This window comes from Vicia villosa, linkage group LG4 (genome assembly GCF_029867415.1).
Source record: "Vicia villosa cultivar HV-30 ecotype Madison, WI linkage group LG4, Vvil1.0, whole genome shotgun sequence".
Lineage (NCBI taxonomy): Eukaryota > Viridiplantae > Streptophyta > Magnoliopsida > Fabales > Fabaceae > Vicia > Vicia villosa.
The window spans coordinates 84,629,376-84,773,554 of NC_081183.1; the positions used below are offsets into that span (position 1 = coordinate 84,629,376).

General features: G+C 37.6%; 3 protein-coding genes and 1 non-coding gene across 4 annotated transcripts; all 4 read left to right on the forward strand.

Moving 5' to 3' along the window:
- The first annotated feature begins 4,966 nt into the window (after positions 1 to 4,966).
- LOC131600874 (small nucleolar RNA R71) lies at positions 4,967 to 5,073 on the forward strand. The gene has a single exon (XR_009283478.1). It is a non-coding gene; the product is annotated as a small nucleolar RNA R71 (small nucleolar RNA).
- A 19,817-nt stretch (positions 5,074 to 24,890) lies between these two features.
- Positions 24,891 to 25,373, forward strand: LOC131597448 (uncharacterized). Its single transcript, XM_058870146.1, has one exon. The coding sequence runs from the start codon at positions 24,891 to 24,893 to the stop codon at positions 25,371 to 25,373; it is 483 nt and encodes a 160-aa protein (XP_058726129.1).
- Positions 25,374 to 25,418: 45 nt separating this feature from the next.
- LOC131597449 (uncharacterized) lies at positions 25,419 to 27,083 on the forward strand. The gene is made up of 3 exons (XM_058870147.1): positions 25,419 to 25,842; positions 25,945 to 26,510; positions 26,856 to 27,083. The coding sequence occupies exons 1-3, from the start codon at positions 25,419 to 25,421 to the stop codon at positions 27,081 to 27,083; spliced, it is 1,218 nt and encodes a 405-aa protein (XP_058726130.1).
- A 10,695-nt stretch (positions 27,084 to 37,778) lies between these two features.
- LOC131597450 (uncharacterized) lies at positions 37,779 to 61,978 on the forward strand. The gene is made up of 3 exons (XM_058870148.1): positions 37,779 to 38,275; positions 61,370 to 61,486; positions 61,912 to 61,978. The coding sequence occupies exons 1-3, from the start codon at positions 37,779 to 37,781 to the stop codon at positions 61,976 to 61,978; spliced, it is 681 nt and encodes a 226-aa protein (XP_058726131.1).
- Positions 61,979 to 144,179: the final 82,201 nt, after the last annotated feature.

The window sequence follows — 144,179 nt, forward strand, 5'->3', positions numbered from 1 at the left end:
GCTCGACAATTTAAACGAAAATCATTTTTCAGATTGAGCGGGTAGCTCGTCATGTTTGAAAATTTGTATATTTTCATCGTTCTCAAGACGATGGTACTATTTTAGACGTTGCCCATTTACGACAAAAGGTTCGACCGTTTCTCCTCTAATTTCTATCGCTCCTCTCGGAAAAATGTTAGTAATTTTGAAGGGACCAGACCATCTAGAATGTAGTTTTCCAGGAAATAATTTCAGCCTAGAATTAAATAATAGAAATTTATCGCCTATGTTAAAACTTTTTCTAGATATACGCTTGTCGTTTCATTTTTTGTTCTTTCTTTATAAATTCTAGCATTTTCGTAAGCGTCTTGTCGAAGTTCTTCCAATTCGTTTATGTCTAGAATGTGTTTTTCACTAGCGGTAGTATAATTTAAGTTCAATGTCTTAATGGCCCAATAAGCCTTATGTTCTAGTTCTACCGGGAGGTGACAAAATTTTCCTTAAACGAGTTTGAATGGAGTGGTTCCTATTGGAGTTTTGAAAGCTGTTATAATAAGCCCATAAAGCTTTATTTAACTTGGAGGACCAATCTTTTCTAGATATAGCAACAGTCTTTTCCAATATTTGTTTTATCTCTCGGTTAGATACCTCCACTTCTCTGCTTGTTTGTGGATGGTATGGTGCCGCTATTCGATGATTAACTCCATATTTTCGAAGAAGTTTTTCGAGGATTTTTGAAATGAAATGAGAGCCTCCATCGCTAATTACTAGTCTCCGTACGCCAAATCTAGGAAATATGACATTTTTAAATAGCTTGGTTACCACTCATGTGTCGTTTGTAGGAGAAGCGATAGCTTCTATCCATTTTGAAACATAATCGACAATAACTATGATGTATTTATTGCCAAACGATGATGGAAAGGGACCCATAAAGTCTATTCCCCAGACATTAAATATTTCTACTTCTAAAATTCCTTTTTGGGGCATTTCGTCTCGTCTCGAGATGTTTCCAGTTCGTTACAATCTATCACAGTTCGTAATGGAAAAGTGAACGTCTTTCCACAGGTTAGGCCAATAGAGTCAAGATTGAAGGATCTTTGCACAAGTTTTAGACTTGCTTGCATGACCTCCATAGGGGGCTGAATGGCAATGTGTTATTATTCTTCCTATTTCTTCCTCGGGTATGCAACGTCTAAAGATTCCATAGGGGCCTCTCTTGAAAAGAAGAGGATCGTCCCAATAGTATTATTTTAGGTTGTGGAAGAACTTTTTCTTCTGTTGGTAGCTTAAATCAGGAGGGAGTACACCAGCGGCTATATAGTTTACGAAATCCGCATACCAAGGTGTAACGGTCATGGCTAGAGTGGTTGCGACGAGTTCTTCAGAAGTGTTTCTTTCTATTTATCGTAAGGAAAATCATCGTTAATTGGTACGGTTTCAAGTTCTAGGTTTTCTAAACGAGAAAGGTGGTCTGCTACGACGTTTTCTGTTCCCTTTTTGTCTTTAATTTCTAAATCTAATTCTTGCAATTTCAGGATCCATCTTAGGAGTCTCGGTTTAGCGTCCTTTTTAGTCAATAAGTACTTAATAGCAGCGTGGTCGATGTATATGATTATTTTGGCTCCTACTAGATAGGAACGAAATTTATATAAAGCAAATACTACTTTCTAAAGCTCTTTTTTATTTGTAGCGTAGTTCATTTGAGCTTCGTCCATAGTTCTACTTGATAGTAATTGACGTGAAGTTTCTTATCCTTTTGTTGACCTAGAACAGCCCCTACGGCGTAATCACTTGCGTCACACATTATTTTGAATGGTGCAGTCCAATTGTGGGGTTGCATAATGGGTGCGGAGATTAATGCTTCCTTAAGGGTTTTAAAGGCTTTTAAGCACTTGTCATCAAAGATAACATTGGCGTCTTTCATTAATAATTCAGTTAAAAGTTTAGTTATTTTTTAGAAGTCCTTGATAAAGCGTCGGTGAAAACCAACGTGTCCTATGAAACTTCGTATCTCTTTTACGGTCATTGGAGGTTGAATATTTTCAATAACTTCTATTTTAGCTCTATCTACTTCAATTCCCCTGTTTGACATGATATGTCCTGACACAATCCCTTTTTGTACCATAAAGTGACATTTTTCCCAATCTAAAACTAGGTTAACTTTCACGCAACGTTCTAGAACTTTTTATAAATTCGCAAGACATCCGTCGAAACTTTGTCCACATACGGAGAAGTCGTCCATAAAAACTTCCATAATATTATCAAGGAAATCGGCGAATATTTCCATCATACATCTTTGAAATGTCGCAGGTGTGTTACATAATCCGAATGGCATTCGTCGGTAGGCAAAGGTTCCAAATGGGCTGGTGAAAGTTGTTTTCTCTTGGTCATCAGGATGGATTGGGATTTGGAAGAAATCGGAATAACCATCTAAGTAACAAAAGTGAGAATGTCTAGCCAAGCGTTCTAACATTTGATCAATGAATGGAAGGGGAAAATGGTTTTTTCGAGTGGCTTTATTTAATTTTCTATAGTCTATGCACATTCCCCAACCATATTCAACTCTTTTGGTTATAGTTTCACCTTTCTCATTTTTTATCACCGTGACTCCTCCCTTTTTAGGTACTACATGAACTGGGCTAACCCATTTACTATCAAATATGTGGTATATTATTCCAGCTTCTAAAAGTATTAAAACCTCTTTCCTAACCACTTCTCTCATGATCGAGTTAAGTCTCCTCTGGTGTTCTCTAGAGGTTTTTTAGTCTTCCTCAAGAATAATTCGATGCATACAAATAGAGGGACTAATTCCTTTGAGATCAGATATCTTATAGCCTAAAGCTGTTGGATATTTCCTTAGGACTTCTAACAATTTTTCAGTTTCGATTGGTTCTAGGTTAGCATTGATTATTACTAGTCGTTCGAGTTCGGTGTCTAGGAATTCATACCTTAGGTTTTTAGGAAGCGTATTAAGTTCGCCAGACAGTTTAATAGGAGAAGGTGTAGGATCAGGTGTTAATGCTAAACATTCGTTTAAACTCAAGTTTTGGATTTCTTCTTGTGTGTTATCGTCGGGTGTTTCGGTTATAGGGATTTCTACGATTTTAGGGTTTTCGAGTGGTTCAGTTTTTTCTTCTTTGACGCATTCATCGGTGATATCCATGAAACAAAATGTGTCATCAATTGCGAGGACTTTTAAGAAGTGAGATAAAATAAATTCAATCTTTTCTTCTCCTACTTCGAAGGTTAGTTTTCCACGCTTAACATCTATGATTGCACCAGTGGTTGCTAAGAATGGTCTTCCTAGTATGATTGGGATGTTAGAACCTTCTTGAATATCAATGATGATGAAATCAGTTGGGATGTAGAATTGGCCTACTCGCACAGGGATATTTCCTAACATTCCTACAGGATATGTAAATGAACGCTCAACTAGTTGAAGAGACATCCTTGTTGATTTAAGCTCACCTATGTTTAGTTTCTTACAGGTTGAAAGAGGCATCAAAGTAACACTAGCTCCTAAATCGCATTAGGCTTTATCTATAATAGTTTTTCCTATTACACAGGGTATGGAGAAACTACCAGGATCTTTTAGTTTGGGAGGCATGTTATTTTGAATGATGGCACTAAATTCTTACAGGTTGAAAGAGGCATCAAAGTAACACTAGCTCCTAAATCGCATTAGGCTTTATCTATAATAGTTTTTCCTATTACACGGGGTATGGAGAAACTACCAGGATCTTTTAGTTTGGGAGGCATGTTATTTTGAATGATGGCACTAAATTCTGCGGTAAGCGTTACAGTTTCGTTATCCTCGAGTTTCTTTTTGTTTGAAAGAATTTCTGAGAAATTTAGCATATGAAGGCATTTGAGTTATAGCTTTTTTGAATGGTATGGTTATGTTTAACTGTTTCAGAAGTTCTACAAACTTTTTAAATTGCGCTTCAGTTTTAGATTTAGCTAACCTCTGAGGGTAAGGAATAGGTGGCTTATATGGTGGCGGTTGTACATAAGGTTTCTCTTTTTCAGACTCCACTTCGGTGTTATTTTCATTTGTCTTAACGGGTTGGTCATCAGTTGATTTCTTTTTAGTTTCCTTTGGCTCTTGTTGTGACATGGGTGCGTTTTGAGTTCTAGGATCGATAGGTCCATCGTAGTTTGTTCCATTTCGCAGTGTAATCGCATTAGCCAGTCCTTTAGGATTAGGTTGTGGTTAAACAGGAATCATGCCAGTAGGGGCAACAATAGGTGCTTGTTGTTGAGCTACTTGGGAAATCTACGTTTCTACATTTTTTTATGTGTAGCTAAAGCGTCTACTTTGTTTTCTAATTGTTTTAGTTGCTCACTATTGTGAATGTTTTGATTCAGGAAGTCCTTGTTAGTTTTTTGTTGGGAATCTATAAAGTTTTCCATCATGATTTCTAGATTCGACTTCCTAGGGGCATTTGGAGCAGTTACGGGTGCTTTTTGATAGCTAGGTGGGACAGCAGGTGCTTGTCCATGTGCGTACAACGCATTGTTGCTCTTATACGAAAAGTTTGGATGATTCTTCCATCCAGGGATGTACGTGTTTGAGTAAGGATTTCCCCGAGCGTAGTTTACTTGATTAGGTGAAATACCTGTTAGAAGTTGGCATTCAGCAATGACGTGTCCAGCTAATCCACATATCTCGCAGTTAGGAGCTACAGCAGTCGCGGTGGCTGCAGGAGTGATGGTTAAGTTCTCAATCTTTTGAGTTAAAGCGTATACTTTGGCATTAACGCGGTCTCTACTACTTACTTCGTACACTCTTCCTTTGGTTTGGGATTTCTCTACAGCAGTTCGTTCTCCTCACCATTGGTAATGGATCTGTGCCATGTTTTCTATGAGGTTATATGCTTCATTATAAGGTTTGTCCATCAGAGCTCCCCCAGCAGCGACATCTATGGTCATTTTAGTGTTATAAAGTTGACCACCATAAAAAGTATGGATGATCAGCCATGGTTCAAGTCCATGATAAGGGCATAGTCTTAGCATGTCTTTATATCGCTCTCAAGCTTTGAAGAGTTATTCGTTTTCTTTTTGGGAAAATCTGTTGATTTGACCTCTTAGCATAGCAGTTTTGCTAGGTGGGAAATATCTCGCTAAGAAAACTCTCTTCAATTCATCCCAGGTTGTTATGGAGTTAGAGGGTAAGGATTGAAGCCATGCTCTAGCTCTATCTCTCAAGGAGAAGGGAAAAATACGTAATCTAATAGCTTGGGGACTGACATTGTTAGCTTTGACAGTGTCGGCGTATTGCACAAACACGGATAAATGGAGATTAGGATCGTCTGCAGGGCTTCCAGAGAATTGATTCGGTTGGACAGCTTGCACCAACGAAGGTTTCAGTTTGAAATCGTTTTCCTTAACCGCAGGTGGTGCGATACTTGAGTGCGGTTCAGCTCGTGAAGGAGAGGCATAGTCTTTAAGAGGACGAAGAGCAGCCATCTCTAACTTCGGGGTTGGTTGATCATCAAAAAATAATTCCTGAGAAACTGGAATTGGTTCTACTTTGGGAAGATGATGAATTCGACGTCTTACGTTAATAAAACATTCGATTTTGTTGATTCATTGTATTAATTCCCCTCCTTGTAAATGAGTATTTGGCATATAATCGTTCAAAGAAAAGGAACAAAATTGCCCTAGTCTCTACGGTGTAACAGTGAATTACGAAATCAACTTAAATAGTCCTCGGCAACGGCGCCAAAAATTTGATCACAACTTTACGTGTCTATAAATCTGATAACTGCAAGTGTACAAACGTGTCGTGTAGTTTTAAAAGATATCGAATCCACAGGGACTATGAATCGATCTACCGTTATCTAAGGTTACTATGTAAAGCTAAGGCTACTAATACTTTGATTGTTTCTAACGGGAAAATTAAAATATCAATTCTAAGGATATAATAATAAATAGATATCAGTATGTATTTCGTCTAACTTAGGTGATCCGAAGGTCCATTGGCTATGGTTCTTATTTAATAAAAATCTCTATTAACTATGTCATTTAAAAGCCCTCCTCTCAAACTCTCGGTTTGTTCATTTAGACTACTATTCCAACTTGTAATGTACGCTCTCGCCATCCCATTAGATTTAGAAAAGACTTTTGAAAACATCATATTTAATAAAATGCTCGCTTCATAAAGACGTTACCTACTTAAATCTCCTAGTATCAAACTTTCGTGCTGTTGACTCGGATCATGCTAGTATTCCCTAACGTACGCTCTCGCCATCCTGCGTCGGGTTTAAAAACACTTTTTGAAACTAAATAAATTCTAATTAGTTCTAATATGCTTTCGCCATCCTTAAAACTAATGTTCTATGTGTACTATCCAGTTAAATATCTCAAACTCTCGCTCTATTGATTTTAACCTTTATTAGTCCTAAAGTCTCAAACTCTCGCTCTGTTGAATTTAGAACTTTAGCAAATTAGATTAGACATAAAACCAAAAACAAGTGATATTTAATAAAACATATTTAAGCCAACTTAGTTCGGATCCCTACGATTAACTTACTCTATATACCGATATCTCAATTAAATTAGCCAGACATATTGATACGGTTAAACATGCATAAATTGGTTCGGTTCATAATAATAGGCATATTAGAAGGCATACAATATATCATTCAATGATAATTAAAACGGTAAATAGAAACCTGAATAATGAAATATGAATTAATTAAACTTCGAATCTTGAGTACTTGAACTTCCACCACAGATCGGTTGGATCGTTCTTCTAAAAATTATTCGGCGTAAAAAAATAGTAAAGCAAGGAATAAAAAACTAAATCCAACGTAAGGTTAGATTTATTGAAAGTTCAAAATAATTTCCGGTGTAGAAATTGTTGTGAGAAAAGAATACTAAGAATTAAATTGCGAAGAAAATAATGCATTTAGAAAATAAAATTGGTTGAGTTTTGTTGCAGAAATTCGGACCCTTGATAATGAATTATCGGTCTCCTTTTATAGGTGAATAGTGACCGTTCTCTTTCTCCCACGATGCCCTTTTTCTCCGTAAAAATAGTAACCTATTTACTCAACGCTGAGGACGTGCGTCTCCTTTTTCTTAGCCTAACTCGGTGTAAACAACTTGAGACGTGCGTCTCAAGTGGAGATTTTCAAGGGAGGTTAGAGACGGGCGTCTCCACCTTGTGACGTGGCTTGGGCCCTTGGAGACAGACATCTCCATGTGCTGAGGTAGTTGCTTCAGCTCCTTCGTGGGTTGGGCTTCTACCATTCTGCTTTTGGATCTTCTGTTTTGAACCCTCTATTTGCTTTAGCATCTCTCCTTTCTTCTCTTGAATAAATATGGATCGATTTTGCTCTATTCCTTCTTCTTTTCACAAATAGTTTTCAACACGAACATAATACCTGAAACATCGCAAATACCCGCATAATACCATAATAAAACAATATAATTAAATGAAAATGCTAATAATATTTATGGAATTTAAGCTAAATATATGATATAAATTCGTGTTATCACAAACTTTATAAATCTTCAATCATTCTGGTTGTTGAGCAGGATTTTGTAATAGTCGGTATTTGGATGATCAAGAGTTAGATGTTGCACATTTGCATATCCTTCTAAACTGTGAAAATTTGTACGTAGCCTTGCAAATGGTTATGATTCATTTACCACACTATTCATTCAAATAAAAGGTTTGTTATACGTAGAGTTCAATATTGACATATATGATTCATAACCATTTCATCTTAAAAAGGTTTGACTTTATTATACATATAGACAAATTTGAATTTATTATATGTTAACTCGTTGTTTCTACATACAAAAAAAGTTTAATATTTGTCCATCAGTTGATGTGTGGGCTGGAAAGAACTTTGAAATACGAGGTGCAGCAGTAATGAAAAACAATCTAAATAAGGTTCGTACCACAATGAATACACCAAGATGGATTGGTCCGGATGTGTGGGATTCACTGTGTGATCATTGAAGAACTCAAGGATTTAAAAACAAGAGTATACAGACAAAAACCAATCGAGCATCTGATTGTGGTGGTTTTGGAGGATTCCTTCACACATGTGGCTCTATCACCTCATCCCAACATAGAGCTAATATGGTAATGTTTTCCTAGATTTCATATATTTCTTTCTTCTTTGTACTTCTTCTTATGTTACAATTTATAAATATAGGGAACTCTAGTGGTTTATGCATTTGTTCTACTATATGATAATGTTTCTGCGGTGGATTTAAAAAAATACATTCATCTAATGTTGTAAAAGGAATGGATAATTAATTTGTATACGGAATCCATCCAAGTTAATATGTTGTAATTTCTAGTATATTATAAATTTGTTGATCAGCATGCTCCTTTGGAAATATTCGTAAGCTCCTCATAAGGTGTGGTCTATTATTGTGTAATTTGTAGGGGTGTTGAATTTTTTATGTTAGATCATCATATGAACTACAATGTGTTTCATTTATATTTTAAAATTATTGCTAACATGTTCTTAAATTATATTTATTTATTAGACAGAACAAAATGGCACTCCTCCTAATCCTTTACAATTGTTTCTTCACACACACCAACACCACAAGACTAACACTTGGGTCGATAGAAGATCAGAATATGTGCATGTAATGATATCTCAATTTGAGTTATATATCCTTTATAATTACTTTTATTTTAGTTTAATTTTATTTCATTTTTTACAATAATAATTATCCTTATACTTTTGTTATCAGAATTTTTTTACAGAAAGATGGGAAAAATTGATCCAAAATCAATCTCAAGAAGGAACCCTCCTCCCACCATCTGAGTTAGATGTGTAATGAGACGTTGCAGGGATTGGAATGAAATCTATCGTAATAGCAGGGAAGCCTACTTATGGTGGTTCATGTTCCTCGTCAACCAAGTGGATTCAAAGACGTGAATTTGAAGAAATGAGAAATGAATGAGATCCACTTCGCAAGGAATTAGCTAACACAAATAAAGTTTTTGAGTATAACAATTACATGCTAAAATAGTTGATGGACAGTTTGAATTTTTAACCAAAGCCATATGATGAGGTTGGTGAGGATGATGATAAAGTTGATGGTGAGGATGATGATGAAGAGATGAACTTAGAATTATAAGTGACTATGAAAATAATATGTTATGTTATGTTATGACAATTATTACCTGTTAGTTAAAACAAGTTTATAGTGTTTTTTATAAATACTTATAAGTACTTTAAATTGTGTTCTTTTGTTAAGTTGAATTCAAAGATATACTTTAATTTTGTTCTTTTATTAAATTTTTCTATGAGTATTTACTAAGAGTTTATATATTATACTTTTTTATCAGTATTTATTTTGTTAATTATAATAAAAATTTAACGTATCAAATTATTTCATATTCAAGAAGATTTAAATAGGTACTAAAAAGAATAATTTTAACACATTAAGGACTGCTTTAAAATTAAAAAGGGATAATTTTAAATTGATCAAAACAATCAGAGACTGATTTAGTGACGGAAATACTACAAAAAAAGGTCGCTGATTATGGGTGAAAAAAGTTGCATCATGTTTAAATCAGTCGCTGAATAAAATTTCGGTCACAATTTTAGTCACAGTATTCGGCCACTAATCCGGTCTCTAATTCTGTCACTATTTCGGTCGCTATATATCGGTCTCTAAATCCGTCGCAAGAGGTTAGCGACTAGTACTTTTCCAACCGAGAAATGATGGTCGCTTTTTCGGTCTCTAAACCATTTAGTGACCGATTTTGATACTTTTTTGGTCTCTAAATCGGTCACACTAAATGCGTTTTTTCTAGTAGTGTCTAAACCATTAAATTTTAAAATAAATTGTGGAGATTATGTGTGAATCTTTTTTTCTCTCTCCTACATCATTTATTTTAATAATCGAGAAGAGAGAAAAAAATATTCACTCGTAATCCCCACCATTTATTTGAAAATCTAAGGGTTAAGATTCATTCTCACATTCTCATATAAAGAAGACATTCTCATATGATATGCCCTCTCTCTCTCTCTCTCTCTCTCTCTCTCTCTCTCTCTCTCTCTCTCAAAGAGTAAGTTATCAAGACTTACTCCTCATCATGACCATTGATTATTTTCAATCTAATGGTTAAAATTAATGAATATTATTTTCTCTCTTGGAGTAAGAATATATATATATATATATATATATATATATATATATATATATATATAGATATATATATATATATATATATATATATATATATATATATATATATATATATATATATATATATATATATATATATATTTGTCTTTTAGAAAAAAGAAACTTTCTTGGTTAAGTAATTTTGTCTTACTTATTTATTTGTATTTTTATTACATTTTAGGAACATATGCGTGTAATGCACTGGTACTCAGATGAACGCACGAAGAATCCATAAGTTATGATTTCAAACACGGGAAAAAATATTTATCTATGGTACTAATATTTATTTTTATAATTAAACTAATATTTTCAGATACTATATTATTAATTGATATTTATAAAACTAAATGATTGCATAAAGTAATGTCAAAACAAATTTAATTATTTACATAAGAGAAACTATATTTATTCTCCAAATATAAATAAAAAAATATTTTTTAAATAATAAACTTTTGGATTAAACAATTTTCTCTCTCTATCCTTTCATTTTTATTTTATTTTAAAAACAAAAGCGCGTGTAACACTAGAATCTATGCGAACCCACAAGTAGTTACATTTTTTTGTACATTTAAAGGAAAGAAAAATAAATATATTTAAAATAATGTATGAATCCAAACACGAGAAAAATGTGTTGTATTTTAATTATTTATGTTACTAATATTTTTGTTTTAAATATATGATACAATATTTTTTTAAGATAATATGTGGAAGGTTGGAATATATATTGTTGATGTAAAACAATTTTGGTAGAACAATTTTTTTTCATTTTAAAAATATATCTTTTTTCTTAAAATAATAAACTAATTTGGTAAAACAATTTTGTTTTTCTTATTTACATTTTTATTATATTTAGAAAACAAAATCCTGTGTATTACGCTAGTACCCGTGCGAACGCACGGGTATCCCACTAGTATAATGTAATTACAAGTTGTCAAGTTGACTTTCAACCCACTAAATTAGCTAAACTATCATATGTACATGTACAACTAATTATGCGAATTAAGAGAATGACGGTTACAAATAAATGTGCAATCTCATACAATTTGATTTTCGAATAATTAGGTAATTATTACCAATAATTTTTTTAACATAGGGAACTCATTAGGACAGTCTTGTCCTACCATACTTTCTAGCAAGATAGCATCAATTGCCTTAGATTTAACTACACATTTATTAAGATAAACATAAAATACACTAAGTAGTCTTCGGAAAATTTACTCTCCACCGATATATTTGTCATTAATGGATGGGACATGAAGAAAATTGTGCAAAACTAAAGGATCATTGAGGTTATAAGGAGAGGAATTATGTGAGGAAAAAAAGATAGAATTTGAAAAATAAGGCCATTTCCTATGAAGATCTTCACTGGTCCTTCAAAAGGAGCATGTTAGTGAATATTGTGAGCTATTGGTGACATGAGGGGTTGCACCAGAGTCAAGGAACTATGATAGATTGGGAAAGACAATGTTTTTGTGATCATGGCATTAGGTACAAGGAAATACAAAAATCATCGTTAAAAGAGGAGGTTGTTTGAGCCAAGGGAATATGTTGGGAAAGCCATTGGCAAAACTATTATGAACCTCGTCGTTGGCTTTAGGTTTCCTGACATTTCCTATGGGTTTGTACCTATCGTAAGTGGGGAAGAATTGTTTGAGTTTCTCAGAGTCAACATCTAGGTTTGCTATGGGTCCTAGCATGGCATAGTTTTTTGCATTAATTGAAATAGGGAGCAATACCTGCAATTGGTATATTCTCCTTTGTTCTTCAATGAACAGTTCAGGCATATATTGTTGATTTCCGACAACTTGAGGCCCTAGAAACTTGTTGACAAGAGGAATACCAGAAGATTTCTTGTCGTCTTGGCTCTAATTTGAATCCTTGCTAGCAGTGGTGGAAGACGCCATTGTTGTAGAGATAGGTTGCTTAAGGAAGTTTTTATAGACGATAAAGAAGATGAAGGAAAAAGAAATTAGAGCTTGCAAAAAATCTGGAAAGAGAATAAATGTTTGATATGACTTGAAGGGGATATTTATAGGTTGAAATTGGGAAACGGTTCCATAACATAGAATGATGTTTGATTATGTGAGTGGGACGCGTGGTTGGTTTGGAAGTTCATAGAGAGGTGGTGGCAATTATAGCTACCCACGATCTCCTAGGTACTATAAGTATCATGAATGAGGGAAGATTCAGACATGAAGTCCGAAGAGACTTATTTTAAAAGCGTCATAATAATTATGACGTCATTAGAACTGAAGCGTTTTAGCATCAAAATGAACGCCCAAAGAATACCCTTTTCTTCAGTATGTCGAAAATGACATTTCTAGGGGGGGGACAATTTATTAGCTTAAGTTTTTGATGCCATGTTATATCAATAAAGAGGAGGAAATATCTTTAGAGATAGTGAGAGCGTTTTCATGAGAAAAGTTTATTGAAGAAGTCCATTCGAAGCCCCCTCTGCACGAAAGGGATATGTTGGATAGGACTTAGAAATATTTTCTAAGTATTAAATGAGTTTGACGTAATAACATGTGGAATTCGACGAAAGGTTGAATTTGAATAAGGAATAACTGAATTTCATCATTATCCAATTTCAACACAAGACACGTGGAGCTTTAGAGTGAAATAAATACATGTCGAGGGAAATGTGTCATGTTATGGGAGGGAAACATGTCGAGGGAAACGTGTCATGTTATGGAGACGGTTATTTCAATTAATTATATATTGTAGTCTTAATTTTAGGAACCCATGTGTTCATTCATTTGTACAAAATCTCATACAAACTCATAGTATCTGCATTATTGAGAAAGAGTCCTTGAGAAATGTATGTGTGTTTCCCAGTAATTTCTGACAAACAACCGCTAGTCCTCCAAACTGGGTGATTTGGTAACTTACAAGATCAACTAGATTGATACTAGGACATGTGTCTCAAAGTTTTAGTTTCCTCTAAGTTCATTTTATAAGTGGCCATATTTTTTATTTATGAATAAGAATAAGATTCTTTTGTAAAAGAAACTAAGTATTGTATAAGTATTAAGAATAAACCTTCGACTACAAAGTATTTGGCAAAATGTAAAAATTGAATCTAAAAGGTTTGTAAATATTGTAAAGTGTAAGAAATGTAAAAAGGTCTGACTGAAAATAAAGGAAAGTAAATGGTGAAAGACTGGAATTAATGAAACTATAAATGACGTTAAAGTAAAGAAAACAATGGTGTTTTCATACATACATCATGAACATAATCTTTTCTCTCGCGCCGGTACTTCGAGTATTTGAGTGATTTTTGTATACAATGTGAAAAACAAACCAATCTCAAATCCTAAGATTCCTATTTATAATGATTCGACCCTAACGGTCTATATGCAGATGAGTGCCACGTTGGATATTTCAAACGAAAGGATCTTCTGTTGTTACCATGTGTTCTTCTGACGAACAGACGCGAGTTTAAATTTAAAACCCTTCCTGCTCAAAGCCTTTTTGAAACTATCCAACGTGGCTGTCGAAGCAAACTTCTTCATAAAAAAAATTACAATTACGCACTTGAAGCTGTATTTTACTTCGACGTATTAAGTCTTCATAAGGTAAATCCAAAAAAGAAATAGCTTCTATAAAACCACATTTCATGCTATTTTATCCAGAATATAACATTCTTAACCTTCTTCAATAAATGTTCGAAATTCCCAGCTAACAAATTCATCCCAATAAATGTCTATTTTGAATAAAGTAGAAATGGACATTTCTTGTAATTTCTAAATTTCGACCAAAAAACCTTCTAGTAACCTTCAGATCATGACGTCATATGCAATTATGACTTGCTTTTTGAAAAACGTATATTTAAGACGGGCGTGCATCAGTTATAATCATGAGCACCAACTTCCAAAGTGATTGATTTGACAAACTCCTTACTTGGAGTGATTCTGGAAGTGTTGCAACTATCTGGACACCTTCAGGGACCTTCAAGGAAGCTTTTGGAATGCTCACAATGCTTTGATCACCCCTGCAAATGCAAACTCGATTTCACCTGTAATAAGAAAACGTTATGGCTGGAACTTGTAGTTCCAAGTGTTACAAATCCAAAACAGGTGTTTGGATAGCTTCTAAATGATTTTTAGAAGGTATCGAACACAAAAGGCCAGAAAACGCACGAGTGAAAATGAAAATCACAACTTTGGTTCACAAGGTTCTTTAATGGAGTTTTTGAAAGGTGATATCTGGTTCAAGGCCTTTGGTAGGTGTTTGATGGTTATGGATAGTTCCTCTATGATTAGTAGAAGCTATTTGAAGTGTTTGTTTGGATGGTAGGTGTTTGGTTTTGGTTTTGACAAGTTATGAGCTTACGTGAAGCTTCAATGGAGGAAAAAAGGTGATTTTTGGTTAGGGGAGTTTTGAGAGGTTATGGAAGGTATAGACACATTCTAAATAATCTTTAGAAGTTGTCTAAGCCATTGGTTGACACCCAGAACTTATGGAACTCAAAATCACTAGAAAAATGCAAAGATAAGAAAAGTGAGAATTTCAAGAGATAGGTGACTTGGAGAATTTTGGTGTAATTGATCAAGGGACTGATGCCCTCTATTTAAAGGCAAGACTTAGGGTTTTTGGGAGGAAAACTTTCAGAGTTTTGAAGCTCCCATGTGACTTTGTACTCCTTTGCTTGTTTGTGAAGAAATGAGAAAATAGGAGTTCCAATTGCAAGGTACAAGTTCAAGCATGCTTGCATGACTTTATTTTGAGTTTGGGGAGCTTGCTTGTGGTGTTAAATTTGCTTTTGATGCAGAGGAGACAGTGTAGTGGCTTAAGGAGAGGACTTTGTGCATAAAGCTAGCTTTTCCAAAATGGAAGTGGTGACTTTAGTTCATAAATGGCATGAAATTGGACAATGCATAATACACTTGGTCCATAGCTCAAAAGAATGAGTAATCTTATGATTATGGCCTCTTGAACAAGTTAAAATGGATGTACTTGAGAGATTCCAACAGATTTGGATGAATTTTAGACTTTGTTCTTCATGGACTTCATGAAAATGTTCCATTTCAAGTGTTCATGGTGTCCTATTGACAAATTCATATCTCTTTGATCAAGCCATGGATTTTCATGCTACTTAGCTCTTTGGAAATCCCTTTCTACATACTTCAATTCACTTGTTGAATGTTTCCTCAAACTGTTTTAGGAACATTGAGAAAAATGGTCATAAAGTTAAGAAAAAATCCAAGTAAAACACTTGAAAATTTCTCTAAGTCTTCTAAAAATTATCTTCTTAATTCCATATCTCTCAAAATAATCATTTTTTGCAAAAAGTTCCAATGATATAAGTTGTTTGTTTTTCCAAAATCTACAACTTTCATCTAGGGAGATTTTTTAGTGTGTAAGCAAAATTTTGAGTTCCCAAAATTAGGTCAAAATTCACTTAAAATCCTAATTTTGACTTTTGTTGACTTTTTTTATTCTTGATGAATTATTTGGAACTTCTTTTATCAAATGTCTTCAATATCCATATGATGATGATTTGGATCCTTAAAAGTTCATAGTTGACTGTTTTTCTCGAAAGTCAAAGGTTGACTTTTTCCAAATGAACCACAGTTTTGTGATTTCCAAATGAATCAAGCTTCCCTCTTTAAATTAATGGTATGCATGGATTATAATGCTGATTTTGATGCCCTTGAATCATATTTTGAGTCTTGGAACCATCTCTTGATTAAAAGTCAACCCTCTAGTGGAATTAGGTCAAAAACCCTAATTGGAGCTTCTGATGAACTTAAAGGTGAATGATCTTGCTTTGAACCATCTTTGGGCCTTGATATTTATTAAAGAGTCTTTTGAATCATAGAAGGATGTTGAATTACTTTGTGGGCCTCAAAAATACTAATTTGCCCAGTCTCTTCTTGATCAGTCTCCTGTCTTGAGACACAAGCAACAAACAACAACTTTTTTTTTTTGTATTTTTTGTTAGAAAATGAAAAATGCATGATGATTATGATGATCCTAATGTTTAATATATGGAGGTATCTCAGTGGTAAAAAATTGGGGTACAACAGCTTCCCCTATTTAAGTTCCTGATACCTGATGAGGGGAAGATGGAATCTTCGTCTCGGCACGGTAGGAGGGACTTAAATACAAAAGATAGCGCAATTTTGGACCCTGAGAGCCCACATGCCTGATATGAAAGAAACATATTTTTTTATATGGAACAAGCAAACAACATACTCTCCTTAAACTAGGAGAAAGGAAACAGCTCTACTAGGGACATGAAATGAGAAGTCCCTGACACTTGGGATATGGACTAAAGATGAACTGTCTCGACGCCGGAGAGCCTATCCATTCATAAATAACTTCAACATGAACGGCCTCGACGCTGGAGAGACTAGCCATTCATAAATAACTTTAAAACGAACTACCTCGATGCTGGAGAGGCCAATCATTCATACTAACTTTAACATGAAATGTCCTGACGCTGGAAAGACCAACCGTTCATAAATAACTTCAACACGAGTTGTCCCGACGCTGAAGAGACCAACCATTCATAACATTTAGGTTCTTCAACAGAATTTCTTCATCATCTTGGGAAGGCTAACCATCTATTGTGAAACTTCTATCATTCCTAAACTTCTTTGATGGAAACATTTTCCTTGCTCCGTAGAGATTGTCATCTTCTTTCAAGAAGGAAATATGGGGCATACAAGCTGCTCAAAGAGACCATTACTTGTTTTCGGGTAAATAACAAATGTTGGGTATATAAATCCAATTTTGGGGAACCACAAACAGGTTCTTGTTTGAAAATATTAGGTCTTCAATCGTGCAAAATAAATGCACTTTAATACAGGATTCGTTGATCCAAATAATCATATTTGTTGGAGACAAAGTTCAAACCAAGGCATAGTTGGAATGAAACACCAAATAAGACACTTCCCATTGAGGAACAAGCTCAAAACTGGGGGGTCCATCCTTTCTACAGATATGTGGATAAGCTAAAACAAAATCTTCCCGTGAGGAACAAACTCATCGGGGAAACACAAGGATATGGGTTTTTCTGCCTAAAGTTGACGCTTAAATGGAAGGAGTAAAGACATTTATTAGGGAATGGTAATTTTATCATATCAAAAAGATGCAAATGATGTGCATAAGTGTTATGTGCATACTTGACAAAACATACATGTAATAAGATGACCACATGGGGGATGACAACACCAGGGTATATACTAGCCCTATCACTAATAACTTCTTCTGTCAAATCTTCCTGGTGGAAGAGAACATTCTTCAGATCAGTCTTTATCATTGAAGGATTTATTCCAAGAAGAAAACCTGTTGAAAAGGAACACATTCCGAGAACAAACCCCATCTTTGGCTGGAGACAACTTGTATCAAGACCTAGCTGTTCTATAGGGATAAAACTTGTTGGTGCTTTCGTTTCTTGTTGGTGCTATCTTTTCATTAATTTTGAAAGACAAATTTTTACTTTGTTTCAAATCTCTTAATTTTAAAAAATAATGTTTTGCAAAGTAGGATAAAAATAAGAACTCCAAGAAATGAGATAAGGCTCAAATGTTCATTAATGGGATGGTAGTCTGCGAACGGCAAGACTCCATGGATTACAAATTTTTGAAAATGGTAACTTTTACAAGAAAGGGTAGCCTAAAATACAATTACCTCTAGTGTCCCTAACAACTTTGAATATCACGTGTACGCCGACGTCGGTTGAGAGTCTTCATATAATCTTCAGGATGGTGAGGTGAAACCGGATGTGGTTACTTTCCATATTCCCTAAATTTTGCATGAATTTCCTTTGCCGGTTTTCAAGTCATCGGTATGATTATCTCTTTTTTATTGTCTCTAATTTTTACCTGGACCGCCTTTTCAGGTTTTCAGTCCACCGAGACGCTCATTTTTGCCTAAGTCTCTCCTTCGGGTTTTCAACTTAGCGAGCTCTTCTTTTTCTCTTTTTATGCGAAGTATTCCTTGACCATCTCGATATTCACGGGACGTGGGAATTCTTCACCATCCATGGTTATAAGAGTCAAAGCACCTTCGGGACAATATTTTTAATATTCTTGTTAGCTGCTTCTACTGCTCCATTCATCTTAGGACGGTAGGGGGAGGAATTATGATGCTCAGTCTTGAACTCACTACATAATTCTTTCATCATTTTGTTGTTCAGATTGGAACCATCATCAGTAATGATTCTGATGGGCACGCCGTAGCGACATATGAGATTGTTTTTGATAAATCTTACTACCACTTGTCAGGTAATATTGGCGTAAGAGGAAGCATTGGCCCATTTGGTAAAGTAATCAATGACGACCAGGATGAAATGATGTCCATTTGAAGCCTTTGGTTCAATCATTCCAATCATATAGATTCCCCACATAGAGAAAGGCCACGGAGAGGAGATAACATTGAGAAGCGTTGGAGGCACATGGATCTTATCAGCATAGATCTGACACTTGTGGCACTTCTTCACATATTTGTAGCAGTCAGATTCCATTGTCATCCAATAGTAACCCGCTCCCAGTATCTTTCTTGTCATTGCATATCCATTGGCATGAGTGCCAAAAGATCCTTCATGATTTCTTGCAATAATTGACTTTCTTAGTGTCTATTCACGCATCTGAGCAATACCATGTCAAAATTCCTTTGGTAGAGCACATTTCTAGTCAAGAAGAAATTACCAGACAATCTTCTCAAAGTTCTTTTGTCTTTGCTAGATGCCCCAGGTGGGTACTCTTGTTTCTATAAGAAGACTTTAATGTCATCAAACCAAAACTTGTCATCTACGACAGCTTCAACAGTGAAAACATGAGCAGGCATATCCAGGCGCATGATTGTAATTTGAGGAGCTTCATTTGGAAACTTCACTTGATGCATGGAAGCTAGGGTAGTCAATGCATCTGCCATTTGATTTTCCTTACAAGGTATGTGATGGAACTTAACTTTTTGAAGAAGGTTAGCAGTCTTCGGGCATAATCTCTGTAAGGAATTAAACCAGGATGACGCGTTTCCTATTCTCATTCGATTTGATTAATAACTAGAGCCGAATCTCCATACACGTCCAGAATCTTGATTTTATGATTGATGGCTTCCTCTAGTCCCATGATTGTAATACCCGGTATTATATTTGTTCAATAATTATTACTAATGTGATTGGTATAAAAAATGGATAAATATGATACATATTTCTACTAATAGGTATATTGTGCTAACTAAACCTATCAGTGGCAATAAGAGGGGTATAATGGTATTTTCACCCTTTAAGTAAGAGTAAGGGCTTTCTTTGGTTCCTCATTCCTTCCCTTTCCAAAATCAGAAACATAGAAGTGGGAGGAAGAAGAAGGAAAACATGGGAAGAGAGGAAGAGGAGATTTCCAAAACTTGGTCCAAGCCCCATTCTTGCATGCACCAGAATCTGTTTCAGCCTTGCTTCTATCCTGATCTCAGCTCCATCATCATCTTTATCTTCTTCTAAGGTGAGTCCTTAGTTAGATACCTTGGGGTTTGCATGTAAGGGTTATGATTGAGGTTTAGGGCTTATGAGATAATTGATAATCCTATGATGCTAAACATGTTAGTTTTTGTATTAATCCTTGCATGTTGATGATTCTGAACATATTTAGGTTAGAAATTCGTTGGAAATTATATATATGGTGCTGGGAATCAATTAGAAAGGTTTGGGACTGTTTTAGAACCCTTAAAATGCAGAAAATGTGTTTTTGATACAGTGTAATCAGTTACGGGGTTTTGCGTAACCGGTTACGCTGCTGAAAATGCAATTCTGGACTATTTTTCGTGCCCGTAACCGGCTACGGATTTGGCGTAACCCGTTACATTGGGTTAGAAAGGAAAAATTGCAAAACTTTAGAAATTCATAACTTTCGCCTCGGGTATCGGAATTGCGCAAAGTTTATATCATTGGAAAGCTAGTTAGATGTGCTATCTAATAAAACTGGTCCCTAAACCAACATGTTTTATTTAATAATATAGGAATCCCTTTTAATGAACCTTGTCAGGCGTAGTTTTATGTTACTATTTTCCCCGAGAGCAGTTTCATTCCGTATAGGGAACTAAATGCCTCCTTAGTTGTCTGGAACTTGTTTATCTATTATTTGAACATGCTAATATTGTATATTTTCCACGATGTATTGATTTTAATATGTGGATTATTAATTGATGCATTATGTTAATATGATATTGTAGCGGGGAAAATCTGATATCGAAGCCATGGGATTGACTCGAATCAATATTCCGTTTGAAATCGCCACCACGCTTTATTTTTTCAAAGGAAAAGGGAAAAGAACGTAAAACCCAAAGTTTTGTTTTAAAAAAAAACAAGAAAGAGATCTCAGGTACGGGTGTTGATTATATGAGGGGAAGGTTTTAAGCACCCCTCATATCTGTGGTACTCCACAGGAACCTTTTTGAAAATCTGTGTGTGTGTGCTAAAAAGAGTTTGTTTTATTTTTAAAATAAGCTCAGCAAAGCGTTAAGCTTTGGGCCTACATACCTCCTCGGTGCAATGGAGAAGTCAGAGCTAATGTAGTTCCGCTTTTGGGAAAACGGTTTTAAAAAACGGATAAACACTATATCGTCGTCGGAGAGAAATACTCAGCCATTGATCTTGAGCATGAGAACAAACGAGTTCCTTGCATCGCTAATGAAAGAAGGGCTCCAACTCGGATAAAATCAACGAGTATGCCACTAGCTCTCTCACGCAGAAAAGATCTCATTATATCAATCAATTTCAAAATCGTGGGGTACAACCACTCGTTTCGACAATTAACGGTGTCTAAACTTTTGAAGAAAAGCCACTAAGGGAGAAAGATATTTTTTGAGAAAAGGTTTTGAAAAGGTTGCAAACATAAGAAGATTTTTTGAAAAAGGGAGAAGATTTTGAAAATCTAAGAAGTGGGAGGAGATGAAGAGGCTATCCTATTGCATAAAATAAAAGCTAAGGAAAGAAACGGTCTAACAAAATAAGAAGCCAACACTTGACATTAAGAGTCAAGGTAGTTTTCCCATCCTTTGAAATTATCAATACCAACACATTAACACTTGGGGATCCAGATGAACTTATTATCTTTAGCACCACTTTGCATTAAGCACATTAAGAATTCTGACGAAAATCGGGTAAAGTAACGGCTGTTTTTGGGTAAAATCCTTATCTCAATGCCTTGGAATTAACCATCAAGGGCTTTCAAGGAAATACCTGCACATACAAACAGACAACAATCCAATGCCAGACAGACAAAATAATAGCAGAGTAATAACAGAATAAGAGTCCAGAGGCACTAGGTCCATAAGTCCGAATCTCCAAAATGCTAGGGATAGTAACCAATAGTCCAAAAGAGAGCCTTATGTGTTTTTTAGATTTTGGTTGTTTATTAGTGTTTTAGCATAAAAGTAAAGTATGGTCCAAGTGGACAAAAGAAAAATAGCGGAAACATAAACATATGTCCAAGTGGACAAAGAGAAAATAGCGGAATTATAAACGTCCAAATGGACAAAGAGAAAATGGCGGAATGTAAATATGATGAAATGATAAAATAAAGCGATAAACCGAGAAATATAAAGAGCGGAGTAATAAAAGTGCGGAAATTAAAGTTAGTTGTTAGATGTTAAAGATAACCATCTTGAAACTTATCAAGTATGTTACCAAAGTTAGTAATGAAGATCGATGGTGAGTGAATGATGTACTCGGATTTAAGGTCAATGGAAACTTATCAGAAGCTTGATAAAATCATAGCGACTACACGATGAATTTCCATAAGTCATAAATCAACCGCATACAATTCTCTTCCATATTTGATCTTTTTTATTCGGGACACGAAGTATTGCGCTATGTTAAGCAGATCGCCAAGTGATTTATGTAGAAATCACCCTACAACGAGGCCGGTCAAAACTTTATGTGCTAATGCATGCGAGAGAAATGATATGTAGATCATTCTCCGAAAGCAATACCGCACGAAAAGAAAATAGGTAACGATCTAGTCTTTACTAAGAATCCATAAGAACTCTCAAAGTATTAAGACTTTCATCGATCAAAAGAAAAAAGGAGAAGAAGAAGATAAAATGCATAAAGTAAAATCAACTCACACTATCATTAATATCATTCATCTAATATTATGGATTTGGTCCTTTCAAACCTATCAACATCCTAGATCCAATGATATTAATGAAGTGGAGGAAGTAGGAAGCCAAAACAAGCATAAAAAAGGCAAAAAAACACATTCTGCCAGCAGGAAATCGATTTACCTCTGTAGGAAATCGATTTCTTGAGTGCGGAGTTCAAATTTTGAAAAAAATAAGGTGGAAATCGATTTCCTACAGAGGGAAATCGATTTCCTGCACACAGCATTCAAAAAATCAGCATTAGGAGGCATAAAACTTGACTTAAGCAAACATACAAACACCTTATGATCACACATCAATTGGAGCACGATTTTTCCATCAATTCACCATCAAATGGAACCAATATAGCATCAAAGATGCATCACACACAAGCACAAAAGAATCACATTATGATGGATGAATAAGGATGAAGAAAATTACCAAATCTTGAACAAAACTTAGATCTACTTCAAGAATCACCAACACAAATCTTGATCTCTCAACAATTGAAGAAAAAAGAGTGAAATGGATGGTGGTTTAGCTCAAAGTTTGTGAGGTTCAAGGTGTGACTCACAAACTTTATGAAAGAACAAAGAGCTTTGGTGAATTTGGTAGGGATGAGGAGAGAAATTGCAAGGGGTTTTTTGGCTCTCAAAGCTTGAGAAATGAATTTGCAATAACTTTTTTGGCTATCAAAGCTTGAGAAATGAGGGAGTAGAGACCTCTATTTATAGGATGGGAGCAAGAGTAGTGGCAATTTGGTCTTTTTGCATTTTTTAATTAGCTTGTGTTTAATTGGTGTTTAAATGGTATTTAAATGGTAAAATGGTAAAATGGGGTTAAAAAAGGTTTAATGAAGGGAATTAATTTTGATGTGGTGGAAAATTGGTAAAATGACAAAAATGATCAAATAAAATGTGATTGTTGCCAAAATGGTGTCATGCTTCCCTCTTTTTTTCAAATTTCGTCCAGGGAAATCGATTTCCTATATGGGTAAATCGATTTCCATAGTGAAATTTTCAAAAATTCCTTTTCTTGCACGATTTTGATTTCGCCCGATCTTTTTCCTGCAAAACACAAACAAAGGAAACAAAAATGCATATTTTTGGATTTTGGTTAGTATAAAACAAATTAAAGAAAATTAGGTGCTTGATAGTTCCCCTCAAAGACGAAGCGAACATAACACCGAAAAATGAAATCTCAAGATTGTGATCTTGATTAATAATTGAGATGCAAATGATGTATGATCTTAGGGTCAAAAATTGGGGTATGACAGATATGTGATGAAATATGAATATCTTGTTAATGCCCGTTGTTTCGGTTAAACAATTGGGATTATGTGCTTGTGTGATTTGGCGATTGATATGTGTGTATGCTTGAATCGAAACGGGCCGGGGGCTAGGTTGCGTTATGTCCCGGGCTTTGTGATCAATGGGATAGCCCCGATCGTGTGATCTTGGGCTCACACCTGAGCTACTGTTGCAGTGTGCTTGTGAGGGTCTTGAGGCATTTTCCCACTTGGCGTTAACACACTTGCGTGCTAGGTATGGTGGCGTTATGTGGCTAAGTAGTCCTACACATAACAGGTAAACCATCTCTAGTGATGCCATGTAGGCTATATCACTAGGCTTTCGCCCGATGGGCCCATGTGTCAAGATGGCGTATTGTACTCAGTGTTAACACACGTGCGTGAAGATGGTTAATGGGACAATGACGCCAACTAGTATAAGGTCATCTCGCGGATATTTAGGCTTGTGCCAACCCGTCTAATCATCTTGCAGTGTGCTTGTACAAGTCCCTTGACAATAGGCATGGGCGTGACTCATCGAGGGTGGGTTTTTATAACCTAGATGAGGCATTAACGCGTTCAGGATTCCCTGTATATGGATGCGGGTTTACATACTTGGTTGCTTATACAATTGTATATTTGCATTATGAGTCCAATGGTGGACTAATTGATTATTTGTTCCTTATTTGTACCGAAAGTGAGAATAACCCCGAATCAATGGTGGATTCGTTTATTTTGGATGTTCTCTTTAGATCCGAGCGGACTTTTAGGATAGGTGGACTCACTAAGATTTAGTAATCTCATCCCATTCCAAATATTTTCTTTTCAGGTGGTTCGAGACAAGATCGTGGTAAGGGCAAGATGGATTAGTTCTTTACCGATGCTTGTTGGATATTTCTTTTAGTTCCTTTATCGTGCTTTCATGTTTTCATATTTTGGGCATGTACTTATGATGTACTAATATTTTGGCCATGACATTTTTGGCTTTAGTATCTTGTACTCAAGTTGTACTCTTGTTTCCGCTGCGAATATTATGTTATTGTTGTCTTATGAACCATATTTAATACTTTAGGCATATTATTCTAGACAAATATGTGTGGGTGTTACAGTTGGTATCATAGCAGGTCGATCTTCGGCTTTGCTAAGACGCATCATAATGTAATACAATTTTGCCTCATATGTGTATAGTTAGCATGATTCCTTATGTCCTATTTATGGCATTGAGCCTGATCAACTTGATTCCATGCGTAGGACAAACAGGGAGATGGATGAGCAACACAGAGGTCCCAGAAGGCCCAGAACTAGGAATGTGGAGCCCGAGCAAGAAACCGGAGATGCAGGCGTACCTTGGCAATAGATGATGCAGCAGATGCTGCAGCAGAACCAGATAATGATGCAAATCATGCAAGGTATGCATGGACAACAACCTCCTGCTCCAGTTCCCGTTCCTCAAGCTGCAACTGGACCAGACTTTCGTGCCTTCTTCAGGATGGATCCTCTAGAGTTTGTTGGCGGACTTGATTCTCTATTGGCTCATGATTGGTTAGCTAGTATGGAGAGAGTGTTTCAGGCCATTCAATGTACTGAAGATGAAAAGGTGATCTTTGCTACTCAGAAGTTGAAGGGACCGACTCTTAGGTGGTGGAACACTGCATCTACTTATTTCACCACACAAGAGATTCCTAAGGATTGGCAACATTTCAAAGTTGCATTCTTGGAGAAGTATTTTCCTAGCAGTGTAAGGACTCAAAAGGAGCAAGAATTTCAGAACTTCAAGCAAGGCAACATGTCTGTTTCAGAATATACGGAGAAGTTCGAAGACTTGGCTGATTATTCCTAACAAGCTGTTTATGCCCCGGATGAACTATGGAAGGTTGACCAGTTCATGATTTGTTTGAGGGCTGACATAGCTCATAGTGTGTCCCAAAGAGAGTTCATTACTTATGCTGAATGTTTGAGACAATCCTACGTTGCTGAAAACAGTTTGAAGAGGGTTCAAGAAGAAAGGGACCAAAATAGAACTAACTACAAAGAACAAGGGAGAACTACTCAACACTTGAGGCCCCGTAACTCTCCGTCAAAGAAGAAGCAAGGTTATGGTGATCAAACAACTCAACCTCCTTTTTGTTATAAGTGTAAGAAGAGGCACTTTGGGGATTGCAAATCCGTTGCAGTTACTTGTTTCGAATGTGGTGAGCCAAGTCACATATCCAGATTCTGCTCCAAGAAGAAGATTCCTGAGAAGACTACGGATCGTGTGTACATTCTAGATGCAAGAAAGGCCAAGGGAAAAAACAATCTCATTGCGGGTACGTGTTATGGTAACAATCAACCTTTATGTGTTTTAGTTGATTGTGGAGCTACTCACTCCTTTATCTTTACTGAATGTGTTTATCGACTTGGTTTGGAAGTTACTTCATTACCCGAACCTATGGTCATTTCTTCGGCAACGGATGATACCGTGGAAGCTCGACTGATTTGTAAAGATTGTTCGGTGTCTTTTAATGGTCGTGACTTCCCGATTGATCTGATTTTCTTACCCCTTAAGCGGCTCGATGTCATTCTGGGGATGGATTGGTTGTCTCTAAACTTGGTGTATATTGGTTGCAAGGAGAAGGCCATATTCATTCCTGCAGAAGAGACTTCTTCTGATGATGCAATTACCAAGTTGGTAGAAGGTACGATCAACCCGGTCAATTATCTCTTTTCTCAAGAAAGATCCTTTCTTTTAGTTCTTTCCAAGGAACCTTCTGTAAGGGTGAAATTGTCTGAGATTCCGGTGGTGTGCAAATTTTCTAATGTGTTTCCTGAGGATATCACTTCTCTTCCTCCGATAAGGGAAGCGGAATTTTCAATTGATCTTGTTCCTGGAACAACCCTAGTATCCATTACTCGTTATAGGATGTCTCCTATTGAACTCAGAGAATTGAAGAGCCAGTTAGAAGAACTTCCAGCTAAGCATTTCATTCAGCCCAGTGTTTCTCCGTGGGGAGCTCCTGTTCTTTCGGTAAAGAAGAAAGACGGAAGTATGTGTTTGTGCATCGATTACCGTCAGCTGAACAAAGTTACCATAAAGAACAAATATCCATTACCGCGTATTGATGACCTCCTAGATCAGTTGAAAGGAGCCAGTGTGTTCTTGAAGATTGATCTTAGATCAGGGTACCATCAGATCCGGGTAAAGAGCTCTGATGTACCTAAGACTGCATTCAGAACTCGATATGGTCACTACGAGTTTTTAGTTATGCCATTTGGTGTGACTAATGCTCCGGCTATTTTTATGGACTACATGAATCGAATTTTCCAACCGTATCTGGATCAGTTTGTAGTGATTTTTATTGATGACATCTTGGTGTATTCTCGTACTTCCGAAGAGCATGAAGAGCATTTGCGGATTGTGTTGTCTACCCTTCGAGAGAAACAATTATACGCCAAGTTTAGTAAGTGTGAATTTTGGCTATCTGAAGTAAGTTTTCTTGGTCACGTTATCTCTGGTGGAGGCGTGGCAGTAGATCCTTCTAAAGTAGAAGCAGTGGTGAATTGGGATTGACCGAAGAGTGTGAACGAAGTCATAAGTTTCTTAGGATTGGCTGGTTACTATCAAAGATTTATCACGGGGTTTGCTAAGTTAGCCTTACCGTTGACGAAGCTTACACGAAAGGAAGTTGCTTTTGAATGGAATTCCGAGTGTGAGCAGAGTTTTCACAACTTAAGAAGAAGTTTACTACTGCACCTGTGTTAGTGATTCCGGACCCAAACTGATCATATGAAGTGTTATGCGATGCTTCTTAGAAAGGTTTAGTCGGAGTGTTGATGCAAGATGGTAAGGTGGTAGCTTATGCATCTTGGCAGTTGAGTTCTCATGAAGAGAATTGTGAATACAAGATTACACTCAAAGATGTTTTTGATTTATGGCAAACTCAAACGAGCATCCAAACAACTAGGAGGAATCGGAAAAGCAAAGCATTTGATCACTCATGAAAGCACAGGATGATCTACTATGCATATAAGTCGACTCAACACAAGCTGAACATGAAAAATGCAGAAAATCAGCAGTTAGGTCGACCTACTGTCAACCCAGGTCGACCTAAAATGAAGAAAAATCCATATACTTCTGCTAGGTCGACTCACAGACTTTTTAGGTCGACGTAAAATGAAGAAATCTTCATATCAGTCTGCTAGGTCGACCTACATAACAATTAGGTCGACCTAATCTGAGAAAATGTTCCCAGAACGCATCAGAAGAGGATTCTGGTCGACCTACTCCTTCAACAGGTCGACCTAACTGGGAGCAAACTTCAGCAAGCACTGCTAGGTCGACCTAACCTCTACAAGAGGTCGACCTAACTGACCAAGAAAGTTCAAAATTCAGCTTCTCTTGGTTCCAACTGTCATGCAATCATATATATTGTGCAAAGGTTAATTATTTAACAACACCAACGACTGAAAGATACATAAACGCTTCTCATCTTCGTTCTTCGTCATCTCCAACACAATTACACATAATCATTCTTGCGTTGCGGGTTAGTGATGAGTTCGATAACGTCCATGGAACGGAATTGAAGATTCCTAGTGGGTGAAGGTTTGTGGGGTTTGTTGGTGAATAAAATCTGCGGGTTTTGTCCTCCACGACGGGTGGTTCTTGGGGGTTTTTATCAAGAGGCGTTCATTGAGGATTCGGCTGAGTGTAACGATTGAGGAACGGGGAGTTCAAGGAATCAAGACACTGCAGAAGGGAATCGAAGTGAAGCTCTTGGATAACCTTGATCTTGCTCAAGATTAAGGGGGAAGAAGATTCAAAGGATCGACATAATTGGTTTATCGTTTATCGCTTTGTTATCTTCTTTGTATAAACTGCTTTCAACATTAATGAAAGTTTTCCCAATTTCAATTTGGAATTGGGGGCAGACGTAGTCGTAGCGAGGACGGTCGACGAACTGCCTAAACAAATATCGTGTTCTTATCGCTTTTATCTTTTCCTTTACATTCTGTTCATAATTGGTATAATTGCTAAATTGATCAATGATTCAAGTGTTAAAATTGTGAATTAAAAGTTCTGTATAAACATCACAATTCACCACATCTTGAATTAGCATCAATTTGAATATTGTCGCCAAGTGTTTGTCTTATTGCTTAATCCACCTTACTGCATTGCAAATCAAAGCTTGTCTACCTAGAACTTAATTGATATTCAATTGTGACACGTATTGATTCAATAGCATATCTCTTTATCTGTGACTTCAAATATTTTGTGGTTTTTGTAACACATATAACCCTTTGCAATAGCGGTCCGAAATAGACGCAAGTCGATTCAGAACCGCTTTCGCTATAGTCTGTAAAAATCCCGGAAAAACTGTGTAGGATCTATTCACCCCCCCTCTAGATCCTTAGGCCAGCGTCTAACAAGTGGTATCAGAGCTTGGTTAATTCCGTGCTACGTGAAACACTTATTGGAAAGATGGCTTCCGGACCTAAAGGGGCTCATAATAGAGCTCCAGTTTTCAACGGCGAAAACTACGGCTATTGGAAGGATTGTATATGTGTCCATATCAATGCAATTGATAGGAACATCTGGACAGCTATTGTCAATGGTCCATTTCAGATCACTTTGACAAATGAAGATGGTACAGTTGTTCCAAAACCAGAAAATACTTGGAATGCTGAAGATGAAAAGAAATATGCATACGATTGGAAAGCGAGAAACATTCTAATCTCAGCTCTAGGAGTTGATGAATACTATCGCGTTTCCCATTGTAGATCCGCTAAAGCTATGTGGGACACATTGCAAGTTGCCCACGAGGGAACCGATGACGTCAAACTAGCTAGGATCAATACGCTGACTCAAGAGTTCGAACTTTTCCACATGGAAGATGGTGAAACCATCGAAAGCATGCAGAAAAGATTCGTTCACCTGAAAAATCGATTAAATTCTCTTGATAGACCTGTTTCTAATGCAGTTGCTACTAACAAAATCTTAAGGTGTTTGAACAGGGAATGGCAAGCCAAAGTTACAGCAATTAAGGAAGCAAATGATCTCAACACTTTAGACATTACCACTCTTTTTGGTAAACTAGAGGAACATGAACAGCATCTTAAATGCCTTGACATGCATGAGAAAAGGTCAAAGAAAGAAAAGAACATGGAAAAGGAGGTAGAGAAGAAGTCAATAGCTCTAAAAGCTTCAAGCTCCAAGACCTCAATACGAGAGCTAGAGGATAGTGATACAAGTGATGATGAAGACTCCGATGAAGAAGAAATGGGACTGTTTGTGCGAAGATACAACAAATATCTAAAGAAAAATGGAGCAAAGCATTCTAACAAAGGATTGATCAACTTTAGAAAGCAATCAACCATTTCCAAACAATATGACAACAACAAAGGAAGAATCAAAGGGCTGTGCTTCAATTGTGGAAAAGACGGTCATTACAAACCGGATTGTCCATACCTTAAGAAAGAAAAAGAGAAGAACCAAAGAAAAGGTCATAACAAATCTAAAAGAGCCTACATAGCATGGGAAAGTGACTCATCTAGTGAAAGCTCATCAAGCGATGAAGAAGAAGTAGCAAATTTATGTCTCATGGCTCATCAGCACAAGAAAAAGAAAGCTGAAAAATGTCTTGATATTGCCGAAAGGTTGTGGTTCCTTGATAGCGGATGTTCAAGACACATGACGGGAGACATATCTCTTTTCGTTGAGTTTCAAGCAAAGAAAAAGGGTTTTGTCACCTATGGAGACAACAATAGAGGAGCCATACTTGGTAAAGGAAGTGTAGGTCTTTCGTTTAATGGTGCAGGTCCATCCACTGAAGACATTGTCCGAGATAAGGAAGACGAGAATGAAAGTAATGTAAAGAAAGATGCTGAGAAAGAGAAAGATGAGTCTCATGATGAACATAAAGAGGAAAGCATCTCTAAAAATGAAGAACTTCCAAAGGCTTGGACAAATGTGAAAGACCATCCAATTGACAACATAATAGGAGACATATGAAAAGGCGTTACGACACGCTCAAGGATAAGTAACTTCTGTCATTATTTTGCTTTTGTTTCACAAGTTGAGCCGAAAAACACTAAGGACGCATTACTTGATGAGCATTGGCTAATGGCCATGCAAGAAGAATTAAACCAATTTAAACGTAATAATGTTTGGGATTTAGTCCCTCATCCGGGAGATCATCAAGTAATCGGCACTAGATGGGTTTTTCGTAACAAACTTGATGAAAACGGCGTTATTACTAGAAACAAAGCTAGATTAGTTGCCCAAGGTTATAATCAAGAGGAAGGTATTGATTATGAAGAGACGTACGCTCCTGTAGCACGTCTCGAAGCAATTCGCCTCTTGCTTGCCTATGCTAGTTCAAAAGACTTCAAACTATTCCAAATGGATGTTAAAAGTGCCTTTCTAAATGGCTACATAAATGAAGAAGTCTATGTTGCTCAGCCACCCGGCTTTGAGAATTACATGTATCCTACTCATGTTTATAAGCTGAAACGTGCTCTTTATGGTCTTAAACAAGCCCCTCGGGCTTGGTACGAAAGATTGAGTAAATTTCTTCTTAGTCAAGGGTACTCTAGAGGTAAAGTTGACACTAATCTTTTTATTAAACGAAAGGATAAAGATGTTCTCTTAGTTCAAGTATATGTAGATGATATAATATTTGGATCGACTAATGCAAAACTTGTCAAAGATTTCTCTAAGCTTATGCAGAGTGAATTTGAGATGAGTCTCATGGGTGAACTAAACTTCTTCCTTGGCCTACAAATCAAGCAACTCAGTCATGGAACGTTTGTGAGTCAAACCAAATATTGTACAGAGCTGCTCAAGAGATTTGGAATGAGTGAGGCAAAGGAAATCAACACACCTATGGCAACAAACACTAACCTAGACAAAGATGAAAAAGGTAAAGAGGTTGATGTAAAACTGTACCGAGGTATGATAGGCTCACTATTATACCTTACCGCCTCAAGACCAGACATTATGTTTAGTGTGTGTATGTGTGCAAGATATCAATCGTGTCCAAAAGAATCTCACCTCAAGGCTGTCAAAAGAATTCTGCGCTATTTACGTGGAACTACTACTTATGGTTTATGGTATCCAAACGGAAATGATTGTCACTTGGTAGGATTCTCGGACTCAGATTTTGCTGGCTGCAAATCTGACAGAAAAAGCACCAGTGGAACATGTCATCTTTTCTCAAATTCATTGATAAGTTGGCATAGCAAGAAACAAGCATCGGTTGCATTATCTACTGCTGAAGCAGAATATGTAGCTGCAGGAAGCTGTTGTGCGCAGATATTATGGCTCAAGCAACAACTCCTTGACTTTGGCATTACGCTTGACCACATACCTATCATGTGCGACAACACAAGTGCAATAAACTTAAGCAAGAATCCTGTCCTACACTCACGTACCAAACATATTGAAATAAGGCATCACTTCCTAAGAGATCATGTAGAGAAAGGAGACGTTACACTTGAACATATAGAAAGCAAAAAGCAACTAGCCGACATATTCACCAAACCTCTAGCAACGGAGCAACACTTCAACATCCGTAGGGAATTAGGGATACTAGATATCTCTAATTTGGGCTAACTACGCTTGTTCCTCCTAATTTTATTTCTTTACTTTATTTCTATATATATTGTTTATTCTCAAGCTAACATCATTTCTTAAAGGTAGCTCTTCCTCAAGTCAATGACTAAGGACTTCCATGAACAATGACACCTATACAATGAGAAGAGGGTAACATGTTTACTGTTCACTTCCAAAAATTTTCATTGATACTGTAATATGCTATCAATTAACATGCTTATAGTGACTTTATACACATATATCTCTTACTCTTGTACACGTTTCATTTTAATATCCGACTATGCATGCTCGAGTTTTATCTATGTTTCTCTTGTTACTCTCCTACTCTGTTTCTTTGTTTCTCTTTTTTGATGTTGTCAAAGGGGGAGATAGATACAATAGATGCTGAGTGTACGGGGGAGCTTTGTGGAGAGATTGCTTGGTTGAGAAATAGATGCTGAGTGTACGGGGGAGCTTTGTGGAGAGATTGCTTGGTTGAGAAATAGATGCTGAGTGTACGGGGGAGCTTTGTGGAGAGATTGCTTGGTTGAAGAATAGATGCTGGATGTACGGGGGAGCCTTGTTGAGTCTGTGTCACTTACTACCAAAGCTTTTGACTATTGGTTTGCCATCATCAAAAAGGGGGAGTATGTGAATACAAGATTACACTCAAAGATGTTTTTGATTTATGGCAAACTCAAATGAGCATCCAAACAACTAGGAGGAATCGGAAAAGCAAAGCATTTGATCACTCATGAAAGCACAGGATGATCTACTATGCATATAAGTCGACTCAACACAAGCTGAACATGAAAAATGCAAAAAATCAACAGTTAGGTCGACCTACTGTCAACCCAGGTCGACCTAAAATGAAGAAAAATCCATATACTTCTGCTAGGTCGACTCACAGACTTTTTAGGTCGACGTAAAATGAAGAAATCTTCATATCAGTCTGCTAGGTCGACCTACATAACAATTAGGTCGACCTAATCTGAGAAAATGTTCCCAGAACGCATCAGAAGAGGATTCTGGTCGACCTACTCCTTCAACAGGTCGACCTAACTGGGAGCAAACTTCAGCAAGCACTGCTAGGTCGACCTAACCTCTACAAGAGGTCGACCTAACTGACCAAGAAAGTTCAAAATTCAGCTTCTCTTGGTTCCAACTGTCATGCAATCATATATATTGTGCAAAGGTTAATTATTCAACAACACCAACGACTGAAAGATACATAAACGCTTCTCATCTTTGTTCTTCGTCATCTCCAACACAATTACACATAATCATTCTTGCGTTGCGGGTTAGTGATGAGTTCGATAACGTCCATGGAACGGAATTGAAGATTCCTAGTGGGTGAAGGTTTGTGGGGTTTGTTGGTGAATAAAATCTGCGGGTTTTGTCCTCCACGACGGGTGGTTCTTGGGGGTTTTTATCAAGAGGCGTTCATTGAGGATTCGGCTGAGTGTAACGATTGAGGAACGGGGAGTTCAAGGAATCAAGACACTGCAGAAGGGAATCGAAGTGAAGCTCTTGGATAACCTTGATCTTGCTCAAGATTAAGGGGGAAGAAGATTCAAAGGATCGACATAATTGGTTTATCGTTTATCGCTTTGTTATCTTCTTTGTATAAACTGCTTTCAACATTAATGAAAGTTTTCCCAATTTCAATTTGGAATTGGGGGCAGACGTAGTCGTAGCGAGGACGGTCGACGAACTGCCTAAACAAATATCGTGTTCTTATCGCTTTTATCTTTTCCTTTACATTCTGTTCATAATTGGTATAATTGCTAAATTGATCAATGATTCAAGTGTTAAAATTGTGAATTAAAAGTTCTGTATAAACATCACAATTCACCACATCTTGAATTAGCATCAATTTGAATATTGTCACCAAGTGTTTGTCTTATTGCTTAATCCACCTTACTGCATTGCAAATCAAAGCTTGTCTACCTAGAACTTAATTGATATTCAATTGTGACACGTATTGATTCAATAGCATATCTCTTTATTTGTGACTTCAAATATTTTGTGGTTTTTGTAACACATATAACCCTTTGCAATAGCGGTCCGAAATAGACGCAAGTCGATTCAGAACCGCTTTCGCTATAGTCTGTAAAAATCCCGGAAAAACTGTGTAGGATCTATTCACCCCCCTCTAGATCCTTAGGCCAGCGTCTAACAAGAATTACCTGACTCATGATCTTAAGCTTGCCGCAATAGTCTTTGCGCTAAAGGTGTGGCGACATTACTTGTATGGAATTCACTTTGAGATGTTTAGTGATCATAAAAGCTTGAGATACCTTTTTGACCAGAAGGAGTTGAATATGCGTCAAAGGAGATGGATGGAATATCTCACGGATTATGATTTTGAGCTGAAGTACCATCCAGGGAAGGCTAATAAAGTGGTAGATGCCTTAAGTAGGAAGGAATTTTGAGTTGCGGAGTTGATGATATTAGAACATGGATTATTGGATAGGTTTCGAAATATTAACCTTCAGTTTGAATGGACGCCCAATGGTGTGTTGATTAGTAACTTGAGCATCCAGAATGAATTGCGAGAAAGAATTCGGATATCACAAGAGCGTGATGAACAATTGCAAGCGAGCATAGGCATGTTTGATTTCGTTAGAGCACCTGATGGAGTTATCTTGTTTAAGCAGAGAATTTGTATACCGGGTGATCTTGAATTAAAGCGTTTGATTTTGGATGAAGCACATAAGAGTAGATTTTCTATTCATCCTGGATGACCAAAATGTATCAAGACTTGAAGAAAGATTTTGGTGGCCAGGAATGAAGAAGGAAATTGCAGAGTATATAGCACAGTGTTCCATTTGACAACAAGTTAAGATTGAACATCAGAAGCCAGGAGGAATGTTACAACCACTGGAGATACCGATGTGGAAATTGTAACACCCCGTTAATTATTGTTTATTAATTTAATTATTATTTTTAATTAAATTATTAGAATTAATAATTTTTGGGAATTATTTGGAAAATGATGAAATATTGGCATTGGGCCTAGAGTGGTGGTTAGCAGTAAGGGGGTGTTAGCTAAGCAAGCCCATTATAATATTTTATTTTATTTTTCATAAAATAAAAGGAATTGGGAAAAGAGGAGGAGAAGAAAAAGAGACAGAGTCTGAGGAAAGGAAGAACACGTGAAAGAGAGAAGAGCCAAAGGGGAAGAAGACCTTCGAAGATTCGACTCTGAGGTAAGGGGGATTCTTCGGGTTAGTAATCCTTATGCGATTGTAGGTAGTAGGATTGATTAGGATTATTGTCTGTTTCAATCGTACGTGTCGGGTTTGGGAATTTGTTAGGTTTTGATGAATTTGTATGAATTACATGATTCTGTTAATACTCATGATATATGCTGTTAATACTTGTATAAAATTTGTCTGAAATATGTGATGATGTGAAATTTGATAGTATTTGGATGCTATGTTCGTATGTACCTGAAATTGGGGAAATGGGATATGGTAAATGCTGTCAAAATGGTGAATTTGGCTGTGCAGGTACGTAGGAACCGGTTCCCATGTGGGACGAATCGGTTCCCCCTTATAAAAACAGAGAGGTATGGATTCTGGGTTGCTAGGAATCGGTTCCCAGATAGGGACAACCCTGTTCCCCATAGTAAAAGTCAGAGGCGTGATTTTGGAAGCAGCCAGGAACCGGTTCCCATGTGGGACGAACCGGGTTCTGCAGCATATTTTCTAAAAATGTTTTATTTTTAAAAACCCATAACTTTTGATCCGAGTATCCGATTTATGTGCCGTTTTGGGCGTTGAGAATCTAATTAGGTGCTTTATTTGATAAAGTGATAAAATGGGCAGTTGCCGAGTTTACTTTAAAAACTCGAATTAATTGTTGATGAATTGAAACATGGTATACGTATATGTGCTTATTCATATGACTATTGATGCCTGTATTTATGTTGGTTATGGGATTATGATATCCAATGAGTGATGTTGGTATATAACATGTCGTAAATGATACATGCTTTGTGACTTTACTGTTGAGTTGTTTTAGCAATTTATTGCATGGTGTGCAATGATGATAGATGTAACAATGTATGATGATGCTGATGATTGATGATTGTGAATATTAATATGTTGTTAATATTAATATGTTGGTTATGGTGAACGTATGTGAATGATTGAATGATGCTTATACATGTACATACTTGTTGTGACGTTATTGGTACGAGGTGATAAGCGATGTTAAGCATCGGAATGATGATGATGTATGATGATGTAAGTATGTGTCATGTGTGCATTATTCATAAATCATTTGCATTGGAAGGCTAATTCCCATTGTGCGGAGATTAGCGGGAAGTCATCGTGTGCCCATGTGGGGTGTGAGCGATGAGGCAGTAGTCGTGTGCCCATGTGGGGTGTGAGCGACTAGAGGGCAGTATCAAAGAGAGAAGTCACGTGAATGTGATTCACGAATTTTGGTACCACATGCATAGTGTCAGTTGAATCATATGCATTGGTTATAACATGATTGGATGAGATCCAGTGTTATGCCTTGGTGTGTTTACATGATTGATGTATTAAGGAGTTGTTGTTAATATAACTTGATTATTTGATGGAATGAAGAGTTGTGGGCCGATGGCCAAATATTGTTGAATTGATGCTTGCTTATTGTAATAATTTCCGACTATATGTATGTTGGATGGATGATAATTGCTATGAGATTTTATTGCTTATGATTGTATAATGGTTATTAATTCGAATGAAACTCACCCTTACTTTGATGATTTCAGATTAAGGATGTAGCGGCGTCTTGATTGGGTGAAGATAGCTTGTAGGCTAGCCCGTAGTTCGTGTCGAGTCATGCTCTGATTGTAACACTGGGATCGATTAGTCTTAGCGTTACTTGTTATACATTGTTGCCATTTTAGCTATGGATTTATGTATTGAGTATTTGTGTGGAGATGTTTCCTAATACTGTTGAATTGAATTCCGCTGTGCTAAACACATGTTGATATTGGTTAATTTCTAATAAAGCATGACAATCGACTTGATGTTTTTATTTCTTTTAATAATTGTAGCATCCTTGATGTGTTATTACTCTGATTATATTATATTTCTGCGGGGGTTTAGAAGGGTGTTACAGAAATGGGATTCTATCTCCATGGATTTCATTGTGGGATTACCTCATGCTCGAGGCGGATATGACTCTATATGGGTGATAGTGGATAGGCTGACTAAGTCTGCTCACTTTTTACCTGTAAAGACAACTCACAAGGTGATTCATCTCGCAAGGATTTTCATAGCAGAGATTGTACGGTTGCATGGTGTACCATCTAGTATAGTGTCTGATCGTGTTCCACAGTTCACTTCGAGGTTTTGGAAGATGTTTCATAAGGAATTGGGGACTAGACTGGATATGAGTACATATAACCATCCTCAATCCGATGGGTAGACGGAGAGGATAATCCAGACGATTGAAGATATGTTGAGAGCTTGCATTCTAGAAGAAGGTGGAAGTTGGAAGGATCATTTGCCGTTGGTGGAGTTCGCATATAATAATAGTTACCATGCTAGTTTGGGTATGGTTCCCTATGAGGCTCTATATGGGAGGAAGTGTCGGTCACCATTATGTTGGGCCGAAATAGGGGAGAAGAGTATTCTTGGACCGTAAATTATACAAGAAACTACTAAGAAAGTCATGATCAAAGATAATCTTAAGAAAGCCCAAGACCGACAAAAGAATTATGCCGACAAACGGAGGAGGCCATTAGAATTTGAAGTTGGAGACCACGTGTATTTGAACGTCACACCGAGGTTGAGATTGGGAGGACCGTTCAAAACGCATAAGCTCAGTCCAAGATACGTGGGACCTTATCAGATTGTGAGTCGGGTAGGCGAAGTAGCCTATGAGTTAGCATTGCAACTTTCAGTATCCGAACTACATGATGTGTTTCATGTATCTCAGCTCCGAAAGTTTGTGCCTGATGCTTTTCATCCTATTATTCCGGATTCTGTTTTGGTGGAACCAGATCTCTCCTATGATCTTCAATCTTGTCGTATCTTGGAGCATGCTAGCAAGTCTCTACGGACTAAGGAGATGCCCCTAGTGAAAGTGCAGTCGGACGAGACGCGTCCTGAGGAAGCTACATGGGAGCTTGAGTCAGAGATGCGAGAATCCTACCCTCACCTATTCTGGTAAGTTCGAATTCGAGGACGAATTCTATTTAAGGGGGGAGAATGTAATACCCGATATTATATTTGTTCAATTATTATTACTAATGTGATTGGTATAAAAAATGGATAAATATGATACATATTTCTACTAATAAGTCTATTGTTCTAACTAAACCTATTATTGGAAATAAAAGGGGTATAATAGTATTTTCACCCTTTAAGTAAGAGTAAGGGCTTTGTTTGGTTTCTCATTCCTTCCCTTTCCAAAATCAGAAACATGGAAGTGGGAGGAAGAAGAAGGAAAACGTGGGAAGAGAGGAAGAGGAGATTTCCAAAACTTGGTCTATAATACGGTGAACTGACTTTTTTAGAAATGTTGTGGATAGCAAGAGTTGCACCCGACTTTTATTTTATGCAATTGGAAAGGCAAAAGTACAGGAAAGACCTTTTAAAGATTTTGTGTTCGGGGGGTAGGTTATACAAAGGGAAGGTGTAAGGCACCCTTTGTATCCATGGTTTTCCATAGGCTCTTAATTGCTTAGCTCACTTGTTTGTTTGAAAAGTTTGAAGTGTCGTGTGTGAATAGTAAATCTTTGTTTTAAGGACTTTAGCTTGTAAATAAGCGCAACCTTGTTTGAAATTATTTGAAAAAGAGGTGTGAAAAGCATTTTGAAAGTTTAAATGTGAGCAAGCAATTGAGAACTACCTACCCTAAGTTTGTCTTTCAGTATCTTTAAGTCTTTCGGGCGAAAGGGTATATCCATACCATAAGAGGGCAGGAAGTATTTCAATTGGATTTGAAAGGGTCATCGAGAATATCGTTCACCATAAGACTGTCCCTTGCCATAAAGAGGGCAGGTAGTCTAAGAGAAGGATATAATAGTCATTTTATCTTTTTAGGCATCATGCGAGGATACCTTAGCAATTGGGACAATCATCTTTTACCGAGGCAACTTCGAGGGACTAGATGATTTTCAATCTCTTTAGGCATCCTTGCTTTAGGTATCCTCGTAATCGATTGACTATTATTTAGTATAATTAGAGGCAACAGAATCATAAGGCAACAGGCAACAAAGGCAACAAAAGGGATTACCCTAAAGGTGTGTGGGTGCAACAATCACGTGATTCAATTCAGATATTTATCTTATAATTAGAGAGATAATTTATTTTAAACAAGGCTTGCACTCCCTAAGATTACTAACCACGCAATTAAAAAATAAAGGCAGAATTAAAAGTTCCTACGCTATTACAATAAACACCTACGGGGATGGGGAAAATTAAAAGGCGGAAAAATAAGAGAGAACAATAATTAGTGTTAAACATCTTTGAATCCCTTGATCTTCCTCGAATCCTCGATCAATTCTTTTCGATCTGGTAAGCGCGTAGTCGGAGGATCTTGGTTAACCCTGAAAAGTCAGACACAAAGAAGAGAAATTGTTAGTGTATGAGTGATTTAATGACAGACCTTGCAAACCTGATTAGAGCACAAGTTAACCAGGGTTAATATGCAACACCTACCAGTAAACCTAAGGCTATTAGGTTTTATAAATGAATCGAGGTTAACAAACCTAAAAAATTAGTTTTCAACCTAATTAATTAAATTGACAAAAAATATGTTTTCAATTAAAATATCTAAAAAATATTAACTTAATTAAATAATTAAATTAATCATCTAATAAAAACTTAATTTTTATTTAAGTAGGAAAAATATTCTACTATTATGTAAAAAGGATTTTTAAAAGAAAAAGAAAAGAATTTGGGTAAAAATAAATAAACATAGTAATAAAATAAATAGTTAAAACTAAATTAAATAAATAAAAATAATAAAGAAAAAGAAGGAAAAGAAACTTAGCTGGGTGCTGGATCTTATGTGGAGAAGCTCTAAGGGTGCACCATGGAGTCTCATCTTCTGGGCTCTCTGATCTGCGTCTAGAGAAGATCTCGTGGCTGGCATGTGACGGTACATGGTGAGTCCCTGTTAAACGTTCGCACCTGATCTGATATTATTCACAAACAAATGGGGTAAAATTAAATTTGTTGGTCGATGGGTATCGAACCCAGGTTCAAAGGCTGCAAGATACCCACGCTTGCCACTTCAGCTGTCATTGTTAGTCAAATATAACATCAAACCAATCAATTAAATACATGAAAAACGTAGTTAGAGGGAGATTCAAACGAAAGTCAAACTGGGCCCCTCTGGACGGTTGAACGACCAACCAAAGCTGGCTAGAGAAACTGATTTGTTGACCCTCCAATGAAGGTGCGCCACGCGTGATGGCAAAAGGAAGAGAGAGAGAGAGAGAGAGAGAGAGAGAGAGAGAGCACTATAATCAAATGGCCAATGGGAGCCAGACAGCGCATAGTCAAGCAGTCAGCATCCTAGTCATCGTCTTCAACCTCTCTCCTGCGGATTTATCTATGAACTTTGATGTGGATTTTCCTGCGGATTTGTCCACGAGTTCATCTCCCTCCATGGTTGTACCTGGAAACTGCAAAAAACACCAAAAAAGAACAACGAAAGCTACCCAGATCCCCTAAATGGGATACTGGGAATTCAATGGTGATATTGGTTCGGTCTAAAAACGCCGGCACAGATGAAAACGAACGTCATCTCCATTCATGCCCTAAACATGGCATCTTTCATTCCATACGTTCAATCTTCGAGCCAATGATCTAAACCTTCTTTAAATTGCACAAATAATTCAAACATGTTGTTAGTTTGGATCAAAACATGGCAAGACGTGAGATACGAAAGTTAAGACGTAAATGAATATGTAAAACATAATATGAATGCCATGAACGTTATATGTCTTAGCTAACAGTGCATTATTGCTCTACCTTGCTTCCAGAGAGGCTTAAGACGATTATATTTGCCTGGAGTTTGATGGGAACGAGAATTTTGAGTTGCACTCTTTTCTTTGAAATCTTGAATGTGAAACCCTTATGTTCTTCTCCTCAATTTCCGTCTTCCTTGGGTCTTCCAATTTTGTATATATATATATATATATATATATATATATATATATATATATATATATATATATATATATATATATATATATATATATATATATATATATATATATATATATATATATATATATATATATATATATATATATATATGAGAGATTAGGTCAACAAAATTAGAAGAGAATCATATCTTTTGGCCCATGGGAATGTGATTGAAAAAGATATAGATTTTTCCTATTTTTGTTTCAATATTGCACCAAATGTTCCTCACTTTTTTCCTTTTATTTAGCTCTTGAATTTGTCTTGATTTGATTGAAAATTTGATCAAGATCTTTGGTCATTAACTATATGATCTTTTTATAATTTTATTTGGTTTTATATTGGATTTAAATGAATAAAAACAAATATAAATGAAATATAATTATAAAATAAATAATATATGACCTATGAGCCTCTTTTAACCTTAAAGTCACGTGGGATGTCCAAAAACAAAGGCCCAATACTCAAACTCAAAATTACTCATTTAAGGTTTTATGTATTTTCCAATTTTTGCCCGACTTCTGTCAATTATAACTTGCTCAATTTTTAAGGTATGGAATGACTTTTTGGAAAGCACGAGATGTCCTCTACAAGCCACCTTGAACATATTTTTCATTTGGAGAGTTTATCTTGATGATATGGCTCCTGACAAAAAACTGCTTTTTATGATCTTCTAGAGGGACCTGTAATATTTTGATCCATATCTCTCAAATGAAGCATTTTTGGACTTGGCTTGTGAGAGACAAATTTGTAGAGAATTCAATTTCCTTCAAATTGAGCTTTGGATGGAAAATTTCTGATGTTTTGTGTGAAAGTTATGGCTGGTCAAAGTTGGGTTAACTTTCTCCTTAAAAACCCTAATTTAGAAACTTGGGTTTTTGATGATTTTGGAGCTTTTATTGATGAATCATGATCAATCCTTGATCAAATGATGAATGATACTTCAAAATGAGGATGTTGACCAAAAATCAGGAATTTTGACTATACTTTGACCATAGTTGACTTTTAGGTCAAACTAGTCGCCTATTGATCATTTGAGCAGTCGACTGAGCAATCCTATGAATCAGAGCTTGAAACTTGGCATGAGGACCCTTTGAAGCATGTAAGAGGCCATGGGATCCAATTGAGGTCTTAGAACTTGATTTTACTTTGAGAAATACAAAACACTAGTTTAGTGACTGTTGTTTAGGAGAGAGACTGCATGCTTCCTTCTTGTGTATCTTTGAGCATTTGAAAGTCTGATGGACTGAAATATGAATAAATATGATGGGAAAATTTTGGGGTATGACATGGTCCAATCCCCATTCTTGCATGCACCAGAATCTGTTTCAGCCTTGCTTCTATCCTGATCTCAGCTTCATCATCATCTTCATCTCCTTCTAAGGTGAGTCCTTAGTTAGATACCTTAGGGTTTGCATGTAAGGGTTATGCTTGGGATTTAGGGATTGTGAGATAATTGATAATCCTATGATGCTAAACATGTTAGTTTTTGTATTAATCCTTGCATGCTGATGATCCTGAACATATGTATGTTAGAAATTTGTTGGAAAATATATATATATGATAATGGGATTCAATTAGAAAGGTTTGGGACTGTTTTAGAACCCTTAAAATGCAGAATATTCGTTTCTGATACAATGTAATCGGGTACGGGGTTTTGCGTAACCGGTTACGCTACTGAAAATGCAATTCTGGGCTATCTTTCGTGCGTGTAACCGGTTACGGATTTGGCGTAACCCGTTACACTGGGTTAAAAAGGAAAAATTGCAAAACTTTAGAAATTCATAACTTTCGCAAAGTTTATATCGTTGGAAAGCTAGTTAGATGTCCTATCTAATAAAATTGGTCCCTAGACCAAAATGTTTGATTTAGTAATATAGGAATCCCTCTTAATGAACCTTGTCGGGCGTATTTTTATGTTACTATTATCCCCGAGAGCAGTTTCGTTCCATATATATCGAACTAAATGCCTCCTCAGTTGTCTGGAACTTGTTTATCTAGTATTTGAACATGCTAATATTGTATATGATCAAGGATGTATTAATTTTAATATTAATGATGCATTGTGTTAATATGATATGTGATGAAATATGAATATCTTGTTAATGCCCGTTGTTTCGGTTAAACAATTGGGATTGTGTGATTGTGTGATTTGGAGATTGATATTTGTGTATGCTTGAATCAAAACGGGCCGGGGGCTAGGTTGCGTTATGTCCCAGGCTTTGGGATCAATGGGACAACCCTGATCGTGTGATCCTGGGCTCACACCTGAGCTACCATTGCAGTGTGCTTGTGAGGGTCTTGAGGCATTTTCCCACTTGGCGTTTACACACTTGCGTGCTCCGTATGGTGGCGTTATGTGGCTAAGTAGGCCTACGCATAGCAGGTGTGGTGTCGTTTTCTTTACCTCCCCGTTTCACTTGGGAGGACGGCACGCTAGACCCTTCACGCGGAATTTTGAAGGAGAATGCGCCCGTGGTGGGATGAATTTTATTTCAGTTCTTCCTACGATATCACACGAACTTTCTTATTTGTCCTACGAGTAGGAAAGGGGAAAAAAGATCTCAACTAAACCCTAGGAGTTTGCTAAGTGTGGGGATTTCACCTAGACTAGAAATTATGGAGTCCGGGGGGTCGGTTATACATAGGGAAGTGTTTAAACACCCTACATATCTGTAGTACTCTACAGGAACCTTCTCTGTGTCATTTGTGATTGTGTTTGCTGCTAATGATTGGGAAAGTTTCTCCTTTGTGTTAGGAGAAGGAATTGAATTGATTTTAAAAGACAGACAGACAGACAAACTGACTATTTTTGGTATTTTATTAGCTCGCTGAGATTCCTTGTGAACCTCATGCCTACATATCCCTAGTGGAAGTCAGAGCTTAATGTAGTTCGGGGAACTAACTAGGGAAATTGATTATTTTTGGTGCCTTGCTTGAAGCTCAAGGTTGAAGCTTGAATTAAATCTCTGTTTACAGTAAAGAGACATGAAATCATCTCTACAGAGAGGTATTTGTACTATTCTACCACAAACATTTTGAAAGAGTGACAGAATAATTGAATTCATTTCATTCAAGAGGGGGACCTTACTTGTGTGTGCAAGTATGCCAGTCAGATGCCTCTTAAATGAAAGAAAGATGCTCGTCCAAATTAGGGAAAGTTACCACATGTCTGGGTTTTACTGCCAGCTCATGCCTTTCAAAATCCTAAATGGGAGACTTGGTTAAAATTGAAATGAAATGTAATGTTTGTTTGTTTGAATGTGGTAGAGTAGTAAAAATATCTCTCTATAGAGATAAGCTATGTCTATCTACTGTATAAAAGATTTGACTTTAGCTGGCTTGTATGAGGCCCAAGCTTGAGGCTTTTTGATTGATTAATTAATTATTTGACTCTGGGAGATGACTCCACTTGGGATTAATTACAGGGTATTTTTATGTTCTGTACAAAGCCCAGAATTGAGGCTGACTCTATTTGGAGAGTGTTTATTTGATGGATTTTATTTGGTGTTCTGTATAAAGCCCAGAATTGAGGCTGACTCTACTTAGGGAGACTCTATTTGTGTGCCTTGTATAAAGACCAAGGTTGTGGCTAACTGCTGTGGATAATTGAATTTTATAGACTATGAATGACTCTATTTTGTATGCCTTGTACAAAGCCCAAGGTTGTGGCTGACTCTAGCTAGGGAAAACATTATTTTCTGCCTTGTACAAAGCCCAAGGTTGTGGCAGACTCTTAAATAAACTGAGTATGGATGACTCTATGGGGAAAAGATCCTAGATGTTAGGAATCTTTGACACATGAAAATATGGTTTATCTGCCTTGTATAAAGCCCAAGGTTGTGGCTACTGAATGGTGAAGAACTCACTGGGGAGACTCTATTATCTGCCTTGTACAATGCCCAAGGTTGAGGCTGACTCTTGACAGGGGAGTTTTATTGTTTGGGGTGCCTTGTATGAAGCCCAAGGTTGAGGCTAACTGTTTTTGTTGGTTTTAACTCTACTGGAGATAAAAAAAAGACTGTTTTTTCCTTTGGAAGCTAACCCTTTCCAGGGATTTTGACTCAACTGGTGGTATTGTTTGTGAAAGATTGACTTTATCATGTGTTTTGGAGGCTGACCCTTTCCAGGGGTTTTGACTCTTTTGGGGAAATTATCTCCTAAGAGAAATGAACCTTTATTTATTAGTTAATTGATTTTGGAAGCTAACCCTTTCCAGGGGTTTTGTTAAAATGAATGATTTGGGTAGCTCTCCATTTAAAGGATGAAAGGATTGGCAGAAAGATTATCTAGTGGAGACTTCTTGTTTAAAAGCCCAAGATGAAGGCTGACTCAATGCTAAGGATGACCAAAACATAGATCCTAGACTCTACTAAAGAAGATTGATGAAGATAAGGGTGACAGAGACTGTCCATGTCTCTCATTCCAAAAGGTGTACTCAATGTAAAATTGAGACAAACTTAGCTTGTTTAAAGTCTGGTTTAAATTGGAAGAAACTCACCAGGGTAGGCTAAAAGGTGACTAAAGACCTGTTCCTATGTTTATAAGAAACCTGATGGGTCCTTGTATACAAGCTCAAGAGGAAGCTGGAAATGCTTTTAAGAAGCCTGTGGGTCCTTGTACAAAGCCCAAGAGGAGGCTAATCGAGGGTCCTTGTTATAGCACAAGAGAAAGCTATGTAGTTTTGAACTTATTTTGGCTCTAAGCAAATGGGTAAGAGGTTTCACCGGGAATAATTCCTCTTTGGGTGGATGTGTCCTATTATTTTTGGATTCTAAGGTTTTTGCCAAGATGTTTCACCGGGAATAATTCATCTTGGTGGTTTGAACTACAGATCTCTAATTAGGAAAGAGCCTTCACCGGGAAGACATTCTCAATCCTAGGTCATATTCCTATAATATATATATAGTTTAACTGTCCTATGGTTTATACTCAAACGTAGTTCTAAACTAATATATATGCACAGTTTATATTTGACAGTAATTTAAATAAAGACTGTAAATTGAAAGCTTGTAAAGCCTAACCTGGATGGAGTGGAGGCCTTTGAAGAAGTATATACAGAGCCTCAACAGTATTTTTGTTGTTTTGTTGATAACAGTTGAATATATATGATAAACAGTTAATGGTTTTTGAAAACAGAAGAAGTGAAGATGGACAAAGGTCACATAGGTATCTGAAGAGTTTCACCGGGAATAATGCCCTTCAAATACCAGAAGAAGGTTTTGAAAACAGAAAGAAGATTTTGAAAATACAGTTTTTTGAAAACAAGCTAAGAAGAGAAGATTTTTGGGACTTACACTCTATTAGAGGCCCAGTACTTTACAGTACTGGCTAGAAAAACAGTTTGAAAATGATTTGGAATGATATAAGGTTTTGTTGTTTGAAAACCCTAATCATTTGATTTAATCAGAGATTGAAAAATAGTTTTGAGAATTGACAAAAGTCAACTTAATTAAAGTAAAAATAAAGATTTTTACTCAATTAAGACCTAAGCAAATAGGGTTTTTTCATGGACTTTATTTACAAAATGATTAGGTTAAAACAAAGTGAAAATATGTATTTAAAGTATTTAAGAAAACACCTAAAATATACTATTTTAAACCTAATAAAAATATATGAAATAAATGACATTTTTATGATTTTTTTTTATTATTCATAAAATAGATATGTTAAATGACAAGTGTGTGAAAAATGAAGTGAAAATAAATTAATTTGATAGGTTAAATAATTATGTGAAGTTTGTGAGAAAAATGAAAGAAATTGGTGTTAAAAAAATAGTTTTGGCCCTTGGAAGGTTTGAACCCACGCCCTCTAGGTCACTCACTCAAAATAATACCACTGGGCCAAGGCGCGCTTGGTGTTAGTAACTTGCACTCATTTGATTATGTTTCAAAACAAGTAGTAAATCTTTGAAAAATAAAAGAAACAAAAAGTCTGGGGCGAGGGGGATTCGAACCCCAGACTTTGGGCATGAGGAGACTAAGAGCGCATGTGTGGCCACTGGGGCAAATTATTCAGTCGTTTATAAAACGCCTATCACTCAAAATAAAATAAACTCTGCCCTGAGATTTGAAATTTGCGCGCCACCACCATTGTCATCTTCTTCCTCAAGCTCCAACGATTTGAATTTCTGAACTCTCTCAATTCTCAACCATTTGCAACGATATAAAGACCAAACTTGCTCTAAATTCACTCACGATTCTAAATATGTAACTAACATGTATTGATATTAACTACATCTAACTAATTTACCAGAAATCGTGAAGAACCCTAAAATTTCAAAATCAAATTAAATGACTATACTGAAAGATAAATGAATGATGATAGAGGGTTTTCACTCCTCTGATGATGCTGAACAAGATAGAATCGAGCTATTTCACAAAGAGTACTTAAATTAGAGAGGTGGGGTTCAGAAACTTACCTCTGAAAATGGAGGTCGTGAGGATGATGGAGAGCACCTGGGCTTGAATGAATGATCTCAATAGCTTCCCTGAGACTCAATGATGCTAACTGAATGCTTATTGTAGCCTGAATCCTTCTGAATTGTTCTATGGACCTCCCTCGATTTCAGCTTCAAGTGAACATGGAGGGTGTTGATTCTTGAGTTACAGATGAGCTGCAGCCATCTGGTTAGCTTCACTATGACCTGAGGAGTGTGTCTGGATGATTGGCTCGGCTCGGAACCTCCTGAATTACTCCATGGACCTCCAACTGCAAATGCTCCAAAGTGAGAGCAACAATGGTGTTCCTCCACTTACAGAAGTGATCCAGGTGCTTGGATTACCTCAAATGACCTCCCTTGAGATGTTAGAATGTTCACTTCCCAAAGATGAGCTCTGGTTTGAAGAAATCGATTCTTCTTGCCAAAGAACTTTGAAAAACAATGAACATGAGAAGAGAAAGAGAAAGCAAGAAATATGGTTGCTTTGGTGTGTTTTTGAATGAGGAATGCCTCTGTATTTATAGGCAAATGGATGCAGATCAATTGGCTGTGGTGAGCTTGCTTAGTGTAGTGAGTTTGGTTTCTTAGCCATGAAGAAATTCAAAGAATCTCCAAAATGCAATGATGCATTTTCGGGCTAGCTTCCCCTATCCATTGATTCTATCTGATCTTAGGGGACATTTCAGATGCAAAGTGAGCTCTAATTGGTTGATGAGAAGATTCCTTGGGTGATTCATCAATTTGCCATAAATTCACAAATGTAATCATTACATAATCACATGTTCTTGTTTTTAGAATCTTCTTCAATTCTTATGGCATGGTGAAAATGAATGCATGGCATGGTTTCAGATGTGTTATGGGTCGTGTAGCATCCATAAGAGAGGTTATTTGCACAAAATTTGCAAAGTCCAAAAGTGTCCATGACCTATAATTTTACTTCATGAGGCCAACTTTGAACAAGCATAACTCTTAGCTCAAATTGAATTTGGAGAAGGTTGAACACAATTTGGAAAGCCCTAAACATCTACTTTAAATCAATAGTTTATGTCTTCTTCAGAATCATTTGGGAAATTTGTGAAAAATGAGCCCAAAGTTGGATGAAAACTAGGTTAAAACACTTAGAAAAATTTCTAAGTGTTTATGACCTAAACTTCAAAATTTCCAAAACTTCATAAATGATTGATCTTTTGAAAAAAGTTCCTTTGTAAGATGTTGTTTTATTTTGCAAGATCTACAACTTTCATGTTGGAAGTTTTTTGAGTTGTGTAGGTGAAATTTTGAGTTCTCACCATGCCTTCAAAAACCCTAATTCCCGACTTTTTGCTCCTTGATGAATTTCTTTGAATTTCTTTGGTCAAATGACTTTAATATCCATATATTGATGATATTGATCTTTGAAAGTCATTTTTTGACCAAAAACCTTAAAAGTCAAAGGTGATCCCATACAGTTGACTTTTGCTTGACAAAGTGAATTTTTTGGACTTTTGTGTAGAAACAAGATATTATCCTCAAATGAATGATGTAAATGGATTATATTGAGGTAGTAGAGACTCTTGAATCATGTCTTGAGTTTTGGATTCATGCCCTGATTAAAAGTCAACTATCTTGGTGAATTAGGTCAAAAACCCTAATTTGTCGACCATGTGAAAATAATGACTGTAGACTTTGAATTGAAGTGTGATATCTAGTAGATCTTGTAATATGAGATATTGGAAGATAATTGATGTCTTTGAATGATTCCCTGGGGTTTTGTAGGGTTTCCCAAATGTGATCCCTGATTTTAGTCCTTGATAGGCTCAAAACCCTAGTCTGGCAACTTGATTAAATCTGTACTCAGATGACTGGATGTCTAATCAATCACAGGTGAGAAAATGAAGTTCTTGAGCCTCATGATTGCATTAGGGACTAATCCTTGTATTGATTGATCCTTTGCCTGAGTTTTCCTGTCTTTGGGCATCCTCAGTTAGATACCAGATGGAGAAGTGACTGCTCTGGGAACTTGTCTTGACCTGATGAAAAATCTTAGAGATATGTCATCTCAGGGGGGGTCAAAATTAGGGTATGACAGATGCCCCTATTTAAGTTTCTTTTATCTGGAGGGAGAGAGATTGATATCTCGATCTCTCTGTCGCGGGCGAAAAATCGTTTTGTTCGTCTTTTTTTGTGGATGAGACACCTGATGCCTTCTTTGGGCTTGAGTGCTCAAAAAAATGATTTTTCTTTGTTTCGACCAAACTTTTTATTATTTCCAAAGTAGGAAAAGGAAAAAAGCTGCAATAACCTAAAAGGTGGGGGAGAGATTCCGGGTAAGAGGGTTGGTTATACGAAGGGAAGGTATTAGCACCCAACGTATCTATAGTACTCTATAGGTTTCTTTGTTTTGTTTATTCCATTCTTGTTGTGGTGGAGGTTCTTGTGAGAAAGAGGTGGGACCTAAGGTGTTTGTTTGATTATGCTCGCAAAGATCATCGCGATCCTCTGCATACATATCCCCTAGAGGGAATCAGAGCATCTGTAGCTCGGGGTCTACGGGTGCTAAGGTTTGAATGGTTTTAGAGAGAAGTTTTGTTTTGTTTTGCTCGCCAAGGATCGACCTTGTGCCTACGTATTCTCAAAGGGATGTTGAGAAAGTCAGAGCAATCGTAGTTCCCACTTATGCTAGTGGAAGCAAAGAAAAATAGACAAATGTCGTCTAAATGCTAGATGTATCTAATCTATATCATCACATACATCTGTTTGATTTTGTTTGAAAATCTTTTCATTATAAGCCCGGGGCCATGCCACTTAGGGTGCTTAGAATGATAAAGATGTTTTTGTTTGTTTAACCAGCCTTATGGCAAAAGTTTTAATGAAGTCAGCCTTGTGACAAAAACTTTAATTAATCAGCCAGCCTTGTGGCAAAAGTTTCAATGAAGTCAGCCTTGTGACAAAAACTTTGATTAATCATCCAGTACGGTGGTAAAACAGTTTGATTGATTAGCCAGCCTTGTGGCAAAAAAGTTTGATTGATTGATTGATTGATTGTTTGTGATGATATAAAAGAGATACTCCTAGCATAGAGATGAAAAATGTCTAATCTCCTAGGGTATTTTGTTTTGGATATTGGGGATGCTTATAAGAAGCCCGTGGGTCCTTGTACGAAGCCCAAGAGGAGGCTATCCGAGGGTCCTTGCATTGTAAGCCCAAGAGGAGGCTATGGGAGGGACAATCCAGGGTCCTTGCATTGTAAGCCCAAGAGGAGGCTATGGGAGGGTCACTCGTTTGTACAAAGCCCAAGGGGAGGCATGGTATAGTTGGTTTGAGCTCTTAGAGCGATTTCACCGGGAAACCATACTCTATGTCCTAACCTAAACTAGTGGAGATTCTTTGCACGAAGCCCAATAGGAGGCTATGGGGAACCTAGTGTTGTACTAAGTTGAACAAGCATATAACATAATCACAAATGTGAACAAGTACAAACAAATATGCACAAGTACATGAACAGTTATATGAACAGTTATATATGACAAAGTGTGCGTGTATAATGGAGTTTATGAAGGAAATATACCTGTAAGCATGATCCATTTGTATACACAGGGCTCGGGACTCACACTCGGGGAGAGGTCCATTTGAATGTATTCAAAGCTATGTAAACAGGTATTTACAAAAGGGCTTGGGACTTATACTTACATGGAGGCCCATGGTTTTTTGGGAAGATTTAAAGAAAAACCTTTATTTTTGATTTGTTATTCAAAGTTAAAAATCAGATTGATCGAGATATGTACAAAAAGGCGTACGATGAAATACCTAATTTCATGTACTGGAATGGGTATGTACAAAAGGGGCTTGGGACTTATACCTACGTGGAGGCCCGTGTTTTATTTACAAAACATGGTTGATCGTTTTATTTACAGTCGCGTTGTTTGAAAAACGGTTTGAAAGTTTGTTCTGAAAGAAAGTTTATTTATTTTGAATAAAAAGACTGTGTAAAAAGAAAAAGGAGTGGGTCTTATACTCTCTAATATTCGGGAGGCCCCACATCGTTTTGAAAATCAATTGATTAATTAAAAGATTTAATCAAAAGTTTCAAAAAGAAATGGTTCATTGTTTTTGAAAAGAACCGCGATCGCTCGTTTTAAAACGATTTGAATTTTGAAAGAAGACAATTTAATCAAAAGATCATCCTCAATTAACACTTAGATGATTAGGTTTTGTTCAAAAAATATTTACAAGTGATTTAAGTTTAAAGATTAAGTGAAAAACAATATTTAAAAGTATTAGAAAACACTTAAAAATATGTTATTTTAAACTTAATTAAAAGTGTATTAAACAAATATATTTTTGTGATTTTTTTTGATATTCATAAAATACATATATAAAATAATAAGTGTGTAAAAAATGAAGAAAAAATAAGTTAAATTGAATGGTTAAATTAATGGTTGAAGTTGTGTAAAAAATCAAAGAAAATAGGTGATAAAAAGAAGGGTTTGGTCCCATAGGGACTTGAACTCGTGACCTTGAAGTCACTACTCAAAACAAAAGCCAACTGAGCCACGCTCGTGGCTTGTTAGTAATACGCGCTGGGTACAATATATTTTCAAACTGAATTTTAAAACTCATGAACCAAAAAACGCGCCAAGAACACAATCCCATTTTGAATTTGAATTTTCTGAAAACTGAACCAAATTGATCAAGTGAAGGGTCTAACTCATTCGTTTTTTCATAAGGATCATGATGGTGCCCTCATAATTCATTTATTTTTGCTCTAAGGTGATCAATTTTCTGATGAACACGAAGAACCCTAATTCTGAGATTGATCATGAAATCGTGTATGATTGATGAATTGTGAAATTGATTGAGGGTTAATGATCAGTGATAGTGCAGAAACAAGATAGCAACTCAATTTTTCATTTATGATGCATGTATGTATGAGTTTGAAGTTCAAGTAGCTTACCTTCAAAAACGGCCAAACTGGAAATTGAAATCGTGCCTGGAGGTGTTACAGATGTTGTTTCTTGATCTGGACAGCATCAATGGACCTTATGGAACATGTTTGAATGCTTGGAACAGTTTGAATTCACCTGAGCTAAGCTATGGAACCTGAACTGCAGTTGCTTCAAGTATGAATCGAATTTGAAGATGGAGATGTTACAGGTCATATGTGAGTGTTTGGATCATTCATATGAAGTATATGGAAGGTGTTAGAAGTGTTATTTTGGACAGAAATGATCTTGAATGGATTTTGGCATGATAAGGCTTAGATTATGCATATTTGAGAAGTGAGGTAGTGATTTTGAGTTTGAGATGTTTTTGGAGTGTGTGAGTGGATCAAACACATCCCATATGATGTTTGTGGTTTGTGGGAAGCATCACTTTGGTCAGAAATTCAAAGGTTTAGAGGTTGAGCATTTTACCTCTTTGAAACTTAAGAAACTTGCATTCTAAGAAAGAAAGAGAAAGCCTATAATTTGTGTGACTTTGGTGTGATTTTGAATGGAGTTTGGACCTCTATTTATAGGCCAAAGAGTCTGAACTCAGAGCTTTGCAACTTGATCAAAGTTTGATGATTTGGCTTAAGAGATAAAAAGGAATCTTTTACATTTAATGCAAAATGGTTAAAGTGACCAAACCATGGTTAAACTTCAAGCTTCTTATCCTCTTCCATTCTGATCTTCTAATCAGAAAATATCTTCAATTATTGTCTTGATGCATCATTACTTGCATTATTTGGCAATTTGGTTCATAACTTTGCAAAAATGGCTTGAAATTTCAAGTGAAATGGTCACTAATGTCAAAATTCAAAACCATAGCTACACTCCATATTTTTTCATGCTCTTGGACATTTTGGAAAGCTCATGTTACATACTTCAAAACTCTAGTTGAAAGTTTCTTCAAGATCTTTAAGGAAGTGAGTGAAAAAGATCCATGAACTTTGAGAAAAATGAAGTTTCAAGTGAATTTTTCAAAAGATGCCAACTTTGAAGCTCCATATCTCTTAAATGGTTGATCTTATGGAAAAAATTTATATGTGTCAAAGTTGTTTATTGGATCAAAATCTACAACTTTCATGTTGGAAGTTTTTTTCAGTTTGTAGGTGAAATTTTGAGAAATTCCCTTTCAAAGTTTGGAAAAAACCATGAAAAAACACTTAGAAATTTTTCTAAGTATGGAAAGTCAAACTTTTGACTTTTTGATTCTTGATTGATTTTCTTGATTTTTCTTGATCAAATGACTTCTCATATCATATATTGATGATTTAAAACTTCAAAAGTCATGGTTGACCAAAATTCCCCAAAAGTCAATGGTGATCTTGTACAGTTGACTTTTTCAGACGAATCGCGTTTCTGGAGATTTCAAATGAAACAGGCTATCCTCATCAAATGAATAGTATGAATGGATCACATTGAAGCATTAGAGTATATTAAGCCATGGTTTGAGTTGTGACACCATGTCCTGATTAAAAAGTCAGTTGTTCAGTGAATTAGGTCAAAAAACCCTAATTGTCGACCTGATGAAATTGATGACTGTAGGTCTTGAATTGAGATGCAATTTTCATGGGATATTGTCATAGGGATTATTTGAGGATGATTGAAACCTTTGATTGACTTCCTGGGGGTTTTTATGGTTTCCCAAATGTGATCCCTGATTTCAGTCCCTGATAGTTCAAAACCCTGATCTGAGGATTTGTCTGATCAATCTTTGTGTAGGAGATGTTCTGAGCCAATGGATTAGGTCAAAGTGATGTACTTGGGGTCTTGAGGTCATGTCCCAAGCCATTAGGTCAAATTCTGAGCAAAAGTCAGGAGTATGCTGTCTTCAGTTAAAACCCTAATTCAGTCGATTCAAAGCTGTTGAGTTTGTTGAAGTGAATCTCTGAGGACCAAATGTTGATTGTTGATGAAGATAGTTCTTTTGAGATGAAGGGAGAACAAAACCCTAATTGATTGTTACTTGTACTGATGAGTGATTTCCTGATTAAATCCTGCTGAGTCACAAGTAACAAACACAAGCTATGCAGTTTGTTAGAGATGCAAATGATGCATATGCAGATGATATGAGGTGGTATCTTAGGTCAAAAATTGGGGTATGACAGATGCCCCTATTTAAGTTTCTTCAACCTGAGACATGAAGATTGAAAATCTTCGTTTTGATAGGGTGGAAGAGACTTAAATATCAGAAGACGCAAATTTTGGACCTAAGATACCAAAATTGCGAATGATGCAAGGATGCCTTTACCGAGGGGATATCAAGAACTGACTCCACTGGGGACAAGAGATTGGGAAGGATGTCTCAATCCGTTTTAGGAAGAGAATCCGTTTTGTTCGGGAAAGCAAGTGTATGCTTCGCCTGGGAATGATAGCTTTGTAAGAAAAGCTTACCTATCGACATTATCGACTATCAGCATGGGGATAGACTTGTTTAATAATGCGAAGGTGAAAGGTATGAAACTGTATTACCGACTATCAGCATGGTGATAGACTTGACAAGGTAAAAAGAGTTTCAAAGGTTCGGTTAATATTATCGACTATCAGCCTTGTGATAGACATGTTTAATAATATAACCAGAACAAAAAGGTTACCGACTACCAGCCTCGTGATAGTGGTTCTGAAGACAAGATCAATTATCAGCCGAGTGATAAAATGATTCTGGAGACTTTGTTAGGGAAATTACTGGTTATTCAGCCTTGTGAATAGTAATAAGGCCCTGATTGTCAAATGGTCTTCAGGATTGATTTCCTTGAGAGGAAAAAGCTTTTGAAAGAGACATAAGCCGCTCAGATGATAAGGCTATTGCTTATTGTCTGTTTTTTTCACGACTCTATTTGATGAATCGGAATTTGAATCTTTGTTAAAGACAAGGTTCTAACCAAGAACGAATTGGAAAGAAATAGTCAAACAAGACTTTGTACCCATGAGGAATGAACTCGAATGGGGATTTTCTCCTTTGTTTTGGAGAGGAGAGACTAAAGCAACCTTCTTCCACGAGGAATGATCTCAGTGGGGAACTGGAGAAAATGTTCTTTCTGCTTATGGGTGACAACCTACTTGGAGAGATGACACGCCCATACTTTTTCTTTTTTCCTTCTTTTTTTTTTTTTTTTTGGGATAGATATATCCTAAATAGGTGATTTTAAGCAGCCATTGAAAAATGCAAGAATGCATAAATGATGAAAATATGTATGAATGATGAATGTCATGAATGTAGCCTGCATACTGACAATACTGACAGACAATGAAGTATATACTGGAGATGGACCGACGTCGCAATATAACCAGATACTTGGCAAATGCTCTTCAACATGGTGTAGATAACACGGGTGATGAATGGTGTTGCGTGCTTTAAACTTCTCTGGGGAAGACAAGCATCTCTTCTTACTGAGATGGAAAAATCTTCTTTACTGGGGATAGAAGACCTTCTCCACTGGGGATAGAAGAGCTTCTTTACCTCGAGGGGTAATTGCTTCAAGAATTCTTTTCTGGGACAAGAATACCGTTGCCTCAACAATTTTTCCGGGAGAATCCTTTTTGTTCATCCTATGGAGACGACTGCTGATGTTCCTTCCGTTGTTCACAACTCAAAGGAAAATTTCGCTTTTATTTTGAAAAAGAAAAGTGAAGTAAATTCATTTAAAACTTATTTTTTTCTTTTTTTTCAAAAACGAATAACACAATTAAAGCGTCATTTTACAAGCTAAAAGAAATTAGAGATTGTAAACAAATGGGCACAAGGCTCAAATTTATTTAATAGGATGGTAATCAGCTAAAGGCGTGATTCCATGGAGTATTTACAAAAGTTGGAAATGGTAATTATGCGGAAAAGGCTACATTGAAAACAATAACCACTATTCCCCCTAATAACTTTGAGTTCCAACTGTGCTTGTCGCTTCAGATTGAAGATGATTTGATTGAAGATCCTTTGATGAAGTACAGACTCTTCAGGTGACGAAGTATAGACTAATGCAGTTACTTTGTCATAAATCCCTAATTTTTGCTTAGATTGCCCTTTCAGGTTTTCAATCTACCAGGATGAATTTTTTCTGTTTATTGTCTCTAATTTTTGCCTGGACCGCCCTTTCGGGTTTTCAGTCCACCGAGACGCTCATTTTTGCCTAAGTCGCCCTTTGCGGGTTTTCGACTTACCGAGCTGTTCTTTTATTCTTTTTTAGACAAAGTATTTCTTGACTGCATCAGCATTCACAGGATGTGGGAGTTCATCACCATCCATAGTTGCAAGAATCATGGCGCCGCCAGAAAATGTTCTTTTGACAACATACGGGCCTTCGTAATTAGGAGACCATTTGCCCCTAGAATCTGGTTGAAAAGACAAGATCTTTTTAAGCACGAGGTCGCCTTCTTGAAATTCACGAGGTCGAACCTTTTTGTTGAAGGCGTGTTTCATGCTTGCTTGGTATAACTGTCCATGGCATAGAGCAGTCATACGTTTTTCTTCGATTAAATTCAACTGATCGTATCTGCTTTGACACCATTCAGCCTCTGATAACTTAGTCTCCATGAGGACTCTCATTGATGGGATTTCAACTTCTACGGGGAGCACAGCTTCCATGCCGTATACTAGAGAAAAGGGAGTTGCCCCTGTTGAAGTACGCACTGAGGTACGGTACCCATGTAAGGCAAATGGCAGCATTTCGTGCCAGTCTTTGTAAGTGACGACCATTTTCTGGACGATCTTCTTAATGTTCTTGTTAGCAGTTTCAACGGCGCCGTTCATTTTTGGTCTGTAAGGAGAAGAGTTATGATGCTCAATCTTGAATTCCTCACACAATTCTTTCATCATCTTGTTATTCAGGTTTGAACCATTGTCAGTAATGATCTTGCTGGGAATACCATATCGGCAAATGATGTTGTTCTTGATAAACCTCACAACCACTTGTCTTGTAACATTGGCGTAAGATGCTGCTTCGACCCATTTGGTGAAGTAATCAATTGCTACTAAGATGAAACGATGACCGTTTGAAGCTTTCGGTTCGATCATTCCAATCATGTCGATACCCCACATGGAGAAAGGCCACGGAGATGAGAGAACGTTGAGTAGAGTTGGTGGCACATGGATCTTATCTGCATAGATCTGGCACTTGTGACATTTCTTCATGTGTTTGTAACAATCAGATTCCATTGCCAACCAATAGTATCCTGCTCTTAAGATCTTTTTGGACATCGCATGCCCATTTGAATGAGTTCCAAAGGACCCTTCATGTACTTCATGCATTAACATGTCTGCTTTGTGTCTGTCCACGCATCTGAGCAAAACCATGTCGAAGTTTCTTTTGTATAGCACATCTCCGTTCAGGAAGAAACTGCCAGAAAGTCTCCTTAGAGTTTTCTTATCTTTGTTTGATGCCCCAAGCGGGTACTCTTGAGTTTGAAGGAAGCGTTTGATGTCGTGGAACCACGGTTTATCATCGATGACTGCTTCAGTTGCAAATACATAGGCGGGCCTTTCAAGGCGCGTAATTCTGACTTTAGGCACATCCTTCCAGTGACTGACTTTGAACATGGAAGATAGAGTAGCCAAGGCGTCTGCCATTCGATTCTGATCTCGAGGTATATGATGCAATTCAACCTTGTTGAAGAAAGTCAACAGACGTCTTGCATAATCTCTGTAAGGAATCAAGCCAGGGTGGTAAGTTTCCCACTTGTCTTTGATTTGGTTGATCACGAGAGCGGAATCTCCATATATGTCAAGGATCTTGATCCTTAAGTCAATGGCTTCTTCGAGACCCATGATACAAGCTTCATATTCTGCGATGTTGTTGGTACAATCAAATAGCAGTCTGGCGGAGAACGGGATATGAGTACCCTTGGGAGTGATGATGATTGCCCCAATTCCATTGCCAAAAGCGTTTACTGCTCCGTCGAAAATTAGGCCCCATCTTGATCCAGGCTCAGGACCTTCTTTAGGTAATGGTTCGTCACAATCTTTCATCTTCAAGTACAAGACATCTTCATCAGGAAAGTCAAACTTGAGAGATTGATATTCATTAATTGGTTGATGCGCCAAATGATCGGCGAGAATACTTCCTTTGACCGCTTTTTGAGCACGGTACTCAATGTCATACTCAGATAACAACATTTGCCATCGGGCAATTCTTCCTGTTAAAGCAGGTTTTTCAAAGACATACTTGATCGGATCCATTTTGGAGATTAACCAAGTAGTATTGTTAATCATGTATTGGCGGAGACGTTTTGAAGCCCAAGCCAAAGCACAACACGTTTTTTCGAGCATGGAGTAACGAGACTCACAGTCTGTGAATTTCTTACTCAAGTAATAGATGGCATGCTCCTTCTTACCGGTTTCATCTTGTTGTCCAAGCATACAACCCATGGATTCTTCTAACACAGTAAGGTACATGATTAACGGTCTTCCTTCAACTGGAGGAATCAATATTGGTGGTTCTAACAGGTACTCTTTGATACTGTCGAACGCTTTCTGGCAATCTTCAGTCCATACAACCCCTTGATCTTTGCGGAGAAGCTTGAAAATTGGCCCACATGTAGCAGTCATTTGAGAGATAAATCTGGAGATGTAATTCAATCGTCCGAGAAATCCTCTTACTTGCTTTTCAGTTTTTGGTGCAGGCATCTCTTGAATAGCTCTGACTTTGTCGGGATCTACTTCAATTCCTCTTTGGCTGACAATGAAACCCAAGAGTTTTCCAGATCTAACCCCAAAAGTACATTTGTTAGGATTCAAGCGAAGCTGATATTTCCTTAGTCGTTGAAACAACTTCAAAAGGTATTCAATATGTTCTTCTTCTGTGCTGGACTTGGCTATCATGTCGTCCACATAGACTTCAATTTCTTTATGCATCATGTCATGAAAGAGAGTGGTCATTGCCCTTTGGTAAGTTGCACCTGCGTTCTTTAATCCAAACGGCATCACTTTGTAGCAAAAGGTACCCCATGGGGTGATGAAAGATGTCTTCTCCATGTCTTCGGGAGCCATCTTGATCTGATTATAACCGGAGAACCCGTCCATGAAGGAAAAGACGTTAAACTTAGCAGTGTTATCAACCAGCATGTCAATATGTGGTAATGGAAAGTCGTCTTTTGGACTGGCTTTGTTCAAATCACGGTAGTCAACACACATTCTGACTTTTCCATCTTTCTTCGGAACTGGCACAATGTTGGCCAACCATTGAGGATACTCAGAGGTGACAAGAAAACCTGCGTCGAGTTGCTTTTGAACTTCCACTTTGATCTTGTTAGCCATATCAGGGTGAGTCCTTCGCAATTTCTGCTTAACTGGCGGACATTCTGGCTTCAATGGCAAGTAATGCTGAACAATGTTGGTATCCAACCCAGGCATGTCTTGGTAGGACCAGGCAAACACGTCAACATATTCTTTGAGAAGGTCTGTCAACTTGTAGCGCTAAAAATTACTCGAGGTGTCTACACACTCGAAAAAGAACAGAGTCGCCACCGATCTTTATTTATTCCAAAGTGGAAAGGGAAAGTATCGAATAAAACCCCTAAATAAAACAAATGAATAAGACGGACATCGTAACCAAATTAGGGTTCGGGAGTCGGTTAAGCAAGGGGAAGGTATTAGCACCCCTTACCTCCATCGTACTCGATGGGACCCATTTAGTTAGTTTTATGAATAAGTGTTTGCGTAATGTTTGCGTTCTTTAGTTCTTATGCTTATTAATCGAGAAAAAAAAATGAAAGAAATGTTTTTTTAGGGTTTTTATTATTATGAAGAAAAAAGAAAAGATTTTTTATTATTGTGCTCGCCAAGACGCTTGTATCTTGTGCCTACGTATTCCCTAGTGCAATGGGAAAGTCAGAGCAATCGTAGTTCGGATGGAGTAAAGGCCCATAACAATTAAATAGACAAACAAGCCAAACAAAGTATTGGAGCGGGTCGGTTTAAACCCGGATCCCACAAAAACCGGTTTCAATTAAAAACCCTAATCCCAAATATCTTTCATGAACCAGGAAAAACGTATTCTTCTCCTGTAAATCGCACACAACCCCAAATGCCTCTCCACGATTAGTCTCTCGGCTCCCATGGATCTCGCGCTCTCATCTCTGCTTTTCTCTCTGAATTCATCTCTCCGACTCTCTCGATTCTAAACTCTCTCTCGGCTACCTCTCAACCTTCTCAGTTTGAATTCTCTTGAAAAATAATGGCAACAACAATCTCACGATCCCTCATCTCCCTCACGGTCTAGATTCATTAACGGTTCAACATAAACACAAAACACAAACGACATTCAAGCAGCAAGAACCCTAAGCATTCAAATTCAAATTAAATGGCACACATGGAAGATTTACAACAATTAACAACGGGGTTTGAATCAGTATGGTGTAAGGAACACATTGGTATCAAGTAATCACACGAATGTGGAGAAAAACAAATACCAGAACGGAGGAGTTCTCCGATGAAAACTCCGGCGAAGGTAGCTCGGGTAACGTCCTTTTTGATTTACTTTAGTTTCTACTCCTTCTTCGACGATTCCTTCTTCCTCTGTTATTCTCTGCTTCTTGCCTCTGTTCTTTGTTTCTGAGTTTGTGTTATTTGCTGTGATTTGAGTATGGTGAATGAATAGGGTGCGGTTTAGGTCTTAGGCAGTGAGGTTGCAGGGTTGTTATGTGAGGTTTGTGAGGTATGAGGTGTTTGAATGATATTTTGAGTTTGTGTAGGAAGTGTATTTGCAGGTCTGAAGGGAAAGTTTTGTTGTTGAAAACTTACAGCAAGGGTTTGAAAGTGTTCGGTTTATACAGTAGGGTGAGGATGAGGTTACGAGGAATTGGTTTTGCAGAGCTTTGTGAAAGGTAACTGCATATTAGACTGAGAGCTTTTCTGTTAGGGTTTTTTTTTGTGGCTGCTGCCGATTCTCCTTGTTCTAGGGTTTTTTCCTTTAGTGAAAAGTGGCTGCACCTTCCGGTCTCCCCTCAATGAAACAGTGGATGATTATATAGTGTGTAGGGTTGGCATGATTCTAGGGTTGGATAAAAAGTATTGAGGTTTGGCATTTGATTTGGAAATGTTGCAGTGAACTTTCGTGTAGCAGCCTGTGTTTTTTACCATTTTCTTGCAATTTCTGATGCTGGCAGCAACTTTGTGAGAGCAGGACAACAACTTTGTTTTGTTTTGTGGTCTGCATCCTTGGACTGTTTCTTGCTTTTTGATGCAGGTTTTTGTATGTCTATTTTTGAGAAAATTTTGGACTATTGTGGGTTGTGGGCTGTTTTTGCAGGTTGGGGCAGCAGCACATTCTTGGAGCTTTATGGACACAATTTGGAGGGAATGAAGCATATGTTTAAGACTTCACTTGGGTTTTAATGAACTTGTAAATGATATTTCTTGTATCTTGTGAGCATTTATAAGACTCGTATATACCATTGTAACATTTTCCACCTTTTGCAACACTTGGCACTTTAATGATCCAAATCAACAAAATTCTTGTAAATCTATTATCTTGGTAACACCTTATGAACAATTGAAATGTCATCAAAAGTTGTGTATAAACTAAGTAGCGTGAATTTTGAACTCAGTGCCTTTGTAGTACTAAATATGGTATGCGAACCAAACAATTCGTAATGATCTTGAAATCACCATCAATTCCTCTTCAAAGACTTCTTTCATTCTTTTCATGATGATCACGTTTGAAAATCAAAATGAGTTTTTCTTCCATCACTTGATTTGCTTAAACAAGATGTCTTGTTAAATTTTGAATAATCAATAACTCAAATGCATCCTCAAACCAATGAAATCCCAATATCTTTCCATTCTTAATGCCTTGCACCTTAAGTCACACCGGATGAATAATGCACCACATCTTGACCAAAAGTTAAGGAGAATTCAAAACCTAATTCCCTTTCATGCTCTACTAGAAACAACACTTAAATCAAGCTCAATTGACATACCCAGCTTAAACCCTGCAAAAAACCTGATTTTGTACAAATGCCGATTATTTGAAATCATGCCTTAGTGAATGAATGATATGCAAATGATCTAATGGAGCGAAATGTATGGGTCAAAAATTGGGGTATGACAGATGCCCCTATTTAAGTGTCTTCAATCTAGAGGCATGAAGATTGAAATCTTCGTCTCGATGTGATTGAAGGGACTTAAATACAAAAATACACAATTTTTGGCCCTAAGAACTGCATATATGCATATGATATGATATGTGTGAATGCATATGAGGAAAATTAATGGTACAAGGTGTCACAAGAGACCAACTACCACTAGAGAAACAAAGTAAAGACAAATGATTTCCACAAGGGAAAATCGACAAAGCAACCCAACTAGGGAAAGGATTACAACAAAGGGATATCCAAGTCCACTAGGAAATGGAATCCAACTCCACTAGAGAAGAGATTACAAATCTACAGGGGAAAATACCCCCACTGGTAGAGAAACAAAGGATGCACCGTCTTTTACTGAAGGTGGAGAAACAAAAGAATCACCGACGTTTACTGAAGGTGAACTACCAACTTTTACTGAAGGTAAAAAAAACAAAAGAATCACCGACGTTTACTGAAGGTGAACTACCGACTTTTACTGAAGGTAAAAAAAACAAAAGAATCACCGACGTTTACTGAAGGTGAACTACCAACTTTTACTGATGGTAGAGAAACAAAAGATACACCGACGTTTACTGAAGGTGAACTACCGACTTTTACTGAAGGTAGAGAAACAAAAGAATCACCGACGTTTACTGAAGGTGAACTACCAACTTTTACTGAAGGTAGAGAAACAAAAGAATCACCGACGTTTACTGAAGGTGAACTACCAACTTTTACTGAAGGTAGAGAAATGAAAGATACACCGACGTTTACTGAAGGTGAACTACCAACGTTTACTGAAGGTAGAGAAACAAAAGAATCACCGACGTTTACTGAAGGTGAACTACCAACTTTTACTGAAGGTAGAGAAATGAAAGATACACCGACGTTTACTGAAGGTGAACTACCAACGTTTACTGAAGGTAGAGAAACAAAAGATACACCGACGTTTACTGAAGGTGAACTACCAACTTTTACTGAAGGTAGAGAAACAAAAGAATCACCGACGTTTACTGAAGGTGAACTACCGACTTTTACTGAAGGTAAAAAAAACAAAAGAATCACCGACGTTTACTGAAGGTGAACTACCGACTTTTACTGAAGGTAGAGAAACAAAAGAATCACCGACGTTTACTGAAGGTGAACTACCAACTTTTACTGAAGGTAGAGAAACAAAAGAATCACCGACGTTTACTGAAGGTGAACTACCAACTTTTACTGAAGGTAGAGAAATGAAAGATACACCGACGTTTACTGAAGGTGAACTACCAACGTTTACTGAAGGTAGAGAAACAAAAGAATCACCGACGTTTACTGAAGGTGAACTACCAACTTTTACTGAAGGTAGAGAAATGAAAGATACACCGACGTTTACTGAAGGTGAACTACCAACGTTTACTGAAGGTAGAGAAACAAAAGAATCACCGACGTTTACTGAAGGTGAACTACCAACTTTTACTGAAGGTAGAGAAATGAAAGATACACCGACGTTTACTGAAGGTGAACTACCAACGTTTACTGAAGGTAGAGAAATGAAAGAATCACCGACGTTTACTGAAGGTGAACTACCAACGTTTACTGAAGGTAGAGAAACAAAAGATACACCGACGTTTACTGAAGGTGAACTACCAACGTTTACTGAAGGTAGGGGAATTTTCATCCGAACATCAACCTTTTACTTGAAGATGAAGGAATCCTTCATCAAAGGTGTAAAATAAATACACTCTTGATCCAAATTTCATTAATTTGAGATGTCTAAATGATTAGAAGCAAGAATCAATCGAGGAACAAACGGGAGAGAAACGGTCAACCAAGACTCATCCTAGTGAGGAATAAGCTCATCCAAGGATTTATCCTATCCAAAATGGAAAGGAAAGCTAAAGCAAACACTCCCACGAGGGATAAACTCAGCGGGGAATTTAGAAAGGATATACACTTTTCTGCTTAGGGCTGACACTCTATTGGAGAGACGGAATATACTACTTGGTGATAAACACAACCAAAATGGATTTAGGATCATTAGGAAATGCAAATGTGCATGAAAGGTCTAAGTATGAATGTATGAATGCCATGCACATGCTGACAAAACGAACAAAACAGATAAACTGGAGATCTTCAAAACATCATAGTACAACGGGATACTCGACTAATCTTGACTGGATGGAGACTTCTACTTAGAGCATGTCTTTTGTAACATCTTTCAGAAGAAATAAATTTGTGCAGGAGATGAGAAAAATTCGATAGGAATAATGTCCATTGGGGAAATAAACCCTAGAGGAAAACCACACTTGTCGGAGAAACTTACTAGCAACGGAACCACGCCTACTAGGGTAACCCAAAGCGAAACTGCGAACATCAATTATTGGAGAAGCTTCATAACTTATTGGGGAATCAGGACCACCACTTAGGAAAAAAAACATAATCATCTTACTCTATTGGGGAAATTAAAGATCAACTGGAAGATCCCCAAAATTCTTATGGTTTCAAACACTCTCAATACTGCAGCAAATAAACCGGCCAGAGAAGAAACACCATCAACCAAACAAATCATGATTCACAAATCACTGAAGAATCTTATGCACTGTTGTAAATAAGGATCTGAGATCTTATGCCCCTATGCCTGGCACTTGGAAGGAAATTGCCCCTGAATGATGAGCCCTTTAAGTGACTGACTTTACTATTTCAGTAATTTAACATGCCCCAGTATGAGCCTTTGAGAGACTTTGTCTCGAGGTAACTGCCCCAGATCAACATGATCTTGAAATAACTTGCCCCAAGCTGACTATGCTTAGGAAGAATATGTCGCTGATTGAATCACTTGCCAATAACTAATTTCACACAAGTGCAATTCCTTTAATGCTAAGTGCTGACTTGCAAATAAAACGGTTAATTCAAAATGGTAATTTTAATGGAACACATATGCAAAATTTTGAAAACAAATCATTTATTGGAATGGTAAAAGGTATAACAAAAGGTGAGTCCTTATGAGGAAATTTTTATTTTGAAATTCAATTTGTGAAAGATAACGTGACGGCATGATGTCAACACAAATGATTAGCAAAGTAAATTAGGAGTCAAGTTAACACAACCTTGCAGTAGTATGCTTTCAAAATAAACCTTGCTTCAATTAGGTCTTTTTAGGGGTTGTAATGTGGTCTGGTTCACGGTTTATGAAACAAAGGATATAGGCTCAAATTTTAATTTTAACCCACCCATTCTTCGTGATGTACTTCAGTCCCATGTTCAGTTATTTGACATATATATTCAACTCCCAAGAGGATTTGCAAATGTTGGTTTGAGAACCAATTATCTTTGAGGCGGCAGTCATCTATTCTTCTTTGGAAGTCACACAAGATTTTTTTTGACAACGATCTTTTATAATCTTTCAATCCAACGGGATGCCCTAATTTTTGCCTAAGTCTCCTTTTTAGGTTTTGACTTAGCGGGCCTTTCTATTTTTTCTTCTTTTTTTTTTATTTTTTATTTTTTTGAACAACTTGTGTGACGTTTGTCCATTTGATTAGAGAATCTATAAATTGTCTGCAACTTTGATGGTTCAAGAGAGCACAACCTTCAAAAACTTTAGATTTTTACGACTTCTTCGACATTGTGTACGAAGAGAGGACGCAGTTGAACCTCTTTTTGGGATGGTTACTTCAAAAATGCATGATTCTCTTGGAAATGATTTAGTCATTGTAACTGAATAACTACCCTGCCCCAGGTTCAAGATTAAGGTTTTTAATTTCTTGTAGAAATAAACTCCAACTCCTAGGCTCAAAGGGGTTAACGAGGGATTATCTTCCTTATAACTCCAGTGTTTGGGGATTTGAAACAATGCCTGTACATCGTCAGCAAAGTTTTATTTAAAAGCATACTATTTCAATTCGGGTATTTTGTTTTCATCATTCTCCCTCCAATACTTGCTTAAACAAAAGTACGATAAAGAAAAGGAAATGGGAGAAACAAAGACATATTTTGGTTTTGTTTTTGTGAAGAAAGTAAAAAAACAGAGTGAAACGAATGGATTGATTCAAAACTTGCATTCATTTCATTAATACTACCATTAAGTTTAACAATGTTTTTAAAAGCAAATAAACACTTAGCAATCAAGGAAAAAACTACAAATGCAAATGATAAAAGTGGCTCAATGATCTTCTTTGATTGGCTTTGAGGAGACGATTCAGGAAGTCATCACACTGATCATGGCATAGGATTGGTGACCATATTAGGACTGATATCCTTGAAAGAGAGTATCTCATTGTCAACCAGATCTTGAACTATTTCCTTCAGGACATTGCAAATCTTCAATGGAGTGACCTGATATCCCACTATGAAAATCACACTTGACGTTTGGATCGTATTCCATGGGAAATGGAAACTTTGCAGGTCGGGTTTGTCTGGGAGCCACCAATGAGTTCTGAATCAACACAGGATACAACTCTGTATAAGTCATAGGAATAGTATCAAAGCGGCGAGGCCTCTTTTGTTGTTTCCTTAATGTTTTATTCAGCTTCTTTCCTTGCCACTGATAACCTTGGCTTTGTCGAGGGATAGGCAAAGATTGTTGATCAGGAATTTTTGAAAAGGAGGGTTGAGGAAGATCCATAGGAGACGGGCCGTAGGCTTCCACTTGAGCAACCACTGGATGATACAACCTTTGGGCTATAGGAGCTTGCACTTCTGATGCAATGATCGGTGGAGAGATTTTTCCACCTTTCAGTAAGACTTCCAGAATTCCCATGATATGATTCATCTGCTCCCTCAACTGGCCAACTTCCGCTCTCAACAACTTTTGGTCTTGTTGAAGTTCTTCCATAGTCTTGAGGAATCAGCTTCTAGTCAATGTTTCGAGGAATCAACTTGACGATTGAGGGTGACTGAATGAAAGAGACAGTTGGAATGAGGTATAAGGACAACATGGATGTATGCATGATGCAAATGATATGCAATGGCATGCAATATTGGATGTAAAGCGTGATAACAAAATAACCTATAGGAAGGCTCCTTGAGTTAGGATAGTTCTAAGTTCTTTACCCAAAAAATCCCCTCACAAGGTTAGCTCTAAAGTTTTTGGATATAACGGTTCCTAGAGGCACCCAAGCATGATCAGAATTTCATCATGCGACAGGTAAACCGTCTTATAACGAACTTCATGAATATGCAACCTCTAGGCGAGGTTATTGTATCAATCAGACAAGGAGTGCACCTTGGGGATCGATACATAACTTCTTTAGATGGAACGGGTTCTAAAGGTCCTTGGAGTTAACGGCCAAATCAGATTTTCGCCATGCGACAGGCGAACCGTCTTATGACAAATCTCATGAATGGGCCTCCTCCAAGTGGGGTTTTCGTATTAGCCATTCAAGGTGTTCACCCTGGGGACTAGCACTACACAACCACCTCCTAACTTATGTTTTTTCTCTTGTTTTTCAAAAGCTCGGGTTGAGAGCTTCACTCAAGCATCATTCCCATTCCCACAGATGAATATATATATAGCAATATAAATACAAGTAATAAAGCAAGAGTAAAGAAACATAAATAATACAAGAGTAAACATAAATAACACATGAGCACAAGAATAAGCATAAAGAACATAATTATAAACATAAAGAACGTAAGAGTAAGCAAACAAAGGCAAACACTTAAACATAAACTAAACTAAACTAGGGTTGACTCTCTTAAGATTTCTACTTTTCCCCAGCAGAGTCGCCAATTCTGTAGCGCTAAAAATTACTCGAGGTGTCTACACACTCGAAAAAGAACAGAGTCGCCACCGATCTTTATTTATTCCAAAGTGGAAAGGGAAAGTATCGAATAAAACCCCTAAATAAAACAAATGAATAAGACGGACATCGTAACCAAATTAGGGTTCGGGAGTCGGTTAAGCAAGGGGAAGGTATTAGCACCCCTTACCTCCATCGTACTCGATGGGACCCATTTAGTTAGTTTTATGAATAAGTGTTTGCGTAATGTTTGCGTTCTTTAGTTCTTATGCTTATTAATCGAGAAAAAAAAATGAAAGAAATGTTTTTTTAGGGTTTTTATTATTATGAAGAAAAAAGAAAAGATTTTTTATTATTGTGCTCGCCAAGACGCTTGTATCTTGTGCCTACGTATTCCCTAGTGCAATGGGAAAGTCAGAGCAATCGTAGTTCGGATGGAGTAAAGGCCCATAACAATTAAATAGACAAACAAGCCAAACAAAGTATTGGAGCGGGTCGGTTTAAACCCGGATCCCACAAAAACCGGTTTCAATTAAAAACCCTAATCCCAAATATCTTTCATGAACCAGGAAAAACGTATTCTTCTCCTGTAAATCGCACACAACCCCAAATGCCTCTCCACGATTAGTCTCTCGGCTCCCATGGATCTCGCGCTCTCATCTCTGCTTTTCTCTCTGAATTCATCTCTCCGACTCTCTCGATTCTAAACTCTCTCTCGGCTACCTCTCAACCTTCTCAGTTTGAATTCTCTTGAAAAATAATGGCAACAACAATCTCACGATCCCTCATCTCCCTCACGGTCTAGATTCATTAACGGTTCAACATAAACACAAAACACAAACGACATTCAAGCAGCAAGAACCCTAAGCATTCAAATTCAAATTAAATGGCACACATGGAAGATTTACAACAATTAACAACGGGGTTTGAATCAGTATGGTGTAAGGAACACATTGGTATCAAGTAATCACACGAATGTGGAGAAAAACAAATACCAGAACGGAGGAGTTCTCCGATGAAAACTCCGGCGAAGGTAGCTCGGGTAACGTCCTTTTTGATTTACTTTAGTTTCTACTCCTTCTTCGACGATTCCTTCTTCCTCTGTTATTCTCTGCTTCTTGCCTCTGTTCTTTGTTTCTGAGTTTGTGTTATTTGCTGTGATTTGAGTATGGTGAATGAATAGGGTGCGGTTTAGGTCTTAGGCAGTGAGGTTGCAGGGTTGTTATGTGAGGTTTGTGAGGTATGAGGTGTTTGAATGATATTTTGAGTTTGTGTAGGAAGTGTATTTGCAGGTCTGAAGGGAAAGTTTTGTTGTTGAAAACTTACAGCAAGGGTTTGAAAGTGTTCGGTTTATACAGTAGGGTGAGGATGAGGTTACGAGGAATTGGTTTTGCAGAGCTTTGTGAAAGGTAACTGCATATTAGACTGAGAGCTTTTCTGTTAGGGTTTTTTTTTGTGGCTGCTGCCGATTCTCCTTGTTCTAGGGTTTTTTCCTTTAGTGAAAAGTGGCTGCACCTTCCGGTCTCCCCTCAATGAAACAGTGGATGATTATATAGTGTGTAGGGTTGGCATGATTCTAGGGTTGGATAAAAAGTATTGAGGTTTGGCATTTGATTTGGAAATGTTGCAGTGAACTTTCGTGTAGCAGCCTGTGTTTTTTACCATTTTCTTGCAATTTCTGATGCTGGCAGCAACTTTGTGAGAGCAGGACAACAACTTTGTTTTGTTTTGTGGTCTGCATCCTTGGACTGTTTCTTGCTTTTTGATGCAGGTTTTTGTATGTCTATTTTTGAGAAAATTTTGGACTATTGTGGGTTGTGGGCTGTTTTTGCAGGTTGGGGCAGCAGCACATTCTTGGAGCTTTATGGACACAATTTGGAGGGAATGAAGCATATGTTTAAGACTTCACTTGGGTTTTAATGAACTTGTAAATGATATTTCTTGTATCTTGTGAGCATTTATAAGACTCGTATATACCATTGTAACATTTTCCACCTTTTGCAACACTTGGCACTTTAATGATCCAAATCAACAAAATTCTTGTAAATCTATTATCTTGGTAACACCTTATGAACAATTGAAATGTCATCAAAAGTTGTGTATAAACTAAGTAGCGTGAATTTTGAACTCAGTGCCTTTGTAGTACTAAATATGGTATGCGAACCAAACAATTCGTAATGATCTTGAAATCACCATCAATTCCTCTTCAAAGACTTCTTTCATTCTTTTCATGATGATCACGTTTGAAAATCAAAATGAGTTTTTCTTCCATCACTTGATTTGCTTAAACAAGATGTCTTGTTAAATTTTGAATAATCAATAACTCAAATGCATCCTCAAACCAATGAAATCCCAATATCTTTCCATTCTTAATGCCTTGCACCTTAAGTCACACCGGATGAATAATGCACCACATCTTGACCAAAAGTTAAGGAGAATTCAAAACCTAATTCCCTTTCATGCTCTACTAGAAACAACACTTAAATCAAGCTCAATTGACATACCCAGCTTAAACCCTGCAAAAAACCTGATTTTGTACAAATGCCGATTATTTGAAATCATGCCTTAGTGAATGAATGATATGCAAATGATCTAATGGAGCGAAATGTATGGGTCAAAAATTGGGGTATGACACAACTTACTCTTGATATCAGCATCAAGCAGCGATCCAATGGTCACTTCTTTTTTGTCTTCTTCAGAACCCAAGTTGATCTTTTCTAAAGGCTCTTTGTGAGGCAGAATGGTTCTTTCCTCGTGCTTAAGTAATCGAGAGATCTCGTCCGGGATCTCCTCTTCTTCCTCTTCTTCGGCTTCGAACACAGGAAACTCAAAGTTGGGAGAGGGCATAGGGTTATTGCATTCAATGGGTTTATCAATAGTAAATCTGCACATGTGATTTATATTTATTTCAGAAAATTAATGAATGCAAGAGTGTATGCAGATTTTTTTGAAAAAGTTTTTTTTTATTTTTATTTTTTTATTTTTTTTGGTTTTTTAGGATTACCATTTCCAGAAAAAAGCAAAAATAAAACACATAATGTAGGGAATTCAAAATGACACTTTATTTATGATTCATTTTTGAAACAAAGCCCTAAACACAAACTCATTTGTCTTGGGCAGGACAAAGAGGGAAACTTTTAAAAACAAAGCCCTATACACAAAGTTATTTGGGCGGAACATTTAAAAGCAAAGCCCTTTAAAACATCTCTCTGCTTTGGGCAAGGCAGGAGGTCAAAATAACAGCGAGGTGATTACTTTGAGCGGCGAACAACATTTGGAACGTCGACAGCTTTCCAGTAGCAACGAACTCCTCTGTGTATTATGTATTCAGGAAAATTCTCCCCAGAATTATCTTCAGTATTGACATTGACCGCTGGTCGAGCAGGATTTGAAGGTCCTGGTTTATCACCCTTGTTCTTTGTAGAGTTGAAACGGTCTTCTTCTACTTCTTGAAGAGCATAAGACGAGTCACAATCTTCAGAATTTTCAGGATGTGTTTCCCAGTCTTCAGGATGAAGAGACTCATTGTCAGCGACACTTTCTGAGTCAGTTGCGGGACCATCTTCCCCTTCATCTTCAAAAATGGCATTTATGTGATAACAACCATCTTCAGGATTATGAACCTTGGCAGATACATCGAATCCGAAATCTTCAGTAACTTCAGGCTGCTGAGAAAATTGACAGGGCTGATAAGCCTCTTCTGGTTGACTATTATATTCAAAGGAATCTCCCCATCCAGTTGGTTGGATATCCTCAATCGCAATCTTGTAACTTTCAGGTGCAGTATATTTCACCATATAATCAAATTTTCCACTTGGTTGTCCCAAAGTGTCCCAGATTTCTGCAGGAACAGGTTCAGTTTCATCGCCTTTGGATTTCTCTGAAGGAGGATATGGTTCTTCCTGAGATATGTATCCCGAGTCATTGAGATAACATTTCCATTCTTCTTCAGGATCAGGTAGACCTTCTTCGATGCATTCCTCAATAAGGACATTGACCTCTTGAGGAATTGGGTTAAGGAACCCTCCACTATGGAACGTTTCTTTGATCGGACGAAGGGTTTCATCCTTCTTGGTGCAGTTTGAGAATGTTGGTGAACATCCGAGACCTGCTCTAGTTTCATTCTTGGTCGGGATCGCAACTTGCCCCCAGCCAGTGGTAGTTCCATTTCTCACTACTTTTACTGCCTCTTTGTAAGAAGAAATTGATGCTTTCTTTTTGGAAGACTCGTCTTCTAAAGAGAGACCTTGGAACTGAGTTCCTTCCACATCATCAGCACCGATGAAAGAGAAATTGGATAAATGACTCACCATTAAGGCTTGCTCCCCACTTATTGTTACCAATTTTCCATTTGTCACAAACTTTAACTTTTGATGGAGCGTAGAAGTCACTGCCCCTGCTTCGTGGATCCATGGTCGTCCCAACAGACAGCTATAAGCAGCTTGAATGTCCATGACCTGGAAGGTGATTTGAAATGTATGTGGACCAATTGTCATGGGAAGGTTGACTTCACCGATAACAGATTTTCGCGATCCATCAAATGCTTTGACAACTACACCACTGAACTTCATAGGCATTCCTTGGTAAGACAAGCGAGCAAGAGTCGTCTTTGGCATCACATTCAAGGAAGATCCGGTGTCTACTAACACATTGGACAAAGAGTCTGACTGACAGTTCATAGAAATGTGCAAAGCAAAATTGTGATTTCTGCCCTCCTCGGGGAGTTCTTCATCACAGAAGCTTAAATTGTTACAAGCTGTTATGTTGGCTATTATCCCATCAAAGTGATCAACAGTCACATCATGATCTACAAAAGCTTGATCTAAGACCTTCATCAGGGCTTCCCTGTGGGCTTCAGAGTTTAACAGCAATGAAAGTATTGAGATTTTTGAAGGAGTCTGCATGAGCTGATCCACAATCTTGTATTCACTTCTTTTGATAAGCTTCAAAATTTCATCAAAGTCTGGATTGACATTGGTTCCACTGGATTGACCAACATCAATGTTTGTATTACTGACAGGAGTTTCCTCAGGATTCCCCACTGGCGTATTGACAGGATTTTGCCGGTTGCAGGAGCAACAGGCTGCTTTGGAGGTAGTGGAGTATACACACGTCCACTTCTTGTTACACGACTTACATCAGCGATGTTTACGACAGATGAAAGAGTTGGTAAAGGAACTTCTTGTCCATCTTTTATCATTGTAGCATTGTAGTTGTATGGAACTGCCTTGTCAGAGTCATAAGGAACAGGTCCAGGTAGACAAATGATTAAAGGAGCAACAGGAACCTTCGGCTTGTTGTAAGTAACTTCCATGCGCTCAGGCATGTTGAAATGAGGAACGATGACGTTAACTGTAGGCATTTCCGAGTTGATATCTGAGACTAAAAGCTCATGCGGATAACATCCTATCATGTTAACTTCATTTTCATCCCTATTTCGGTAGATCTGAAGAGTACCATTATCCAACAGAACTTGGAGATCTCTTCTCACAATTGAACATCCGTGAGGATCTACACAACATATGCTACAGGAACCGTATTGATGCTGGCGAAAATTCTGCCCTCGACAGAGAGTGGCATGCATTTGTACCAAATTGGCTCTTGAGAAATTGATATTATAGACCCGGTATGGACCAGGACATCCATACACCATGTTTACAACATGCCCTCCATGATTGGGCAGCGGATTTGCTTGCACATTTGGGTTCAAATTTCTGAAAGAGAGAAGATTAGATCTAAACAACCTCTGAACTTCATATTTCAAAGCTATGCAATGCTCAAGATCATGGCCAGGTGCTCCTTGATGATAAGGGCATGAGACCTCAGCTTTGTACCACCATGGGAGTCTCTCAGGTACTGGTGGTGGTGCTTTAGTTTGAATAAGGCCTCTTTCAATCAGTGCAGGGTACAATTCTGTGTAGGTCATCGGAATCGGATCAAACTGTGGAGCTCTTTGCACACGATTCTGATTATTGTTCAGCTGTTGAGCCTGTGGTCGAGGCTGTTGTTGCTGAAACTGTGGGGTAAATCCCGGATTCGGCGCTGTATTAACGACTGGAGCAATAGCAGCAATCTGTCGTTGACGATTGACGTTTCCTCTTGGCTTTCCTTGGGATACCATGTCAACACTTTGTTCTTTCTTCTTTGGGAAACCACTTCCGAACTTTTTGGTTCCACTCGAAGATCCACTTTCTTTAGTCAGACGTCCGGTTCGGACTCCTTCTTCTAGACGCATCCCCATGTTTACCATTTCGGTGAAATCACTTGGAGCACTAGCAATCATGCGTTCATAATAAAACGGACTGAGAGTATTCAAGAAGATCTTTGTCATTTCTTTTTCTTTTAACGGTGGATTAATCTGAGCAGCAGTTTCTCTCCATCGTTGGGCATACTCTTTGAAAGCTTCATGATCTTTCTGAGCCATGGACCGAAGCTGATCTCTGTCTGGAGCCATATCCGAGTTATACTTGTATTGTCGGACAAAGGCCTCACCTAGGTCATTGAAAGTCCGAATATTGGTGCTATCCAAACCTGTGTACCACTTCAGTGCGGCACCAGTCAAACTGTCTTGAAAGTAATGGATAAGCAATTGATGATTATCTGCATAAGTAGACATCTTTCTGGCATACATCACAAGATGGCTTTGCGGACAAGAACTACCTTTGTACTTCTCAAAGTCTGGGACCTTGAACTTAGCTGGTATTTGTACACTGGGAACCAAACATAGCTCCTGGGCATTCTTTCCAAACAAATCTTTGCCACGGATAGCTTTAACTTCCAGTTGAATCTTGTTAAACTGCTCTTGGAGATCCCCCACAAGATTACGCTGATTTGTGCTATCACCCTGATCATGATAAATCTCATTGCCATCATAAGGAACAGTGTGAACCGTAGGGGTCGGAACTGTCATAGTGGGTTGAGAAAGTGCCATACTGACTTGAGAAAAAGTTACCCCCTGATTTGGAGTAAATGCTGAACCTTGCGCAGCAGGCGCTTCAGTTGTAGCTGTTTGAACCCCAGAGAAATTATGGCGGAAACCTGTACCAAAGCTGAAAGGCGGGCCCCAACCTTCTGGCATGGAGAAAGATGGAATACCGAATGCAACTGTAGAAACTGGAGTAGTGACTTCAGATGTTACCGCTGCTTGACTGTTGGGTGGCGGCGGCTGATTCTGTGCGGCCATTAAAGAGTCAACCAGAGTAGTGAGACTTTCCAACTTTTCCTGAAGGGTGGTCACTGTACCACGGAGCTCAATATTCTCTTGTTCAGAGTGTTCCATTACTCTTCTTCTGTTCGAACGAGTATTGTATCTGTGATCTGATTGCGAGCGCGGTCGAGAAACTTTGAGACGCGACAGCTTGACGATCTAATGGAGAAAGATCCAAAAGATGAGACTCTATACAACAGACTTGATATGCAGAATGATGTATGCAAAAAGAAATTTATGATTTTTCCAAACATTTTTAAGATTATTTCCTTGCAAACATTGGAACATAAACAAATCTTTTATTCATTCATTTTTTATTACAATAATGGGAAATGTTACAACATCGGAGCGTAGCTCCTTACAGAATCAAATGATACATGAAAATTTAAATAAATCCTAAGCATCTTCATCAGATGAAGAACCAAATGCATTGTGCAGCTTGAGCTTCATGATTTCTTTCCCATAGTAAGCTTTCAACTCGGCCTTTTCAGCTCTCAGTTTGTCGACAACATTCTTCCAATCATCAGGAGTCGGAGCGTTGCTTGTCGAGGCTTCAAGATTCTTCTTGCTTTCTTTGATGTATCTTCTGATTGCGGCATCCTTCCGACGAATCTTCTCATCTTTGCTCATGAGCCATCCATCTTGATAATAGAGAGTTTCTTCGTGATCTTTCACTCTTTTCTTCAACTTTCTATTTTCCTCATCAGTTTTACGAAACTTTTCTTCCCAAGCGTCTTTTTCTAACCTCATCTTGGCTAAAATCTCTTGGTATTCTTCCGTAGTGTCAATGGGAATGTTGGGTAGTTGAGACACCACAGGGAACATGGGTTTTTCATAATCATAAGGCATTTGAAACTCCTTTGCTCTTTTCTTTACCCAGCAGGTATAGGCGTTTGTAGCAATGCAGTTTCTTTCCCCACCTTTTTCTTTTCTTCGGACGTCGTACCAAGCTCTCACCATTCTTGTCTTCAACCTTTGAGGATCTTCCCCTTCTCGGTAAAAGTAGCATTCCACTGCGAGACCAATTGGTTTAACTGAATTTGCATACCCGAGTTGTCGTCGGGCTAGGACCGGATTGTAGTTAATTCCTGCTTGTGTGCCAATGAGAGGTACGTTGGCGAACTCCCCACAACTATCAATGGTTTCTGTACCACAGCGAGCCAAGGTATACCAATGAATATCATTATTAGCAAGAGACATAAGTCTTCGAGGCCAACGTAAGCCTTCTCGGTTTTCCGTGAAAATAGGGGACTTAGGTAAGTGTGAAACAATCCATTTGTACAAAAGAGGTGCACAACATACAATGAGTCCACCGCCTTGGCGATTCCTATGATGGATAGAGAAATACGTGTCACCAAGCAAAGTCGGAACAGGATTTCCAATCAGAAAGATCTTTATGGCGTTGATATCAACAAAGTCGTTGACGTTGGGAAACAGAACCAACCCATAGATGAGCAAGGCTAATACAGCTTCAAAAGCTATCATGCTACCAGTGTCAATGAAATCAAAGGCTTTCTTTATTAGAAACTGCGAAGTCAAACCCGGAAAGTTTCCCTTGGTTGTCCAATTACTTTCTATTTCAGATTTCTTCAAGTGGATACTTGCTGCAATGGCCGGTGACTTAGGAATGGCTTCCAAACCATTGAAAGGTATTTTGTCAGACACAGGAATACCCAAAAGATCGGCGTATTCTTCCAAGGTTGGTACCAACTGATAGTCTGGGAAGGTAAAACACCGGTAGACGGGATCATAAAACTGAACCAGAGTTTTGAGAAGTCCTTCATCAACATGAGTGTTCAAGATAGGCAAAAGCTTTCCATGGCTTTTCCTAAAATCAGAAGGATTTTGTACAGAAGATGCTAACTCTTTTAGCCTTTCCACATTAGGCATTTTGAAATCATACTTTTTGGTATGCCTTTTTACCCACTCCATAACTTAATCCTATAATGTTTGCAAAGAAAACTCTCTAAATTTTTGGAAAAATCATGTTTTTATGGAAAAAGATGGGTTTTTTAATGAATGTATGAATGCATGGATGCGTGGATGCCACATATTCAAACATGGTAAAGCAAACATGGTAGTTCAAACATGGTAACGCAAACATGGTACTACAAACACGGTAATTCAAACATAGTACACATAGGTTCAAAGGTCCAGCGTCACGAGCATGAGGTCAGAGAACCAAACATGGGATAGTACTAGGGTTTATCACCTGCAAAACATGTTCTACTGATACGTCAGAGTCTACATTCTTCTTTCGGATATTACCGGCTTGCACAACTGAACTTGTGAGCTAGAAATATTCTCAAGAAAAACTCGTCTGAGTGTGGTTCTCCGCATGACAACTATCCAAGTCTTCACCTGGATCGTTTCTGCACCACGTCCTAATAAGGCCAGGATGGGTTGGGGTTCTACAGCCAACTCAGCTTCTACAGTTCAATGAAAGCAATAATGTCTTCGCAACTGAACTTGCTAAACATATACTACCAATAAGGAACCTCCACTGAGCGGAAGGATTCTCATGCTGACTTTTTAAGGACTGAACTCCTTGTATGCCATACATGACTATACCCTCCACCTAATTCTTATGTGTACTTAATCCGGGTTAGGATTTGTCCATAATGTATCACTTGTAACAGAATCACACAAGTAACAGAACCAAGGAACCACACATGTAACAAGAATAAAACATAACAAATAGAAATAACCCCTTCTTTGGAAACAATAAAAAGATGAGTCCCCAGTGAAGTCGCCATTTTTCTGTCGCGGGCGAAAAATCGTTTTGTTCCTCTTTTTTGTGGATGAGACACCTGATGCCTTCTTTGGGCTTGAGTGCTCAAAAAAATGATTTTTCTTTGTTTCGACCAAACTTTTTATTATTTCCAAAGTAGGAAAAGGAAAAAAGCTGCAATAACCTAAAAGGTGGGGGAGAGATTCCGGGTAAGAGGGTTGGTTATACGAAGGGAAGGTATTAGCACCCAACGTATCTATAGTACTCTATAGGTTTCTTTGTTTTGTTTATTCCATTCTTGTTGTGGTGGAGGTTCTTGTGAGAAAGAGGTGGGACCTAAGGTGTTTGTTTGATTATGCTCGCAAAGATCATCGCGATCCTCTGCATACATATCCCCTAGAGGGAATCAGAGCATCTGTAGCTCGGGGTCTACGGGTGCTAAGGTTTGAATGGTTTTAGAGAGAAGTTTTGTTTTGTTTTGCTCGCCAAGGATCGACCTTGTGCCTACGTATTCTCAAAGGGATGTTGAGAAAGTCAGAGCAATCGTAGTTCCCACTTATGCTAGTGGAAGCAAAGAAAAATAGACAAATGTCGTCTAAATGCTAGATGTATCTAATCTATATCATCACATACATCTGTTTGATTTTGTTTGAAAATCTTTTCATTATAAGCCCGGGGCCATGCCACTTAGGGTGCTTAGAATGATAAAGATGTTTTTGTTTGTTTAACCAGCCTTGTGGCAAAAGTTTTAATGAAGTCAGCCTTGTGACAAAAACTTTAATTAATCAGCCAGCCTTGTGGCAAAAGTTTCAATGAAGTCAGCCTTGTGACAAAAACTTTGATTAATCATCCAGTACGGTGGTAAAACAGTTTGATTGATTAGCCAGCCTTGTGGCAAAAAAGTTTGATTGATTGATTGATTGATTGTTTGTGATGATATAAAAGAGATACTCCTAGCATAGAGATGAAAAATGTCTAATCTCCTAGGGTATTTTGTTTTGGATATTGGGGATGCTTATAAGAAGCCCGTGGGTCCTTGTACGAAGCCCAAGAGGAGGCTATCCGAGGGTCCTTGCATTGTAAGCCCAAGAGGAGGCTATGGGAGGGACAATCCAGGGTCCTTGCATTGTAAGCCCAAGAGGAGGCTATGGGAGGGTCACTCGTTTGTACAAAGCCCAAGGGGAGGCATGGTATAGTTGGTTTGAGCTCTTAGAGCGATTTCACCGGGAAACCATACTCTATGTCCTAACCTAAACTAGTGGAGATTCTTTGCACGAAGCCCAATAGGAGGCTATGGGGAACCTAGTGTTGTACTAAGTTGAACAAGCATATAACATAATCACAAATGTGAACAAGTACAAACAAATATGCACAAGTACATGAACAGTTATATGAACAGTTATATATGACAAAGTGTGCGTGTATAATGGAGTTTATGAAGGAAATATACCTGTAAGCATGATCCATTTGTATACACAGGGCTCGGGACTCACACTCGGGGAGAGGTCCATTTGAATGTATTCAAAGCTATGTAAACAGGTATTTACAAAAGGGCTTGGGACTTATACCTACATGGAGGCCCATGGTTTTTTGGGAAGATTTAAAGAAAAACCTTTATTTTTGATTTGTTATTCAAAGTTAAAAATCAGATTGATCGAGATATGTACAAAAAGGCGTACGATGAAATACCTAATTTCATGTACTGGAATGGGTATGTACAAAAGGGGCTTGGGACTTATACCTACGTGGAGGCCCGTGTTTTATTTACAAAACATGGTTGATCGTTTTATTTACAGTCGCGTTGTTTGAAAAACGGTTTGAAAGTTTGTTCTGAAAGAAAGTTTATTTATTTTGAATAAAAAGACTGTGTAAAAAGAAAAAGGAGTGGGTCTTATACTCTCTAATATTCGAGAGGCCCCACATCGTTTTGAAAATCAATTGATTAATTAAAAGATTTAATCAAAAGTTTCAAAAAGAAATGGTTCATTGTTTTTGAAAAGAACCGCGATCGCTCGTTTTAAAACGATTTGAATTTTGAAAGAAGACAATTTAATCAAAAGATCATCCTCAATTAACACTTAGATGATTAGGTTTTGTTCAAAAAATATTTACAAGTGATTTAAGTTTAAAGATTAAGTGAAAAACAATATTTAAAAGTATTAGAAAACACTTAAAAATATGTTATTTTAAACTTAATTAAAAGTGTATTAAACAAATATATTTTTGTGATTTTTTTTGATATTCATAAAATACATATATAAAATAATAAGTGTGTAAAAAATGAAGAAAAAATAAGTTAAATTGAATGGTTAAATTAATGGTTGAAGTTGTGTAAAAAATCAAAGAAAATAGGTGATAAAAAGAAGGGTTTGGTCCCATAGGGACTTGAACTCGTGACCTTGAAGTCACTACTCAAAACAAAAGCCAACTGAGCCACGCTCGTGGCTTGTTAGTAATACGCGCTGGGTACAATATATTTTCAAACTGAATTTTAAAACTCATGAACCAAAAAACGCGCCAAGAACACAATCCCATTTTGAATTTGAATTTTCTGAAAACTGAACCAAATTGATCAAGTGAAGGGTCTAACTCATTCGTTTTTTCATAAGGATCATGATGGTGCCCTCATAATTCATTTATTTTTGCTCTAAGGTGATCAATTTTCTGATGAACACGAAGAACCCTAATTCTGAGATTGATCATGAAATCGTGTATGATTGATGAATTGTGAAATTGATTGAGGGTTAATGATCAGTGATAGTGCAGAAACAAGATAGCAACTCAATTTTTCATTTATGATGCATGTATGTATGAGTTTGAAGTTCAAGTAGCTTACCTTCAAAAACGGCCAAACTGGAAATTGAAATCGTGCCTGGAGGTGTTACAGATGTTGTTTCTTGATCTGGACAGCATCAATGGACCTTATGGAACATGTTTGAATGCTTGGAACAGTTTGAATTCACCTGAGCTAAGCTATGGAACCTGAACTGCAGTTGCTTCAAGTATGAATCGAATTTGAAGATGGAGATGTTACAGGTCATATGTGAGTGTTTGGATCATTCATATGAAGTATATGGAAGGTGTTAGAAGTGTTATTTTGGACAGAAATGATCTTGAATGGATTTTGGCATGATAAGGCTTAGATTATGCATATTTGAGAAGTGAGGTAGTGATTTTGAGTTTGAGATGTTTTTGGAGTGTGTGAGTGGATCAAACACATCCCATATGATGTTTGTGGTTTGTGGGAAGCATCACTTTGGTCAGAAATTCAAAGGTTTAGAGGTTGAGCATTTTACCTCTTTGAAACTTAAGAAACTTGCATTCTAAGAAAGAAAGAGAAAGCCTATAATTTGTGTGACTTTGGTGTGATTTTGAATGGAGTTTGGACCTCTATTTATAGGCCAAAGAGTCTGAACTCAGAGCTTTGCAACTTGATCAAAGTTTGATGATTTGGCTTAAGAGATAAAAAGGAATCTTTTACATTTAATGCAAAATGGTTAAAGTGACCAAACCATGGTTAAACTTCATGCTTCTTATCCTCTTCCATTCTGATCTTCTAATCAGAAAATATCTTCAATTATTGTCTTGATGCATCATTACTTGCATTATTTGGCAATTTGGTTCATAACTTTGCAAAAATGGCTTGAAATTTCAAGTGAAATGGTCACTAATGTCAAAATTCAAAACCATAGCTACACTCCATATTTTTTCATGCTCTTGGACATTTTGGAAAGCTCATGTTACATACTTCAAAACTCTAGTTGAAAGTTTCTTCAAGATCTTTAAGGAAGTGAGTGAAAAAGATCCATGAACTTTGAGAAAAATGAAGTTTCAAGTGAATTTTTCAAAAGATGCCAACTTTGAAGCTCCATATCTCTTAAATGGTTGATCTTATGGAAAAAATTTATATGTGTCAAAGTTGTTTATTGGATCAAAATCTACAACTTTCATGTTGGAAGTTTTTTTCAGTTTGTAGGTGAAATTTTGAGAAATTCCCTTTCAAAGTTTGGAAAAAACCATGAAAAAACACTTAGAAATTTTTCTAAGTATGGAAAGTCAAACTTTTGACTTTTTGATTCTTGATTGATTTTCTTGATTTTTCTTGATCAAATGACTTCTCATATCATATATTGATGATTTAAAACTTCAAAAGTCATGGTTGACCAAAATTCCCCAAAAGTCAATGGTGATCTTGTACAGTTGACTTTTTCAGACGAATCGCGTTTCTGGAGATTTCAAATGAAACAGGCTATCCTCATCAAATGAATAGTATGAATGGATCACATTGAAGCATTAGAGGATATTGAGCCATGGTTTGAGTTGTGACACCATGTCCTGATTAAAAAGTCAGTTGTTCAGTGAATTAGGTCAAAAAACCCTAATTGTCGACCTGATGAAATTGATGACTGTAGGTCTTGAATTGAGATGCAATTTTCATGGGATATTGTCATAGGGATTATTTGAGGATGATTGAAACCTTTGATTGACTTCCTGGGGGTTTTTATGGTTTCCCAAATGTGATCCCTGATTTCAGTCCCTGATAGTTCAAAACCCTGATCTGAGGATTTGTCTGATCAATCTTTGTGTAGGAGATGTTCTGAGCCAATGGATTAGGTCAAAGTGATGTACTTGGGGTCTTGAGGTCATGTCCCAAGCCATTAGGTCAAATTCTGAGCAAAAGTCAGGAGTATGCTGTCTTCAGTCAAAACCCTAATTCAGTCGATTCAAAGCTGTTGAGTTTGTTGAAGTGAATCTCTGAGGACCAAATGTTGATTGTTGATGAAGATAGTTCTTTTGAGATGAAGGGAGAACAAAACCCTAATTGATTGTTACTTGTACTGATGAGTGATTTCCTGATTAAATCCTGCTGAGTCACAAGTAACAAACACAAGCTATGCAGTTTGTTAGAGATGCAAATGATGCATATGCAGATGATATGAGGTGGTATCTTAGGTCAAAAATTGGGGTATGACACTCTCCTGCGTAAAAGAGACTTAAATATCAAAGAATGCCCGAATTTTGGGCACTCCTGAGATGTTGTAACTGACATAGTCGTTGCATGACTTGATCCCGTTGTCGCACTCGGCGGGGGATGAGGAGACAAACTCCTGTAGAAATACTTGATGTGGATTCTGGCGAATGGATGGCAGTGTCGGATGCGCAATCCATCTTCTTTAACTAAGTGTTGACACTTAGAAAAAGCCAAACAACCTCCCCCTTGTTTCGGATGTCCATACCTCGAAACTGGTCTTAGTTGCGTTTGGACAATATCTCAGATAAAGAGAAAATTTCCAAAGGTTTGTTTCCTCATCAAACTTCTCATCAGCACTTGGAGATGAGACGCCATTTGATGGTAGTAAAGAAACTTCAAGGGTTGTTTCCTCGTCAAACTTCTTACCAGCGCTTGGAGGTAAGATGCCATTTGACGGCTGTAGAGAAACTTCAAAGGTTTGTTTCCTCGTCAAACTTCTCACCAGCACTTGGAGATGAGATGCCATTTGACGGTAGTAAAGAAACTTCAAGGGTTGTTTCCTCGTCAAACTTCTTACCAGCGCTTGGAGGTAAGATGCCATTTGACGGCTGTAGAGAAACTTCAAAGGTTTGTTTCCTCGTCAAACTTCTTACCAGCGCTTGGAGGTAAGATGCCATTTGACGGCTGTAGAGAAACTTCAAAGGTTTGTTTCCTCGTCAAACTTCTTACCAGCGCTTGGAGGTAAGATGCCATTTGACGGCTGTAGAGAAACTTCACCATCTTCCCTTTTGACTTGACGTCTTTGAAAGAATATCATATGGCCTCATGATCTTTTGAGGGGCTAATGACTTTGTTTGAAGGCGGACGAACTGTTTTCAGGGTGAAAACTGCCATTCGTCGACTGATGCCTGGGGAATCAACAAACTGTTTTCCTAATAGGAAAACTGCCATTCATCGACTCTGTGGGGAATTAAAAATCCCAGAAATAGACAAACTGTTTGAAGAAACTGCCATTTGTCGATCTCTTGAGTATTTAACAGACAAACTACCTTTTCTCGGGAAAAGACTGCCATTTGCCAATTGCTAGGGGAACAAACTGTCTTCTGCTGAAAGAGACTGCCATTTGCTGACCCTGTCGTGAGAGAAAGTGAGCAAACTGTCTTCTGCTGAAAGAGACTGCCATTTGCTGACTGCTAGGGGAACAAACTGTCTTCTACTGGGAGAGACTGCCATTTGTAGACCCTGCTGTGAGAAAGGGAGCAAACTGTCTTCTGCTGAAAGAGACTGCCATTTGCTGACTTTGTTGGGAAATCTGAACCATCTTCTGGATGAAGACTACCATTCACTGACTCCGCCGGGGATTATGAACTATCTTCTGGATGAAGACTACCATTCACTGACTCCATCGGGGATTATTCGTCGATCTCCTGGGAGATTCTGAATTCATCATTTTTTTTTTTGACGAAAAAGCGGAATTTCCGGATCTTACTGGGGAAATACCAAACTGCTTTCCAGGAGGAAAAAACTACCACTTGTCAATTATGTCTGGGAATCCACACTTCTTGGAGAAGAGAGCTGCTCATCGACCCCGTGGGGAATTCCAAAATGCGAAACAAACTATCTTATCTGAAGAAAACTGTCGACTGTCGCTTTGCAGGAGAATCTCGGCTGAGGAATTTCAAAAGTGAACAAACTATCTCTTTGAGGGAGACTACCATCTGTTGACTTGCTTGGGGAGATCCTTGTGTATGAACTGTTGTTTCGAAGGAAAAAGTTTCTCTGGAATTTGCAGGGGAAACTTGAGTTCATACCTCAATGACTCGGGCATTCACATGATCAAAGCCTGACTTGACTATGCAATTTGTAATGTATGCATGAATATTATGACAAATAAAATGCAAAGTGAATGTGAATAAAATTGTCGCGGATGTAAAATCCTATGATACGACTTGAAATTCTTGTGGACCGGAAGATGTCCTCTTCCTGGAGTTCGAACTATGTTGGAAATATCTGGTTATCAGTTGTCCGCTGTCCGAAGTGAGTAATATGAATTGAAGTAAAGATCCGTCATCAGGAGATGTTCGTAAAGCGACCTCATGGGGAAATCTTGGTTCCCGGAGTCTCAACCGTTCTCGGAGCAACTATTTACATTCTTCCTATTGCTTGTAAACCTTAGAAAGAAATTTCACCGTTATTTTTGCAAGTAAATTCATTTTATTTTATGAAAACATTTGTCTCAAGAAAAATGACTGTTTAAACTTAAAATGCATTTCAAGAAACTGAAAAAGACTAGATTGCAAAGGAAAAGCACAAGGCTCAAATTATTATATATGGAATGGTAATCAGCCAAATGCTTGATTCCATGGAGTATTTACAAAGTTGGAAATTGGTAATTTTCGGGAAAAGGGCTACGATGAAACGTGACGACCGTTATCTTTCCCTTCCACTCCGAGTTGCGCTGTATTCGTGCTTCGTAGAAGATGACCTACTGTTGATGAACACTCCGCTATGGATTTTGAATGATCAAGTTTGGTCCTGAACACAGTTACTTGCCATATATCCCTAACTTTTGCGTAAACTACCCCTTTCGGGTTTTAAGTCAACCGGGATTGATTATTTATTTTTTTCATGTCTCTAATTTTTGCCTGAATCGCCCTTTCGGGTTTTCGATTCACCGAGACGCTCTTTTTTGCCTAAGCCGCTCTTTGCGAGTTTTCAACTTAGCGAGCTGTTCTTTTGTTTATTTAGGCGAAGTATTTCTTGACTGCGTCGACGTTCACAGGACGGGTGAATTCTTCTCCATCCATAGTCGTGAGTATTAAGGCTCCTCTTGAGAAAGCTCTCTTGACCACGTAGGGGCCGTCATAATTGGGAGTCCATTTCCCTCTCGAATCTGTGAGAAAATATTGAATCTTTTTGAGTACAAGGTCGCCTTCTTTGATTGTGCGAGGTCGGACCTTTTTGTCGAAAGCTTTCTTCATTCTTTGTTGATATAGCTGTCCGTGGCATAAAGCTGTCATGCGCTTTTCTTCGATTAAGTTTAATTCATCGAATCTGCTTTGACACCACTCGGCTTCTGTTAATTTTGCCTCCATCAAGACTCTCATTGATGGGATTTCAACCTCTATTGGTAGGACTGCCTCCATGCCATATACAAGGGAAAAAGGAGTTGCTCCGGTCGAAGTACGTACTGATGTACGGTAACCATGAAGAGCATACGGGAGCATTTCATGCCAATCTTTGTAAGTGATGACCATCTTCTGAATGATTTTCTTGATGTTTTTGTTAGCTGCTTCTACAGCTCCATTCATCTTCGGTCTGTAAGGAGATGAGTTGTGATGTTCGATCTTGAATTCTCCACAAAGCTCCTTCATCATTTTGTTATTCAAATTTGACCCATTGTCAGTGATTATCTTGCTAGGGATGCCGTAGCGACAGATGATGTGATTCTTGATAAACCTGACGACAACTTGTCTTGTAACGTTTGCATATGAAGCTGCTTCAACCCATTTGGTGAAATAGTCTATGGCTACCAAGATGAAGCGATGTCCGTTGGATGCTTTCGGCTCAATGATTCCAATCATGTCGATTCCCCACATGGAGAAAGGCCAAGGGGAAGAGAGTATGTTGAGAAGAGATGGTGGCACATGAATTCTATCGGCGTAGATCTGACATTTGTGACACCTCTTTGCGTACTGGTAGCAATCTGACTCCATCGTCAGCCAATAATATCCTGCTCTCAGTATTTTCCTTGTCATGGTATGTCCATTGGTGTGAGTACCAAAGGAACCTTCATGTATTTCTCTCATGAGTATTTCTGCTTCTTTTCTGTCAACGCATCTGAGCAGAACCATGTCGAAGTTTCTCTTGTACAGAACATCTTCATTCAGGAAGAATCTACAAGCTAACTTTCTCAAAGTCTTTCTTTCTTTCTTTGACGCCCCAAGAGGGTACTCTTGCTTTTGAAGAAAGTTCTTGATGTCGTGATGCCACGGTTTGTCGTCGATGATTGCTTCTACTGTGAAAACATGAGCGGGCCTATCCAGGCGCATAACATCGATCTGAGGAATGTCATTCCAATGATTTATCCTAATCATGGAAGAGAGTGTGGCTAATGCATCAGCCAAGTTGTTTTCTTCACGAGGAATGTGATGAAAATTTACCCTGTCGAAGAATGGTAACAATCTTCTCGCGTAGTCTTTGTAAGGAATTAGCCCTGGTTGGCGTGTTTCCCATTCTCCTTTGATTTGATTGATGACCAAAGCAAAATCTCCATATACATCCAAGTGTTTGATTCTTAGATCCATGGCTTCTTCGAGACCCATGATGCAAGCTTCATATTCGGCCTCATTGTTTGTGCATTTGAAAGTTAACCTGGCAGTAAATGGAATATGGGTACCCTGAGGTGTAACAATGATTGCCCCAATTCCTCGTCCATAAGCATTGACAGCTCCGTCAAAGATTAAGCCCCACTGGGATCCTATCTCAGGTCCTTCGTCTGGTACTGGCTCATCGCAATCTTTCATTTTGAGGTACATGACGTCCTCGTCCGGAAAGTCGAAACTGGTTGATTCATGACCATTGAGTGGGTGGTGAGCCAGGTGCTCAGCTAGAATGCTTCCTTTCACGGCTTTCTGTGCGTGATACTCAATGTCATATTCTGATAACAACATGTGCCGGCGGGCAATTCTCCCGGTTAAAGCAGGCTTCTCAAAGATGTACTTGATTGGATCCATATGAGAGATCAAGTAAGTAGTATGTCGAATCATGTACTGGCGGGATTCACAGTCAGTGAATTTCTTGCTCAGGTAGTAAATGGCATGCTCTTTTCTCTTTGTTTCGTCTTGCTGTCCAAGGACACAACCCATGGAATCTTCTAAGACGGTTAAGTACATTATCAAAGGTCTTCCTTCCACTGGAGGAGACAAGATGGGTGGTTCGAGCAGATATTCCTTAATGCTGTCGAACGCTTTCTGACAATCGTCTGTCCAGACGCAACTTTGATTTTTCCGTAGAAGTTTGAAAATAGGAGCGCAAGTTGCTGTCATGAGATATATGAATCTCGAGATGTAATTCAGACGTCCAAGAAATCCTCTAACTTGTTTCTCTGTTCTGGGTGAAGGCATTTCTTGAATTGCCCTGACTTTGTCTGGATCTACTTCAATTCTTCGTTTGCTGACAATGAAACCAAGGAGTTTTCCTGAGTAGACGCCAAAGGTGCAGTTGTTGGGGTTCAGGCGAAGCTGAAACTTCCGTAAGCGTTGAAATAACTTTGTCAGGTTCTGTATGTGATCTTCTTCATTTTCTGATTTGGCAATCATGTCGTCCACATAGACTTCCACTTCTTTATGCATCATATCATGGAAAAGTGTAGTCATGGCTCTTTGATAAGTTGCCCCTGCGTTCTTTAGTCCAAAAGGCATAACACGATAGCAGAACGTGCCCCAGGGGGTGATGAAAGCTGTTTTTTCCATGTCTTCAGGTGCCCTTTGGATTTGGTTGTATCCTGAAATTCCGTCCATAAAAGAGAAAACTCTGGATTTTGCTGTACTGTCTACCAACATATCAATATGTGGTAAAGGAAAATCATCCTTAGGGCTAGCTTTGTTCAAATCTCTGTAGTCGACGCACATGCGGACTTTTCCGTCTTTCTTAGGAACGGGAACAATGTTAGCTAACCACTGAGGGTATTCTGAAGTGACGAGGAAACCTGCGTTGATCTGCTTTTGAACTTCCTCTTTGATTTTCATGGCCATCTCCGGGTGAGTTCTTCTTAATTTTTGCTTGACCGGAGGGCATTCTGCTTTTAATGGCAAGTGATGCTCCACTATACTGGTATCCAACCCTGGCATATCTTGATAAGACCAAGCGAAGACATCTGAGAATTCTTTGAGCAGCTGTATCAAACTCTCTCTGATCTCTGAACTGAGCGAAGCTCCAATCTTAACCTCTTTTATGTTTCCATCGGAACCAAGGTTAATGATTTGTAGAGGCTCGTTGTATGGCGGAATGGCCTCTTCCTTTTGTTGAAGTAACCGTGAAATTTCCTTTGATATTTCTTCGTCTTCTTCTTCCTCTGCCTCGAATACAGGAAACTCAAAGCTTGGAGAAGTCATACGGTCGCACGTTTCAATGGGGTATTTTATGATTAATCTGCATATGTGTGATAAGTTTTATTTAGACAACGAGGGAAGACTCGGTGTATGCAGTTAATGGAATATTTTGATGTTTTTTAAGGGTGTTTTTTAGGATTACCAATTTCCGAAAAAAGAAAAGGAAAAACTAAACGAAGGAACAGAATGACATTTTTATTTATTGACAGTCATTTCTTGAAACAAAGACCCTATAAAACAAAACTCTATTGCTTTGGGCGAAGCAAAGAGGGACATTTTCTAAGAAATAGTAAAATGCAAAGCCCTATGAAACATCTCTTCACCCTGGGCTATGGTGAGAGGACAAAATAACGGTGAAAGTTCCTACTTAGGAGTGCGAACAACAGTTGAAACTTCAACAGCTGTCCAGTAGTGGCGAACCCCATTGTGCACTAAGTAATCTGGAACCTTAGGCTTAAGCTGGCCTGTGGTAGGTCTTGATTTACCAACCACTGTCTTTGCAACACTCAGACGATCTTCTTCTACTTCAGCAGACTGAGCGGTGTGAGCATACCCATTTCCAAGTGGAGTATGTCGGTTTTTCTTTTGAGGAAACTTCCAATCTTCTGAATGGAGAGACTCGTTGTCGGAGACACTTTCGAGATCATCCTCTTTTGTATTTTGGTCTTGCTCTTCTCCCAAGATGGCATTGACTAGATATGTGAACTCTAAATCCGTAGCCTCGGAAGGTGACCTGGGGATATAATCCTCAATGATGACTTCACCAGATGCTGATGATGAATAGCAAGGGTTATACATCTCTTTTGGCTGAGAGAGGCACTCATAATCAATGTTCCATCCAGTTGGAACAATGTCTTCAAGAGAGATTCTTGAACTTTCAGGAGCGGAATATTTCACCATGTAGTCGAATTTTCCGCTTGGTTCTCCTAATGTATCCCAAGTCTCTTCGGGGATAGGAGGAACTTCTTCTGATGAACCATGACTTTTGGTGGTGATGCTGTCAGTAACTTCATCACTGCTTGGTTGAGTCTTACTTTCAGATCCTTTAGTCGGATAACAGCAAGGTGGATCAGACTCTGGTAGGGAGATATATCCTGCTTTGTTAAGATAGGATAACCATTCCTCTTCATCGGTGTTTTCCGTACCGATGGTATTGACTGTTTGTTGAACAGGTTGAAGAAAACCTCCACTGCAGAAAGTTTCTTGAATAGGGAGAACTACCTCAATCCCTGGAATAGCTTTTGATGATGTTGGAAAGAATCCAACTCCTGTTCTGTTCTTGTTGTTGGTAGGAATATTAATGTGCCCCCATCCACTGGTAGTGCCATCCTTCACAACTTGAATTGCATCTTTGTATGAAGAGATAGACGCTGCTTTCTCGTTTCCTTTGTCTAAGGAAAGTGCTTGGAATTTAGTTCCAACAACTTCTTTTGGTTCTATGTCGGAGAATGATGACAGGTTGCTGACGATCAGAGCTCGTTCTCCACATACGGTTACCAATTTGTCATTTCTTATGAACTTCAGTTTCTGATGAAGTGTTGAAGTAATTGCCCCAGCCTCATGAATCCATGGGCGACCTAGCAAACAACTGTATTGTGCTGGAATGTCCATAACTTGGAAAGTGATTTTGAACGTCTGAGGTCCAATAGTTATTGGAAGATCCACTTCTCCGAAAACTGACTTTCTTGATCCATCAAATGCTTTGACGATGACATGACTTTTCCTTAGAGGGTAATCTTCGAAAGATAATCTTGATAATGTTGATTTAGGCATGACGTTGAGAGAGGATCCATTGTCTATTAGGACTCCTGTGAGAACATCACCCATACATCCAACTGAGATGTGAAGTGGAAGATTGTGGTCCACTCCTTCTTCAGGAAGATCTTCGTCACAGAAACTTAGGTTAGTTCCGGCGGAGATGTTGGCAATGATGTTTGTAGATGTTATTGATTGGCTGTATTTTTTGGTAAAACAAATAGTGTCTTTATCATGTCAAACCTGATGTCTTGACATGCATTGTTTTGAAGTTTTTCTTGTAGTTTTTCTTGTGCAGGCTTTTACCTGATGTCAAGACCGATGTCATGACATCCGAAGCTGCTGTGTTTTACTATGTTCGCGTTTGGTTATTTGATCTGTTAAGCCTTTGCGCGCCTCTTTTGGAAACTTTGGATATTGTTTTGTTTCAGAACAATGTTATGCGATGGATCTTTGCCTTATGGAAATGGTTTTAATTAGGTTTAAAACTGATATTGGATCCAAGGCCCAGCTGCTGCAAGGTTATATATAACAAATGAAGAAGCTGCTGGATGTATGTTTTTTTAGGGTTTGTCGTCCAGAAGTTTGTTGTGTTGTTCGTCTGTGTACTAGATTTCTTGTAAGCCAAACAATCATCATGATGATTGTCTTGGTCTAGGCGTTTCTGTTTTGAGTTGTAAGAAGTACTCAAAGCTTTTAAGCAAGAGTACTATTGTACTTGATCAAAGCTTTTAAGCAAGATCAAGTTGTGTCTTTGAAGAGTGTCTTCTTTTGTTATTCGTTGGTTAGTTTTCATCACTGCTGTGATTGAGGGGGAGTGAGTAGGATCTCTGGTCTAAGTTGTTTAGATTGAAGTTGCATTGGGTAGATATTAAGTGAGAGGCGTAATATTGAGTTGTATTACCTTGAATTAATATTACTTATAGTGGACTTCCTCCCTGGCTTGGTAGCCCCCAGATGTAGGTGTGTTTGCACCGAACTGGGTTAACAATTTTCCTGTGTTGTTTTCTGTTTACACTTTGTTCATTTGTTTAAAAACATTCAGATAGTGATGTCGTGACATCCTGTAAGACATCGCGTGTCTGAGTCCAGAATTTCAATTGGCATCAGAGCAGGCACCCTGCCTGTTTTTACTGGGTGAGATCTAGGGAAAGTATTTTCTGGTTCGATGGACAAAGAAGGTGGTGGATTTATAATGAGACCACCCATTCTGGATGGCTCTAATTATGATTATTGGAAACCTCTCATGGTGGCTTTTCTGAAATCCGTGAACAGCAAAGCATGGAGAGCTGTGAACAAAGGATGGGAACATCCTGTTAATACTGATAAAGATGGCAACAAAACTCTTAAACCAGAGGAAGATTGGGACAAAGATGAAGAGGCATTGGCGCTTGGCAACTCTAAAGCCCTAAATGCTTTATTCAATGGAATTGATAAAAATATATTCAGACTGGTTCACCAGTGTGAACTAGCCAAAGATGTCTGGGATATCCTCAAGACTACTCATGAGGACACCTCCAAAGTGAAGATGTCAAGACTTCAACTGCTAACTACAAAATTTGAAAATCTAAGGATGAGGGATGATGAAAGTATTAAGGACTTTCATATGAATTTACTTGATATCGCTAATACCTCAGGAGCTTTGGGAGAAAAAACGTCTGATGAAAAGTTGGTGAGGAAAATTCTTAGATCCCTACCTAAGAGATTTGATATGAAAGTTACAGCTATAGAAGAGGCACAGGACATCAGCAGTATGAAGGTAGAAGAGTTAATTGGATCTCTTCAAACCTTTGAGATGGGAATCAATGAAAATTCTGAAAAGAAGAACAAAAGCATAGCTTTTGTGTCCAACTCCAGTGAAGAAGTAAAGGAAAGTAGAGAAGAGAATGTATCTGAATCTATAGCTATGCTTGGTAAACAATTCAACAAAATTATGAGAAGGATGCATCAGAAGTCAAGACCTAATGTCAAGAACATCTCATCTGACATCAATGGATCTTCTGATTCTGGTAGAGGAGCTAAACCAGAAGAAAAGTACAATCATAACAAAGGGATCCAATGTCATGGATGTGAAGGGTATGGACATATTAGAGCTGAATGCCCTACCTATCTCAAGAAACAAAAGAAAGGATTGTCAATCTCCTGGTCTGATGAAGATTCTGAGAGTGATTTTGAAGAAGAATCAGCCAAACATGTCACAGCCCTTACTGGAATTTGCAATTCTGATGAAGATTCTAGGAAAGACGAGCTAACCTTTGAAGAACTGGCAGGTTCCTACAGAAAGCTGTGTATCAAATGTGCTGAAGTGTGTCAACAAGGTGAAGATCAGAAGAAATACATAGCTCAGTTGGAGGCTGATAACAAAGAGCTTAATGAAACTATATCTGAACTGAATGGTGAAACTATCCTGTTACAATCCAAACTTGATCAGATGTCTAAATCAGTAAAAATGTTGAACAATGGCACGGATATGCTGGAGGAGATCTTGCAGGTTGGAAAAAGTTCAAGAGATATGTCTGGCATAGGATTTGTTAGTGCAAAGAAATATCTCCAAGATAGTAGCAGAACTAAACCTGAAGCTGAGATGTCGAAGCCGATGTCAAAACATGTGACTCAACATCACGAGAAAGGTGAAATGAAGAGAAAGTTTCAAAGATGGAGATGTCATTACTGTGGAAGATTTGGACACATTAAGCCTTTTTGCTTCAGACTATATGGATATCCAGATCAAGCTCCTTCTTACAAACCTAAGCAGATCATGCCCATCCAGAAGCAACAATGGAAACCTAAAAGTATGGCTTTAATAGCCCATACATCTCTTAGAGTTTCAGCCAAAGAAGACTGGTATTTTGATAGTGGATGTTCCAGACACATGACTGGACTCAAGAATCTGCTTGTTGATATCAAGAGTCATTCCACTAGCTATGTAACCTTTGGTGATGGAGCTAAAGGAGAAATCAAAGGAGTTGGAAAATTAGACTGTTCAGGAGTGCCAAATTTAGAAGGTGTTTTGTTGGTCAAGGGCCTGACAGCTAACCTCATAAGCATCAGTCAACTATGTGACCAAGGATACCAAGTCAATTTCACCAAAGATGAGTGTGTGGTTACTAATAAAGAAAAGGAAGTAGTAATGAGGGGTGTCAGATCCAAAGATAACTGCTACTTGTGGGTGTCTCATGAATCCAGCTACTCTACTGTTTGTTCTAAAGAAGAAGAGGCAAAGCTGTGGCACCAAAAACTTGGTCACCTTCATCTAAGAGGTATGAAAAGAATTATTTCTCTGGAAGCTGTAAGAGGAATTCCTAAGCTACAAATTGATGAAGGAAAAATATGTGGTGAATGTCAGGTAGGAAAACAAACCAGGATGTCACATCCAAAGGTTACACATTTGACTACTTCCAGAGTTCTTGAACTTCTACATATGGACTTGATGGGACCAATGCAAATAGAAAGTCTTGGAGGAAAGAAATATGCTTATGTGGTTGTGGATGACTACTCCAGGTACACTTGGGTAAACTTCATCAGAGAAAAGTCAGATGTGTTTGATGTTTTCAAGGACCTATGTCAAAGAATTCAAAGAGAAAAAGAGAATAGTGTTGTGAGAATCAGAAGTGATCATGGAAAGGAATTTGAGAATCAAAAGTTTGCTGAATTCTGCTCCTCTGAAGGAATACATCATGAATTCTCTTCCCCTATTACTCCACAGCAAAATGGGGTTGTTGAAAGAAAGAATAGAACTATTCAAGAATCAGCAAGAGCTATGATCCATGCTAAGAATCTTCCTATCTACTTCTGGGCTGAAGCCATGAATACTGCTTGTTATGTCCCTAATAGAGTTACCTTAAGAAAAGGAACCTCTACCACCCTATATGAGATCTGGAAGGGAAGAAAACCCACTGTCAAATACTTCCATGTGTTTGGTAGTAAGTGTTACATTCTTGCTGATAGAGATCACAGGAGGAAGATGGATCCCAAGAGTGATGAAGGAATCTTTCTGGGCTACTCTACAAACAGTAGAGCCTATAGAGTATTCAACTCAAGAACCAAAACAATAATGGAATCCATAAATGTTGTGGTTGATGATATTCACAATCAAGCAGATGTCACAGAAGATGTCGGAACATTCTGGGATCTTACAGCAGAAGGGTCTACAAGAGAAGATGATTGCAGTCCCACTATCACAGAAGCTGAGACTGAACCCCCTAACAAGAGTCCTTCTATAAGACTTCAGAAAGATCATCCTAAAGAACTTATTATAGGAGATCTCAACAGTGGAGTTATTACAAGGTCAAGAGAAGTTGTCTCAAACTCTTGTTTTGTATCAAAGATTGAACCTAAAAATGTCAAGGAAGCATTAACAGATGAGTTCTGGATTAATGCCATGCAGGAAGAACTAGGCCAGTTTGAAAGAAATGAAGTATGGGAGCTGGTACCAAGACCTAAAGGTACTAATGTCATTGGAACTAAATGGGTCTACAAGAACAAGTCAGATGAACTGGGAACTGTTATCAGAAACAAGGCAAGGCTAGTTGCTCAAGGATACACCCAAGTTGAAGGAATTGACTTTGATGAAACCTTTGCCCCTGTTGCCAGACTTGAGTCAATTAGGCTATTGTTAGGGATTGCCTGTATTCTGAAATTCAAACTATACCAGATGGATGTGAAGAGTGCTTTCTTGAATGGGTATTTGAATGAGGAAGTCTATGTAGAACAACCTAAAGGTTTTGCAGATCCAAATCATCCTGATCATGTTTACAAATTAAGAAAAGCTCTTTATGGTTTGAAACAAGCCCCTAGAGCTTGGTATGAGAGACTAACTGAGTTTCTTACTAGCAATGGATACAGGAAAGGAGGGATAGATAAAACTCTTTTTGTTAAAGATGAAGGAGGGAAGATTCTGATAGCTCAAATCTATGTGGATGATATTGTATTTGGTGGAATGTCAGACAAGATGACTAGACATTTTGTTGATCAGATGCAATCTGAATTTGAAATGAGTCTAGTTGGAGAATTAACCTATTTTCTTGGGCTGCAAGTCAAACAGATGGAAGACTCAATCTTTCTCTCTCAGAGCAAGTATGCTAGAAACATTGTCAAAAAGTTTGGAATGGAAAATGCTTCTCACAAAAGGACACCAGCACCTACCCATTTGAAGCTGACCAAAGATGAAAAGGGAACCAGTGTTGATCAAAGTCTATACAGAAGCATGATAGGAAGTCTGCTGTATCTTACAGCCAGTAGACCTGATATTGCCTTTGCTGTTGGGGCATGTGCCAGGTATCAAGCAGAACCCAAAACCAGCCATATCAATCAAGTCAAGAGGATCCTGAAATATGTGAATGGTACTTGTGAATATGGAATGCTCTACTCTCATGGGTGTGAACCCATTCTCACTGGGTATTGTGATGCAGACTGGGCAGGAAGTGCTGATGACAGAAAAAGTACTTCAGGAGGATGTTTCTTCTTGGGTAATAATCTTATTTCATGGTTCAGCAAGAAACAAAATTGTGTGTCTCTGTCCACTGCAGAGGCAGAATACATTGCAGCTGGAAGTAGTTGTTCTCAGCTTGTTTGGATGAAACAGATGTTATCAGAATACAATGTCACACAAGATGTCATGACACTATATTGTGACAATTTAAGTGCCATTAACATGTCGAAGAATCCTATTCAGCATAGCAGGACCAAGCACATTGATATTAGACATCATTACATTAGAGATCTTGTTGAAAATAAAACAATTGTCTTGGAACATGTTGCTACAAACCTTCAACTAGCTGATATTTTCACAAAAGCCTTGGATGCAAATCAATTTGAAAATCTAAGAAGCAAACTAGGCATTTGTCTTTGTGAAGGATTATAGCAATTAATTGGTTGTGGGACCAGCACTATTACTCTCTTGACTGTCAAGTATACTCTGCTGATGGTGGTGATGATCATACTGTTGGTAGTGATGGCTGAGGAGGGTGAGGATGCTGATGCCCGAACTAGTAGCTCCAATGATGTGGAGATGAGTAAGGAGAATGATTCTGAAAAGTAAATCTTCATCTGTTGTTTGGCTTCTTTTGTGGCTAGAAAGGGGGAGAAGTGATATAGATGATGATATAGTTGTTGGTGTGGTTGCTGTTTTTTTTTCTGTTTGGTTCCTTGGATGTACTATGTTGATGTTGTTGGCTAACAGAATTTATTCTGTTTGTTGGATCCTTGTTTCTATTGGCTGCTGTGTGTACTCTGATCTGTGATGGTATCATCTATTGTTGTTTTAGCCAAAAATTCGCCAAAGGGGGAGTTTGTAGATGTTATTGATTGGCTGTATTTTTTGGTAAAACAAATAGTGTCTTTATCATGTCAAACCTGATGTCTTGACATGCATTGTTTTGAAGTTTTTCTTGTAGTTTTTCTTGTGCAGGCTTTTACCTGATGTCAAGACCGATGTCATGACATCCGAAGCTGCTGTGTTTTACTATGTTCGCGTTTGGTTATTTGATCTGTTAAGCCTTTGCGCGCCTCTTTTGGAAACTTTGGATATTGTTTTGTTTCAGAACAATGTTATGCGATGGATCTTTGCCTTATGGAAATGGTTTTAATTAGGTTTAAAACTGATATTGGATCCAAGGCCCAGCTGCTGCAAGGTTATATATAACAAATGAAGAAGCTGCTGGATGTATGTTTTTTTAGGGTTTGCCGTCCAGAAGTTTGTTGTGTTGTTCGTCTGTGTACTAGATTTCTTGTAAGCCAAACAATCATCATGATGATTGTCTTGGTCTAGGCGTTTCTGTTTTGAGTTGTAAGAAGTACTCAAAGCTTTTAAGCAAGAGTACTATTGTACTTGATCAAAGCTTTTAAGCAAGATCAAGTTGTGTCTTTGAAGAGTGTCTTCTTTTGTTATTCGTTGGTTAGTTTTCATCACTGCTGTGATTGAGGGGGAGTGAGTAGGATCTCTGGTCTAAGTTGTTTAGATTGAAGTTGCATTGGGTAGATATTAAGTGAGAGGCGTAATATTGAGTTGTATTACCTTGAATTAATATTACTTATAGTGGACTTCCTCCCTGGCTTGGTAGCCCCCAGATGTAGGTGTGTTTGCACCGAACTGGGTTAACAATTTTCCTATGTTGTTTTCTGTTTACACTTTGTTCATTTGTTTAAAAACATTCAGATAGTGATGTCGTGACATCCTGTAAGACATCGCGTGTCTGAGTCCAGAATTTCAATGTTGTTGAATTGGCTTATAGTAACTCAATAGCAGGGAAAGAACGGAAATCCTAGACGGAGTATGTAGTAATTGATCTACAATGTTTTATTCACTCCTCTGGATTAACTTCAAGATCTCATCATTTTCTTTCGCTTGAACAGCATTGGTCGGATGATTATCTTGTCTATGTGGTGCTTCCTCCGAAGGTTTCTCCATATTTTCTGTCGTTCTGTTGAAGACTCGTCCACTTCTGGTGACTCGACTAACATCAGCAATGTTGACAACAGACAGTAATGGTATTTCCTTACCATTTTCAATGAATGTAGCGTTGTACTTGTATGGTATAGCCTTGCTGGACTCATACGGTACAGGACCTGGTAAGTAGATGACTAGTGGCGCAACTGCTGTCTTCCTGCTATCATACTTAACTTGCATAGGTTCAACTTGATTAATTTGGGAAGATACGGTAAAGACTTCATCATCTTCTCTGTTGGCAAGAACAGTAATGGTATTGTCATCCATCAGTTTTTGAATGTCGTTGCGAACACGCAAACATCCTCGTGAATTTCTTCGACAGATTTCGCATCTACTGTAAGGATGGAAATCCGTTCCAAAGTAGGCAAGTCCATTTAAAGTTTTGTGGAACCTGACTACCGATCCTTCAAGGTCTTCAACTTTGTAGATTTTGTATTCTCCTGGACATCCTTGAACCATGTTGATGTCATGTTCGGTTCTGACTCGGATATGTTGAATCCATCCTAAGTCCATTTGTTCTTGTAATGCAGCTTGAACTACGGCACATCCTTGATTATTCTTTGGACAAATTTCACATGTGAAGTAGTTGTGAGGTGGTACATGACCGTACCCAGCTTGTTTAGCGTGCATCTTGACAAGATTTTCCCCTATCTGACGAATGTCGTAGATTTGAATGACGTTAGGGTGCTGATCTATCAGATTTACTGAAGCTTCTTTATGCTGCGGCAAAGGATTTGCTTGGACGTTTGGATTAGTATCTTTGAAGGATAGCATTCCGCTCTTCACTAATCGTTGGACGTCGATCTTGAAAGATAAACAGTTCTCAATATTGTGACCTGGTGCCCCCTGATGATAGGGACAAGATTGGTCAGCCTTATACCATGGTGAGGAACTGTTTGTAGGATTTGGAGGACTTCTCGTCTGAATGAGTCCTTTTGCCAGTAATGTTGGAAATAATTCTGCATACGGCATTGGTACGGGGTCAAAGGCAGGATACCTTGGAGCCCGATTGTTGTAATTTGGAGGTCGAACCTGCTGCTGAGGTTGCTGCGACCTTTGTTGAATTTGTTGTTGCGAGACCTGAGGTTGATAAGCTGGCGCTGAGTTAACAACCGGAGTTATTGCTGCAACTTGAGGTTGGAATTTCTTCTTGATTTTGTGCAAGACATTGCTGACATCTTGATCCTTTTTCTTCTGGAAAGAACTTCCATACTTCTTTGGACCAACAGAAGATTCTGGTTCTTTGTTCAAGCGTCCTTCCCGAACTGCTTCTTCTAAACGCACACCCATGTTTACCATCTCGGTAAAGTCACTTGATGCACTTGCAACCATTCGTCTGTAGTAAAATGGACTCAAATTTTTGAGATAGATTTTTGTCATTTCTTTCTCTTCAAGTGGTGGACAAATTTGAGCAGCAACTTCACGCCATCTTTGAGCGTATTCCTTGAAGCTTTCTCTATCCTTTTGAGTCATGGCCCGGAGTTGATCTCTGTCGGGAGCCATATCCAGATTGTACTTATACTGTTTGACGAAGGCCTCTCCGAGGTCTCGAAAAGTACGAATCTCCGAACTGTCCAAGTTCATGTACCATTTGAGTGCAGCACCAGTCAGGCTGTCTTGAAAATAATGAATGAGCAATTGTTGATTATCAGTCTGAGTTGACATTCTTCGAGCGTACATCACGAGATGACTTTGTGGGCATGAATTCCCTTTGTACTTCTCAAACTCTGGTACTTTGAATTTGTGAGGAATCTTAACATTTGGAACCAGACAGAGGTCTGCAGCATTCTTTCCAAATAGATCTTGTCCTCGGAGAGTCTTGAGTTCCTTCTGCATTTGCAGAAACTATTCTTGGAACTCGTCCAATCTTTCATACACGCCAGCATCCTCACTTGGAGCGTGATGATACACTTGTCCACCATGCGGGGGAAAAGTATGCATAATCGGTCGTGGAGAAGCCATGATAGCAGATCTTGGAATCTCAGCGTTCTGTTGTGCGAAACCCATTGCCGTTGCTCTTGGAACTTCAATTTCCAGAGGTTTGTAACCCTCCGCTGGACGCATATCCATGGTGACTTTTGGAGCTTCAGAAGCTGGAGGTATGTACCATTCTGGAATAAAGTTATACGGCATGCCCCAAGGTCGATCAGGCGGCATGGTATACTGAGGAATAGGAGTAGAAACAATCTCGGAAACCACAGTCCTTTGTGGTTCTTCTGGCGTTGGTCGATTCTGCGCAACTACCAGAGCTTCTACCATACTATTGAGTCTTTCAACTGTACTTTTGAGAGTATTAGTCTCTTCTCTGAGTTCTTCGTTCTCTTGCTCAAAGTCTTCCATTCTTTTCTTGCGACTTGAACGAGTGTTGTATGGATGAGACAGCTTGAAAGTCTTGGTTCACCTCCTTCTCCTCCTCTCTTTCTGGAGAAAGGAAAGTGACTATTAGATCCGCGACAATTCTCGTGTCAGTGCGTGCAACTAAAGTGATGTATGATATGCAATTAAGTTATTATTTTTCAAGGAAACACCATAATTACGTTATGAAACATCAAACTTTTATTAATTAAGCAAAAATGCCGTTTTTACACACTTTGAAAAAGAGAAATACAGAGAAACTGAGAGAAAGGACTCTTAAAACTTTGATGATGAGCCGACTTCACGTTCTAACATCTTCTTCTGTTTCTTGAGCTGAACGTTCTCTGACGTGAGCTGGTCGATGATCCAGGAAGCAGGAGGGATATGATGAGAAAGCGATGATTGTGTCACTTGTCGATCAAGCACTACAAGTAACTCATCCTTCCTTCTTAGGATGTTTTGAATCTCAACATTTTCCGTGTTGACAATTCGATACTTGTTCCTCCAAGCATTCCTTTCTTGGCATACTTTGTTTAATGCCTCTTGCAGTTTTTCAACATCGGTGGAAAAAAGGTAAATTGGTTCCCTTAGGGGAATAGGTTCTTGATGTTGATATGGCATCCTGAGCTTGAATGCTCTGACGCGTACCCATTGAAGGTAAGATCCAGGGAGATGCAAAGAAGTTTTCCTAACAATCTTCTCCCTTTGCTGTGTACAAGACGCCAGGCTTGGACAATTTCCTTCTTCAGCATGTTGCCATGATCGTCGATGTTCTTGAAGAACAGACCCTCCAATTGGATGTTACTTGGAATATTTTTCATAGGATAGCCGTATTGACGACGGGCTAAAGCTGGATTGTAACTGATTCCTCCCTTAGTTCCAATAAGGGGTATGTTGGGAAAACTTCCACAACTGAAGATGATCTTGGTTTCGTCGTTGTCAGGACTACACCACTCAATGTCTGTATGAGTGAGAGACATGATTTTCTGTGACCAGTAAAGGCCATCCCTCATATTCCAGAAAGTGCTGGACTTTGGCAGGTGCGAAACGAACCATTCGTATAACAACGGTACGCAGCATGTAATTAATCCTCCTCGCTGCAGGTTTCTTGAATGCACAGAGTGATAAGCATCCGCAAGCAAGGTTGGAACTGGATTTCCAATTAAGAAGATCTTAATTGCGTTGATGTCGACGAAATCGTTAATGTTAGGGAACAAAAACAATCCGTAGATAAGCAAAGCCAAGACTTCCTCAAAAGCGCTCATATCTTGGATGCTGACGAAATACCGAGCTTGATCAAATAGGAATTTGGAAGGCAATCCTTGAATTCCTCCTCTACTCACCATATGAGTTCTGATGTCGAATACGTTCAAAGGAGTAGTTGCAGCAATGATAACGTCGTCAGGATTCTTTTCCAAACCGGAGTACGGATCTTGCGCGTACACGGGTATTCCAATCAGACGAGAGTACTCCTCCAACGTAGGCATGAGCTGATAATCTGGAAAGGTGAAGCAGTGATACGTTGGATCGTAAAACTGTACCAAGGTGGGAAGGATCCCATCCACCATGTTGGTATTGAGCAAAGGCAGAAGTTTTCCATACTTCTCCTTGAAAGCCTGGGGGTTGACCACCAGTTTTCCGAGCTTTCCCAGTTCCTCGACCTGGGGAATCTTAAAGGTGTATTTCCTAGCTCTCTTTCTTCCATAATCCATGGTATAGATCCTTAAGTCCTTTCTCCGTTTCTCTCTTTCTATGAAGTTCAAAACGTTCGTTATTTAGTTTCCTTGAAAAACGACTCGAAAAAGACTCTTTTTGTTTTTAGTTGTTTGTTAATGAATGATGCATGAATGCATGAATGCACACACAAGAGTTTTAAACAAACATGGCGTTGAAGGGTATAGTGGTCATGAAGTCAAAACGCAAACCCCGCCCCAATGGTAAACTAAGGATAAGGATTTTTGTACCTGTAGAACGGGTTCTAGGGGTCTCAGAGTTTTTGCTCAACCTTAAAGATACGTTGATTGGTATCTATAAGAGAGTTTCCTCTGAGTGTAGTATCTGCGTGACAATTACTTTCGTAATCACCGCTCTACGTCCTAAAGAAGGCTTTAAGTGGGGTTAATGTGTTTCTAGGTCCTCCTGGTACAAATCAGTCTCGGAATGCAGTGGCGCAGTTAATCACAACCAGCCAGGCAAATCCCAAGAGTAGACTTGGAAACCAAGATTAGAGGGTCTTCACTGGGAAGACATCCTCCATCCTATCTTATGTTGCACTCAAATCCGGGTATAGTTTTTCTCACCACAAGGGGGAATCAAGCCCTTTCCCGATACAGAATAAACAAAATAAACAAATATATATGCAACAAACACATGATATGACACAAAGGTTAGGCAGGACCTCTCTTGTTTGAGGGGAATTTGGCATCCCTAATTCCTCATTGGGGCTGGACCAGCAACAGGTCAACCATTGGTTTGGATGAAAAACCAAGGTTTTTAACACTTAATTCCCCAGCAGAGTCGCCATTTTTCTGTGGTGTCGTTTTCTTTACCTCCCCGTTTCACTTGGGAGGACGGCACGCTAGACCCTTCACGCGAAATTTGGAAGGAGAATGCGCCCGTGGTGGGATGAATTTTATTTCAGTTCTTCCTACGATATCACACGAACTTTCTTATTTGTCCTACGAGTAGGAAAGGGGAAAAAAGATCTCAACTAAACCCTAGGAGTTTGCTAAGTGTGGGGATTTCACCTAGACTAGAAATTATGGAGTCCGGGGGGTCGGTTATACATAGGGAAGTGTTTAAACACCCTACATATCTGTAGTACTCTACAGGAACCTTCTCTGTGTCATTTGTGATTGTGTTTGCTGCTAATGATTGGGAAAGTTTCTCCTTTGTGTTAGGAGAAGGAATTGAATTGATTTTAAAAGACAGACAGACAGACAAACTGACTATTTTTGGTATTTTATTAGCTCGCTGAGATTCCTTGTGAACCTCATGCCTACATATCCCTAGTGGAAGTCAGAGCTTAATGTAGTTCGGGGAACTAACTAGGGAAATTGATTATTTTTGGTGCCTTGCTTGAAGCTCAAGGTTGAAGCTTGAATTAAATCTCTGTTTACAGTAAAGAGACATGAAATCATCTCTACAGAGAGGTATTTGTACTATTCTAACACAAACATTTTGAAAGAGTGACAGAATAATTGAATTCATTTCATTCAAGAGGGGGACCTTACTTATGTGTGCAAGTATGCCAGTCAGATGCCTCTTAAATGAAAGAAAGATGCTCGTCCAAATTAGGGAAAGTTACCACATGTCTGGGTTTTACTGCCAGCTCATGCCTTTCAAAATCCTAAATGGGAGACTTGATTAAAATTGAAATGAAATGTAATGTTTGTTTGTTTGAATGTGGTAGAGTAGTAAAAATATCTCTCTATAGAGATAAGCTATGTCTATCTACTGTATAAAAGATTTGACTTTAGCTGGCTTGTATGAGGCCCAAGCTTGAGGCTTTTTGATTGATTAATTAATTATTTGACTCTGGGAGATGACTCCACTGGGGATTAATTACAGGGTATTTTTATGTTCTGTACAAAGCCCAGAATTGAGGCTGACTCTATTTGGAGAGTGTTTATTTGATGGATTTTATTTGGTGTTCTGTACAAAGCCCAGAATTGAGGCTGACTCTACTTAGGGAGACTCTATTTGTGTGCCTTGTATAAAGCCCAAGGTTGTGGCTAACTGCTGTGGATAATTGAATTTTTGAGACTATGAATGACTCTATTTTGTATGCCTTGTACAAAGCCCAAGGTTGTGGCTGACTCTAGCTAGGGAAAACATTATTTTCTGCCTTGTACAAAGCCCAAGGTTGTGGCAGACTCTTAAATAAACTGAGTATGGATGACTCTATGGGGAAAAGATCCTAGATGTTAGGAATCTTTGACACATGAAAATATGGTTTATCTGCCTTGTACAAAGCCCAAGGTTGTGGCTACTGAATGGTGAAGAACTCACTGGGGAGACTCTATTATCTGCCTTGTACAATGCCCAAGGTTGAGGCTGACTCTTGACAGGGGAGTTTTATTGTTTGGGGTGCCTTGTATGAAGCCCAAGGTTGAGGCTAACTGTTTTTATTGGTTTTAACTCTACTGGAGATAAAAAAAAAGACTGTTTTTTCCTTTGGAAGCTAACCCTTTCCAGGGATTTTGACTCAACTGGTGGTATTGTTTGTGAAAGATTGACTTTATCATGTTTTTTGGAGGCTGACCCTTTCCAGGGGTTTTGACTCTTTTGGGGAAATTATCTCCTAAGAGAAATGAACCTTTATTTATTAGTTAATTGATTTTGGAAGCTAACCCTTTCCAGGGGTTTTGTTAAAATGAATGATTTGGGTAGCTCTCCATTTAAAGGATGAAAGGATTGGCAGAAAGATTATCTAGTGGAGACTTCTTGTTTAAAAGCACAAGATGAAGGCTGACTCAATGCTAAGGATGACCAAAACATAGATCCTAGACTCTACTAAAGAAGATTGATGAAGATAAGGGTGACAGAGACTGTCCATGTCTCTCATTCCAAAAGGTGTACTCAATGTAAAATTGAGACAAACTTAGCTTGTTTAAAGTCTGGTTTAAATTGGAAGAAACTCACCAGGGTAGGCTAAAAGGTGACTAAAGACATGTTCCTATGTTTATAAGAAACCTGATGGGTCCTTGTATACAAGCTCAAGAGGAAGCTGGAAATGCTTTTAAGAAGCCTGTGGGTCCTTGTACAAAGCCCAAGAGGAGGCTAATCGAGGGTCCTTGTTATAGCACAAGAGAAAGCTATGTAGTTTTGAACTTATTTTGGCTCTAAGCAAATGGGTAAGAGGTTTCACCGGGAATAATTCCTCTTTGGGTGGATGTGTCCTATTATTTTTGGATTCTAAGGTTTTTGCCAAGATGTTTCACCGGGAATAATTCATCTTGGTGGTTTGAACTACAGATCTCTAATTAGGAAAGAGCCTTCACCGGGAAGACATTCTCAATCCTAGGTCATATTCCTATAATATATATATAGTTTAACTGTCCTATGGTTTATACTCAAACGTAGTTCTAAACTAATATATATGCACAGTTTATATTTGACAGTAATTTAAATAAAGACTGTAAATTGAAAGCTTGTAAAGCCTAACCTGGATGGAGTGGAGGCCTTTGAAGAAGTATATACAGAGCCTCAACAGTATTTTTGTTGTTTTGTTGATAACAGTTGAATATATATGATAAACAGTTAATGGTTTTTGAAAACAGAAGAAGTGAAGATGGACAAAGGTCACATAGGTATCTGAAGAGTTTCACCGGGAATAATGCCCTTCAAATACCAGAAGAAGGTTTTGAAAACAGAAAGAAGATTTTGAAAATACAGTTTTTTGAAAACAAGCTAAGAAGAGAAGATTTTTGGGACTTACACTCTATTAGAGGCCCAGTACTTTACAGTACTGGCTAGAAAAACAGTTTGAAAATGATTTGGAATGATATAAGGTTTTGTTGTTTGAAAACCCTAATCATTTGATTTAATCAGAGATTGAAAAATAGTTTTGAGAATTGACAAAAGTCAACTTAATTAAAGTAAAAATAAAGATTTTTACTCAATTAAGACCTAAGCAAATAGGGTTTTATCATGGACTTTATTTACAAAATGATTAGGTTAAAACAAAGTGAAAATATGTATTTAAAGTATTTAAGAAAACACCTAAAATATACTATTTTAAACCTAATAAAAATATATGAAATAAATGATATTTTTATGATTTTTTTTTATTATTCATAAAATAGATATGTTAAATGACAAGTGTGTGAAAAATGAAGTGAAAATAAATTAATTTGATAGGTTAAATAATTATGTGAAGTTTGTGAGAAAAATGAAAGAAATTGGTGTTAAAAAAATAGTTTTGGCCCTTGGAAGGTTTGAACCCACGCCCTCTAGGTCACTCACTCAAAATAATACCACTGGGCCAAGGCGCGCTTGGTGTTAGTAACTTGCACTCATTTGATTATGTTTCAAAACAAGTAGTAAATCTTTGAAAAATAAAAGAAACAAAAAGTCTGGGGCGAGGGGGATTCGAACCCCAGACTTTGGGCATGAGGAGACTAAGAGCGCATGTGTGGCCACTGGGGAAAATTATTCAGTTGTTTATAAAACGCCTATCACTCAAAATAAAATAAACTCTGCCCTGAGATTTGAAATTTGCGCGCCACCACCATTGTCATCTTCTTCCTCAAGCTCCAACGATTTGAATTTCTGAACTCTCTCAATTCTCAACCATTTGCAACGATATAAAGACCAAACTTGCTCTAAATTCACTCACGATTCTAAATATGTAACTAACATGTATTGATATTAACTACATCTAACTAATTTACCAGAAATCGTGAAGAACCCTAAAATTTCAAAATCAAATTAAATGACTATACTGAAAGATAAATGAATGATGATAGAGGGTTTTCACTCCTCTGATGATGCTGAACAAGATAGAATCGAGCTATTTCACAAAGAGTACTTAAATTAGAGAGGTGGGGTTCAGAAACTTACCTCTGAAAATGGAGGTCGTGAGGATGATGGAGAGCACCTGGGCTTGAATGAATGATCTCAATAGCTTCCCTGAGACTCAATGATGCTAACTGAATGCTTATTGTAGCCTGAATCCTTCTGAATTATTCTATGGACCTCCCTCGATTTCAGCTTCAAGTGAACATGGAGGGTGTTGATTCTTGAGTTACAGATGAGCTGCAGCCATCTGGTTAGCTTCACTATGACCTGAGGAGTGTGTCTGGATGATTGGCTTGGCTCGGAACCTCCTGAATTACTCCATGGACCTCCAACTGCAAATGCTCCAAAGTGAGAGCAACAATGGTGTTCCTCCACTTACAGAAGTGATCTAGGTGCTTGGATTACCTCAAATGACCTCCCTTGAGATGTTAGAATGTTCACTTCCCAAAGATGAGCTCTGGTTTGAAGAAATCGATTCTTCTTGCCAAAGAACTTTGAAAAAAAATGAACATGAGAAGAGAAAGAGAAAGCAAGAAATATGGTTGCTTTGTTGTGTTTTTGAATGAGGAATGCCTCTGTATTTATAGGCAAATGGATGCAGATCAATTGGCTGTGGTGAGCTTGCTTAGTGTAGTGAGTTTGGTTTCTTAGCCATGAAGAAATTCAAAGAATCTCCAAAATGCAATGATGCATTTTCGGGCTAGCTTCCCCTATCCATTGATTCTATCTGATCTTAGGGGACATTTCAGATGCAAAGTGAGCTCTAATTGGTTGATGAGAAGATTCCTTGGGTGATTCATCAATTTGCCATAAATTCACAAATGTAATCATTACATAATCACATGTTCTTGTTTTTAGAATCTTCTTCAATTCTTATGGCATGGTGAAAATGAATGCATGGCATGGTTTCAGATGTGTTATGGGTCGTGTAGCATCCATAAGAGAGGTTATTTGCACAAAATTTGCAAAGTCCAAAAGTGTCCATGACCTATAATTTTACTTCATGAGGCCAACTTTGAACAAGCATAACTCTTAGCTCAAATTGAATTTGGAGAAGGTTGAACACAATTTGGAAAGCCCTAAACATCTACTTTAAATCATTAGTTTATGTCTTCTTCAGAATCATTTGGGAAATTTGTGAAAAATGAGCCCAAAGTTGGATGAAAACTAGGTTAAAACACTTAGAAAAATTTCTAAGTGTTTATGACCTAAACTTCAAAATTTCCAAAACTTCATAAATGATTGATCTTTTGAAAAAAGTTCCTTTGTAAGATGTTGTTTTATTTTGCAAGATCTACAACTTTCATGTTGGAAGTTTTTTGAGTTGTGTAGGTGAAATTTTGAGTTCTCACCATGCCTTCAAAAACCCTAATTCCCGACTTTTTGCTCCTTGATGAATTTCTTTGAATTTCTTTGGTCAAATGACTTTAATATCCATATATTGATGATATTGATCTTTGAAAGTCATTTTTTGACCAAAAACCTTAAAAGTCAAAGGTGATCCCATACAGTTGACTTTTGCCTGACAAAGTGAATTTTTTGGACTTTTGTGTAGAAACAAGATCTTATCCTCAAATGAATGATGTAAATGGATTATATTGAGGTAGTAGAGACTCTTGAATCATGTCTTGAGTTTTGGATTCATGCCCTGATTAAAAGTCAACTATCTTGGTGAATTAGGTCAAAAACCCTAATTTGTCGACCATGTGAAAATAATGACTGTAGACTTTGAATTAAAGTGTGATATCTAGTAGATCTTGTAATATGAGATATTGGAAGATGATTGATGTCTTTGAATGATTCCCTGGGGTTTTGTAGGGTTTCCCAAATGTGATCCCTGATTTTAGTCCTTGATAGGCTCAAAACCCTAGTCTGGCAACTTGATTAAATCTGTACTCAGATGACTGGATGTCTAATCAATCACAGGTGAGAAAAATGAAGTTCTTGAGCCTCATGATTGCATTAGGGACTAATCCTTGTATTAATTGATCCTTTGCCTGAGTTTTCCTGTCTTTGGGCATCCTCAGTTAGATACCAGATGGAGAAGTGACTGCTCTGGGAACTTGTCTTGACCTGATGAAAAATCTTAGAGATATGTCATCTCAGGGGGGGTCAAAATTAGGGTATGACAGCAGGTAAACCATCTATAGTGATTCCATGTAGGCTACATCACTAGGCTTTCGCCCGATGGGCCCATGTCTCAAGATGGCGTATTGTACTCGGCGTTAACACATGTGCATGAAGATGGTTAATGGGGCAATGACGCCAATTAGTCTAAGGTCATCTCGCGGCCATTTAGGCTTGTGCAAACCCGTCTAATCATCTTGCAGTGTGCTTGTACAAGTCTCTTGATAATAGGCATGGGCGTGACTCATCGATGGTGTGTTTTTATAACCTAGTCGAGGCATTAACGCGTTTCTGGATTCCCCGTATATGGATGCGGGTTTGCATACTTGGTTGCTTATACAATTGTATATTTGCATTATGAGTCCAATGGTTGACAAATTGATTATTTGCTCCGTATTTGTATCGGAAGTGAGAATAACCCCAAATCAATGGTGGATTCGTTTATTTTGTGTGTTCCCTTTAGATCTGAGCAGACTATTAGGATAGGCGGACTCACTAAGATTTAGTAATCTCATCCCATTTCAAATATTTTCTTTTCTGGTGGTTCGAGACAAGATCGTGGTAAGGGCAATATGGATTAGTTCTTTGCCGATGCTTGTTGGATATTTCTTTTAGTTCCTTTACCGTGCCTTCTAGTTTTCATATTTTGGGCATGTACTTATGATGTACTAATATTTTGGCCATGACATTTTCGGCTTTAGTATCTTGTACTCAAGTTGTACTCTTATTTCCGCTGCGAATATTATGTAATTGTTGTCTTATGAACCATATTTAATACTTTATGCATATTTTTCTAGACAAATATGTGTGGGGTGTTACAATGATACAAGCTTTGCATTCTTCCATATAGTTAATACAGTCGAACATCAGTCTTGCGGTAAACGGTACATCAGAACCTTGTGGCATAAGAATGATTTCCCCAATTCCTCTATCATAAGTATTAACAGCTCCATCGAATATCAAACCCCATCTGGATTCAGGATCAGGTCCTTCTTCAGGTAAAGGTTCTTCATAATATTTTGATTTCAAATACATGATCTCTTCATCTAGGAAGTCTTCTTGTAAGGATTGATCATCATCAATAGGTTGATAAGCCAAATGATAGGCTAAAATACTTCCTTTGATGGCTTTTTTTTCGGCACGATATTGGATGTCGTACTCTGATAATAACATCTGCCAGCGGGAAATTCTCCCAGTTAGAGCATGTTTCTCAAATAAGTATTTGATTCTATCCATTTTGGATGTGAGATATGTCATATGGGTCAACATGTACTGCCTTAGCCGGCGAGCAGCCCATACAAGAGTGCAACAAGTTTTCTCGAGCAATGAATATCTTGTTTCACAGTTGGTATAATTTTTGCTTAAGTAATAAATGGCATACTCTTTTCGACCAGACTCGTCTTGTTTACCCAGAACGCATCCCATAGAATCTTCGAGATAGGAGGTTCCAGTAGGTAAGGTTTGATGTCTTTAAAAGCTTTTTGGCATTCTTCTGTCCATTTACACTCTTGATTCTTGCGGAGAAGCTTAAAGATTGGTCCATAAGTTGGAATCATGTGAGAGATAAATCTAGAAATGTAATTTAATCGTCCAAGAAATCCTCTAATTTTCTTTTCTGTTTTTGGAGGAGGCATTTCTTGAATCGCTTTGAATTTGTCGGGATCAACCTCAATAACTCTTTTCCTGACGATGAAACCTAGTAGCTTTCCAAAGCGGACACCAAATATGCACTTACTTGGATTCAATCACAGCTTGTATTTTCTCAAATGTTGGAACAACTTCAGTAGGTTCCCCACATGTTCTTCTTCTGATGTAGACTTGGCAATCATGTCGTCCACATAAACTTCAATTTATTTGTGAATCATATCATGGAAGAGAGTCCTGATGGCTCTTTGATAAGTTGCTCCAGCATTCTTCAGACCAAATGGCATTACACGGTAACAAAATATGCCACAGGGTGTGATAAAAGCTGTTTTTTCCATATCTTCATGTGTCATCAAAATCTGATTATGTAGCAACCTGCCCTAAACTTAACCTTTTTAGAGTCGCCACCTAGTCTACCGGGGCGAATAGGAAACCCTACACAGTTAAGAGAATTTTGGGTAAGTTATTATATTCAGGTCAAGGGAAGGTGTTAGGCACCCTTAACCCTTTCCTATGGTTTTGAGTCTAAGGTAACAGTTTTATGGCTACAATTATTAAGGTTTAATGGCTAAGGAAATGAATTGGGAAAAATGAGATTTATGGGGAAGGGGACTCGCCTTGTTGCCAAGTGCCTACGTATCTCCTTAGGGAGAATCAGAGTCAACATAGTTCGGGGCAGGGTTGTACGCCTTAGAATTTGGTATAAAGTGGTTTGAAGGTATATTGAGTTACCTTGTCGTAGTTTTGAAATGCGAAGTTCGCAAGGTATTTTGAGTTACCTTATCGTAGTTTTGAAAATCGCAGTATTTGAAGAGATGAGTTTTGAGTGTTTTAAATGGCGTACAACCCTGATTTAATATGTTACCGTTAGTTTCGATGATCAATAGGTTTGATCACCATAGTTAACAGATTGAAGGGAGGATTTCTAACCACTCTAATCGATAGATTCGATTATCACGAGTAGCAAATGAATGTATTTTAAGAAATTATTAATTTATCGTTATCCCTCATAATCAATAGGTTTGATAATTACACGATAATGAATTGAGTATGCTAATCATCGTAACCAATAGATTTGGTTAAAACCATTTAGCAAAATAGATGTATTTTTATTATTGGATTTAATTAATTAAATTAATTGATTATTAACCATTGCGACCGATTAATTCAGTCGAAACGAATAATAAATTAAATCATAATACTTTGGCCAAGTGGCCAGTGGGATCGTGCAAACCCTAATGGATTGACAACCTTTCTAGAGTTTTTGTGATCTTTAATAGTTAAAACCGATTAAATTAATTAAATCGACTAATCAAAATAATCGGGAGATAATCCTAAATCCTAATTAGGAGCCTAACCCTGATTTTATTATCCTAATCCTAATTGAATAATTTAATTAACTTAAACTAATTAACTAATATTTAATCTAAATATTCAAATAATAAATAATTAAATAAATAAAGAAAAAAACAATGTATAGAAGAACCTGGCTGTAATCCCCTGTTGATGGCCTTTGGAGTCCCATGGTACACCTCCAATCTTGATGCGTAGGATCTGGAATGCTGACGATCTAGTGGTGATGCGATGTAGGTGCATGGTAGGAGCGTGTAGACTTACTCCGTAGGATCTGTAGGCAGCTTGAAACATACAAGTTATCAAAAAACCAACATGTTGCGCGTGGGGTTCGAATCCCAGTTCTCTCCTTCACTAGTAAGAGCCCTTTGCCAAATGTACCACGTTTCTATGCTGTCAACAAAATACGCAAATGAAATATTATATAAAACAAGTATTATATGGAATCCAGCAGACGAAACGCGCGCTCCTCCCTTGATTTAAAATAAACCAATAGTTGACTGCCACGCATTCATCTTCTTCACGTTCTGAAGCCTGTACTTTTTAGCCACGAATTGGCTTCGAGCTTGTTGCGACCATGTCCATAGCCAAAACCTGTAAAATCAAAGCTCACGAAAATCTGAACATAAATTCAAAGTGATAGTGTCAATCGACTAGAAATATCCCTCTAAACACAATGGTCTCCATAATTAGATCCAATTATGCCTAGTTTAAGAAACCTTAATTGTAGAGCTTCCAACCCTAACAATGGAAATTGACAAAATACGCATCCAAACTCACAATTAGCAATCCATAAACGTTCCCCATGGCCATCAGAACTCAACCATATACTCACAAACCATTTATGATACGTAAATTAGCGTGATCGAAAACGAAAAATAATTGGCAAACGGTAGGTGTATTGGCCATGATACACGATGCCTCAGATGTTGGTAAGGACCGGGTTCGCTTTAGAGGAGGCCGAGGATGCGTTTTAGACTCCTAAAGAGGCTTGAATCTCCTTCAAACTTCTTCTGCCATGGCCATTGAATCCATGACTTTGGAGCTCAGGAATATGGCTTTTCCGCCGCCCATCCTCCCCCTTTTGCCTCTATTATGTTTGCTTATATATGGCAGACTGAAATAGGTTTCTTACAGTCAATCGAATCTCCCTAAATTGTGAGATTGATACTTGATTTTGAATAATATTGAAACTTTCTAATTTGGTCTCAATCAAATCCATTATTCTTCAATTAGCCTTATACGACTCTTGCTTTTTCAGATTTCCTTGATTATAGAGAGATTCAAGGTGTAATTTGTGATTGAGTCCAAAAATCTCATATTTTAATGATTTATTTAATATTTAAATTAAATAGAAATTCAAGTAAATACTAATAAAAATCATAAAAATAAAGTGATGGTTTTAAAGACTTCTCTTAGGGTCATGGGCATATTTAGAATCCAAATGATAGGCCCATTGGTTTGAAAGATCAAATTTCTTCACTTTTGTACTTCATGCATTTTCTTAATTTCGCCTAACTTGCAACTAACATAACTCTTTCAATTTTTATGATATGCAAGTGTTATAGGACCTTTTGGAAAGCTAAAAGAGTCCTCTAAATGCCCCTTTTGGTTTCGTGTCAATTGAAGCTTCCATGCTCAAGTTATGAGCTTTGACCCAAAAGGTGTTTTTGTTGACCATTTGGAGGACCTATAATCTTTTACAACATATCTCCCAAATGAAGCATTTCAGGTCTTGGCTTGTGAGAGACAAAGTTGTAGAGAATCCAATTTCCTTCAGAATAGGCTTTGGTTGAGAAATTTTTGATACTCCATGTGAAAGTTATGGTCAGTCAAAGTTGAGTTGACTTTCTCCTTAAAACACCCTAATTTGAACCTTTTGACTTTGTTCTTTTATGACTTATTATTAATGAGATCATGATTAACCTTTGATCAAATGATGGATATAACCTTAAATACTTGATGTTGACCAAAAGTCTTGAGGTTTGACTGTATTTTGACTATAGTTGACTTTTAGGTCAAACTAGTGGATCATCTGAGCCATTGAGTGAGCAATCCTTGAAATTGAAGCTTGACTTTTGACATAGAGATGCTTTGAGACACATGAGATACCCTAAGATCCATTTTAGGCCTTAGAGATTCAAACTCCTTTGATAAAGCGCAAACCCTAATTTAAGAGGCCTTCGATTAGGAGAATGTTGCTTGAATAAACCCTTGAACCTTGAATCTTTGAAGATGAAATGAGATCGGCAAATTTTGGCGTATGACAGATTGTAACCCAATAATCCATCCATAAATGAGAAGACTTTGAACTTAGTAGTGCTATCCACCATCATATCAATGTGGGGTAGCAGGAAATCATCTTTGGGACTTGCTCTGTTTAAATCTCTATAGTCGACACACATTCTGACTTTTCCATCCCTCTTGGGAATATGCACTATGTTGGCCAACCATTAAGAATATTCTGATGTAACGAGGAAACCGTCACTGTTTTGCTTATTTACCTCTTCTTTGATTTTGTCTGCCATATCTGGGTGAGTTCTTCTCAACTTTTGCTTGACAGGCGGACATTCTGGCTTTAACGGTAACCTTTGCTCTACAATAGTGGTATCCAACCCAGGCATATCTTGATATCTCCAAGCAAAGACATCCACATATTCATTCAACAGTTCAATCATTTTCTCTTTGACGCTTATTTCTAACAATGCCCTAATTCGCACTTCTCTTTTCTCTTCTTCAGTACCCAAATTGATTACTTCCAGAGGCTCTTTGTGTGGTTCAATGATCTTTTTCTCGTGCTCAAGTAGTCGGGTGATCTCTTCAGGGATCTCTTCGTTACTCTCTTCTTCAGCTTTGTACACAGTGTATTCAAAGTTGGGATGGCACCTAAAATCATTTTTTCAGCGGGTTTATCAAGAGATAATCTGCACATGATTTATGTTTTTCTTTTTAGAAACAAATGAAAGAAAAAGGTGCATATGCAAATTTGAAAAACAATTTTTTGATTGATTTTATGGGTTTTTTAGACGTTAGCGTTTTAAGAAAAAGATAAACGATAAATAAAAGGGAAGAAAATATTGCCTTTCTATTAATGATTTGAAACAAAGCCCTACATAAGCTCACTTTTGTCTTGGGCAGAACAAAATGAATTATTTTAAAGAGCCCGACACACTACTCTTTCGCCTTAAGCAAAGCGAAAGGTTTTTTAAAAAGACATAAAATTACTTAGACTCATGAATAACATAAGAGATGCTAACGGAAGTCCAGTTGGAGTTGTCCTCTCTACGCGCCACGAAGCTTGGACATGCTGGAACCTCTTCAATGATAGCAGCTATGTCTTGTTGATCTGGGTTGATGTAGCCAGCACTTTGAAAAGTCTCGTGCAGAGTCTTGCTGCAGATTCCATACTCGGGTTCTTTTCCTTTTGAATTATGGGATGCGAATCCTAGACCACTTTTGTTCTTGTTGGCGGGAAGTTCAATAACTTGCCCCCAGCCTTCATATGATCATTGGGCAACCACTTGTTGGGCATCTTTCTAGGATGAAATAGATGCATCAACTTTCTTTTTGTATTCAGGATTAGCAATTTCCAAAGCTTCAAATTAAGCTTCAAACTCTTCAATATTGGGGATAAAAGACAACTGACTGAAGAACATATTTTGTTCTCCATAAACAGTAATCAACTTGTCTTTTACAGCAAACTTCGGCATTTGAAGGAGAGTGGAAGTGACAACACTATGGATCCAAGGTCTTCCCAACAAACAGCTGTAGGAGGGATAGATATCCATAACTTGAAATGTGATATCAAAATCATGAGGTCTGATGCGGATAGGTAGATCAATTTCTCCGATCGCAGTACGCTTTGAACTGTCGAAAGCTTTCACGACAATTCCATTCAACCTCATAGTTGTCCATGGATAAGATAACCTTTCTAGGGTACTTCTGGGCATGACATTTAGAGATGAACCATTATCAACTAGCACGTTCGTCAGAGTATCTTCTCCATAATTCATAGAGATATGCAAGGCATGATTATGCTCTAGACCTTCCGGAGGGAGTTCTTCCTGGCTGATGCTTAGCACATTGTTGACAGAGTGAGTTTCTTTCTTTATATGCTGATAATTCCTCGGTGTAATAATTTCTGAAGATCTTCAACTACGAGAGTACATCCACGAATTGTCTTTGAACATATTAGACAAGCATTATAGTCATGTAGAGGAAAGTAGTCAAGCTCACACAAAACAGCATGCGTATTCACCAAGGATTGAGTTGATTCATAAACATCATGTAAGTATTCATAACCAGGTTGAGTCTGGATAGTATTGGTAGTCTCATGGTTGGACAGTGGATTAACTTGAACATTAGGATTGACATCCTTGAAGGTGAGCATGTTTCTTCGGTCAAGTATCTGTACTTCACTCATGAGAGGGTAACAATTTTCCACGGTATGACCAAGAGTATTTTTATGGAAAGCGCAGCAAGCATCCTCCTTGTACCAAAGTGGTGGATCAACATGAGGAGGAGGATCCCTCAGTTGAACTAGATTTTTCTGAAGTAACATAGGAAGCAATTCCCTATAATTCATCGAAATAGGATCAAAAGTTAGATATTTCCTTTGTTGATTTTGTTGAGGAGCCTATTGTCAAGGCTGTTGAGTTTGAGGCTTCTGCACATTCTGAGGCGGAGCTCGGCTAAAAACGGGAGTTACAGTAGAAATTTGTTTTGGTTGGTACTGTCTTTTCCTTCCTCTTGAGATAACACTCACAAGTTCTTACTTTTTCTTGGCAAAGTTATTATCAAATCTTTTGACGCCACCACTAGATAGTGATGAACTGGCTTCTTTGATCAGGCGACCTTCTCGGATACATTCTACAAGCTGCATCCCCATGTTTACCATTTCAGTAAAGTCATTGGGAGCGCTTGCTACCATCTTCTTATAGTAGAATGCGCTTAATGTCTTAAGGAACACTTTGGTCATTTCTTTTTCTTCCATTGGAGGAATAATTTAAGCAACTAGTTCACGCCATCTTTGCGCGTACTCTTTGAATAACTCTTTTTCTCTTTGGGACATAGCATGGTGTTGATCTCTGTTCGGTGCCATATCAATGTTGTATTTGTTTTGTCTGATGAATGCTTCACCCAAGTCATGGAAAGTACGGATGTGAGTACTATCAAAACCCATGTACCATTTCAAAGCAGCTCTAGATAAGCTATCTTGAAAGTAGTGAATTAACAAGCGTTGATCTTCCGTGTGCATGGACATTTTCCTTACATACATGATCAGATGACTATGAGGACATGAATTCCCTTTGTACTTCTCAAATTCTGGGAGTCTGAGCTTGGCAGGAACTCTAACATTCGGAACCAAGCATGAGTCAGTTACTTCTTTCTCAAATAGGTCTTTTCCTTTAAGGGCCTTGATCTCTTTTTGCATTTCCAGAAATTGGTCTTCAAATTCTTCCAATCTTCGCATTCCTTCGGAAGGAGCACCATAGAAAATTTGTTCATTTTGAACAGGGATAACATTTATTGTAGTAGGAGAAGTGGTCATGATAGCTTGAGGAATTGTTGTTTGTGGAACAGGAATCTGTTGTCCATCCAATTGGAAATCCATCTCTATCCCATATGGTCTAGTGGTCGTAGGATTCATCACAGGAATCGCAGGAATCTGAGCAGTCTCTATCTCGGAGATCACAGTAGTCTGAGCTTGGGTTGATGGCTGATTCTGAGCAGCAACCTAGTCTTGAACCATAGAAGTTAATCTTTCAATACCGGAGCGTGGGACATCAAATTCTTCTTGTCATTCTTGATCATCAACCATACTGTCTTCCATTCTTTGATGATTAGCGTGAGTATTATACTTGTGCGTCAACTTGACTTTCTGAGGAGAGAGGTAGGAATGAATAAGACTCTGACTCAGATGTGAATGTGAATGTGAATGTGAATGTGGTATGATGCATGCGATGCAAAAGACTCTTTTTTTTTTCAAAATATATATCACATTATCTTTCAGGGATTTATTTGAGAGTTTTATAAGTGTAAACACTATATAGTAACTTGAAAAATAAATTTCATTAATAATAAAGGGACAAGGCATCCTTGGTACATATAAGGGACAATCGAGGGTCATCGGAGTACCATTTTCTTTTGATAGCATACAAAGAGACAAGGGACAAGGGACAACCAAGTCATAAATTACTTTCAAGAGTTACAAGGTAGAAATAAACAAAGAAAACTAGTAAAAATCCAAGAGTGATCAAAGCTTAGTGAGAAGTATCCATATCATCTTGACTCTTCTTCTTCTTCTTCAGCTTGACCTTCTCTAGCTTCTCAATAATATTCTTCCATGCAGCTTCTTTTGGAAAGAGATCTTCTTCTTTCTTCTTCCTTTTCTTCTCTGTTTCATACTTGGCAATGGTGGCATCTTTAGCCATGAGCCAAGTGTCTTGAAGGAACAATTGATCATTCTTTTCTTTCAGCACATCTTTATAGGATTCTTCCAATATTCCTAATTCAGCATCAGAGTACTCAAACTTCTTTTTCCAATGGTCTCTTGATTTCTTCATCTTCCTTAGAGCTTCATGGAGGATTTCAGTTGTTGAAGGAACTACAACAGAAGGAATATACTCCTCAATAGGAGGTATAGATGTTCCAGGGAGGATAGGCATCTTGAGCTCAGTAGCTCTTGCAGTGACCCAACCATCAAAGGGATCAGGAGAGAGGCCCCCTTTGGTTTTCCAATCTTTAATTTGCTTTCTATGACTTGGATGCCAAGAATTAGCAATCCTTTCTCTAAACTCTTTGTTTTCAACCTTTTTCTATAGAAAGAACCCCTCCAAGAAATTGCTCCTTGGTCTTTTGTCCATAGGAAACCCAAATTGACGACGAGCTAACACAGGGCTATAGCTTATTGCTCCTTTTGTACCAATGAGGGGTACATTATGGAAATCACACAACAGTCCAAGGTCTTCATTTTACAGAAGGGATTGTTTGTCCAAACAATTTCAGTGTTAGTAAGAGTCATGATCTTATGTGACCATTTCAAACCTTCTTTTTGGCTCCAGAATTCAAAGGTGTCAGGCAGAAGAGATATGTACCACTTGTATAGCAAAGGAGTACAACAGGTAACCATTCCCTTTCCATAGGAATTTATGAGATGAATAGAATAGTAAGTGTCCCCAAGTAAGGTGGGAACAAGATTATTCTTCATAAAGATCTTGATGGCATTCATATCAGCAAAGTTGTTAATGTTAGGGAACAAGAACAACCCATACACCAACAAGGAAAAAATAGCTTCAAAGTCTTTTTCCTTTATTTCTAGTGACAAGGAGAGAGTTTTCTCAGTTAAGAACTCAACAGGTAATCCAAGTAACCCTCCTTTAGTAACCATGTTCTTTTCAATTTCTCCCTTTCTCAAATGAATGGATTTTGCAATTTCACAAGGCTTGGGATCTTGTTCTAAACCAGTGAAAGGAATTCTTCCAGTAATAGGTGAAAAATAATGCTTGAATATTCTTCCAAAGTGGGTAGTAGTTGATAATCGGGAAAGGTGAAGCAATGATATAATGAGTCATAGAAATGGATCATAGTGGAGAGGTTTCCTTCTTCTATCTTGGTTCTAAGGAGATACAACATTCTTTTATACTTGCTACAAAACTTATCTTGATCAACAATCAAAGATCCTAGCTTTCTCAATTCTTCAACCTCTAAAATCTTGAAAGTATATTTCTTAGTTTTTCTTCTTTCAAGTTCCATCCATATAATGTTTACAAAACAAAAGGTTTCTTATAATTCCTTGAAAGATATTATCTTTTTTAAGATGCATGGATGAATGAATGCAAACATAGAAAAAACATGGGCTTGAGGATTCAACGTCACGAGCATGGAGCCAAAGGTCTACCCTTCCCAAAGGCGTGTACTATGGTTATTTTGTACTTTTAGATCAAGATTCTATTGTTTCCCAGACTCAAGCAACCCAACTTGGAGATTGTAAACTTTGTACCAACATAGTCATTTGAATAAAATCCAAGAGAACCTCGTCTGAGCGTAGCCTCGTGTAATAACTATTATGAAAGTGAATCAGACACAGTTTCAACACTACATCTTAATGTCCAAGATTGGTTAAGGGTTTCTAGGTCCCCAGCTTCTACAGCCTAGTTGAACGCAACGATGTATTTCCAACTACATAGTCAACAAAGTTACTTCTAAAAGGCCTCCACTGAGTGATGTATCTCAAATTTACTTCTTCAGGCCTACACCGTCGAGATCAAAATGACTATACCAGTCTCCTATAATAAGTGTACACTCTAAATCCGGGTTAGGATTTGTCTCACCACAAGGGGCATCACTCCCTTTCCCAATACAACCCGTTAAAATAACAAGTATACACATAGGTAGGTAAAAGACAAAAATGAAAGGTTATGTACAAAAATAAAGGTAATAACAAAAGATATTAACAAAAAAAAGATTGGGTCAACCCTTCCAAAGATGTACCAATAGTTTGATCAACATCCCCAGCAGAGTCGCCACTTTTATGTAGCAGTGAAATTGGTGAGACTAGAGTCATGGGATGGACTTAGCTCATTTTTATAGAGTCGCCACCGCGCTTTATTTTTTCCAAAAGGAATGGGTGAAAGAGCGAATAAAACCCACATATCCAAAACTAATAAACTTATTAGAGTTCTGGCTACGGAGGGTTTGTTATACAAGGGGAAGGTTTTAAGCACCCCTCATATCCATGGTACTCCATGGGAACCTCTTTGTTTTATATTATTGTCTTTTGTTTATACATACCTTTTTTTTTTGAAAATCCTATGTGAAAAACTTGTTTGAAATAGAGGGTGGGGATGGGAAGAGAAATTTTTGAAAGTGAGCTTGATAAGACATCGTGTATTAGGCCTACATACCTAATCGGTCACCATTTCTACTTCATTTCGTCATAAATTCGGCATAAGATCGTCATACTTGGTAACACTTTGTGGTTGTTTTTAAGTGTTTTTCTTTGATTCATCTAGTTCTAGTTAATTTGTGTGCATTTTGTTTTTGTGCCATTTATCTTTGTCTATTAGGTACTTTTGATCTCTCTACTTGGTGGTTGTAGGTTAATTCTGGATCAGATGGAAATTTCACAAGTGTTGGTGTAAAAGAAGCTGAAAATCGTGACAAGCGTGTAGTATTTTGATCATAACTAGAGATTCGTAACTCGGAATGACGCGGTTCTGGTGCCATAATTTCGCTAACGAAAAGGGATACAACTTTGATGTTCAAGTCAAAACCAAATTATGAAGTCAGAGGCTGAAACGGGCTGCCCGTTTCAGATGACACAGTCGTGTCCAACCTGCTGAAGGATTCTCCCCAAAAATGGTAGAAGCTGGCACGGTCAGCCCGTGTCAAGTGACACGGTTGTGTCAGCTGGTGGGGATAGAAATTTTGAATTTTTCTATTTTGTTATTTTTAAATCACCAAGGGAATTTTGGGTGTTCTTTCTTGGACCTGAAAACCTAGAACAGATTAAAAGTGATTTTGGGACAATAGGAGAGGCACTTTTTGGCATCATACGATAGAATTCCAAAAAGAGGAGAAAATAGCTTCATCAAGGGTTTCGGAGACGGGGAGATTCAACGGTGGACACCATTGAAGATCAAAGTTCCCAATTATCTTTGTAATGTCTAAATTCTTTGCTTTGTGTTTCTTGAATATTATGAGAGGCTAAACCCCCCAATGCTAGGGGGTAGTCCTTATTTGGTTTATGTAATGACTCTGAATTCTTGATTTCATCAAAACATTGGTTTATGTTATTCAGTGAAATTATGCAATGCTGTTAATGTTTTCTTTATCGGTCAAATAAGGATTAATCTACGGCTAACAAGTACAAGACTGTAGTTGTTAGGGTTTGTGCATAATTTGATTATAGTAGATATCACCTAGGACTAGGGATACCTTATAATAACCAATTAAATCTTGCTAAAATAAAGGCTTGGTTTCAGGTTATTTCTCTAAGGACTTAGATATTAGGTTGAATGACCAAAGGTTTTCCCACTAAGGACTTAGGGGAAAACATCCTAGAGGTTTGGTAATAGAATACCATGAACTTGTTGAAGAGATCTGAATTCAGGGTTGTTGCAAGCCAGAACAACCATCCACCCTAGCATGTCTTTTACAGTAAAAAGAACCAACTTTATTATTTCGCTTTTATTTATGTGTACGGATTTATTCCACATTCCACAAACTATTGTTTTTGTTCAATTGAATTAAAATTAAGAAGCAATATTTCCTACGTAGTCCCCGAGATCGATATTTGGGTTAAAACCCATTATTACTACATCGGTGAAAATAGTACACTTGCTATTTTTCTGATCAAGTTTTTGGCGTCGTTGCTGGGGACTAGCAAAATACAGATTTTTAACTTAAGTTCAATTGAAATTTTGTTGCTCCGCGACTAAAATTTTGTTTTCTTCAATTTTTATTTATTTTTCTTCATTCTAATAATTGTCTAATCTGTTTATGCGAGGTAAGGCGTCAGCTGAATTTCCTTTTGACACAGAAATCGAAAGAACTTTGCACGCAAGGCGCAAACAAGCTCGTCTAGAAAAACTGGAATCTGAAGAAGAGATTGTTTCAGTTCATTCTGGTTCAGATTCTGAAAGTGAAGAAGAAGTCATGGGAGAGAATCCACTAGCGCCAGAGAGACTCCTTGGTGACTACGGTGCTATAAACACGCCGGGGGGTAGATTGACAATTGTCAACCAACCGGTAAATGCGGCCAATTTTCAATTGCATCCGAGCACAATAAATCAGCTAGAAAGAAAACCTTTCACCGGAAAGGTTAATGAAGATGCAAACAAGCACCTACAGAGGCTTTTTACCATGAGTACGACTTTAAAAATTGAAGGGCATACAGAAGAGGCAAAGAAGCTGAGAATGTTCCCGTTCACCTTGGCCGAAGAAGCAGAAGAGTGGTTATATTCTCTTCCAGCGGGCAGTATCACGTCATGGGAAGAGATGGAGAAAGCTTTCTTGGATGAGTATTTTCCTGCATATGTATTTATAAGGAAGGGGTATGACATATTGAACTTCAAGTAGAAGGAGGGTGAGCCCTTAGAAGATGCCTACAAAAGATTCAAAAGAATTCTAGTATCATGTCCCACTCATAATATGTACAAGACTGAACAAATGCAAGTATTTGTCAATGGGCTCAGAATGAAAACAAAGCAGTTGATTGATACAACAACTGGAGGCTCAACAAATTTCACAACAGCCTCCGACATCATCAAAATCATTGAAGCAATAGCTGCAAATGAGTATTTGGAGTTGTATGACAGGTGTGCTAGCAAACGGAAGGAATCATTTATCTTAAGCTGGAAACTTTAAAAATCCGGGTTGAAGATGCTATAGCTGCCGAAGTTGAAAAGAAATTGAAGGCCATGAACATAGGTACACAACAGGTGGCTCAAGTTCAACAAGCTCAACCTGTAAGTTGTGAAATTTTCCATGGTCCTCACCAAACTGTATACTGTGTTGCTACTCCTAAGAAGATTGAATAAATTAAATTCCTGAGGCAAAACAATTTGTATTCTAACACCTATAATCCAAGGTGGAAGAATCATCCAAATTTTGCATGGAAAGATCAACAATAACAAGGCTCTCAGAAGGCGGAATGGGAAGTAGCTATCGAGAGATTGGTTGGACAATGCTCTTTGTTTCAAGAAGAGACAAGAACCAAACACAGGAACACCACAGCATCAATCAAAAATCTGGAAGTTCAAGTGGGTCAAATAGCACATCATCTAACTCTACAGGCACAAGGTACCCTTCCAAGTTCAACTGTGAAAAATTCGAAAGACCAAGAGAAGATTAATGTTGTTACAGCAAGGAGTAAGAAAGTGTCAGAATCGCAAAAAGAAAAAGAGGAAATCGATGACCCCATGGTAATAGAGGTGGATTTGGAAATAAGAGAAAATCAGAAAGAGCCAGAAGTTGTGGTACCACCGGTTAAACCATTTGAAGAAAAAATTAAAAAGATTTGGAACCGGTGATCAAACTACCTTTCACTTCCAGAGTGACAAAGAAGGATTTAAAAGAGAAAGACTTTGAGAAGTTTACTTCTTTGTTCAAAAAGTTAGAGGTCAATCTACCCTTCTTCGAAGCACTTGAGCATATGCCCTTGTATAAGAAATTTATGAATGAGGTAATGGCGAAAAAGAGATCAGTGGAAGTAGAACAAAAAATTGCAACTGAGAAGTGTGATATAGTCTCGTCACTAAGGAAGATCCCACCCAAGAGGAAAGACCCTAGAGTTGTGGCGATACCATTCACTATCAAGAATAGAATGTTCAAAAAGGTACTCATCGATTCTGGTTCCAGTGTCAGTTTAATCCCACTATCTATTTTCAAAAATCTTGAATTGGGAGAGGTTAAGGAAAGTAAGAAAAAGTTAAGGTTCGCTGATCACACCATCAAGAAATCATATGGGTCGCTGAAGATGTACTAGTTGAGGTTGATAAGTTTGTATTCCCTGTTGACTTCCACATCATGGACATTCCGGAAGATGAAGAAACTCCTATCCTTCTTGGGAGACCCTTTTTGTTGACAGGCCACTGCAACTTTGACATTGAAAAAGGGACATTAACGCTGAAATAATTTGATGAAGAAGTGACCTTGAAGATGTTAGGAGTTATGAAACATAAGACAGGTGCAAATGATCAAACTTCTGTTGATATGGAGGAAAGTGAGGAAAAATACAAAAGGCCTAAACAGCTCCAAGAAAATGTTTCAAGCATAACCTCTCGGGTGGAACCAACTTATGTGGCTATCAAAAATCCTAAGAAGGCTAAGGAAGTCAAGAAGAATGTGGGAAGTGAATTGAAGAGAAAAGTTGTCCATGCTTTTCATTTTCATGAGTTCGTGGTTGCGAAAGTGGCAAGAAACAAGGTTTGGAAAAGGAAATACCCTCCATAGTAAAGGGTAATGGACCGTCGAGCCATGCGACGTTAAACGAAGCGCTCCGTGGGAGGCAACCCACGGTTTTAATAATTAATTTCTCTATTTGTTTGTTTTATTTTCAGGAAATAAAAGAGGGCATCTCTAGTGAAAGCTCGGAAGTGATCATTGGAGTGCAATACCCTCTGTAAGTAACCTCTCCAAGGCTTGTTCTAAAACATTGAGGCCAATGTTTAGTTCAAGTGTGGGAGGGGTTCTTTTCATTTGCTTTTAGTTGTTTTCCATTTTTGTTTTTGTTTGTGTGTTGTGTTGACATTGTGTTATAGATTGAGTGGTGGATGCCGAATGAATGATGAATGGTAGTTAGTGGATGAAAGGTGCAACCTGAACTTAATCTCTCGAGGTACTTTGGAAGTGGACATAGCCGCAAGTGTCGGACACAACTTGAAGAACTAGACTGAGAAGATAAGTGGTGAAATTGAGCCGGAAAGGAAAGTCACATGACATAGAGGGTGTGTTGAAGCTGCAAACTTAGCCTACATGGTGAGGAACATAAAAAGCCAAACACATGTAAAGATCACCATGAGAGTGAAATCAGGTATGACTTTATCTCTCTAATTTTGCGTTTGTCCTACCAACACAGTACAAATATGAAATCACACACTGAGGCACTTGTTTGTTCTCCCCAGAGCCTTTCCGTCCTTCGTTTATTTTTGTTTTATCCCTTTTTAAACACGTTGAGCCAGCCCCCTTGTTTGTCTCAACCCACACATGTCATCCTTAACCATAATTCTATCGTCTTTGTTTGGCACTTGTGTAATTATTGTTTCTTTTGAATTTGTGTGAAATTGTAAGTTTGGGGTGGTGCTTAAGAAAATAAAGGGCAAGTGTGATATGAAAAAAAAAGAAAAGAAAAGTGTGTAAAGCACAAGAAAACAAAAAGAAGAAAATAGTTTGAAACACTTGCCTAAAAAGATTTGAAAGACTCGAACGATGTTGATTACCCGGTAATTAGGTAAAAAGGAGAGTCTAAGAAGAAACCCCCTCACACAAAACCAAACACAAAGACAAGAAGAATAACATTAGTGCTAGTTCATAAACCATTTGAATATAAATTCCTTGTTTATCCTTCCTTCCATCTCAGCCACGTTATAACCTAAAAAGTCCTCAAAAGTGTGTGAATTCTTTTTGTGTGGTGAAAGTAGGATGTATGCAAAGTCAAGGGTTGATATTGCATATCGTGATGTTAAGCGAAAAGCACTCTAACCCCGAGAGACAATGTGAGAAGTGTGAAAAGTTTGCAGGTGAAATACACTCTGTTGTAAAGTGTGATGGGAAACAACGTTCGATAAGCCCAAAAGCTTAATCAAGAAAGGGAAGTAAGTTGCGAAAGACATCGACTATGTTGTGGAAAAGAAAAGTTTAGGGTGACCTCGGTTTGATCTCTTGCATCACTTAAGGACAAGCAATGAGATAAGTTTGGGGTTGTGATCGGTCACCATTTCTACTTAATTTTGTCATAAATTCGGCATAAGATCGTCATACTTGGTAACACTTTGGGGTTTTTTTTAAGTGTTTTTCTTTGATTCATCTAGTTCTAGTTAATTTGTGTGCATTTTGTTTTTGTGCCATTTATCTTTGTCTATTAGGTGCTTTTGATCTCTCTAGTTGGTGGTTATAGGTTAATTCTGGATCAGATGGAAATTTCAAAAGTGTTGGTGTAAAAGAAGCTGAAAATCGTGACAAGCGTGTAGTATTTTGATCATAACTAGAGCTTCGTAACTCAGAATGACGCGGTTCCGGTGGCTAAATTTTGCCAATCAAAAGGGCTACAACTTTGATGTTGAAGTCAAAGCCAAATTATGAAGTCAGAGGCTGACACGGGCTGCCCGTGTCAGATGACACGACCGTGTCCAACCTGCTGAAGGATTCTCCCCAAAAGTGGCAAAAGCTGACACGGCCGTGTCAGCTGGTACAGACAGGAATTCTGAATTTTTCTACTTTGTTATTTTTAAAGCACCAGGGGCATTTTGGGTGTTCTATCTTGGACCTGAAAACCTAGAACATATTAAAAGTGATTTTGAGACAAGAGGAGAGGCACTTTTTGGCATCATACGATAGAATTCCAGAAAGAGGGGAAGATAGCTTCATCAAAGGTTTCGGAGACGGGGAGATTCAAAGGTGGACACCATTGAAGATCAAAGTTCCCAGTTATCTTTGTAATGTCTAAATTCTTTGCTTTGTGTTTGTTGAATATTATGAGAGGCTAAACCCCCCCAATGCTAGGGGGTGGTCCTTATTTGGTTTATGTAATGACTCTGAATTCTTGATTTCATCAATACATTGGTTTATGTTATTCAGTGAAATTATGCAATGTTGTTAATGTTTTCTTGATCGCTCAAATAAGGATTAATCTACAGCTAACAAGTACAAGACTATAGTTGTTAGGGTTTGTGCATAATTTGATTATAGTAGATATCACCTAGGACTAGGGATACCCTATAATCACCAATTAAATCTTGATAAAATAAAGGCTTGTGTAGCAACCTGCCCTAAAAAAATAAAGGTTTAGAGTCACCACCTATTCTGAAGGGCGAATAGGAAACCCTACGCAGATATGAGATTCGGGGTAAGTTATTATAATCAGGTCGAGGGAAGGTGTTAGGCACCCTCAACCCTTTCCTAAGGTTTGATATTAAAATAAAGGTTTATGGCTAAAATTATAGAGGTTAATAGCTAATGAAATGAAAAGGGTGAAAATTGAGATTTGAACTGAATAGAATTTAGGGGAAGGGGACTCGCCTTGGTTATCCAAGTGCCTACGTATCTCCTTATGGAGAATCAGAGTCAACGTAGTTCGGGAAAAGGGTTGTACGCCTTAGAATTGATTATGGAGGTGTTTGAAGGCTTTTTGAATGCCCTATCGTAGTTTCGAAATGCAAATGTTCGCAAGGTATTTTGAATTACCTTATCGTAGTTTGAACATCGCAGTATTGAAGAGATGAAATCTATAGTGTCGTGGTTTAGTGTGTTTTAGAGGTTTTGGGCGTACAACCCTGATTTAATATGTCACCGTTAGTTGCGATGATCAATAGATTTGATCATTATAGTTAACGGATTTAATGGGGTATTGCTGGTTACTCTGACCGATAGATTCGATCGTCGCGGGCAGCAAATTGAATGTGTTTTAAATTTGTATTTTTATCTCTTGTCTAATGCGACTAATAGATTTAGTCGGGTCGAGAAGAGAATTAACGTTAATGTTTTATTATTTTTATCTCTCGTCATTGCGACTAATAGATTTAGTCGGGTCGAGGAGAGAATTAATGTTAATGTTTTCGCCAAATGGCAGTGGGATTGGGCCAATCCTAATGCATAGGTCAGTTTCTAATGTTTTGTGGTTCACCAATTAATATTGATTAAATTGATTAAATCGAATAATCGAGTAATCAAAATAATCGGGAAAATATTATAATCCTAAAGCCTAATCCTAATTTAATTTAATCCTAATTCTAATTAAATAAACAAATTAAATTAAATAAACAAATTAAATTAAATATAATTAATTAGCATTAATCTAAATAATTAAGTAAATAATAATAAAAAAATAGAAGAACCTGGATTTTGATTGTATATGGCACGGCTGGGTGTCCATGACATGCTCCTTCATCCTAGTGCGCTAGATCTAAGAAGCAGACGATCAAGTGGTTGAGCATTGAGGGTGCATAGTGATCTTTCTTGAAGCAACGCGCTGGATCAAGAAGCTTGTGATTTGTAAAAATATATGTTGGAACCTGGGGATCGAACCCAGGCCCCTTAGGTTCGAAGCATGCGCCACAACCGGCCCTGCCAAATTGACACGCTGATAGCAAAACACACCAAAACAAATAAATATGAAATATGAACATTAATAGGAAAGGTCAAAAGTCTGCGCGCGTGGTAAGGATCGTACACAGGATCAGAGTCCCAGTGTGAATCATGCGGCCGTAAGAGGGCCACATGGCGACGATCAGCTAAAGACATCTCCCACTCCATCTCAATCTCAATCTCCACGAAAATTTATCACATATAATGTCCAATTGGTGATTGTATTTGGTTAAAAAAGTCTCTCCCGTTTTAAAAAATTGATCTTCTCTTTTTGTTTGAATTACTTGAATCATATCAATTTTAAATGAATGAAAAATTCATATAAAATCAAATAAATCACATAAATTCGTGGCAATTGGATATGATATCTTGGATAACTTGAGGATCATGATTGAATTAAAAAAGATTGGGCCCATTTTCAAGAAAACTCATTTTGAACCATATTTGTTTCACATTTTCACCCAAATTTGTCCCACTTTGACAAATTTGGGTAAAAATGTCCTCAACAAGCCACTTTGGAACTTTTTTTATATTTGAGGGTTTATCTTGATGATATTGGCTTTGACAAAAATCTGCTTTTGGTTTACTTTAAAAAAGGACCTATAATGTTTTGACTCATACCTCCCAAATGAAGCATTTTTTGCCTTGGCTTTAGACATACAAAGTTGTAGAGGATTCAATTTCCTTCAAAATAGGCTTTTGATTAGGAGAGTGTGCACTTAGTCCAACCTTGAGCCTTTGATACTTGAATGAGTCTTGCATAAAAATATGGTGGGCAAATTTTGAGGTATGACAATATTCTTCTCCTTAAAGATATGATATCAAATATTAGATTCCTAAATATTCTCCATATTTAGTAACTAATCAAATAACTTGAAATCAGAGACAATCTCATATCCCTTAACTAAATCTCTACATAGGTTTGCATAATATTCCTAAATATTTTCCAACTGTAGCATAACATACGCGATGTCAAATGAAATATGCATAGAACAACTTTCTCGACACGTCTTCATTAGTTGTGTGGAACATCTTATTCAACATGTTCCCATAATTTAGTTTTACCAAACATAATGACAATAAAAAAATAGAGAATTAACAATCCCCCATTTGGCTTATTTTGACTAAAACAACTTATCAATTCTCATCCCTGTAGAGAATACACGTTAGCAGTTTCACAATCAGAGATGCAGAGGAAAACAAACATATGTAACATACATGTTAGTTGCTAGTGAAAACTAGGACCAAGGACAATGTTGGGATACACAAAACATATGACTAAGGACATGACTTGAGCATCTTTGACTACTCATATAACATGTGTAACTTATCGTTGTATTTGTCAAGGTCTAGAGTGCATCCATTGACATGAGCCCATAAATCTTTTCCTTTGACAAACATCTCAAAATGGAATGCCGAAGCTGAGTAGTTTTTGCCATTAAGGCGAACTAACAAGACTTCATGATTTTTGGTAGACATGGAACTATGGAAATAGGAATTGAACTAGAATGAGGAATTAATTTTGACTGAGAACAAGGGTGGCACAATTTTAAAATAATTAAAACCAAGTATAAAAATTAATCTCCAAGTATATCGTTCCCCAACGTTACAATCAGAGCATGACACCAACACAACCCGAAAAAAATGGACTAACTCTACGACATATCCTCACCGAAGCAATAAAGCCGCTAATCCTCAATTTGAAAAATGTCAACATGTACGGGTGAGTCTCATTCGCAATTAACAAATATTATGCGTTCATAAACAATAAAACATCATGAGTATATCATTCACCAAATTACAATATATTCAAATTTTCATATAATCATTCAGCAATCATACCAACAAATACATCACCAAATATAACACTAAAACTCATTCAATCATGTCATATCAATATGCATATGAATGTCTTGACTCTATGTATGTGGTACCAAACATCATGGGATTAACCCATCTGACCGATCTAAACATCACTGAGATACAGTCTTACAAACACAAATTCCACACAATGGGAATTATTCTTGTCATACCCCAATTTTTGACCCTAAGATCATACATTGGTTGTAGTTTAATCATCAATCAAGAGCACCATTGTGAAGCTCCATTCTTGATACTATGTTTATCTCTGAGGGGAATCATCAAGCATTTTTAGCTTTTTATTTGTTTTAGGGTTAATGAACTTTTTGGTCCTTCTAAATATTGCAGATTTCGTTTTTAGTCCCTCCAAAATTTTCCTTTAAGAAATCGTCCCTTCAAAATTTTTTGTCTAAACTATGGGTCCTAAAGTCAAATTTGCTAGAGATTAGCTATGACTTTAGCCACCGATTAGCTACGAAATTTGACGTTAGGGACCAATTGTTCGGAAGAAAAATTTTGAAGGGACGATTTCTTGAAGGAAAATTTTGGAGGGACTAAAAATGAAATTTGAAATATTTAAAGGGACGAAAAAGTTCATTAACCCTTTGTTTTATACTAACCAAAATCCAAAACATATATATTTTGTCTCTTTTGTTTATATTTTACAGGTAAAAGATCGGGCAAAAATCAAAGTAGTGCAAGAAAACTTTTTTTTTGAAAATTTAAAGATGGAAATCGATTTACCCATATGGGAAATCGATTTCCTTGGGGCGAAATTCAAAAAAATAAGGAGGGAAGCATGACATCATTTTGGCACCTATTTTATTTGATCATTTTTGTCATTTTACCAATTTTCACCTCACCAAAATTAATTCCCTTCATTAAACCTTTTTTAACCTCATTTTACCATTTAAACACCAATTAATCACAAGTTAATTACAAAATTCAAAAAGACCAAATTGCCACTACTCTTGCTCCAATTCTATAAACAGAGGCCATGCCTCCCTCATTTCACAAGCTTGGAAAGCCAACAAAACCCTTGCAATTTCTCTCTTCATCCCTGCCAAATTCACCAAAGCTCTTATTCTTTCATAATGTTTATGAGTCACATCTTAAACCTCACAAAATTTTAGCTAAACCACCATCCATTTCACTCTTTTTTCTTCAATTGTTGAGAGATCAAGATTTGTGTTGGTGATTCTTGAAGTAGACCTAAGTTTTGTTCAAGATTTGGTAATTTTCTTCATCCTTTTTCATCTATCATAATGTGATTCTTTTGTGCTTGTGTTTGATGCATCTTTGATGCTACATTGGTCTTATTTGATGGTGAATTGATGGAAATTTTGTGCTACAATTGATATATGATCATAAGGTGTTTGTATGTTTGTTTAAATCAAGTTTTATGCTTCATAATGCTGTTTTTCTGAAAATTGTGCGCAGGAAATCGATTTCTTCCAAAGGGAAATCGATTTCCACTTTGTTTTTTGCGCCAGATTTGAAAATCTGCACTTAGGAAATCGATTTCCACTGAGGCAGAGTGTGTTTTTTTTGCATTTTTATGCTTGTTTTGGCTTCCTTCTTCCTCCACTTCATTAATATCATTGGATCTAGGATGTTGATAGGTTTGAAATGACCAAATCCATAATATTAGATGAATGATATTAATGATAGTGTGAGTTGATTTATTTTATGCATTTTATTCTTATTCTCCTTTTTTTCTTTTGATCGATGAAAGTCTTAATACCTTGAGAATTCTTATGGATTCTTGGTAAAGACTAGATCGCTACCTATTTTCTTTTTGTGCGGTATTTCTTTCGGAGAGTGATCTATATATCGCTTCTCTCGCATGCATTACCACACAAATTTTTGACCGGCCTCGTTGTAGGGTGATTTCTACATAAATCACTTGGAGACCTGCTTAACATAGCGCAATATTTCGTGTCTCGAATAAAAAAAGATCAAACATTGAAGAGAATTGTATGCGGTTGATTTAAGACTTATGGAGGTTTATCGTGTAGTCGCTATGATTTTATCAAGCTTCTGATAAATTTCTGTTAAATTTAAATCCGAGAACATCCTTCACTCACCATCGATCTTCACTACTAACTTTGATAACATACTTAACAAGTTTCAAGATGGCTATCTTTAACATCTAATAATTGACTTTAATTTCCGCATTTTATTATATTTCTCTTTATATTTCTCGCTTATCGCTTTATTTTATCATTTCATCATGTTTATATTTCCACCATTTTCTCTTTGTCCATTTGGACGTTTATATTCCATTATTTTGTCTTTGTCCATTTGGACGTATTGTTTATGTTTCCGCTATTTTCCTTTTTGTCCACTTGGACCATACTTTATTTTTGTGCTAAAATACAAATAAACAACAAAAATCTAAAAAACACATAAGGCTATCTTTTGGAGTATTGGTTACTATCCCAAGCATTTTGGAGATTCGGACCTATGGACTTAGTACCTCTGGACCCTGTTATGATATTGTCACTCTGTTGTTATTCTGTCTGTCTGGCATTGGATTGTTTTCTGTTTGTGTATGCAAGTACTTCCTTGAAAGTCCTTGATGGTTAATTACAAGGCATTGAGATAAGGATTTTACCCGAAAACAACCGTTACTTTGCCCGATTTTCGTCAGAATTTTAATGTGCTTAATGCAAATTGGTGCTAAGATAATAAGTTCATCTGGATCCCCAAGTGGAAATCTGTTGGTTTAGTGTCGATATTCCAAAGGATGGGAAATCTACCTTGACTCATAATGTCAAGTGTTGGCTTCTTCTCCAGTTAGACGGTTTCTTTCCTTAGCTTTTATTTTACGTATTAGGATAGCCTCTTCATCTCCTCCCCTTCTTAGATTTTCAAAATCTTCTCCCTTTTTCCAAAATCTTCTTCTGTTTGTAAACCGCTTTTAAAAACCTTTCTTTAAAAAAAATCTTTTGCCCTTTGTGGCCTTTTCTTAAAAAGTTTAGACACGACTAATTATTGTAACGAGTTGGGATACCCCACGATTTTGAAATTGATTGATAAAATGAGGTCTTTTCCGCATGAGAGAGCTAGTGGCATACTCGTTGATTTTATCCGAGTTTGAGCCCTTCTTTCATTTGTGATGCAAAGAACTCATTTGTTCTCATGCTCAAGATCAATGGCTGAGTATTTCTCTCCGACGACGATAAAGTGTTTATTCCTTTTAAAAACCGTTTCCCTTTTAAGTGGAACTACATTATCTCTGACTTCTCCATTGGACCGAGGAGGTATGTAGGCACAAAGCTTAACGCTTTGCTGAGCTTATTTTAAAAATAAAACAAACCCTTTTTTTAGCACACACGACACAAATTTTCAAAAAGGTTCCTGTGGAATACCACAGATATGAGGGGTGCTTAAAACCTTCCCCTTGTATAATCAACACCCGTACCTGAGATCTCTTTTGTTTTAATAACAAACTTTGCGTTTTATGTTCTTTTCCCTTTTCCTTTGGAAACAATAAAGCACGGTGGCGATTTCAAACGAAATATTGAGTCAAGTCAATCCTATGGCTTCGATCTCTGAATTTTCCCGCTACAGAAAAATGGCGACTTCACTGGGGATCCAGTTTTAAGTGTGTTAAGCCTATTTTTGTTTATATGTGTGTTTTTATTTGTATATATTGTTGTGTGCTTTGTATGTTTATTTTCTTTTTTTCTTTTTGGTGCTCGATGGTTCCTCTGTGATGAGATAAAGTTCTAACCCGGACTTTTGTGAGTAACTTGAGATAGGAGGTGGTAAGACCAATAGTCGCATGTCAGGAGCAATCCTTACCATGAGCGTCATATGGTGGAACCCCAATCAGTGGAGGCCTCAGGGAAGGTGGTAGATGTTGTTACGAACCATCGTAAGAACGCTATTACTTTCAATAGTGAGCGTCTGTCGAAGCTGAATGGCCTAGAACCTTTTAACCCACCTATGCCTTTTTAGGATGTAGCGCATAAACAAGGTCAAGTACCAATTTAAGCTTGTTGTCATGCGATGCTACGCTCAGACGAGGTCTTTTTAGGCATATTATTGGCGCCCATGAGCAATTGTGCATGCCGGGAATATCCGATAGAAGATTGAAAACTCTAGGAACCTTTGTAAAACCCGATCAGCAGGTACAAAATTCCTTAGAACATGCCTTGTGGGATGGGTAGACCCATGGCTCCATGCTCATGACTTCGAACCTTTGAACCTGGATTGTGTGATTTTGTGTGATTTTGTGTGCTCTTGATTGTGATTGATGCATAAACCATGCATTCATGCATTCATAAAAATGTCCTTCACAAATGGTTTTCAAGGAACTTAGAGACATCTTTTGTAAACATCACAGGGACTATGGATCAAGAGAGAAGCATCAAGAAGTACACTTTCAGGAATTCAAGTGCGAAAGAGTTGAAAGAGCTAGCAACTTTGGTTCCTAATCCTGACAATTTCAGAAACCGTTATGGGAAGTTTATTTCTATCCTGAAGACCAAAGTGGAGAAAGGAATTCTTGAGACTCTTGTGCAGTTTTATGATCTGGTTTATCATTGTTTCACCTTTCTGGATTATCAGCTTATGCCCACTTTGGAGGAATATTCGTATTGGATTGGTTTTCCAGTTACGAATGATATATCATTTAGTGGTCTGGAGAAAGAGCCTAAGGTTGATGAGATAGCAGAGCTTCTTCAGTTAAGGATATCAGATGTGAAAGCAAACATGACCAAAAAAGGAGGAATTTGGGGGTTGACTTCAAAGTTCTTGATTGGAAAGCCTTCTATGTTGGCTAGTAAAGGAAGTATGATCGCTTTTGAGACTTTTCTAGCCTTGCTCATCTATGGTTTGATACTCTTTCCCAACGATGACAACTTTGTCGATGTTAATGTTATTCAGATCTTCATGATTGGGAATCCTGTGCCTACTTTAGTTGGGGATACTTATCATTCCATTCACCATAGGGCCGATAAGAAAGGTGGACTTATCAACTGTTGCACTCCTTTGCTCTATAAGTGGTTTATTTTGCACTTACCTCAGACTAAGAATTTCTTGAGCAACCCTGATGGTCTCTCATGGTCTCAGAAGATCATGCCTCTTACTAATGGGAATATCCATTGGTACAATCTTGCTTATGACATTGGTGAGATTATTGATAGTTATGGATAATTCCCTAATGTACCTCTTCTTGGTATTCAAGGAGGAATTACCTACAACCCCATTCTTGCAAGGCGTCAATTCTGTTACCCCCTGAAGGAGCGACCCGCTAGTATTCTTGTGTCAGGAATCCTTTATCATAATCAGGATGGAGGTTCGGATATGAGAAATCAGTGTGTGCGTGCTTGGCAACATATTGATAGAAAGAGACATTTGGGAAAGAAGCAATGTGTTGCTCTCAAAGACTACACTGATTGGGTTCAAGCTATAGCTCACACTTTTCAGATGCCTTATTTACTTGAGGAGCCCTCTCTACCTGTTGTTCCACCATAATCTTCCACTATTCCCATTGATAGTAATGAGGAGCACCTAGAGCTCGTGGCTAGGATGAGATTGGAAAGAGATACTTGGGAGAATAAGTTTCATGCTTCAAAAATTGAGAAAAAAGAGTTGAAGATACAGTTAAAATAGAAAGATGAAATGCTTTATCTTCAAGATGGTTGGTTGATGGAAAAGGATGATCAGATCCGTCATCAGGAAGAGCTACTTCAACAACATGGTGAAAAGCGGAAGAGACAACAAGAGGATTTATTTTCCTCTAGTGGTCATGAAGATTCAGTTGCATGGAAAGAAGTTGCTGATAAGCTGATGGTCGAGAAGACTTATTTGAAGTCCTTTTATGAAGATGAATTGGAGAAGCTCCGTAGGAAGCTGCAAAGAGGAGTTCGATCTTCGTCAGAAGCGTTCCCTTCTAGTTTTTAGATTTTCTATTGTTTTGTAATTTCGGATCTTTGAATCCTTTTGTAACCTTTTCCATTATTAATGAAAGAATTTTGTTATGTTTTATGTTGTATTTTGCTAATGTTTGAAACTAATGTCTTAAAGTTCCTTAAAAACCAAAATAAAAATCATTTGCATTGCATTTCATGCATCATCTTGCATTTTGGTCTTGCTTCCGAGAGTATTCCCGAGGTCTTATTCAGTGTTCTTCATACAGAATCAAGCTGTCTCACCGGTATAACACTCGAGCTAACTGCAAGAAGAAGATGGAAGGTCTTGAACAAGAGAATCGTGAGCTACGTGAAGAGGTTTTTACTTTGAGATCTGGGGTGGAGCGTCTCACTGCTCTAGTTGAGACATTGATGGCTACTCAGAATCAATCAATTTCAAAATTGTGGGATATCGCCACTCGTTTCAACAATTAGTCGTGTCTAAACTTTTGAAGAAAAGCCACTAAGGACAAAAGATATTTTTAAAGAAAGGTTTTGAAAAGGTTGCAAACATAAGAGGATTTTGTAAAAAAGGGAGAAGATTTTGAAAATCTAAGAAGGGGAGGAGATGAAGAGGCTAACCTAGTGCATAAAATAAAAGCTAAGGAAAAGACGGTCTAACCCAAATAAGAAGCCAACACTTGACATTAAGAGTCAAGATAGATTTCCCATCCTTTGGACTATAAATACCAAACCAACACATTACCACTTGGGGATCCAGATGAACTTATTATCTTTAGCACCACTTTGCATTAAGCACATTAAAATTCTATCGAAAATCGGGCAGAGTAACGGCTGTTTTCGGGTAAAATCCTTATATCAATGCCTTGGAATTAACCATCAAGGACTTTCAAGGAAATACTTAGATACACAAACAGACAACAATCCAATGCCAGACAGACAAAATAACAACAGAGTAGCAATATCATAAGGGTCCAGAGGTACATAGTCCATAAGTCTGAATCTCCAAAATGCTCGGGATAGTAACCAATAGTCCGAAAAAGAGCCTTAAACGTTTTTTAGATTTTTGTTGTTTATTAGTGTTTAGCATAAAAGTAAAGTATGGTCCAAGTGGACAAAAGAAAATAGCGGAAACATAAACAAAACGTCCAAATGGACAAAGAAAAAATAGCGGAATATAAACGTGATGAAATGATAAAGTAAAGCATAAAGCAAGATATAAAGAGCAATATAATAAATTGCGGAAATTAAAATCAATTGTTAGATGTTAAAGATAACCATCTTGAAACTTTTCAAGTATATTATCAAAGTTAGTAAGAAAGATCGATTGTGAGTGAAGGATGCTCTCGGATTTAAATTCAATGGAACTTTATCAAAAGCTTGATAAAATCATAGCGACTACACGACAAATTTCCATAAGTCTTAAATCAACCGCATACAATTCTCTTCCATATTTGATCTTTTTAATTCGGGACACGAAATATTGCGCTATGTTAAGTAGATCGCCAAGTGATTTATGTAGAAATCACCCTACAACGAGGTCGGCCAAAACTTTATGTGCTAATGCATACGAGAGAAGCGATATGTAGATCACTCTCCGAAAGCAATACCGCACAAAAAGAAAAATAGGGAAATCGATTTCCTATATGGGTAAATCGATTTCCATAGTGAAATTTTAAAAAATTGCTTTCTTGCACTGTTTTGATTTTTGCTTGATCTTTTTCCTGCAAAACACAAACAAAGGGAAAAAATTCATATTTTTGGATTTTGGTTAGTATAAAACAAATAAAAAGCTAGAAGTGCTTGATGATTCCCCTCAAAGACAAAATGATACCTCAAGATTGTGATCTTGATTGATGATTGACATGCAAATGATGTATGATCTTAGGGTCAAAAATTGAGGTATGACAGATGCCCCTATCTAAGTTTCTTCGATCTGGAGATGTGAGGGTTAAAATCCTCAGCTCGACGTAATTGAAGAGACTTAAATATAAAACACACAATTTTTGAACCTAAGGTATGATACGGTGCTAATGGATGCATCAAGTATGATTATGGAATAGAGAGGAATATAACACCACTGGGGAGATAAGAAAGGACTCAACTAGGGAGATAAGAAAGGACTCCACTGGGGAAATTAAAAGGACTCCACTAGGGAAAAGGTATGTGTCATCCAGGAATAAAACTTGGACTTCACAGGAGAAAGAGACAGTAAATAGAAGCTCCCAAGAGTAAAACATGAAGGGAATTCTGGACAGAAAAATCAACAGACATTCAGGGAGAAAAATCTCTAGAACCTACATCAAAAGTCATTCAAGAGTAAAACATGATTGAATTTGGAAAGGACATCCAGGAATGGCACTGGATAGAAAGGATCACAATATCCAGGAACGACACTAGATAAAGGATCACGATATTCAAGAATAGTAGTGAATAAAGTGAAGATCACAACATCCGAGAATAGCATTGAATGAAGTGAGGAAATGATATCCAGGAATGGCACTAGATAAAAGGATCACGATATTCAAGAATAGCAGTGAATAAAGTGAAGATCACAACATCCGAGAATAGCATTGAATGAAGTGAGAAAACGATATCAAGGAACGTCACTAGATAAAGGATCACGATATTCAAGAATAGCAGTGAATAAAGTGAAGATCACAACATCCGAGAATAGCATTGAATGAAGTGAGGAAATGATATCCAGGAATGGCACTAGATAAAGGAGTCGCGATATCCAGAAAAGGCACCAGATAAAGTGAGAAACATCTTTCAGGAATGGCGCTGAAAGTAGAAAGGGACATCTTGGAATAGAACTAGATGGAGAAGACAAACAAGTATCTGTTTTCGGTAGGTGCCAAGTGAGTTAGACTTTGATCTCAAGGTAAGATGTTGATAACAACAAGACCTCGGAAGAATGTAAATGAGTATGAATTTGTTTCTATGCAAAAAAAATTATGAATGATGAATGTTTAATGCAATGCGATAATTTGTGACGATTGAGGTAGACTCTTTTGTGAGGCACGATAGGAACTCTGATTCCTCAACACGAGAACTCTGCCAACTCTGCTTGGGAAGAAGATGCTTGAACACACTTCTTGTCACATTGGTAACTATATCAGACTAGTGATCCTCTAACAAGGGGTTGATAAAACTTCTTGGGGTTTACTGAAGAAGATTTCCCTTGATTGACCAATTGTTGCAAGTTAACTGATCATAGCTTCAGTTGAACCGTACTAGGGGATGGACTGATAATGGCTTCAGCCCTTAAATGAGTGTTGGGGAAGCTTGCCCTAGGATAAGTCTTGAAAGGATATTTTGATCAATAAATCTTGACTGAACATCTGAACAACAGGATCTTGAAGTAACATGCCCCTGATAGGATCACTGACCAAGTTTCTCGACTGTTTGAACTTCCTGAAAGATGAGTGCTTACTTGCAAATAAAATGTTCATTCAAGAATGGTAATTTTAATGCAATGATCAAGGCATATTTTTGAAATCAAAATCATTATTAGAATGATGTTATATATGTAAGGCAAATGGAATCACTGGTCAAAACACAAAGGTTAAGATATTGAAAGTGAAAGATAAAACAAGGATATGGTTTCAAAACAAATGATTGGTAAATCTCATGGGAGTCATCTTACACAGCCTTGTTGTAGTATGCTTTCAAACAAACCTTTCTTCAATTAGGTTTTTTAAAGGTTGTAACATGGCCAGGTTCATGGTTTCAGAAACAAAAGATATAAGGCTCAAAATTTGATTGTACCCTCCCCATCTTCGTGATGATCTCCAGTCCTAAAACTCAGTTAATCCAACTCATGTATTCAGGTTCCATGAGGCTTCTGGAATTGCACCTTTGATAATGATGATAGTTCACAAGCAAAGAGAACTTTTGAGATGGCAGTCACTTCTTCCTTTTGGTAGTCACAACATTTTGTTGTTTGAGGAATTCATTGACTTCTTTTTTTTTACTCTTTATTTTTCTTTTGATATCCCTAACTTTTTCCTGAACTGTTTATTTTGAACTTACAGTCAGCGGGATGCCCTTATTTTTGCCTAAGTCATCTTTTGGATTTTTGACTTAGCAGGCTTTTCTTTGTATATATATATATATATTTTTTTTGAAAGATAGTGACTGCCTTGCTTAATGATTGATGAACCATCATTGGCTTTTGATTGGCATCTCCAACATTTCTTTGATGTATGCGGAGGAACGCTTGTAATTGAAACCTTTGTTGAAAGGTGTATTGAATGATTCTCTTAAAAAAGAACGCACAACCAAATTTAATGAGAACTACCCTGCCCCAGGTTAAAAAATGCGGGTTTTTTCATACACAAAGAAACTCCAACTTCGAAGGCTCAAAAGGGTTGACGAGGGATTAACTTCTTTATTTCTCCTGTGTTTGGGAATTGAAACAATGCCTGTACATCATCAGCAAAGTTTTATTTGAAAGCATACAATTCAAAAACTTGGGTATTTCATTATCATCATCCTCCCTCCAGTCTTTGCATAAAACACAAGTTTAATAGAGAAAGCAAATGGAAGATTTTTTTTGGCTTAAATAGTGTTTTCGTCCCTGTAAGTTAGCGTGTTTTTGAATTCAGTCCTTGTATCTTTTTTTTTTGGTCCAAGTCCCCATATGTCCATTTCGTATTCACTTTGGTCCCTAACGTCCAACTTCCGTTAAAAAAACGCCTATGTGGCAAACGGAAGTGACGTGGCGTGCATGTTCTTCTTTTTTAAATATTTATTTATTCCACGTAAGCTGCATTTTGTTTTTTTTCTATTTTGGTCCCTAAAACCTTAAAATGTAAATTTTTCAAAAATGGCCCATGACATTTACCTTAATAGCACCAAAGGCATTCCACCCAGTCACTTCAATTATTTGGAATAGATTTGCCATTCGTTTGTATACATTACATAATGAGTTAATTTTTTTGAATTTTGGTATATTTTTTTTTTGGAAATCTTGGTATCCGGCCTTTCGACCGACTAATCCAAGAGGGACCAATCCCACCGTCCACTAGCGGGGGGCCCGTTTAAAGCCAGAACATTGAATTTTGGTATTAATTTTTGTTTTGTTCTACTAAACAATAGTATACAATAAGTAATAACTACAAATATTTTACATAATATTTCATATTATTTTCACTATGCAATGTTTCAAATATTTAGTATTTACTAGTCTTCAATTTAAAAAATTAATAAATAAAATATTTAATAAATTAAAATAAATAATTCAAATATTTAAGATTTTCGATATGATTAAGTATATACATAATAATATTTTAATAGTTGATAAATATTAACGCAAAATAATTTATTAATTATTTCAATATATTTAATTTGTAAAAATAAATTAATATAGTTAAATAATAATTGATAATTAATAATTGATAAATAATAATTAAAGCTAAATAATTAATTTGTAACAATAAATTAATAGAGTTAAATAATAATATTATATAATAACACTAAATTAATATAGTTAAATAATAATTAACGCAAAATAATTAATTTGTAGCAATAAATTAATATAGTTAAATAATAATAGCAAATGCATTAAATATATTATATAATAATATTTGAATTATTAAATAAAATATTTAATATTTCAGCCATTAATATTTATACCACATACTTAAAAAGATAAATATATTTCAAATATTTAATATTTTAAATATTTAGTTTATCAAAGAATTAGTTTATTAAATATTTAGTTTATTAAACAATTTGCTTTCTAAATATTTAAGTATTTCATATTTATTTGATATTAGTATTAAATAAATATATATTTGTTTTTATTAACCTTTTAACTATTTTTAATTATTTATTAAATATTGAGGCATAATCATTCAAATATTTCAACTATTTATTAAATACTTAATCATTTATATAATATACATGTTGTTGAATTGTAATAACAAAATTGAATGTATGATCTAGTGGTTGAAGAGTATTGTGTGAGGGTAATGGGCATGGGTTCAAATCTTGTTGGGAGCAAAATTTTAAATTTTTGCATTTTAACATTGTCAAAGAAAAAGAAAAAAAAAACGTGGCTGGAGAAAAAAAAACGTGGCTGGCCATGTCAGAAATTAAAAAATGGAAAAATAAAATAAAAAGGTAGCCACGTCATTTCCGTTAGCCACATAAGCATTTTTTTAACGGAAGTTGGACGTCAGGGACCAAAGTGAACAAGGAATGGACATATGGGGACTTGGACCAAAAAAAAAAAGATACAGGGACCAAAATCCAAAACACGCTAACTTACAGGGACGAAAGCATTATTTAAGCCATTTTTTTTGTCAAAGAAGGCATAAAGGTAAACCTAGTGGAAGTGAATGAATTCAAAATATGCAATTCTCATTTCATGAAAATTAACATTCAAGAAACAAACAAAGTTCGAAAGCAAACAATACAATTAAGGAAATGCAAACAGTAAAGAAACAAGGCCTAGTGACTAATCAGAAACAAGGATGAGCTATCCCGTCTGAAACACTTGGCTTTAGGAAGATAATTGCCTTTGACCTGTCTTCAGCCACTCTGGTCTGGTAAAGGATTAGTGACAACATTAGGACCCATATCCTTGAAAGAGATCATATTTGATCTCACCAACTCTTGAACTCTAGTCTTCAAAGCATAACAACCTTCTAAATCATGGCCAGCACCACCCTGATGTAATTCACAATGAAGATCAGGTCGGAATCCTTTTGAGGGAGGGTTTCGAGGAGGAGGCATGGTTCTTGTTGTGATCAACCCATTATGGACCAAAGCAGGATACAGTTCAGTATAAGTCATAGGAATAGGATTAAAGTGAGTCCTATCGCAATTCTGATTAGCATTTTGAACTTGCATAGGAGCAACAACATCTACATAAGGTTGATCATCATTCTGAGGTCTACGACGAAATCCCCTTCTGTCATTTGACACAGCATTAGTCTCATTCTC

Bases quoted from the DNA above. Each gene is read 5' to 3' on its own strand.
- LOC131597449 (XM_058870147.1), top strand. From the start codon at position 25,419: ATGATTTGTTTGAGGGCTGACATAGCTCATAGTGTGTCCCAAAGAGAG. The intron at 25,843-25,944 runs GTACGTGTTATG...TTGGTTTGGAAG, and splicing joins AAAAAACAATCTCATTGCGG to TTACTTCATTACCCGAACCT. The intron at 26,511-26,855 runs GTTTCTCCGTGG...TATCTGGATCAG, and splicing joins AGCATTTCATTCAGCCCAGT to TTTGTAGTGATTTTTATTGA.
- LOC131597450 (XM_058870148.1), top strand. From the start codon at position 37,779: ATGATCAAAGATAATCTTAAGAAAGCCCAAGACCGACAAAAGAATTAT. The intron at 38,276-61,369 runs GTAAGTTCGAAT...GTGTATTTGCAG, and splicing joins TCCTACCCTCACCTATTCTG to GTCTGAAGGGAAAGTTTTGT. The intron at 61,487-61,911 runs GTAACTGCATAT...CTGTTTTTGCAG, and splicing joins TTTGCAGAGCTTTGTGAAAG to GTTGGGGCAGCAGCACATTC.
- LOC131597448 (XM_058870146.1), top strand. From the start codon at position 24,891: ATGATGCAGCAGATGCTGCAGCAGAACCAGATAATGATGCAAATCATG.